The 126,143-nt window shown below is 44.2% G+C and overlaps 3 protein-coding genes across 3 annotated transcripts in view; all 3 read left to right on the plus strand.

Moving 5' to 3' along the window:
* The first annotated feature begins 26,017 nt into the window (after positions 1-26,017).
* On the plus strand, positions 26,018-101,784 carry Entpd1 (ectonucleoside triphosphate diphosphohydrolase 1). The gene is made up of 10 exons (XM_051146529.1): positions 26,018-26,155; positions 75,552-75,679; positions 84,106-84,223; positions 86,739-86,889; positions 87,531-87,690; positions 88,643-88,882; positions 89,922-90,182; positions 94,828-94,947; positions 99,446-99,583; positions 101,434-101,784. Exons 1-10 carry the CDS (start codon positions 26,140-26,142, stop codon positions 101,638-101,640), a joined length of 1,539 nt encoding a protein of 512 aa, XP_051002486.1. The 5' UTR covers positions 26,018-26,139; the 3' UTR covers positions 101,641-101,784.
* LOC127189560 (protein LLP homolog) lies at positions 42,106-42,691 on the plus strand. The gene has a single exon (XM_051146530.1). It carries the CDS (start codon positions 42,135-42,137, stop codon positions 42,507-42,509), a length of 375 nt encoding a protein of 124 aa, XP_051002487.1. The 5' UTR covers positions 42,106-42,134; the 3' UTR covers positions 42,510-42,691.
* Positions 101,785-119,315: 17,531 nt separating the features above from the next.
* Positions 119,316-126,143, plus strand: part of Cc2d2b (coiled-coil and C2 domain containing 2B) — a 72,575-nt gene continuing 65,747 nt past the window's right edge. The window contains exons 1-3 of the mRNA XM_051146955.1: positions 119,316-119,357; positions 124,165-124,222; positions 125,948-126,012. Coding sequence (XP_051002912.1) covers positions 119,316-119,357; positions 124,165-124,222; positions 125,948-126,012 — 165 coding nt within the window. The remainder of the gene's footprint in view (positions 119,358-124,164; positions 124,223-125,947; positions 126,013-126,143) is intronic.

The raw sequence follows: 126,143 nt of genomic DNA on the forward strand, positions 1-126,143 counted from the left end.
TGTAAGAAAATGAAATCATCACATTAAGCAAAACAGGCCGATTTCTGAGAGACAGATATGCTTTTTCTCATATGTGTTACCTAGATTTGGGAAAGAGGCTCGAGGAGGAGGAAAGATGAAAAAGAAAGGGTGCTGGATAGGGCAGGTATGATCAAAGTATGTATATGCATGTGTGTGAACATCACAGTGAAACCTGGTATTTTGTACATTAAAGCATGCTTAAAAATTAAGTGAAAACAAAACAAAAGGCAAGATGGAGTATTTCTAGGTCTGCTTTCTTATACCTTCTAAGAATATGACATTTTGGGCGCAGAGTATTTCTAGGTCTGCTTTCTTATACTGTCTAAGAATATGACATTTTGGGCGCTGTCTTTTGTTTTAGTAAGTCTTGGGCCCGAGTCGCCAAAGGAGGAATGGAAAGGGAAAAAAGAATCACTCATTTGAAATTAATTTTTTGTTTTACAAATAACAAAACTGATATAAGTTGTGTTAAGGAAAGAAGGCTTTACCTTGTGACCTTGTTTTAGCTTATAAAAAAGAATCAGGGGCTGGAGAGATGGCTCAGCGGCTAAGAGCACTGACTGCTCTTCCAGAGGTCATGAGTTCAATTCCTAGCAACCGCATGGTGGCTCACAACCATCTATAATGTGATCTGATATCCTCCTCTGGCCTGCAGGTGTACATGTAGGCAGAGCTCTGTATACATAATAATAAATTAAAAAAAAAAAAAAAAAGAATCAGAAGAACTTAACTAATCTTGAAACAAAGCAAAACAAAACATTTCCTTGACATATTTTGAGGCTGATTCCTGAAAGGAGGAATGGAGAAGGGCAACAGCAGTCACTCACTTCGCTGTGGTCGTCTCTTCAGGACCCCCAGCATCTACAGGCTGAGCTTTTATATTAGTGTCAGTGTTAAAAAATGATGTCAGTATAAAATTTGATTTATTAGATCATTTCAACCAAATGTTATACACAGACTGGAGAATTTTATCCATACTTAAGAGCACTTTTTCTTTCAGAGGTCTAGAATTTGATTTCCAGTACCCAAATGTTGGATCAAAACCATTATAACTCTAGTCCCAAGGGATCCAATACCGTCTTCTGACTCCCACAGACACCAGACAAGCATACGGAACACAGACATACATGTAGGCAGAACACTCATACACGTAATATAAAACACATAAATCTTAAAATTAAAAAAAGTATTTATTCAGTGATTCTTTTGTCGTTGTTGTTGTTTTTGGAGACAGGGTGTCTCTGTGTCTCTGTCTTGGAACTCTATAGACCAGGCTGGCCTTGAACTCAGATCTGCCTGCCTCTGCAGGCATTAAAAGTGTGTGCCACCACACCCGGCTTCAGGGTTTTTACGCCCTTCTGATTTCTTCCTAAATTTCATAGTAACTATTTTTTGTGCACATTATTTAAGCCAAAGCCCTTTTAGGTAAACAATTCATATCCTTTGCCTAATTTTCTTTTAAGATTTTGTTTGTTTTAGATTTTACTTTGTGTGTGTGTGTGTGTGTGTGTGTGTGTGTGTGTGTGTGTCTGTCTGTCTGTCTGTCTGTCTGTCTGTAGAGGCCAGAAGAGGGCATTGGATGCTCTGGAACTAGAGTTACAGGCAGTTGCAAGCCACCTGCTGTGAGTGCTGGGAACCAAACTTAGTGCCTCCACAAGAGCAGAACACACACTCATGCCATCTCTCCAGTACTTCTTTTTGGTTTTATAAATCTTTGGTTTTTTGTATATAGTACCTCTGTTAAGTATTGGATGTTTACAGTTGTTATCCTTTGGGAGGAAAGCTGCTGGTTTCCATGGCCAGCCCTGAGCTGGCAGAAATTAGTTTTTGCCAAGCTTATGTGTTGGAGGTGGGAGAGGAAATAAAAACATCCAGGAAAGCAGATCACAATTCCCATTGTCTTTACCCAAAGTTTTGGCAAATATTCAGAAACAAATGCTCTCCAACGTACCTTCTTTTATCTGATTTTCAGTGCCGGGGAAATGTATTTGATAGTAGGAATCTTTAGCTTCTGTCTTTGTGATTTTCTTTAAAGATGCCCCTTACATTCATTTAGGGCACGACAAAAGAAACGCGTTGTTTCTCTTCTTCATTCTTCAAGCCAGATTTAAAAAGCTCAAGAGGAAAAGTAAAAACCGTGCTCTCTCTTGTATTCTTTATGTTTATCCCGACACTTCGTCCCAAGCCCGGAAGTTTCCTTTCTGTTTAGCAAGATGCCGAAGCTGTGCTTTCAGATCAGTCACTGATGGCGGAGTCTGCCATTCCTCCAACGGGGACTGTGTCCCTCTCCTCTCATTCCTCTCAGGCCTCTGTGTTGGGAGTGCTTGTCTTTGAATAGCTGACCTCTGCTCTGAGATGAAAGTGCTGTAATATTACCCTTCATGGGGGCTGGAGAGATGGCTCAGTGGTTAAGAGCGCCGCCTGCTCTTCCAAAGGTCCTGAGTTCAATTCCCAGCAACCACATGGTGGTTCACAACCATCTATAATATAACCTGATGCCCTCTTTTGGCCTGCAGGTGTACATGCAGACAACACTGTTTACATAATAATAAATAAATCTTTATTAAAAAAATATTGCTCTTCATTGCAGGTAGGGTGCCTTTTCTCTACTCTCTCTTTGTTTTGGTTTAATTAATTAATTAATTTATTTATTTTATTTTAGTTTTTTGGAGACATGGTCTCTCTACATAGCCCTGGCTATTCTGGAACTCTGTAGATGAGACTGGCCTCGAACTCACAGAGATCTGCCTGCCTCTGCCTCCTGCGTGCTGGGATTTATAGGCGTGCGCCATCACGTGCAGCTTGTCTTTAATTTGTAAAAGCATGGCTCTTGCTGTATCTTGGTGTGGCTTTCTTGGGATTTAACTTCCTTAGAATTCATTCAGCTGTTAGGTCTCCGTTTTCACAATTATCAGTGTCGTCCGATGGAAGTGTCCTTTAGACGGAGATGGTTTTCGATAGATTCCTCACTTGTGGGCATCTAATTTATGGGGATCCCTAAGGTTCAAGCCTTGAGTAGCCTTCCCACTCCCAGGTTAAAGCGGCACTGCTTGTCCGTAGGCACAGCTCTGTCCAGGCACTGGACACTTGTAGTGCCAGTCTACACCTTAGGGTCTAGGTGTGTCCCAGAACCCGGAGGTTCCCCCTTCTTTTTCTTTTTCAGATTTTATTTTTACTTCATTTTGTGTATATGTGTATGTATCTGTGTGGGTTTGTCTAGAGGAATGTGTGCTGCCTGAGGAGGCAGGAGTGGGTGTTGGATCCCCCAGAGTTGGAGTTCAAGGCAGCTGTGAGCTGGGGTGCAGGGAGCCAAGCCCACGGTCTCTTCAGGAGTGTGTGCTCTCCCGAGCCCCAAGACTGTGAGGTTCACAGTATTTCTGCAGTAAATCATGCTGAAGCACAGTTCAAAGATTAGCAAAGGCCCTGCTTGTTCTATATGGTGATGCAGCTGAGCCGTCTAGTCAATTGGTGCGATTTATTTGCTAAGACACGGAACGCTTACATTTGGAATGAAACCATCTCACATTTGCTATTCACAGGGTTTCCTGGCCTTCAGAACTGAGCCATGGTTTGCCTACAGAGAGTCTTCCTGTTTATTTGACGAAAAGAAAAGGAGAGCCTCGCTTAATCAAGAGCAGGTCTTGTCTTAACAAACCTGGATGACCAGAACATGGGGCTTCCGTCATGTCTGTACTCAGGACAAGTTCCTTCCTGGGACTGAGAGGAGGGGGCCAAATTTAGCCTGGAAATGACCCCCAGGTCCTTACTTGTGCTTGGAAGCTGTGTAAGAGTTCTCTGCAGATAATTTATAGGCAGTCAAAAAATTTTAATATCATAAAGACTTATTTTAATCATTACTCATTTTATTCATGGAAAGACTCCTCACCCATCCATCCATTTTATGAGCTGCCAGTGTCAGAACTTAGTCGGGGAGAATGGTTGTTCTAACTCCTATCTCCTGTTTATTGGCAAAGTCGATGCTTATAATCTATGTTATTATAAATATTTATAATTCCTTCAAGTACATGAGTTTTCTTATTTTAGCCTACAAGTATTATTACTACTTGCTGAAGGCTTTTCTTCTATTCTTTTTTTTTTTCCTGGAGGAGAGAAAACACACACACACACACACACACACACACACACACACACACACACACGACATGGGGGAGGGCGGGGGTGACCTGAGGAAGGGATGGCAGCTCATTCCATTCTGCATTGTGTATCTTTGAGAAGATTTTTATAAATATTCTTGAGGTGGGTAGCAAAGTCATGGAAGTAAGGTGACTTTTGTTCCCCCTCCCAAATCATGGTGGATTGACTCTCCCTTTCAGCTGTTTCTCCCCTTGATCCTTCTGTCATATCCACAAAAGAGGCTCAAAGTCACGGTGCAAATAGTATTATGGGGAAGCTCTGCGCTTTGAGGACACAGACCTGCGTGAGGGTTCATGCGTGGCCATTGGGGCAGTTTGCCAGGGGCTTTGCTGATACAGGCGAAGAATCCACCTGCAGCTTTGAGGATGATTAGCCACAAGGGGCAAGCTAACTGTCAGGAGGTACAGCTGCGTTTTCCTTGGTTACCTCATGTCTAACTCCCTCCCTTATGCTCTCAGTATCTGTTGGCCTAGCTTCGCTTATGGATGATTATAACCAACGGTGGAGTAAAGGTGATCCTTTATCATTTAAAAAATGTTTGACGTTGTTGGGCATAGCCTTGAACTAAGAGAGATGCACCTATCTCAGCTAGGGTTAAAGGTGTACGCTGTGAGGTGAGACTTTATTAAAAAAAAAAAAAAAAAAAAGATTTCAAGGGTTCTCAGAGAAGATAATTTTGGTTGCCACCTTCCAGTTCTGGCAGCTCATAACCGCCTATAATTTCAGTTCCTGGGGATCTAGTGCCCTCTTTTGGACAACACGGGCATTTGCATGAACATGTGCACAGATGTGCAATATATACATAATTAAATATAAAATCTTTTTAAAATGTAAGATGTAAACAGACAAATAGATGATTTTTAAAATTTTGATAGAGGTTCTCTTAGCAACATCCTAAAAATGATGCTAAAATAATATCTTTTACCTATGTGGTTATTCCTAGCAGTGTGGTGGTGAGGTGAAACTATAGGCAGGCTGAAGCTTTCATGTTTAAAATCCTTATGTTAGCTAATCTTAGTTTTAGCTTTGTGATTTGGAGCAATCTAGATTGAGAATATAAAACTGATAGCCTTGTAAGCCTAAGTGCTGAATTTATTTCATATTACTCAGGTTCTCAATCTTTTTTTCCTTGTTAAAGCATATATTGTAATTGTAGGATTTAAAATAGGGTTCCTACTGGTTAGCTACAGAGAAGCATACTGTGGGCCCTGAAAATTATCTCTGGAAAATAACCTATCTTCCCCTCTCCCTCTCATTAGAGACATTTTATAGTTTTCCTATGTAGCCCAGGCTAATCTCAAGCTAACCTCAGACTCAGTTTCCCTGCCTTAGTCTCCCTAAACCGTGAAAATGTTTTTGTTGTTGTTTGGTTTGGTTTCAGGCAGGATCTCATGTAGTTTCGGATGGCCTGGCATTAACTAGGTAGCAGGTCCTGACCCTTCTGCGTTCACTTCTCACAAGCTAAGATTATCCACACTTGGTTTGCCTGGAAGGCTTTTGGGGTTTTGTTTTTGTTTTTTGTTTGTTTGTTTTCTTTTTTCTTTTTCAGTTTTTTGAGACAGGGTTTCTCTGTGTAGCCTTGGCTGTCCTGGACTCACTTTGTAGACCAGGCTGTCCTAGAACTCACAGCGATTGCCTGCCTTTGCCTCCCGAGTGCTGAGATTAAAGGCCTGCACCACCATGCCTGGCTTGTTTGTTTTTCGAGACAGGGTTTCTCTGTGTAGCCCTGGCTGTCCTGGTCTCACTTGTAGACCAGGCTGGTCTCAACTCACAGAGATCCGCCTGCCTCTGCTGGGATTAAAAGTATGTGCCACCATGCCCAGTTTGCCTGGAGGTTTTAAAAAGCGGTTTCCAGCAACAAAACTGCCAGACTGTGCTTTCCCTGGGCTGTCAAATTGGAGCTGCAGCATCTGGGAGCTTTTGAGCAGAGTTCAGGAGGGCAGTGTCTGCTTCCTCAAAATGGTGTGATAATGTGTTGCAGTCTGAAGCAGAGATAGCAGCTCCACAGCAAAGCCTAGTAGACTTGCTTTACTGAAAAGGGCAACCCCTTTCCTTCCCTACATTCTCCTTCTTCCTGCCCCCCACCCACTGCGGGAGACTTGAAACAATGGAGCCAGCAGTAAGAATGGCACCTTTGTATTCACTCTTAGGAAAATTTGTATTTTGGAATGACATTAACTTTCCACCTTCCTCCACTTTGTCTTGGACGAATAAGAATGGCAAATGCAACCGTTAGGCCAGCCAAGCCGCTGACTCCACACTGGGAGTGAGCTAAGGTTGATTCAGGCTTAGTGTACCCTAGTTCTCAATTTATAACAAGGCAGAACCATTGAAATCCATAGAGAAATAATGATAATTTTGTTAATTCACTGACTTTAGATCTTGAAGCACAGGTGACATTCTGTCAGTAATTTCTTACTGTCAACTAATGGCTGCCATCTTTGCTGTACATTTCTCCATTAAAAAGGAAGTGAAAGGGGAAAAGAGACAGGATCATGGTTGGAGGCGTGTCACTGGACTGTCCGTGTTTAAGCCTATGAGGAAGTGGTTGAAAAAAACAAAGCACCCTGTAAGAGATGGAAACAACTAGAAAAACAACTGGTGGCTTTATAAGAAACTGGCTTACGTTGTGATGGCTGAAGCAAATCACCACGTAAAGTAAAAGAAAAAAATAAAACTAGAGGAACAGTGGCTGACTCTGTTAGAAGGCTTATGCTGTTGTTTTTCTGTTGTGTGCAGTGGAGTGCAGGGCTTTGTGAGGGGCAGGTGGGCAGGCAGGCAGGGCTCAGTCTGGAGAGCTACTCCACGCTTGGCGTATAAGTAGACTATAGATTATTCTTTTACTGAAGAGGGACGATTAGTGGAAATAAAGTAATTATCAATAAATTCTCCCTTTGAGAAAGATCTGTGATGATGAATATTTATGTGAATATTTTCCTAAGTGAAAGAAACAGTGGAGCAAAATCGCCCTATTTATTCCTTGAGTTTATTTGAAATTGCATTTCCTCCTTCTAAAACAGTAAGAGAATACCACTATTGCATCCTTGATTTCCACAGCTGCTGCTCCCTACCCTACCCACTTCTTTTGTTTTACTATGTAGTACATGTTGGTAGAAACAGAAAACTGGGTGGGAGTGAAGGGAAGTCTGGGCTGAGAAGAAAGCACAGCATGCATGTGATTGGCAGGCTGCTTTGAGAAGAGGCTGGTTATGGAGCGCTCCCAGTCTGGCCCTTATTCCTGAAATTGCAAGGTGTCCTAAAGCAGTAAGGTTTGGAGGGGTGAGACAGAGGGTCAGGAAAGAACAGAAATTCTGAGGGAAGAGACAGAAGCTGGTGAGCCCCTGGCTGGTAGGAGTGAGCTCTAAGGCAACTTATGGAAGAAAAGCATGCTAACCTTGTGGGGTTTGTCCTTATTTCTTTAAGTTTGCATTTTTAAATTTTTTTTTAGTCTGTTTATAAAGCAATGGGCTCCACAGACCATTTTCATGCACACGTATTAGTCCACTTTGTCATTTTTTGCCTCATTTTCTTCCCATCTTCTATCCCAGTCCCCACTCTTTCTGGTCCCTGTCTGTTTTCATTAAAACTATGTGTTTACTTGTAAGACAGCCTCATGTAGTTCAGGCTAGCTCTGAACTTGCTCGGTGGCTAACGTTGGCCTTGAACTCGTGAGCCTTCTGCCTCCATCTCCCTCATGTTGGGATTACAGGCATGCATCACCCTCCCTGGATCTTCTTTTTACTTGGTGGTTCCCTTTTGCCTTACTTTTTCTCTTTACAAAATTTTGAATTTAGAAAAATCTTTAAAACAAAACAAAAAATCCACACATGTATACATATATATTATCCAACATAAGGGCTTTTTGGGTTTTCTAGACAGGGTTTCCCTGCGTCATCTTGGCTGTCCTGGACTCACTTTGCAGACCAGGCTGGCCTCAAACTTACAGAGATCCACCTGCCTCTGCCTCCCAAGTGCTGGGATTAACGGCATGTGCCTCCAGGCCTGGCTCCAACCTAATATTTGTATTGAGTTATTTGGGAGCTTCACATAATGTACCCCAATCATACTCACTTTCCAGTTCTCCCAGGTCTACCCCCTCACTCTGAGGAGGAGGAGGAGGAAGAAAGAAAGAAAGAAAGAAAGAAAGAAAGAAAGAAAGAAAGAAGAAAAGTCAACTCCATTTTTGTATTGTCCGTACACTCACTGGAGCATAGCCAAACCCCCAGTAGTCAGGCCCTTAAGAAAACAGAGTCCTTCCCTGTCCCCTACCAGAAGCCATCAACTGTGAAGGGCTACCCTTCAGCATCCTATCACAAATCTTAAGAGTTCTCTTCAAATGCTTCCTGTCTAGACTATTTCTTTTTTGGGGGGGAGGGGTGGAAGAGGTTGTCACAGAAGCCGTCTGTCTCCCATTCTCAACTATGAGTCAGCAGTCATTGACACTGTTGCTAAAGAAGCTCCCTTGGCCTTTACAATCAGTGGCAGCACAGACCATGACCTTTCACATGGTTTCTGGTGACAGCATGGACCATGGACCTCAGCATGGTCTCCAGTAGTAGTTCAGACCCTGGACCCTGTCTTCAATGGCAGCACAGGCCACAGACATCAACCTGACCTACAGCAGCAACATGGGCTGTGGACACCAACATGGCCCTCAATGGCAGCAAATACCAAGGACATCCACAAGACCTTCAGAAATGGTCTCGGGCCACAGCCTAGACCATGGACCTCACCATGACCTCTGGCAGCAGCACAGGCCAGAGATGCCAGCATGGTTCCCCAGTGCCAGCACTCACCACAAACATCAACATGACCTTCAGCAGTAGCACAGACCACGGATATCAACACAGCCTCCCGGGACAGCACAGACCATGGAGGTCTTTCCAGGAGGTCCAATCCAGAAAATCAGCCATTCTCCATCCCACACAATCCTGATATTGCTCAGAGCCAGGGCCATCGTGCAGCTGGACAGTGTGTTTGTGGGCAGAGCCTGCTCAAGTTACTCAGCAATGACATATTCCCCCCACTACCTCAGCCCTGACCCTGGTCTCAAGTTACTCTTTTCCTCCAAGTTTCTAGCTCTCTTCTCTACCCTGGTGTTTCTTCCTTCATCTTATTTTGACAGTATTGCCTAGGTGGCACCTATGAGCCACACTTCCTTTCTGGCCCAAGTCCGGTGTTAGAAAGTGGGTCTTTGGTGAAGTCATAAAGTGAGGGGACCCTTGTAATGGACATGTAAGTGTGAGAGGTACTCACGTTAGTAGGAGAAATGGGGACTTACAAACCTGTCTTCTTGTGGTACCTGAGGCTCCAGATCCCATCACCACCATCTCTCAAAACGGAAAACTTTTTGGAAGTGGTCAGCAGTAGCTGGGGCTTGTGGAGAAGGCAATAGAGGAAGACAGGGAAAATGAAGGCAACCAGAGGTCAGAAGTGGATCCTCATGCTCAGAGAAGTTCTCTGAACACGGTCAGCGCTCCTAACGTGTGCAGAATAAATGAATGCACGCATGACGCTCATCAGGGCAAGGCTACACACAGAAGAAAGCAGCCACTGTTTGCATCAATTTCTGCAGTATTTATATTAACACAATGGCCTAGTTAGACATTTTTTTCCTGCACCTGCCTGGGTCCCTCAATTGCTAAGGGTCCAGTTACGAATACAGCCGTTACAGCCTTACCTTTTCCCAGGAAGAGAGTCAGGTATTAACAAGCGTGGCAACAGGCAAACCCATGACCAAGAGACATGAAGAAAGCTGGTTCTGAGCTGAGTCCACTATGCTTGCCCAGTCCAGGAGCCACTTTCCAAAGGCTTTGAAACCACGGCTTCTCTTCACTAAAGCCAGATGCATCGGTCAGCTGGAATCTGAGGAGTTGTTGGAAGCCGGAGTCAAAACAGGCAAAATTGGATGGAGACATACATAACCCTGCTGATGAGAGGGAGAGAAAGCATTTCTTCTTATCTCAAACTAAGAGTTGTCACAGGTAGGCAGACCATAACCATCACGAGCTCCTGGCATTTTGAGTGGGTAGCTAGAAGAGTAAACTGTTTAATATTTAAATAAACATTTAACTATAAATACTGTTTGTAACCAATCAATAAAAATATTTTCCCTATTGCAAATTTCAAAGAGACCACAATAACTATTGAAAAATCAGATATTAAGTAAGGGGTTAGTGACCTAATGACCTTAGGTAGGCTGAGAACCTCTGGATGGGGGATTTGATTTAACTGTTAACACCTGCAGGCTGTTAGGAGCCCGGAAACTCCTGATAAAAAGACCAACATACCAACCTCCATTGGCACTTACAACATTGAGACTTCGGGGAACAGACCTTCAGATGGAGTCTTCCAACCCCAGAGTTCACTTCTCTGCTCTCCTGCTATAGGCTTAGATATTTTTAAAAACCTACTCTTTTGGGGGTTCTTAAATACTTCAGCCTCACTTCTAACCCTCCGACCAGAGGAAGGGAAGAAAGAATGTTAATAGGGAAAATGGGTTGGGGACCTGTTTAGACGTAGTTCCTTGGACCAATTCCACTCAGCGGTGTCAGGATACCAGCAGTATAGTCCAATAGCCAACACCAAGCAGCCACATGAATTCGTAGCAGTGAACAATCCAGAAGCAACAGCAAGTCTCCACAGAATCGGCAGGAGTCAGCAGAAGTGGCCAGAATCAGCTGGAGCACCATGAGAAGTTCTCTAGAACATTCCTCTCTGTGAAGTGAAAACCGACAAAGACCAGTGAAGACCAGCGAAGAGTTGCACAATGTAGAAATGCCAAAGGAGACGTCCCACTGTCTGTGGGGTTCAGGTTATGCTTTCCGAACATCACATGCCCTCTCACGTGTCTGCTCCCAGCAAAAAATCATACGCCCTCTCACAAGACATCCTCATGTGACACAACTAAGTCTTCAAAGAAACCAAAAACTTCCACTTCATCCTGCATCATGGCGTTCAGTCTACACTTCCACTGAGAAATTGCTGCCCTTCACTGCTCTGATTAAGAGAGGACTGTCTTTCATTTATTTCCTTGTCACCTCCAGAGGTACCAACCTAACATTGGGTATATATACAGAACACTAGACTACGGCCTATGAGATGCAGGAAATCTTAAATGAAGACAGAAGAAGAATTTACACTCAAGTCCCAGAACTTTAAAATACACTTTGAGTCCTGGGTTGTATGTACAAAAATATTACTTATGAGAAGCTAGGAGCACATGGTATTAAAGAAGGGACAAGCTGCTTAGAACTTTTGAGAAGCTAATTTTAATCTTAGGATTGGAAGAGAAGCAGGTGCTGGGAGACTTGAAAGATTTATGGATTGAATATTTTCCCTATTGAATGAGACCTTGAAGGATGAGCTGGAATACGCCCATGGCTAAGTGAAAAATCCACAAGTCTGTAAACAGAGTCTTAGAAGTCTGAGAATTGTATCATAGCTTCCTTTTCCCCACTTCCGCTAGCTCTGCTACCCTGATATAGAGGAAAACAGGGGGCTTTATTTTGGCATTGTCTCCATGGCTTGTAGCCCCTGGCTGATCTCTGCAAAGGTGGAGGCCTCGGCACTAACAAGGGAGCTTCCTGCCTGATGCTATTGTCTTTAGGAGCTGGGTGTGTAAACCCCACTTGTGAGGTCATCAGCAGGATTCTAGGGCACTTGTGTTCTTCTGAACTTAACACTGCCTCCTAGGACCAGGGGTTGTGAGAGGACAGAGACTTATGCCCTTTGGGGTCCTGACTGCTGGGCATGTCCAATCCTCTGGCCTTTAGGGCTGGTGAGTGTGGTAAAACTTGGGCAATGGCTTTCCTGCCTCTCAGAACGTTAAGTTTTCTGGCAATGATCCCATATAACTCAGCCTGTCTGGGGAAGCCCAAGCCTTTTCCTTCCTTTTTTTTTTTTTTCCCCTTCAAGGCTTAGATCTGTGATCTCCTTCCTGCTCTGCACCAGTGCGAGTTTCTGACATCTCCCGAGAGACGTTCATTTGGAAACTTTTTGAGCCAGTGAAGAATCAACTTAGACATCTTTCCTTCCCCTGACCAAAGGGAATATTATGTGTCATGGAATGGGAAGATGTGAGTGGTGCTATCACACTGAGGATAGCGGGCTGCTTGCCTGTTTTGGCTCATGGCCCAAGTTTGCTTTGCTTTGCTGGATGTGGATACAATGGGTTCTGTTTGAGCAAGAAATCATGTGCAACAGACGCTTTTGCAAAACCATAGTCACTTTGCAGTTACCCCAATAAAAATGTGCTTCAGCGAGGGCCTTCAGGATAAGAGCTGTGTTCGATGTCTTATACAATGTTGCATTTAATGTACTTGTAAATAAACTTTCAATTTTAAAATAACTTCCAATTTACAGAAAGGTCACAATACCACAGAAAGTTCTCATATACTGCACAGTGTGTTTCCCCCTATATCCACATCTTATATTAGTGTAGCATGTTTGTCTACTCATGAACAAATCTCTAAAAGCAAACAAACAAACACAAACAAACAAAACAAATCTCTTTGCTTGTTTCTCTGAACTCTTTGGTCACAGAGGTAAGAAAAATCCAAGACAAGATTTTGTTCATATTCCCCTAACTGTTTTTTGTCTAGATGACACGTTACTTTTAATCCCCAAGGATTTTTAGACTCCTCATAGCTGCTAAGATTTCTCAGACTTTATTTTTGATGAAGTTGACAGTTTGAATAATACTGGTCAGGTTATATTATGGCAAGTCCCTTGGTTAGGATAGCTGTGTTATGTCTTCCTCATGGGTAGCCTGGGGTTAAGTAGCCTGGTGTTAAGGAGGAAGCCCCAGAGATAAAGTTCCATTTGAGGAACATCATACTGATTGCGTGTACAGCCACCATCACTGTTGACACCCTTTCCTACTTCCTTTCTATGTTGTACTCTTTGGAAAGAAGTTACAAAGTGCATGCCACACTTTGGGATTTTATTTTGTTTTCTGGATAACAGAGTACCTCGGAATTATTTTGAAGTTTTCTGAATAGAAATTTGCTTGTTTTCTCCCATTTATTTATCTGTTCGTTTATTTATTTATTTATTTAATAATTCATTTATGTAATAAATAGTCTATATATCAGTACAGTCTCATGGATACTACATAATAACAAAGTCTGTTTTGTTGCTCAGGTCGTTACTGGCGTGTTGGGAGCTCTTGGGACCAGCCTCTGCTTTCACTTTGGCATATCTATCTTTGCAAGGTTTTTGTTTTTTTTGAGACAGGGCTTCTCTGTGTAGTCTTGGACTCGCTTTGTAGACCAGGCTGGCCTCGAACTCACAGCAATCTGTCTGCCTCTGCTTGGATTAAAGGCGTGTGCCACCACCACCCCCCTCCCGGCCTATCTTTGCAAGTTTTAAAGAATGTTTTTCAAAACTAACTTGGAGCTGGAGAGATAGCTCAGCTCGGGAACATTGGCTGCCCCCACGTTCAATTCCCAGCACAAACGTAGTAGCTGACGTCAGGCTGCAGCCTTTCTCTACCCTCTACATAGACACATGCAGGTACAACATTCATACACACAAAATACAAAGAAAGAAACTTTACAGGAAAGCCCACATGTGCATCACTCTAAGATACTTTAGACTCATCATATACGTCGTCTGTATCAGAAATAGAATCAGCCATTTCTCAGAGTATCTTGGGTCCTTGTGTTAGAGACTGCCTGTTAAGGTGAGGGTCTGTGGGTAGGGCTTGCTGCTATTAGGCACCTGGTCACTGATACTTCCAGTTGATGGTGCAAAGAATATCTCTGTATTCTCAGCCTAGTATTTATGTGCAAAGATAAACATTGCTGTATTTACCTACAGTATCTGTATTCAGCTGAACATGAACTCACACTGACTGATTCCAGTTTTACTGTCACATGTATCATTTGAGTAGATTCTCCTAGCTTAAAACACCCCAAAAGCCGCTACCCCAACAGTGAGAGACCTGCTTCCTGCTGCCCACCATCTGCTTCCGTGTTTGATTCCAGTAGTGTGAGCAGTGGTTGTGGGAAAATGCTTCTGTGCATTTCCTTGTACCCTTCGCTTTACAGCTGCCACTCAGCCCCAGGCAGATTTAGGGCCTGTTCCTTTCGACCATTCAGCGAGGTTGTTCCCACACTTTAAACACAATCAGACACTTTTTGCCACAATCTACATCTTATTCTGGGGTCTCTTGACCTCTTGACTTTTTTTTTTAAGTGTTAAAGTTTATTCTTTGTGTAAAAAGTTCTCTGGGTTTTGACAACTGTATGGTGTGCAGATACCAGCACAGTATCGTATGGAATAGTTTTGTGGTACTAAAGTCTTTTGTTCTGCCTCAGGCTCAATTCCCAGTCCTACCAAAACAAGAAGACTCGTACACACAAATCCTGAGTCACCTAGTTAAATGGTCCTCCATGTGTCTCAGGCCACCACTGATGTATTTGCTGTCTTGATAGTCATTTAGTGGCTTAAAGTTTGAAAACTTGAAATATTTTCAGAAGTTCTGGAGCCTGGTCTTGGTTGAACTGTAATGGCTGCTTTCTTTGGAACTGAACACAGATGACCCTAAAGACAGCACAGCTATTATGCCGTGTGCTCCACGCTGAGGCCACCTCTGGGTCACACAGTTCCCTTTTGGAGGAATTGGCTCTTCTGCAGCATCTAGTGGCTCCTAGCTCAGAGTTTTGGGTATTCCTCCCTGATTGCTGTGACATGAGCTTATCACAGGAACAGAAGGACTTGCGATACCAGGTCATCCAATTCCCCATTTTGCTCCCTCCTGGTGGCCCTGGCCCTGCAGCTGCTGACTGAATCTTTAAATTCAGATAAGGGGAGTGGAGAGGACTTGTGTCCTATACAAATGAAGAGACTTCTGTTCTCAGCCACCTCAGACGGGTTACTTCTGGAAAATACACAAAACATGTAAGTGGAGCAAGAGACATAAGAAAGAACGCACCATTTTGTTCACCACACATTTAGAGCACAGGTAAGGACCAAGGGACTCTGTCCCATGGGTGTAAACCATGTGCCAGCGTGTCTCTCAGGGTCTCACATTCTTTATTCATCCCGCCCATACTCCCGGGCTCTGTGAAGTGGGCTTTAGACAAACAACAAAACAATGAAGGGATCAAGCAATTTGTGATTCCATGTGCATCCTATTCCTCAAGCAGCGAAGCAGTGCAGATCCACCCTATAGTCTTACGTCCTCACCCGACAGGGCCAGCTGTATCTGGGCACCTGTGGTCAGCAGAGCAAGAGGTTGCTGATAGCGAAGAAGTACAGTTCATGAAAGTAGATGGGAATTACAGAGAGCATGAGGACCAGGACGGGCGGGAAGGTGGGCAGGAGAGTGGAGTGAGGGCTACTAGAAACATGTACCCCTCATAATTAAACTCAGTATATCCTATAGCTGACATACAATAACAAAAATGTCTAGAACACGAAAATATAATCAAATTAATTTAGTCAGTGTTTAGCTTTTGAGGAAGTGTGTGTGTGTTGCTATATTATCCAAGAACAGTGTCAAAGAGTAAAAGTTTGGGTATGTTAACAAAGCGTGTTGGGAAAGTTTGGTTAGTTGAGTAGTCATAGGCCATTATCCAATAGCACTGACTTAGACTGACTGACTTGTGTATGGGGTCGGGTATAAGAAATGGAGCAAGGTTGTATATGAGAAGAAAATAAATATGTGAGGCAGACACAGGCATGAAAGTGGAGGAAGTGCTATTGTGGAAGAGGAAGAAGATGGGAAGAGAAGGGACAATAGGCAAAGTTAATGTGGAAGAGAGTTCACAATGAAGCCACCATTTTTTTTTTTTTTTTTTTTTTTACAATTAGTATACACTAATTAGCTCTTTAGGAAAGGAGAGCTTGGGTTTGTTTTGTTGGAGAAAATTAAGAATTCTCAAGACTGGATATGCAATAAAAAATATCCAGTCTTTCCCCCCCAAAACTCTGAGAGTCCTTGGACTCACCATTTTGATAGCATTGCTGCCTGTGAGAAGAACCCATTCCCTCCATATCCTTTTGAGCTACACAGGGCATGGCGCTTCACTCCTACAAATGGTAGCATTTGGGAGGCTGAGGCTAGAGGATTGCTGCCAATTCAAGGCCAACTAGGTCTACCCAGTGAGAACATGTTTCATAAAACCAAAAACCCAAATAAACAAAATGAAACAAAACAAAAGAAATCCCAAGCCAAACAAAGATCCCTTCATTAGACCATGCTGTTCAAAGAATACCAAAGGAACATGACATCTTGAACACTGAAATATTGCAAAGAGTGTTTCAGTATATTAACCCAGAACAAAAGCTGAATGGATAAATACAGGCATTCTTGGAATTGGCAGTGCAAGCCATTTGTACAATAGTTACCCTGGGCATTTATTTTATGATACATAAAACCCGAGTACCTCTTTTCATGAGTTTTATCAAAGGACCACTGTTTTAAGGGAGGCTTACAAACAATATGGAGCCCAGAATACCCATTGCCCGCTCAGTTCAACCGGCTGCCTCCCACCCCCTGTCCACCACATCAGCACTCAGATGGACGATGAACGTGGCTCCTACCTGATCGCTATTGGGTATACGGAGAGTGCCTTCAGCTGTCAGGTCACAGTGTGCATGATGCACATCGGAAAGAGTACAGTCCTACCTGACTTCTCTGCCTATTGTTAAGTTCTACACTGAAATAAAAGAAGATGTGACATTGCTTCTCAGTTTTGCTCTGTAGACAAATCACACTGTGAGTCTGCTTCTCTTGCTTATAGTGTTCCTTAGCTTTGATTAGCTTATTGTCCAATCACTTTTAAATTTTGATTCTTTTCATTTGGGCATTTGTACAGTGACACATTTGGCCTGCTCTTTTGTTTTTGTTTTGTCGTTGTTGTTTTGGAGTGTGTGTGTGGGGGGGGGGGGAGGGAGGGAGGGAGGGAGAGAGAGAGGGAGAGAGAGAGAGAGAGAGAGAGAGAGAGAGGATCTTACTATGTAATCTTGACTATCCTAGATTCTCTATGTAGACCAGGCTGTCCTTGAACTCACAGAGATCTGCCTGCCTCTGTCTCTTGGGTGCTGAGATTAAAAGCCCATCTCACCATGACAGGCACAGCTCAGATCATCTTGCCAGACTACTTTTTTTTTTTTAATTGAACCTTGCCATAGTTGAACATTGCTACTTTTGACTCCAAGCTACTGTAGCACATGGACACATGGCAGTGCGAATTATCAAATCAGTCCCCACTCTTTGTCTGGAATCACGTTTTTAACCTTTTTATTGCAGAAAGTTTCAAATGTTTGAATTATAGAAAGAACAGTACTTCATTCCATTTTAATAGTTAACTCATCTGTTTGCATTCCATCGTGTATCTCCAAAAGATGGACTTAAAAGTGTAGCCAAACAATATCATGCTTTAAAATGGAAAAAAACCCAATATTACAAAATAGCCAATCAGTGTTCAAATATTCTATTCTCTTAAATATTTTTTAAAGAAATTTGTGCTGTGTATGCTAGGCTGGATTTGAACTTGAGGTTCTCCTGCTTTCCTGATTACGGTGGTGGGCCATCATATCTACCTCTCCAGAGTGTCCTGGTGCATTCTTTTCTGTGCCCTGCATTTCCTGTGAAATGGTAGTTAGGTCTAGAAACTCATCCTTCTTTTTTCCCCCTCCCTCCCTCCCTCACCTCCCCTTTCTTTTACAAAGCAGCTTCAGACAGGATGGTCTAAGCTCCCATCAGAAGGTTCACAGTGAATGCTTGTGCCTCCTTTTGTGATGTAAACAGCCACTGATGATTATTACTTAAACACATGGCTGTATTAGGTGTCAGAAAAAGCAGTGACACACAAATGCTTTCAGTGGTAGTTCTCTCTGTGATCCTTGAAAGAGGACGTTCCTCATGAGCCATTTGGTTGTCTGGTACAGCTTGTGCAACAAAGGCGGTGGACTGTTGCTATCCCCCATTATAAACACTGGCCATGTTACATAGCTGATGGATTTCAACCCACTGTGGTTATTATTTCAATTGTTGCTTCAACTTTTCCTACTTTGACTAATGATGTCTATTTGGGATTGGTCCCAAGTCATTCTGGTGTGGCCCTAGCAGTTTTGGACACCAGCCCTGCTTTCTGGTGCAACAAAAATGCTTCAGCCTCATAGTCTCATGTGCTTTCTGCCTTAGGCTCGGGCTCAGCTATTTTTCCAAGGAGTTTGGTTCATTTCAGTGGAGAATAAAAGTGTCGATCCCAGTTCTGGTGGGAGGACACATAAAGAGGAATTCCTTAAAAGGGCTGTGCCCACAAAGACCGATTGACTTAAACCTGTGCCATGTGGAGATGCTGCAATGTCACAGGTCCAGAGGCAAGCTACCTTATCCTGGGCTAGCTTTAGCTCCCTGAAGAGCCTTTCCTTACCCATTGTGTGTCAGGTCTAACTACCTGTGGCAAATAGATAAAAACATTTGAAATCTATTAACTTAGCACACACCAGCTTCCACCAACCCAAAAGCTAAGAATGCCGTCAGACAGCATCTCGGGCCTCTAGGAAAGCCTCTTCCACCTTGCTGTAACCATCTCTCTGATGTAACCACCAATGCGTTTTGAACTTGCCTTATGACTTTCTTTGTTCTGCAGAACTATAAAGCTTGATGCTATCACTTTTATGTTGGAGCATGGACTTGGGGGCAACCTAAATCTGTGTTCCTAAACCATGGTCACTAAAATGGCTCAAAAATAAACTATCTCATATTCCCTTTGGGATGAGAGCTGTGCCCTCACCCCTCCCCCCCCCCCCCCCCCCGCCTCCTCCCACGTTTCTTCTTCCATCAACAAATAGAAGGCAGTACTTCAGTAAGAACATTCAGAGCATACAGGGAGGAGCCCGTGGATGTTTGTGAAAACAGCATTCCAGACAGGAGGAAGAGCAGGGCACATCCCTGAGGCCGGACCAAGAAGAATACAGTAAGTAGGAACAGTAGTGATGGAACAAAGACCATGCAGGGCCTGGAGGAGTTTCCTCCTTCTCGTGGTGGGGTGGAGCCACTGCAGGGTTTTCAGCAAGGAGTGCTAGAATCCTTTGTCTTACCTGGGTCTTGTGGATGCTGTGTCAAGAGTTGGCTGGTGAGTGTTAAGAGCAGAAAGCAGGAGCCTGCTGAATCGGCTGTCACAATCCAGCTATACTAGATGAGTCCAGGAGCAGAGGAGGCCATGAGAGGAGATCAGGTTCTGGGTACGTTTTGAAGGAAGAAACCACAGAATTTGCTGAAGGAGCAGGCATGGAGTGTAAAGAAAGAGGATTGAGAAGTATGGCTCTCAAGTTTATGGGCTGGAATGTAAGTGAGATTGTAAAGCAGCACGATGCTGTGGCAGCATTTGGTGGGGTGAGCACGATGTTCGAGATTCTGCCCCTCGCGGAGCATGATGGGAGAGAGGCAGAGCAGGCCCTGAGCTAATCCACGAGGAGAGTTGGAATTTTACCAGAAGGAAATGGGGATTTTTTAAGCACAGGAATAACATTATCTAGATACACATTTCAAAAAGGCCATCTGTGCAGTGGTATGGAGAGTAAAGAGGATAAGATTGACAGCCCCAAACCTGGTACTGATGAAGGGTGTCCAGGGAACGAGTCTGAAGCGTGGAGCACTTACATACACGCACAGGTAGTGCAGTCCCATTACCAGCTCCACCACTTACGCGTTTTGTCAAGATACTTAAGCTTTCTGAGCTTGTTGCTCCTGGTCTGTAGAAACAGGAAACTAACCATTCTTAGATCACTGGGTTATTGGGATGATACATGAGTTAATATGCATTTAAAATTCACTCCACAAATTTTAGTTATTTAATCATCATTGTTATCGCATGGAGGGGGTTGACCATTGGAAGAATGGCAGCCTCACCTACTTGGAGCATGCTGTTTAACATGAACAGATTTTATAGGGCTAATCGACTATATTAGCCAGTACCTAAAGTGGAACAGAAGATGCAAGTCAAGTAGAGTGTATATGAACTAGGACTTTAAAAAATAAACATGTGAGAACCGCATGTCTTTAAGCTAGAATAGAGGGGGAGGTTAAAAGCAGCAGTGTAGATATAACCAGCTGTAGGCTCAGAGGAACAAGGAAAGGAGCGGTTAGCAAGTCCTAGAGGGAAAATGTAAAAGCTAGGGGCTTTGAGAGAGACAGAAATTGTGCTCAAGAAGGTACTCCAAGGAGTCAGAGGAGCTAGGGAACCAACTTTCTGATGTAGACACCAGGTGGAAGTGGGCCAGGGGCATCTGCAGGGGCAATCCCAAAGCCCCCAGCACACACACCATCAGGATTGCTTCTTTGGTTGAAGTCACCCTATAGCTGGGCTTTGGAGACTTGGGGGCAGCTTACACTCACCACAGGATCCTTCAATGATCCTGAGCACTGTAAATGGCAGATGTATGACACTCTCCTGATCCTGTTCCCAAAACAGAAACAGCTGCTGCAACCCTGGCTTTTGGTCACGTGGCCTGACCCATTTGGATGGGTTCTTGGACTCCTTATTTTAAGGCTGCTCAGAGAGACTAGATGCCCATGTGCAGCAGAGTGACTGGAGGTGACTTAGATTGTCTTACAGATTACAAGGCCTCTAACTTCACGGGCCATCGAGTTGCAGTTGTTGAGGCAAAAGATAGGGGAGTGAGCACTATGACAAAGGTCATACAAATGGAGGAGGCAGATTTGAGAAATGGCAAGGAATAAAACAATAATATTTGGTCACCAGTAAGATGTGCACAGCGGGGAGAGATGTCATATTTTTATGAAGCTTTATAGTTCTATAGAACAAAGAAAGTCGTAAGTCAAGGCAAGTTTAAAATGCATAGGTGGGCACATCAGAGAGATGGTTACAACAAATGGGGGAGGCTTTTCTATAGGCCTAAGGTACTGTCTGATGACATTCTTAGCTTTGGGGTTGGTGGAAACTAGTGGTGTGCTAAGTTAATAGATTTCAAAAGGAAAAGGTTTTTTTTGTTTTGTTTTGTTTTAAATCTGTTTGTCACAGGTTGTTAGTTTTGACACTCAGATGGGCAAGGAATGACTATTCTGGGAGCTAAAAGCTAGCCCAGGCATGTGCTCAACCATGTTCATAGCAGCCTTATTCGTAATAGCCAGAACATGGAAACAGCCTACGTGTCCCTCAGCAGAAGAATGGATAAAAAAAACTGTGGTACATTTTCACTATGGAATACTACTCAGCTATTAAAAACAAGGAATTCCCGAAATATGTGGACAAATGGATTGAAGTAGAAATGATCATAATGAGTAAGTTCACCCAGAAGCAGAAAGAGTCAGATGGTATATACTCACTTATATCTGCATACTAGCCCAAGGGGCATGTCTCATGAAAGTCTTCACTTACCAGGAAAGTGGGTCAGAGGGGAGGACATCCTAATGGGACTTTAGATGAGAGAAGCATGGGAGAATGGGGGAAATAGAAGGATCCAGAGGGTCCTAGAAACCTACAAGAAGAACATTATAACGGGTGGGGCTGGAGTCCTGCTCAAACTATGGCACCAGCCAAGGACAATACGTGCAGTAAACATCAAACCCCTACCCAGATCTAGCCAATAGACAGAACATTGTCCACAGTTGAGTGGAGAGTGGGAACTGACTTTCACATGAACTCTGGTGCCCCATATTTGACCACGTCCCCTTGATGGGGAGGCCTGGTGACACTCAGAGGAAGGATAGCAGGCTACCGAGAAGAGACTTGATACCCTATGAGCATATACAGGGGGAGGAAGTCCCCCTCAGTCACAGTCATAGGGGAGGGGAATAATGGGAAAATGGGAGGGAGGAAGGAATGTGATGATACAAGGGATGGGATAACAATTGAGATGTAATATGAATAAATTAATAAAATACTTTTTAAAAAAGCTAGTCCAGGATAAGATAATTAGCCTCTGGACCTGTAATATCCCAGCTAGCCATGTCACTGCAGTTTTAGTAGGCCACACAATTTTTACAGACACAGGCTCTTTCCAGGAACATTTGTTCATAGGACTATGTGAATAGGAGGGAGTAGGGTGACCCAGGGAAGGCAAAATTATGATCTGTGAATAAATGAAGAGGCTCAGCTGGTGGCATGGTTTGTTTGTTTGTTTCATTGTTTTTGTTTTTGTTTTTTATGACACAGGAATTCTCTGTGTAGCCTTGGCTGTCCTGGACTCACTTTGTGGACCAGGCTGGCCTCGAACTCACAGTGATCTGACTGCCTCTGCCTCCCCAAGTGCTGGGATTAAAGGCGTGCGCCACCAGGCCCGGCTCAGAGTTTATCTTTTAAAGTAGAAGTTTAACTACTTTAGATGCTAAGAGAAGAACTGACACAATGTAGGAGATTGAGGATGTAGGAAAAAAATGAAACTTTTTTTCTAAGAACTTATGTTAAAAATAGATTTTCATCAGTAAAAGAAGGACAGGTATATTTAGCTCTAGCAATTTTACTTGAGTGCCTTTCTTATTTTCTACTTTCTCTTGGAAAAAAAAACCCAATAAGATTATAATGATGAAAATTCTTTTGAGGCAGGGGCAGGAAATAAGATTGAATTTTAAAGCAATTTTCAGGCCTTTGCACAGGCACTCACATCCTTGCCATCTCTGGTGTAAATTACTCTCACGTGAATGGGAAACAACACATGCTTAATTGTAATGTTTTCCTGACACCAAGAGGTTGTGTATACTGAGCAGCACAGAGTATGGTAGCCTCCAACTCACTAGCTGTTGTCAGGAGATTGGTGTAGGGTGAGTTGGGCACGAAGGCTGTTTCTATTACTGTGTATTCCATTCAGGTGGCCTGCAGTTTTTTAAAAGCAAATGATCTGTAGGAGAGTGGGTGGGAGGGTAAGAGTGTTTGGTGGCAGGCAGCATGTGTTGAGGTCACAGGACAGTTTGTGGGAGTCTGTTTCCTCCTTCCACCAAGGATTCTGAAGATTGAACTCAGGCTGTCAGGCTCAGCAGCAAGCACTTTTATCTTCTGAGCTGCCTGACTAGTCCTGAACTTCCTATTTTTTATGGAACACACATGTCATCATAAAGCCGCAAAGATTACTGATTATGTCACTTAAAAACAGTGTTATAATAGGAAGTCCCAGCATCTGTCCCAATGCCCCATAAAATGAAGACTCTCAGAGGACATCCCTGTTGAGCTAGTGTCCAATTAGAAGTGAGTACATACCACGTGTGTCTTTCTGGGTGTGGGTTACCTCACTCAGGATGATCATTTCTAGTTCCATCCATTTGCCAGCAAATTTCAAGATTTCCTTGTTTTCAATAGCTTAGTAGTGTTTCATAGTGTAAATGTACCATGGTTTCTTTATCCATTCTTCGACTAAGGGACATCTAGGTCGTTTCCAGATTCAGGCTATTACGAATAAGGCTGCTATAAACATAGTTGAGCAAATGTCCTTGTTGTGTGGCAGAGCATCTTTCGGGTATATTCCAAAGAGTGGAATAGCTGAATCTTGAGGTTGCTCTATTCCCAATTTTCTGAGAAAGTGCCAGATTGATTTCCAAGGTGGTTGTATAAATTTGCACTCCCACCAGCAATGAAGAAGTGTTCCCCTTTCTCCATATCCTTGCCAGCATGTGCTGTCACTTGAATTTTTGATCTTAGCCATTTTGATGGATGTAAGATAGAATCTCAGAGTCATTTTGATTTGCATTTCTCTGATGACTAAGGATGTTGAGTATTTCTTTAAGTGTTTCTCAGCCATTCGGTTTTCCTCTGTTGAGAATTCTCCGTTTAGCTCTGAACTCAGGTGAGACAGGTATGGGAGAATGGAGATATAGAGGGACCTAGAGGGTCCAGGAACCCTACAAAATGAACATCACTGCTGGTGGATCTGGACCTAGGCGGGTCAGCTCAAACTACTGTACCAACCAAGGACAATGCATGCAGTGAACCTAGACTCCCTATTCAGATCTAGCCAATGGACAGCACATTCTCCACAACTGTGTGGAGAGCAGGGACTGCCTCTGACATGAACTCTGGTGCCCCCTATTTGACCACTTCCCCTTGGTGAGGAAGCCTAGTGGCACTCAGAGGAATGGTAAGCAGGTTATCTGGATGAGAGGATGGGCTGTGGTCATTGGTGGGGGAGGAGGTCGCCTTCTGTCACAGGCCTAGGGGAGGGGAATAGAATGAGGGAGGGGGGAATGAGAAGATATAAGTGATGGGATAACAATTGAGATGTAATCTGAATAAATTATTTAAACAAAAAGTGTTATTATCATAGGATGGATATCAAACCGATATTTATTATTAGAATATAATTTAAATTGGCTCTTGAAAAGGCATTTATTAGATTTTTTAGTTAGTGTTTTTTTTGTGTTTTGAGACAGGGTTTCTCTGTGTAGCTTTGGCTGTCCTGGATGCTTTGTAGAACAGGCTGGCCTCAAACTCACAAAGATCCATCTGCCTCTGCCTCCTAAATGTTAGGGTTAAAGGCATGTGCCACCACCGCCCAGCTATGTGGTGTAATTAATTGTTTTTCTAAATGCAAAATCCTATAGGTACAAACCATTTAGTAAGATTCATAAAGTCTTATTATACAAGTTCTGGATTTATTAAAGTATCCAGAATGCACTGAGCACATGCTGTGTGGCAGGCACTGTGCAGTGCAAAGCAACAGACATCTAAACTGGAAAGTCAGTCCTGCCCTTTTACAGATGCCACTGGATGTGTAGCAGAGAATTGCTTTCCAAAGCAACCTTCCGTGGACACAAAATAAATAATTATGTCTTGTGGTATAATTAGCTTCAGATACAAATTCTCTTCTATAAAGGAAATACAGTATATATATATAAAAGGTGAGCTAGGAATCAGAAGGCCATGGCCCTCAGTGTTGCTGTTCATTCATGAATTCAGCCACTCTCTTGGTGTTTACTGAGTACTTGCGCTGTGGGAGCAACACGGCATGTAGCAAACAAGAGAGGTCGGCTTCCTCCTCTGTGGCGTGTGAATAGGAGCAGGTGCTGTTATCTTGGGTTGATGGGATGTCTTCTTCAAACCTCAAAGCTAAGGTTGCAGCGACCTCATAAGCGGAAGTTGTGCAAGTGGCTTTGGGACTTGAGGGCCTACCTTCCTCCCTGGGGGCTAGCCCTTGTCTTCATTTCAAAACCAGCCCCTAGTTTAAAATGGGTTTGGCAGCCCCTCGCCTGCACGTGGGTCACCTTGTGAAGCCTGGGAGCGGCTAGCTGCGTTTGTAGGACTTTGGAGGCAAGAGGTCAAAGCTGGGGAAAGGTGAGTGACGTTTATCATTTCTCAGCTGGCAGAGGCACCCAGTGAGCAGATTTACTCTGTGGTCGCAGAAGGCTTTCCAGGCAATTCTGTGGCCTCGCCGCTGGCAGCCACCCGCCCCCTCCCCCTTGGCCAGAGTTTTTCTCCGGTGAGATGGAGAAAGGATTGCTCTTGAGGGGTGGAAGTGACCAGCTTTATGGGGCAGGAAGAGCTGCGCTTGCCTCCCACAGGTGTGAACTAGCAAGGCTACTGGCATCATAATTGCAGGACACAGAGCTTGCTTAACTCCCCCCTCCCGTCCCCATTCAGTAAAAAATGACTTTTTCAAGGGAGAAAAATGGAAATGGGTTTTCTGTAACAGAGAGATACATAAAGGAGGGGAAGAGGGAAGATGGGGGAAGGAGAGTGAGCTTTGAACACGGACACTGTTTCAAGCCTAGGAAGAGGATATTACAACCCCTGTGAGCTTTCGAGTAACTAAGGAACTGCCCGACTCCTCCACCAATCTGTATTTTTCTAGTCAATGAAAAAGACGTAGGGGTTGAGGTTCCTTCCGAAACCGGGCTGGTTAAGTTAGCCCCTCCCACAAAGCCCTAGGGTCTGTTATATCTCTGAACCGTGAGTACCTCTCTCACAGAAAGCCACCACTGCAAGCAGAGGCAGCAAAAAACAAAAACACACAAGACAAACGAGGAAAGAGGAAGAAAACAAAAAGCTGCCCCTTATGGAAGATATAAAGGGTAAGCCCAGAACTGATTTGATCCAAACCCTTCGGGAAACAAAAAAAAAAAGCCCAGAACCCAAAGCAAGTTCTTGAAAGAGCAAAAGCAAAGCGGTTGAATGAACTTTCCCACTCCTCCTGAGCGAGGCGGAGAAAGCTTTGGGAAGCAGAGCTCAGGGTTGCCCGTGCGTGCGTGGTGGCTCCTGAGTAGGCTGGAGTCGATGAATATTCATAATTAATTGGTATGCAGAGCTGTTGACTTTTTTGTTTTGTTTTGTTTTTTCCCCCCTCGGCAAGTGACTGTTTTTCAATCCGCTTGTACCTAAAGAGGCAGCTGCTCCATCTACAGTCTCGAGTCTTCTAGTCTCGCTTTGGGTCCCCCCCTTGGCTTGCAGATGCTGGGTTCTGCGCGTAGATTTGTTTTGTTTGAATTTCCTGCGCTCTTTCCTGCTGGGACATTAGCAAAGGCTCCTTCTCTTCGGGGAGTTGAACGGGCAAGTTAATGTGGCCCAGAGGCTGTCACAGCAGGACCCTCAGAGTACGTGTTGTGAAAAGGTTGCAAGCTTCGGGAGCTGGGGGGAGGGGGGAGTGCGCTGGTCCCCGAGAGGGGGAGAGGGGTGGAGGGAAGAAAGGGAGAGTTCCTCTTAAAAGAGCAGGTCATATCTGACTGACCACACTAGATTTTTTTTGCCTAGGAAACTACAAGGGCAGACTGGTTCACACAAATGGTGTGCAGGCTCTGCCTTTTACCTCTTTTGGGCATTTTCTGCCAGGACGGAGAGCCAGCTGCTTGCCAGTCCTTGAAAGCCAGGAACAAAGGGGGAAATGTAGGGTCGCAAACCGACTTTATCGGCAGCTTCTAACATGCTCACAGGTTTCTATCACATAGGATGCAGAGGGACTGCAGGATAGCAAACAGATTGCTTCCTAATTAGACGATAGCTGTTTGTGCTTACTAAGCCTTTGCTCTGTGCTGGGACCTGTGTTTCTTTTCCCATACGTGCTCCGCAGCATCGGTCCCGTCATCCATATAAGGTAAGTGCTGTCCTTATCATCTCCATTTCCTGGAGGGCTCAGTGTAGGGTCGAAGAGGATAACTCACCTTGGGATCCTGTATTTAAGAAGTGGCAACTGTGGCTGCAGGCAGGCATTCTGTACTTAGGAAGGGGTAAGCGAGGATGCAGGGGCCACGGCGCTTGCTTCTGCTCCCCAGTATTGCCCATCTGCTCAAAAGGCGCTCTGGTACACAGATTGTGGACCACTAGATTCTAGGCTTGTGAATCTCTGAAGCTCCTAGAGAAGAGGCGGTGATGAAATCTAGTCTGTAAAGGAATTTGTGTTTTGCGATCAAGTTTACACCACCAATCTCAGTTGGTGTTAATGGCCATCCTTATTGGGGCCAGGCAGACATTGTTATCCTGTGTGGCCTTTTACAAAAGGGAGGGTCTGAGGCTCTGAGGAGTTAGGTTGCATGAATCAAATGCCTAGCTGTCAAAACCTCTACATCTACCCAGAGCTCGTCCACTTCTGGTTTCTCTTCTGAGCATGTGTCTCCACCCCCAAGGCTAGTCCTCACCAAGCTACTTTCAGTTCCCCAGGGAACTGCTCTTTCCTCTTGCTCAGCTTGCTGCAAGGCATGGTCCTCCATCTTGAAGGCCTGTCTGACCTCTTCTTCTGTCCTGGAGCCAACTCACCTCTGTCTGACTTCCGGCTTCATCATTCTTACTGTGAGCCTCAGTTTTCTCGTCTGTGAAATGAGAAGGATAGTACCTGTCCCAGAGGGTTGTAAGGCCAGAGTAGCAATCTACACAAAGTTCTTAGTGGAGACTGTGTGCTCAACAGGCACAGGCTGATGCTCTTGCTCCTAGGATTTTTTTGAGTATTTGCTCTCCCAGTTAAGCCTTCTCCTATCCTTTGGCCTGGATCAGGACCTGCCTTGCATGTTTCTACAATACCTCACCTTTAACCTGTATATGTATGTATGTATATACATATATATATAAATATTTTTTTTTTTTTTTTAAATGTATGAGTGCTCTGCCTGCATATACACCTGCAGGCCAGAAGAGGGCATCAGATCACATTATAGGTGGTTGTGAGCCACTATGTGGTTGCTGGGAACTGAATTCAGGACCCCAGGAAGAGCAGTCAGTGCTCTTAACCTCTAAGCCATCTCTCCAGCCCCATACTCACTTCTTTTCTTTCTCTCTTTCTCTGTCACTTACCAGCCCTCAATTATAATTCCTGTATTTACCATTGGATGTATAATATCCAGTGCCACCTCCCCCCCCCCCCACTCCCAATCTTAAAAGTCATAGCCATTTTGCGGTCTATGCAGGCAGCGTGGCGGGCGAGAGGCCACGGTTATGACAGGGGGCAGAAGGCAGCTGGGGCGCTCCTACAGCAACCTCAAAAGGTGTGGCCCTGGAGGGCTTCCGGGAAGAAGACTACCGAGCCAGGCTACTGAACCAGCCCGTAGTTGGGCCAGCAGTTTCACCACACGAGGCACACAACAGGTCTCTGATGCCCTTATTACGAGTCAGCTCCTAAGCCACAAGGACAAGTCCTTGAAGTTCGTATCATCTCAGAAAGGATGCTGTGCTCTGCCTGGAGGCTGCTCCTTGGGTTTTTGTGCAAGTCTTGGGGGTTCTTGTCAGCCACAAACACCTTGAGCTCCTTAGTGGGTACTCAATCAGTATCTAATAATTATTATTATTATTATTATTGTAGTTCATGTTCATTCAAGAGTCAGAAGGGCTTACAAGGCACCTTTTGAGTTTGTAGTATGACTTCACACTGGTGCATCCATCAGCAGTCCACACACATACCTTTCTAGGTAGATACTCTGAAAAACAAAATGGCCCTCTCTAGGTTGATGGTGTTAATTGATGATGTGACTTCATGCCAAGGCACCCAGTTTGTCTGGTACAACTCTCAATGAACTTCAACCTCTATTCCTTTCCTCACTCAGCCAGGGACCAAACTTTAGATGCCTCCTAGCATACCTCTGCTGTCTCTGAACAAAACATCTGGTTTGATAAATAGTGTCTCTCCAGTCTTACTTTATAGAAACTTAGCTGTCTGACGCAGTGTATTCTGGCAACAAAAGAAAAGCAAACACTGCAGAGTCTGGCCCTGGGTAAAATCATGGTGTATATTGTTTGTTCCCAGCACCCTGCCCCCCTTCCTGGCATGCCTTCAAAGCACTTTAACAAATATCATTTGTCTGCCGTTTATAAGTACCTATGCCAGCTCCTTTGGATATAAACAGTTTGCCCACGATATAGTAGGGAAAGGAGACATATGAAACCAATTCCAATGGAAGCCAGACTCTGACAAGTGCTAATAATAGCTGACATCGATTATAATGTGACAGACACTGTAATATTTTATATATGCTGTCTCATACAATCTTTACAACAACCCTTCGGTATTATTTTTGCATGTCACAGTTAATAGAAGGAAGTCACTTAGCCAGGGTCACACAGCTGGTAAGCAGCCATGTGGTCGCTCTGCAAAGCCCAAGCTAACAGATGAGCCCTGCCTCCTGAGTGCCACTAGAACAGTCCAGCGAGAGTGCCACAAGCAGCACAGCTCCGAGGAATGGCTTCTCAGAAGTCTCAAAGGACTGACTGCTTTCAATTGGACTTTGAGAGATAAGTGCTGTGCCACAGAAAGCCCCTTCCTTCCCCAGGCAGCAAGGCCAAGGCTGCAGCCCGAAGTGCAGAGTAAAAAGCTCCTTCTCTTTTCCATGCTCTGAGCAGGGCCCATTTGTATTCCATCCATCCCGGAGGTTTGAAGGCAGAACTGCAGACCGTGAGTTTCGGATCACCAGTCCTGTAATTAAATAAACATTTACAGAGTGTGATCAGCTGCACATTAAATGATTTCCTTAATCACGATTTCCCCATATAGTAATAGAGGAAGTGGTGGGGCGCACCTGGCAGCATCAATTGCAGTTTGTATTGCGTTTACTTGGCTAAGGCACCTTTTCTGAGTCCCTCTCTGCCTTGCGCCATTACAGTTGCTTCTCCACTCCATAATCAGTAGCTGTGATCAAGAGAGGACTGTTTAATTCAGGTGTGCTGGGCTCAGGTTGTGCAAGGTGATGTCAAGGCCTGTGGAAAATTTTGGAGAGTTTATTCTTTCAAATATTTTGGAGAGAGGCCAAAAGCAAGGGTAGCCCTGTGGTGAAGAATCATCAGACATTTTGATGGTTTGACAGAAGGAAGAGGGGAAGCATAAACTTTGTCATGTGTGCATGTGTGTGTGTGTGTGTGTGTGTGAGTGTGTGTGTGTGTGTGTGTGTGTGTGTGTGTGTGTGTGAGTGTGTGTGTGTGTGTGTGTGTGTGTGTGAGTGTGTGTGTGTGTGTATGGGTGTGTATGTGTGTGTGTGTTCCTGGGACCATGTTTCTCAGACTTTAACATACACGTGCATCATTGACGATTTAAACCTCAGCCTCTCCTTCAGAGGCTGTAGGTGGGGCTGAGGCCCTGCAGTCCTTCCACGGGCCAGGTGGTGATTGACCCTCCATGGCCACCCTGACTGGCAGCGTTACTGGAGCCACTGATTCGCTATACCATTGCTGAATTCATTTGTACCTGTAGAAAAATACATGCCCTACAACAGGATGTCCAGGCCTCCAGCTATGACCTGGGAAGAAGTGTGCATCTTCAGCACCACAACCTACTGCAGAACAGAGAGGCCTTCTGTTAGAGTTCTTACGTATTTTCACCTTTAAAGAGCTTTGTCACTTCTCTTTCTCTGTGTCTGTGTGTCTGTGTGTCTGTCTGTCTGTCTGTCTGTCTGTCTGTCTGTCTGTCTCTCTCTCTCTCTCTCTCTCTCTCGTGTGTGTGTGTGTGTGTGCGTGCACGCACGCGCGCGCGCGCCTGTGAGTGCAGTTGCCCATAGAAACCAGAGGCATTGGGTCACTGGAGCCAATTGTGAGCCACTGACATAGGTGCTGGGAGCAGAACTCAGATCCTTTCTAAGCTGAGCCTTCTCTCCAGCCCCTATTTCCAACGTTTCCCAGTTTTCCCATAGTTCCCAGGCTCCCTAAGTGTTCCTTACTCTCCACTTTCCACTTGAGCAGGGCTGGAAGCTCAGGTGTGGCTGGCTGCCCGCAGAAGCCCGTGCTGGACCTAGGAGTGTCAGGGCAGCCTGCAATTGCAGTGGCTCGGGGCTCTGAGCTTGGGCACAGCACGCCAGGGTCATTGTCTGCACTGCACACACAGGGTGGGAACACCCCTAGTTGCAAAAGTAGGAAAGTGGGTTCAGAGAGGAATGCTGGGGCTGCTTTAGTTGTGGAGACTTGAAGCTGTGGGAGAAGTTGTCTGACTGACATATACAACATGTACTTCCTGTCCTGTATTATCAGAGTGGTTAGAGGCCAAATTATAGAACCTGTCCAACATAAAGAGGTGTTTCCTTTGTTTTTAATTTTTTTATGTAATAAATTTTTTTTGGCCTAGATAAAATGACACACACACACACACACACACACACACACACACACACACACACACTTTTTTGTCTCCCTGAGACAAGGTTTGTGATTCTTTTGCCCCAGCTTCTTAGCATTGGAATTATAGGCACGTGTCATCAATCCTGGCAACAAAAAAGCTTTATAAAAGGTGACAATAAGTAACAATGACATTTCAAAACAAAATGGGGGTTGAGGGGGAAGACTAATGCCCTTGAAGTGGAATATCAGAAAGTGGATGTGAAAGAATGTAAGGAATTATTTTTTTGTGGTCAAAATTCAAGGAATGATTTCAGAGATGTTTCTTTTGGCCTCATACAGAGTATGTGTATAGTCAGTCCCTCAGTATCCATGTGGTGCCAGTGGCATAGAGCATGCGTGAGAACTCCGTGTAACCCTGTCAGGGTAAGGAGAGGCTGGGCTGGGCTGCCCCTTTCATTTCACCTTTACTCGGTATGACCTTGAAAAGTCATAACACCAAGATCATCAGGCTGTTTACAGCTTTGAAGTCTGGTTTTTAGTGAGGGTGTGAGTCACAAGTATTTTCTATTTCATAGCACAGCCTGGGTAGCACATTTTTTATAATCACGTAGCTGATATTAATCAGTGTAATTTCTTTAATTATATCGTAATTCACCTCCAATAAACCTCAGGGCAGGGCCACCTTCCCTACGCAGAGGTGCGCTATGAGGATGGGATCCCAGAAATAGGATTATTGGTTTAAACCTGGGAAGGCTTTCTGAAGCTCTCCCAAGTTGCCCTCCCAAGGCCAAGTTGGTTCCCAAGGCCTGGACCCTTGGCCACTGCTGCTGCCTGTTTTCTAGCATCCCTGACAGCATTTTAACCAATCACAATGATTGGTTAAAAAAAAAAAACAAGTATCTACTTTAAAGGTCTTTGTAATTTTCTAGTTACTAGGAATCTCTATGTGACTTTTCACACAATATGCTTACTCTTTTGCATAATGTTCACATCCTTTGCCCATTCATTGATAATTTGCATTTTATGTTTTTAATTTCTGTGAGTGATCCATCACCTAAAGATATTTAATTTTCTGCCATATTTTAATACTTTTGCAGAATCTGTTTCTAATGTTTTCATAATATTTTATAGTGTTTTTATGAAGAGAATCCAATACATTTTTATACACAGCTTATAAGTAGTTTGATACTATGTTTTTATTGACTCTTAATGTGTAATGTTTTAAGTTCTAAATGATTTTTATATTTGTTTGGATTGCTATTACTAATAATTTTTCATTTGGTTCTTAATGGTCATAGACTATGGTTTTATAATATCTGAAATATCCTTGTAAATAAACATGGTGAAAAATTAAAAACCTATACGTACTTGTGAATATATATAATTTTAAAATGTAAAATTGATATTAATCAGTGTAATTTCTTTAATTATATCATAATTCACCTCCAATTATAATTTTTTCCCAAGTGAAATTACAGTATATTGGCATTCACTGTATGTGTGTACGTGTGTGTGTGTGTGTTTGTACATCAGGTAGAGGCCCACAATTCATTTGATGTCATCTTTGAAACTGTCAATCTTATATATTAAGGCAGAGTCTCTGGCTGAACCAGAAGCTGGCTGGCTGATCTGCTCCCAGTATCCACCTGTCTCTGCTGCTCAGGGCAGCCATGCTTAGCTTTTTACATGGGTGCCAGGGATTTGAACTTTGGTCCTCGTGCTTTCACAGGAAGCACTCTTACCTACTAAGCTATCTCCCTAACTCCAGAATTCAAGTACTTTGAGATAATAAATTGTTTGTGCTAATTTGTAACAGCAGCTTTATTAGGATACTAATATGGCACGTGTCCTGTTTAATAAATGGATACAAAGTTGCTTTAGTTACCATAAAGATGGGTTTGGGTCACACACTGTTCTAATAACTTTACAGATGTTAATTTGGTTTTGCAACACCACTAGAGATTGGTGCTATTTAATGTGGTAATTTTACTGATATTTGAGACACAAGAGCAGTAAGCTACTTAACTAATGTCTCTCAGTTGCAAAGTGTGGAGGTCAGACTCAAATTCTAGGCATTGGCTTCATTACGTGGGTGGTAGAATAGTCACACATTTTAGACAACTGTCACCATCAATTTCGGAACATTTTATCATTTCAAAGCCTCTGCACCCTTCCCCTCTTCCAAGTCAGTCTGCCTATCCCAGCTATCTCCTGTCTATTACATCCTATGCTGCATCGCAGTTAGTGTCTGTTCATCACGCCGTTGACTTGGGGGCTGCTTCACATTTTTCTTTTTTAATTGTTGTTGTTGTGAAGGATGCTGCTTTGAATGTGCCTGGACAAACTTTTGTGTTCAATGATACTTTTAATAATTCCTATAGGTATACACCTGGAGTGGAATTGTTCAGTCCTGTCTATGTCTACTCATCTGAGGCACAGCTAGACTATTTACCAAAGTGGGCATGTTATTTTGCACAACAGAGTGTGATATTCTAGTGTCTCTGCATCATTGTTGCCAGTCACTTATTAACGCCTTCGTGACAGGAGGGAGTGGTGCCTTGGTGCGATATGGTCCCTTTTGCCATACAAAAGTTTTACATCTTAGTGATATTCAGTTCATATTTTCTTCAATTTCTTATGTTTTTGATGTCATATCTAAGAACTCAGTGCCTAATTCAAACTCACGAAGCCATTCATGCCTGTGATCTTTTTGGATTTATTTTGTGTGTGTAGTTTGCCTACATGTATGTGTGCCACTTGCATGCAGTGCACACGGAGGCCAGAAGAGGTCATCGGATCCCCTGGAAGCAGAGCTGCAGATGGCTGTGAGTTGCCGTGTGGGCTGTGAATCAAACCTGGGGCCTCTGAAAGAGCAGCCAGCGAGTGCCTTAGGTGCTGAGACATGTCTCTAGGCTCCTTTGTTTTCTTCAGCACTTTAATGGTTTTTTTCCCCCTGGATGTCAGTCTCTGATTCTTTCTGGGTTTCTCTTCCTCTTCCCACCTCGCTTCTTGATTATCCAGTTGCCCCAGCATTTGCTGAGAAGGTTGCTGCTTCCCTCAGTGAATTGTCTTGGTGTAGCTGAGAAGGAACTTGCTGTGCGTGAGGGTCTGTTTTTGGAGTCTCAGTCCTCCTCCACTGACCTTTCATCCCCGTGTTCGCTCCAGACTGTCCTGGTCACTATAACTTTATAGGAAACTTCACAGTCAGAAGTTTGACTTCTCTATCTTTGTTTTTCCACTTCAAGATTGTTTTGCTGTTATGTGACCTTTGAACTTTTAAATGAGTGTTAGGCCCATCTTGTTAATTTCTCTGAAGAAACTGCTTGAGAGTTCGGTAAAGATTATGCTGAATGTAAATGTATTTGGGCGCCACTTATTGTTTTTTAAAAATTATCTATATTCTCTGTAGGTTCAGCTAGCAATCAATTAAGACATAGACACTTGTTATATTTTAAAATAGCCTTAATTAACCTGGGGCAGGGCAGATATCAATCCTCTAAATTACCTTCCATAGTAGGGCCTCAGGCATGGGATCCCTGCTCCAATCTCATGCCATCTGTTTCTAATTACTTCTATCAAGCTACCTCCCATCTATAATCCCAAATACTTGCTCATGTTCTTCATCTGGGCCGGATTCTCCATCCACGCCAGCCATGTGCTTCTCCTCCATCTAACCCATGGCAGTCTTCCTCTCTCCCCCTTCAGGTCTCTCTCCTTTCTCCTTTTTTCGTGGCAATCTTTCTTCTTCCCAGAATTCCTCTCTCTCTCTCCTAGCCCCACCTATCTCCTTTTCCCTGCCCAGGTGGGATGGCTTTTTATTAAGCAAAAGGTAAGTCACAGAGACAGCAAGCAGTAATTAGCATCAAAATACATCAGACCATCCCCCAACAGCCTTGTCACCAGGCGAGCTCTTCCTCTGTCCTGGAAATCTGACACTGCTGGAGGCTGAGGACAAAGCTGCTTTCACTGCACTATATCTCAGTGTTATAGCTGTTGTGGAAAGGTAGCTGAGGCTAGACCTCCTTATTTACATTGGCCTAGGATAACCCAGTTGTTTCCCAGTGCAGCTGCTGGTGGGGGAGTGAGGAAGCCCTCCCTTCATTGCCTTGGTCACTGTCCTCACCTTTGTCTTACTCTGCAAGGGCTCATAATTTGGATGTCTTTGAATTTCACATTCTTTCTTTTTTCCATTCATTTATTTTCCACCACATTCCAATAGTATTTTCCTCTACATCATTCAATTTTCCTTAACTAGTGTCAACATCAAGTTTGATTCAGCTGCAGTGATTTTGGCTTCCGTGAAATCATCTTGTTCTTTCTATAGCCAGTTAAAGTATCCTCTCCATGGCCAGTTAAAATCAAAGATTTCCCTTTCTGGCCCCCTTTATATCAGTTTACCAATGGACATAACATTCTCCTCCATCTTTTGACTTTATTGTAACATTTATTTATTATTTTGTGCATGGGTGCTTTGCCTGCGTACCATGTGCATGCAGTGCCCGTGGAGGCCAGAAGAGGGCGTTGGATATTCTGGAACTTGAGTTATAGGTGGCTGTAGGTGCTGGGAAGTGAGCCAGAGTCTTCCTCTGGAAGAGCAGCCAGTGCTCTTAACCTCTGGGCCATCTCTCCAGCCCCATTTAAAAAAAATATGTGTGTGTGTGTGTTTTGCTTTAATTGGAAGAAAAGAGACTCCTTAAAAACAGTACGTGTATATAACTATGTTTTCACTTATGATAAGAGTTAAACAGCTTTCCCTGGAGATTTACCTCCAGCAAACCTGAGAGGTGGTTGGAATGGACGGCTTAGGTCTTGTTTAGGATCTCAAAGGCTAGGTCCTCACCTAACTCTGGGAGGGAATCTAAGTCTTCTGGGCAGAACAGCTCACTCTGATCCAAGCAACAAGGCAAAGCCATATTTTCATGTTTCGGAGGACAGAGAGGCACGGCTGTCTCAGCTCTGTCAGTATTGTTGTCCAGGAAGGACCCCTCTCTGGGCCATGTTCTTGCTTTGCTTCTTCCTCAGAGACAGGGCCTGTGTGGAGCTGGGCAGCGAGCTCTGTCCCTTGCTTAGCAATTTCCCCACAGTGACGCTGTCGTGGGAGGTTAGGTCTCTTTCCACCTTAGACACATGGCTGTCAACTCAGGGGCCATGGGGGCGGAAATACAAACAAGACACCAGAGGTTTCCCCAAACACTCTTTTGTCCCTCCTGTCACACTGTACTGTATGTCTCCCCTAGCGGGTTCTCTTGCTTCCAAGTATAGTAGTGCTGGGAGAACAGCTGAGCCCCCACTTTGCTTCTTCCCTGGTCGTGTCACCTCACCTCAGATGAGGGCGTGACCAGCACTAATGCAGTTCCTTCATCCTACTAGAAGTTGTTTTATTTTCCAAAAGCATATTTCCTTTTGGACACACAGGCTGATTTTCATAAGACTGAAGAAAGTATGACAAGATATTTTAACTTGATATCTATGCTGCCAGCATGTTCAGTGGTCACAAGATTGTGAGATTACTCTAGGGATGGTCTAAGATTGAACCAACCAGTGCTAGCATTAGGGATCTGCATTAAATGTCTCAGTAAGCAAGGGGTGAGGAGTCACACCCAAGAGCACGGATAGAAGAATGGGCAGGAAGGGCTTAGTTTTGACAGTGTTTCTGGAGAGGAGTTGGAGAGGTAACAGGTCGGTGACTTTTTGGGAGAGAAGGGAAGGCATCTCAAAACTTATCCTAAGTTATAAGTTAGGCAGTTGCGTCAATTAGTATTTATAATCAAGGCTGAGAATGGGATAGTAGACTTGACAGAGTAGATAAAAACATCTTAGACACCCTTAACTTGAGATGTTTATAGGACATCAGTAAGGCACAGGCATTCTGTTGGCTGCTGAGAATTTGGCTGTAGATCTTAGAGACTACAAGACAAGAGGAGTTGTGGAGTGCAGGCGTTGATAGGGGAGCCTGTAGTTCAGAGACTAGAGACAAAAGCTAATGGAAAGTGATACCCAGAGGAACAGCACGTTAAGGAAGGGGCAAGAAGAGCAGGGGCTTCGGAAGACATAATTCTCATCAAAAATGCCTTAAAAGATAGAAAAAAGTCAGAGAGTGTTTAAACTTGGTAGTCGGGGGAGTCAGTGTTCAAGGTCACAGCTGCTAAAAAGGCAAGAAGGACAGTGAGACTCCAGGCAGCGTCTCTCTTTACCATACCCACCTGCACCCTCCATCCTAGCCACAGTGTGAGACTGCATTCAGCCTCTCTTTTTTTTTGTAGCACACTCACTCTGGTCCTTCCTCCTCCTACAGCCCAGGGCTTTGGAAACTGAGATGCACTTTATGCTTGCTGTTAAAAGCCTTCTATGAAAATGAGGACCAGCAGGCTGGCTCAATGGGTAAAGGCACTTGACTACCTGCGTTTGATTCTCAGGACTCACATGGTTAAGGGGGGGGGGGGACACTTTCCTGTAAGTTGTTCGTTGACCTCCACGTGTGTGCTGTGGAATGCACACCCCACCTCAACAGATAAGTCAAAATGTAAGAAGAAAACCCCTCTAGTGGTGTGTCTTACAATGAAGGAAATAAAGTTGTCAAATTAGGAACTTATAACTGTTGTTGGTATAGATAGAAGTCACAGAATACTTATGCATATTAAGAGATTAAAGTAGAAAAATCAAGAATACTGCCTGCAGCCAGGCCCCACTCCTTAAAAGTTCCCCTGGCTCCCAACATGGTGGCACCAACCAGAAACCAAGTGTTCAAACACATGAGCCTGTGGGGGCATTTTACAGTCAAACTTCAGCAGACATCTATTTTAGTATGGAGATTGAAGAGACAGCAAGTAGATACATGCAGAAATCTGGAGCTTTTGGGAGAACACTGAGCTACAGATAAGAATTCTGGTTATTAGGAAATATTTAAGTTAAAAAAGATTGGATTTAACTGCAACAAGACTAGTTGAGAAAAATGAAAGAAAAGCAAAGAGGTTTGGGGCATTGAGTCTTGGAATATTCAGGAAGGTCACCCCCACCCCCATCTGTGTATGCTGGAGGATTTGGGAGGGAGGATAAACCAAGGGAGTGTGCTGTGTCCTAGGGAGCCAAGCAGGATGCTTCAAGAATAGGAAGTGCTGGGCTGGGTCTACTGATGCTCATGGGTCAAAGTCAGGTGAAACTGGTGGTAGGTGTGGCATTTGGAACAGTGGAGGTCATTAGGTGACCTTTAGAAGACATTTGGTGGGGTGCTGTGAGCAAGTTCTCCATGAAGGTGTTCTCTAGGTCTCTCCCCCTCCCCTCTCGCCTTCCTTCCCCTCCCTCCCTCCTTCCCTCCCCCCCTCTTGTATTTTAAGACAGGGTTTCTCTGTGTAGCCTTGGCTGGACTGAACTCACTCACTTTGTACATCAGGCTGGTCTTGACCTCACAGAGATCCACTTGTCTCTGCATCCTGTGTGCTGGGGTGACAGGCGTGCACCACCACTGCCCAGCCTCCCACCCGCCTCCACTTCTACCTCTTCCCTTTGTCTAAGAACTAAGGAAGAATCTAGGATCTGAAGAACTTGGTTGAGAGGGAGGTAGACATGTTACGTCAAAGGAAATGTCAAGTGCTGGTGCCAGAAGAGGAGGAAATGAGCCCTCGGCGTTGAGTCACAGCAGATGTCCACTTTGGGTACAGACAGTCTGTTGCTGTCCGTTAGAACCTGTTTGTGTTCCTGCCATCAACTACACGTGAAGTCGTTTAGGATGGAAACTGGCATGGGAGGTTTGTAGTTCTGTGGCGCTCATGGGCACCAGATTATGGCATTTACTGTGAAATAAATTCCGCCATCAAGACAAGCCAGTTCAGTTTCCCTGTGAGCTTGGCATGCCCTGGGCAAACAGAGGTGCTCTTTTTCAGCAGAGAAAATGGTTCTCAGATAGTCTTGTGGTCATGAATGTTCTTCCCTTAGTCAAAAATCGCCACACACAGATCATATTTTGGATTTTCATGATTAAAAAAAAAAAGTGTGTGTGTGTGTGTGTGTGTATGTGTGTGTGTGTGTGTGTGTGTGTGTTAGAGGACAACTTGCTGGAGTTGATGCTCTCTTTCCACCTTGCAGAAGCAGGGTTCTTTTGTAGTTTCTGTGGTCTGTAAACTCCAGGCTAGCCCCTAGGCACTCTCCTGACTCTGTCTCCCATCTTCCATAGCAATGCTGGGGTTACAGATGCACATAAGACATCAAGGTTGTTAATGTTGGTTTTGGAACTCATCAGGTCTGCACAGCCAGCACTCTTGCCTATTGAAACATGACGCTGCCTGCTCTCTGACTCATTTTTAACCTTGCTGGGCTGTAGTGTGTTTCGTTGCTATCTTCATTGTATGTCAGAATCTCTGCATCCACCTCAGCCAGCAGAGCAACATCTGTGGGAGGCAAGAAGGTAGCTTGGTTCAACATGACTCAGAAGCTGGTGTTGGTTCAAACTTCAGGAATCTGACTCTGAGTAATTTATTTTAGGCACATTTAAGCACAACACAATGTGGTGAAAAATCTCCTTGTGATAAAATACCTCAGTCCTTGTGCACAATAACGCTTAAGACATGAATGACTACATTAGAACCCTTTGTAAAGTACATGTGACACCGTCTATAAAGACAGGTTCTGTAGATTGACAAGCTCATAATAAGGGCCTGGTGGATGGTCCAGCATCATCTTGGCCACACAAACAGCTCAAAGGTCACCAGGCTATTAACTACACCCACTCCCAGCCTTCTGGGTGGAAAACAGGTTGTACGTCCCTCTCTGTGAAGGGACAGTCCTGTGTGTTTAACATTCCTAGTTCTCCTGTTGTTTATCTGTGAGCACAAGGACCTCCACGCCTCCCTTAACTGTAGTGCTTTCTTACAGGAAGACTGTCGTCCCCTGAGTCTTACTGATTGAAAAAAATCTCTTCGTCCCTAGCTTACCCCAGGCCTGGTTTATCTCACTCACCCTTACTCATCCGGGTAGGTTTGCAAAACTGCACCAACTCATACACAGGAGAGAGGATTGGTGGCCCTTCTACAGCTCAGGAACTTGAGAGGGAAACGGCAGCTTGGCCAGTTCTTAAGTCACCTACAATACTTTTCTCTGTTTACAATACATTTACCTGTATTATACTTATGGGTTAGACCATTTTAAACCTATGACTTTGTATGTCAAATTTAAATGATTGGCATTTCTTCCCAGTCATCCTAGTAACATACAATTTTTCAGGGTATCAAGGAAAATACTGCAGCTTATCCCCAGGTATGGTCTGGAAGTACGTCCCAGGCCTCCCAGGCACTCAAACAGAGCTGTTGTGTACAGTTATTGTGTGGGTTACCTTCATGGTCTCTGATGTAAGCTGCACCCCTTGAGCTCCGCAGCATGCAACCTGCGCCAGGCCCTTTTCTTTTTTCCTGCAACTAAAATCAATTGTTAAATCAAAACCAGTTAATGCCTCAGATACCCTCCTGATTGCGGGGTATATGAGTAGGCCTTTTTTACTTAGTTGCTAGATTTTTGTATAGCATCGCTCCAGTTTAAGTTGTGTGTGTGTGTGTGTTTGTGTTATTGCCTCATCCAAACACCTATCCTTACATATTGTGAATAGTAAAGTATTTATAATGAATGACAAAACAAAGACAAGAAACAGCTGTGTCCAGCTAGATGGCTGGGTGATCTGGAGCTAAGCACAGTGTTTGTGTCTGCCACTATTGCCCAACTGATTGGAATGCAGAGTCTGTTTCCAATAGATGGGCAGATGGGATAGGACTCCTGCTAGAGCTCAGCTGCGGGTTCATGGCTGAGTAAGAGGAAGTCTTGGTGGCCAAAGACTATGGAAAGAATGTGAATTTCGCCCCCATCACTAGCAAACCAAGACAGTTGCAACAGTGAGCTGCGGTTTTCGCATGCCAAGGGGCAGCACCTTTGTTGTTGTTTTTTGTTTGTTTGTTTGTTTGAGACAGGGTTTCTCTGTGTAACCCTGGCTGGCCTGGACTCACTTTATAGACCAGGCTGGCCTCGAACTCACAAAGGTCCACGTGCCCCTGTCTCCCCGAGTGCTGGGATTACAGGTGTGCGCCACCACACCTGGCTTGTTGTTCTTTTTGCTCATTTGTTTTAGTGATCAGTACTACCGAAGATATAGGAATATTAACATTCTCAAGTTTGCCAAAGTATAGGTTAAACTTCTGAATGGTAGTTTGGTTATAATTATTTAAAGTACAAAGAATGTTATTTTCTGACCCATCAAAAAATTGTTCAAGTAAGCTATCCAGAGGGTGTGCATAAATGCTCCCCAGAGGACATGCAATAGTGAGTAGAGAGAAATAACCTAACATAAAGCTGTATTCAAAAGAGATTATGAGAAAGACTTGTGAGAGCAAGGGAAAATATTGTTATGAAGAAAACTAGGTTATCAAAGTGAATAGTCAAGACCCATTAGTTAGAAAATAGTTACCTTGACAACACAAAGAAGACTAAAAAGGAGTACAGGGCTTCCGGCTGGCGTCCTACGCGTGGAGTGTAGTCGTGTTTCTCAGATAAAGCATGGCTAAAAGCTTACTCAGTAAGTGGAAAAGGAAGATGCGTGCCGAAGAGAGGAAAAAGAACGCCCCAAGGGAGCTCAACAGACTTAAAAGTATTCTCAAAGTTGATGGTGATGTTTTAATGAAGGATGTCGGTGAAATAGCAACTGTGGTGGTACCCAAACAGTGCCAGGAGAAAAGGCAGTGTGGAGCCGATGATGAAAAGGATGACATGAAGATGGAGACTGAAATTAAAAGGAATAAAAAGACACTTCTAGACCAGCATGGCCAGTACCCAGTGTGGATGAACCAGAGACAGAGAAAGAGACTGAGGGCAAAGAGAGAAAAAAAGCGGGGGAAAAGCAAAGCCAAGGCAGCGAAGGGCCTGGCCTGGTAGACCCTTAAAAACTGGAGAGTATTACACGGGACAGAAGTTCAGTTCAGACTGTCTTCAGATTTCAGCTGTCATTAAATGGAAGCTATTTGTTTTCATATTTTAGTTTGGACTTAATTCTGTAGTTTAAAACAAAAAAATAACTCATTTCTGTTGGGTACTTAAATAAAATTACTAATGTGATGAAAAAAAAGAAGATTAAAAAGGTGAAATATTAAAATTGTTTACATAGAATTTATTTTCCTTTCTGTTATTTTCTGTACCTTCTGAATTTTAAAAAGCACATATTATTTTTTCTTCTGTAAGAAATACTAAATGCTACTTAGAAATATCTTTCATTTAAAGCTAATTGGAAAGTTACTGGTTTAATAGTAAAAATAAATCAGATTTAAAGGGATTGTATCAATCATGGTAACTCGACTATTAGCTTTATTTTCAACTATATGTGTAGTTTTTCCACCAGTCTACAAACGTACAAAGTCTGTCTTAGAGTCAGTATCATCACAGAATATCAAGAGCTTAGCTACTAATGATTCAGAAAATTATTCTCGAAATTAAAAGCAAATACATCTGGATTTGAATTTTTTAAAAAAGCAGTAAAGCAGCTCAACTGAGGGACTCACAATAGGTTGGCTCAAAAAGTCATGTATACTGATGTAATGTGAGTGTGAGAAGGGTGGGGCTGCCCGGAAGTGGGTTTCTCATTCTTTCACTGTAAAGGTTATGGTAGAATGAAGTGCATGAACAAAGGGAGGAAAAGTCAGGTATTTAAAACCACCACAACAAAGAAACTCAAGAGTCAGATTGGCAGCCGCAGCCTCTGTCTGCCCAGAATAACAGCTTCACCAGAGGACACAGGATTCTAGTAACTGTTTTAGGGCGGGGCAGACCTTGACAGTCACTTAGTTCATGGGCTCCAGGAGTTTTAAATTTGATAGTGGGTGGGGTACTTTTCCCCCCCCCAAAAAAAGAAAGAAAAGATTACTTAAACTCAAGTGTGCTAAGTGTTAACCAAGAACTGGAGTGACCTCCCACCACTGCTTGTGCCCAGCTTGTGCAGCGTGTCCGGGAGTGCTGCTTTTAACCTTTGTGCAGTGTCGTCTGGCCATGTAGGTTTGTTCAGCGTCAGTTGAGATAGCTGTTGATTTCCTATCATGGCAGCCAAACCTTTCACCTTCCAAACCTTCCCCCTGCAAGGATGGACAGATCTGGGGTAGGCTAGATTTCCTGCCTTACGCCAGCATCTATCTGAGTAAGTGCTCTTTCCCCTCAAGGTTTCCTGTGCATCCTTTATCCTACTGCTATTAATAGGGCCCGTTTCTCTGCTTGCTCAGTTTGCTGTTTTACTTGGTAACTGGTTTTTTTCCCTCTCTCCCTAAACTACATTAAACCCAGATTTGATTTAATTTCCATAGTCAGTAATCTAACAGGTGTTTATTCTTTCTTTGTGGTTTTTGTCTTGCTTTATGTTTTATTTATTTTCTCCTCCTCTTCTTTTCTTGTCTGTTCACTTTTAAGGTCAGAGTCTTTTGTCCTGTTTAGTTTCAGCCGCTGCCCTTTTGTCATCTGTCTCCACTGGCTTCTAGCCCATGTTGACTCTCATGCTAAACATCTCTTCTTCTTTCTAGGTTCCCAGCCCTCATGTGAGTGGCGCACACCCTACGGCAGGTAACTCCCTGAAAACAGGCACCCTGAAGGGAAAACGCCACGGAGGCTCTTGTATCTGTTAGGATTTCCAAGTTATAGTTCTTATTCCCAAGTTATTTTTATGTCATTTGGTGCTCCCACCCCACCCTGTATGTCCAGAAAGGATGTAAAGTTCTGGTTTTCTGTTTTGTTTTCTTCTAGTCTTTTATATGCTAAAAGTTTGTGGTGATGTGTTTTGGCACAAGTTAGTTTCTATCCACTATGATTCTCTTGTTTTGTGTATTGGGCGGGAGCATTTGTTCCTTCACAGTCAGATACTTTCATCTTTCAGTTCTAGACATCTTCTCACCTCTGATTTCTTTCCGTCACTTTCTGAGTTAGTTCTGAAAAGCCTTCTGCATTATAGCTGTGCTGTCTTCTGTTTTGTCACCAAACTCTCTGACATGTGCTCACACTTTCTAGAATATTTCCTTGGCTTTATGTTGAACATTTTTGCAAAGATTCTTATTTTGGCTATTTTTGTATAAATTTCTAAAAAGCTTGTTTTCATTTTCTGAGGACATACTTCAACAAAACTGTACTCTTTCTGCAGTCACAGGCTCAACATCTCCGGGTATAGTGACTGGCATTTTTTTTTTTTTTCCTGTTTGCTTTGTTTCTAAGTATGTTTTATTTTTGTAGATTTCTGTCTTTGATATTGAAGATTTCTTTCTCATTCTTATTTAATCTTTGCCCAATGTATCAAACAGACCTTCGCCCTTGCTTTATAGTTAATGGACTTTAGAGAATATATCAGTTTTTAATTTTTTTCTTACAATAGATGTCTCTATTTGTCTTCTCATCACTGTGGCCAAACATCCAACAGAAAAGCAACTCAGTGGAGGAGGAGTTTATTTTAGCTCACCAGTCAGAGGACTGACGTCATCGTGGTGGGAGCAGCTTGGTCTATGGTGCTGCTGGTAGCAAGCATATGAAGAACACTAGGGCTCAGGTTCCCCTTTTATTCAGTCTGAGCTCTGAGCCAGAAGCTGGATCCGTCTGTCCATGTTCAGAGTGGGTCTTCATCTTAGTTCATCTCTGGAACTGGGCCCACAGACTCATCAGATCTGTGTCTCCTAGTCAATTCTAAATCAAGTCAAGTTGACCGTGAGAATTAACCCTTACAATGCCTCAGTAATCCATCACAACCAGTCAAACCCAGTTTAGTTTCTTGATCTAGTGGGCTTTTCTACTGAATTCTGAAAAATCTCTCCTCACTCTGTCTGGTTGTCTCACTAAGCTAGACACTTCTGCCTTCTTCAAGTTACATGAAACTCTTTCCCTGTCCCTTCATCTTCCTTCCATTGTTAGAATTAGTTTTTCCCTCTGCACTATAGAGAGCCTCCACCATATGTAAATCCCTTCCCATAGGCGAAGCCCTCAGATATTTAAAATGATGCTATTTTGGTTCTTCCACTTCTGTCATTCTCCAACCTAAAGAAGCCTAAAACTAGCTTTTTTCCTGAGCTCTTTGCTGTGTTTTGAATATGAAATGTCCTCCTTTGCTTCAGATGATGGAGGTTGGCTTCCAGCTTATGGGCTTCAGGAAGTAACTGAGTCCTAATCAATGGGATAATCTCTTGTTGGACTCATAAACCGATGGCATTATTGGGATGTGGTCAAAGTGGGAGCCTGTAGGATTAGCTCACTATGCACCTGTCCTTGGGTGCTTAATCGTGACCTAGTCTCTCTCTTGTATTCCTTTCTCTCTACATCCTGCCCACCATGGTAGGACCCCACCACTGCTTATCTATTCCTGTTCCCAGGAAGCTCTGCCCCAGCTCTCAGAGCCAAGCAATCATGTGACTCCTTGAAACTCAGCCTGGAATAAATCTTCCTTCCTTAAGCTGTGTTTGACTTTGGCCACCATGATGGTACCTAACACAGAAGGTCTAACTGTATGGACGCCTTTGAAGAGCTTCTGTCTACATTTATTATTATTATTACTGATTAAGTTATTTATTCACTTTACATCCTGATCACATCTTCCCCTCCCTCATCTCCTCCCAGTCCCTCCCTCTCACCTTGTCCCTTCTCCAATCCACCCTTCCTCCCCTTCTCCTCAGAAAAGGGAGGCCTCCCATGGCTTTCAATCAGCCTTGGCATATCAAGATGAAGCAAGATTAGGAACATCTTCTTCTTTTAAGGCTAGATAGGACAGCCCAGTTAGGGGAAAGGGAACCAGAGGCAGGCAACATAGTCAGAGACAACCCCTGCTCCCACTGTAGGAGTCCCACACAAAGACCAGCTGCACAACTGTTACATATGTGCAGGGGGCCTAGGTTTGTCCCATCTATGCTCTCTGGTTGGCAGTTAAGTCTCTGTGAGCCCCTATGGGCCTAGGTTAGTTGATTCTGTAGGTTTATTTTGTGCTGTCCTTGGCTCCTCTGGCTCCTTCCATCCTTCCTCCTCCTCTTCTTCCACTGATTTCCCCAAGTTCCACTTAATGTTTGGCTGTGGGTTGCTACATCAGTTTCCATCAGTTGCTGGGTGAAGTCTCTCTGATGACATTTGTGCTAGGCTCCTGTTTGCAAGTGTAGCAAAATATCGTTAATAGTGTCAGGGTTGGTTTCCCTCTCATGGCATGAGTCTCGAGCTGGGTAGGCATTGGTTGGTCTCTCCCTCAAAATTTACATTATCTTTTACCCCTGCAACTGTAGGTCTAACTTTTTTTGTTTTGTTTTTATTTTTGTTTGTTTGTTTGTTTGTTTTTGGTGGCTGCATTGGTGCCCCAATCTCTCCATTGGAAGTGCTGCCTGGTTACAGGAGATGGACTGTTCAGGCTCCATATCCCCCATTGCTAGGAGTTTTAGCTAGGGTCACTCTCATAGGTTTCTAGCTTGTCTAAAAGATGCACCTTCCCCCAGTCTCCCCCAAGTCTCTCCCAGTACTCTCTCCCTCCATCTTCCCACTACTACATCTTTCCAGTTCCCATCCCGACTAGAAAAGATCATCCTGAATGAGGTAACCCAAACTCAGAAAGACAAATATGGTATGTACTCACCTGTAAGTGGATATTAGTCATAAAGTACAAGATAACCATGTGGCTAAGTAACAAGGAGGGCCCAAGGGAGGATGCTTGAATCTCACTGACATGGGGCGGGGGGCGTGGATGGAAGGAGGGAACTGGGTGTGTCTACGTCTTACTGCAGATTTGCTTTGAAGGAACTTTGAACAGGTTTTCTGTTTTATTGATGTGTCCTATAGCTTAACCTGGGAAATTTCCCATATGACTTCTTTCCTAGTGTTGGTATATTTCTCACACATTCTACTTGCTGGAACTCTTAATTCACATGCTTTCTAAATTAGGGTTATGTGTATGTATCTACCTTGTAGGCTACTGCTTTTATTTGTCTGTGTGTGTGTGTGTGTTTGAGTCTCTTTTCTAATTTTTTTCTCAAGTGACAGTGCTAAGTTGATTTGAAAAATGGAAAAATCTTGTTAATGTAAAATGCATAATTAAAACTATCAGATGTATATTTGAGACTAAAACCACAATATAAACAGGCTCTCCCTAGATATCATCTTAAGCACCCAGTTTGTGTCATTTTATTTGCCCTTTATAGTCACCTTTAGACATGAGTACTCTTGCTATTCCTATTTCATAGATGAGGAACTGAGGCCAGTGTCGCACAAGTAGGAGGGCAGAGGGCGGGTGTGACGCAGAACTAGAACCACGGCGCACTTTGTGCCGTAACCTGAAGAAGTGAAGCTCTCCCTTACATTTCATGCTAATTATAGCTGACATTTCCGATCCATCTAGTCTAATGAGACATCTTATGTAGTTGCCTTCTTTAGCACTTATTTTATAGGTCAACACTGACGTTTGCGAGTTAATTTTTATGGCCCTTTATTGTTAATAAATCTGTGGCTCTGTGTCTGGTTCTGAGTGCACTTAGGGAATCAGATAACTTCAGGTCAGTGCAAATGCACATATGACTGAGGACATGAGTGAACTGGGGAAATGCGTTGGACTTCAGTAGTTTTTAGAACTATTTATCCCTGTACTAAATCCTCCATAGGCTTTTTGTGTTTGCTCTTTGTAGTTTTTCCCTTCTTTGTTGTGTTCTCAATAGAATATTTATAGACATGAATTGTGCCCAAAGCTCTTTGCACATGGGAGAGAGTAAGAGGAAGTTGCCCTGGGTATTTCAGATGATAACGTCCAAGGGAACAGGAACAAAGCCGTACTTGACCCAGGCCATGACTGTGTGTTTTCAAAGACTTTGAGTCAAGGTGTGGGGTCCAGCTATGTGGGGGTCATCTGGGAAGTGTTGGTCTGTGTCCAAGTTACTGGGGCAGAGGAATTGCTCTCAGGGTTTCTGGAAATTTAATTCAGACTCTAGAGGAAAGTAGTGAGCAGAAACCAATGGAGGGAGTCGCTTACCAATCTGGTCAGTATTTAAAGTTAAACTCTGGGTCTGAGGGTGGGATTGAAATATGGATGAGGATCTGGGTAACCAGACAGAATGTTGCTTATACATCCCATTATATACTTGGGAATGGACTGAGCCAAGGAAGTTTTCTTGGATCCTCCCAAAGAAGAGATAAATCCCAAGACATTGACCACAGGCATGTGAGCAACTGTCTTTCAGATGTCTTCCAGCTAATGGAAGAAAGTCTACTATATGTTCCAGGAAATGAGATGGGACTGGTCCTCGGAAGACAAGCTAACTATGTCTTCTGTAGGACAGGGAAGAGCCAGCTAAGACAGAACGTAAGACAGATGGCTGATGGGAGTTCTGCTTCTCTTCTTGGGTCTTGGACCCTCCTGTTTGTTAGTCACTCTCAGAATACGCTGGTCTAACCTGATGATGGCCCTGCAGATCTAAAGAGCTGTGGAGGATGAATGGTAAATAGTGGCCTTTTCCAACCCACTAACCCCAAAGCAAGTTGCCCATATGGAAGATTTCCATCACACAAGAACATTCCTCATAGCCAGGGCGGTGTCTCTTGTCTAGAATCCTAGCACTTAAGAGGCTTAGGCAGGAGGCTAGTGAGGTCAAGACCAGCCTAACAGAGGGCAGAGTAGGGTGGCACCAAGCCTGAGTTTAATCCCTGGGATCCACATGGTGGAACGAGAGAATCGGCTTTCCAAAAGTTATCCTCCAGCCTCCGCCCTGGTGCCCACATACAACAAACACATGCACTAACGATAACTGACTGACTGACTAACTAGATACATGTAATTAAAACAAAAACAAACAAACAAACAAACAAAAAACAACCTAGCCTGGGCTACATAATGAGACCCTGCCACAAGCAAGCAAAAATGCCCTTGTGACTGAATATCTATTAGTTCATTTTGCATTACTATACTGAGTGACGAACTGAAACTTACTTTATTCCTGATGTGCCTCTTTTTAGTTTCTATTTATTGTGTAGAATATCTTTGTTTCACATTCAAAGTCAGATATTGACAAACTGCAGTCTTGCAGGGTATAGCAAGATCCAGAGATCAGGTCACATAAGGAAGAATGTGTCAAAAGGTAGTGAAGAGTGAATGTGACTGGTGTTAACATAGTAACTCTAAGCAAAAAGTGTAAACTTGCTCTTGGTCATTCAGAAATATTTAAGGAGTTGCTCACATGAACTTGGGGGAAAAGACCAATACAGTGCTAGAATAAAGGTCATTGGAGGAGCCAGGCATGGTGGTGCACGCCTGTAATCCTGGCACTCCAGAGGCAGAGGCAGGCGGATTGCTGTGAGTTTGAGGAGGCCAGTCTGGTCTACAGAGTGAGTCCAGGACAGCCAATGCTACACAGAGAAACCCTGTCTTGAAATAAGCAAACAACAACCAACCAACCAACCAACCAACCAAACAAAAGATCATTGCGAGGCCCCTGAAGGAAGCTCTTTATTGTTGACAGGAAGGTACCGACCAGTAGGTAAACATGAATAAGGAAGAGAAAAAAATGGCCGTGTTCCTTCAGCAACTCCATCCTTTCTGCACCAGTTCATCTCATCTCTGTTTTTTCCTTCTCCTTCATTTTCCCTCCAACAGCCTTTCCATTCTTTTACCAATTTCTGCATTGATTATCTAGAAATTCTAAGGCCACTTTTCGACTCCTGGTCCCCTGGGCCACAAATCTTCCCGGTTTTAGAATTCTTCAGTGATAGTAGCTATTTTGGGGTGAAGGCACTGGGCAGATATCTAGGATAAGCACACTGAGGGCATGCTCTGCTCCCCTGCTTTAGTCAGGGTTTGCACACCTATGAAGTGTGTGTGTGTGTGTGTGTGTGTGTGTGTGCGCACAGATACTGTGTTGATGGGAGTTTGTTTGAGAAATCCAAGAAGAGAGCAAATACTTGTACCTTTTTTTTGAAGTTGTTGAGACAATCAAAACATTCCATGAATGTCACTGCTTTTGTTTCCACATTGCCATTTGCTGGACCTGATTTTACCTTGAAAGTGCCCTAATTCGCAGTGATTTGTATGGTGGGGGTCATCACTCACTGTGTGGAATCTTGAAAGAAGACTTTGTTTATGATTTCCCAAAAGTAATCCATCCCAGTTTCTCATGAGACCCCAGTAGGGTCTCTGCCTGGCATATCAAAGGAGCATTTCAAAGTAAATAGGCAAAATTGTCCCTGGAGTTAAGAGCTAATATGCGTCTGTGTTACTCCCTTTCTGTAGGCTGATACCTCCCACTGGTTTGGTGTGAGTGACAAGCATGTTGCAGCTTGTTGCAATCCATTTTTCCCAGGCTCTCTTCTGCATGTTCCATATTAAATATAGAACGATCCAAATCTTCTGGTTTTTATATTATGTCTTCTATTTTAGGACTTGATATTATTCCTAGAAATTACAGCTGAGTATTGTTAGACTTCTTATTTCATAGGTATTCAGAAAAAAAAAAAAAACAATACCCACTTATATTTTTCCTGGCATTTTGGTGGTAGGGAAAAATATTTGAATTTATTTTAAGGACAAATAACATGGCAAAAAGAATAACAAATATTTGTGGTTGCCTCGGGAACTCGGCTTCTAGATAGTTCTGATTGTGGAAGGGAGGAACAGATGTGGAGATCTTTGCAAAAATACAGTTTCTAGTTAATTGTTTTCTTGCCTGTTTCTGATTCCCATATCCTGCCTTCCTGAGGAGGGGGAATGCAGCTGGATGCTTTAGATAACCAAATTTGTGTTTATTTTTCAAAAAGTAAAAAAAAAAGTGGTATTTGATCGTTTGGTGTTGTGGATGAAAGGAAAATGAAGACAGGAGATCTGGGTGTTTCTTTTTTGTTGTTTGTTTGTTTGTTTGATCTGGGTGTTTCTTGAAACTGCCTGCCATCTAGTGATGTGGCCCTACTTTTGACAAGCATGGCTTGCATAGGACGTAACGATTTTGTGGAGATACGGGAAAGTGCCCTGAAGACTGGTTGTCCTTGCCAACCTCAGAGGCCTGGAGACTCCGCTGAGCCCCGTTGTTTTGCATAGAGAATGAGACTCCGTGCAGCGTATGATGGCCTGGAAAGAGCATTCTGACTGTATTCCCCAGACCTCAAGGGACCCAGGAAGTGGTCGTTCTGGAGGGCAATAGCAGTGTGACCTTGTGCGTTACACCGAGAGGAAGTGGTCGTTCTGGAGGGCAATAGCAGTGTGACCTTGCGCGTTACACCGACCGTGCTTGTGTCTTTGCCCTGGAGCTGAGTTGGAAGACAATGAGGAAAGAGAGGAGCCAGTTACCTGCAGGAGAGGAAGTCAGGGTGGAGGCCATGGAGATAACAGCAGGATATGAGCTCCGCGGTTCTACCCTCCGTACTCTAGCAGACCAAGATGGAGGAGTGCGAGTGTGAGGAGAAGCGATGAGGATGGGCTCAGTCATCTGAGGCGATGGGGGTGGATGACAGACCCATGCAGAGTCAGGAAACACAGGGAAACTATAAAGCTGTACGTCAGGGTCTCAGGGAGTAGCTAGGGCAGCGCAGCAGCAGCCCAAAAGGCCACTGCGGACTTTCCCTTTCTTCACTCTGTGGGCCTCAGAACCCAGGTCTTCTCTGAGTCTGTTTGTCTCTCTCTATCTGCTGTGACCTGACAATTTCTCTACGTTCTAATGACTAGCATTTAACAAGGCTTTCGCTTCTGGGTTAGCTCCATTAGCTTCTGGGGGAAAAAAGGTGGGGGGGGGGAGGGAGGGAAGGAGGGAGGGAGGGAGAGAGAGAGAGAGAGAGAGAGAGAGAGAGAGAGAGAGAGAGAGAGAGAGATATCAAGCAGAGCTCCAGGCATTCAGATGAACCTACTTTCAGAATCCTGGTTTGTGAGCCAGGTAACTTAGCTTCATCTTCAAAATGACTTTGATATCTGTCTTTAGCTTAAAGCTTTAAATGATGTAATGGATACAGGCCAAGGCCATAGTTATCCTTGACTCTAACAACAGTTTCTAGAATAGCCTATTTTGGCCAAGATCATAAGGTCACAGGAAGTAAGATTGGACACCAAGCCAAACCCGCCACTTGTAAGCAGAAACCACCAGTTCAAGCTTTCTCAGAAGATGGCTGTGTAAACCGGTTACTCTCGACCAAAGTAAGCAGGTGTGAAAAGAAAGCCTTAGTTCTTAAATCACCAAATCCAGTGAGGAAAAGAGTCAGGCATTTGATGTTCGTTGTCTGTGTGTCTGTGTAGTGTATGCATGAGTGCATGTTTGTGTGAATGTGTTCTTTCTCTATTATTTATCTTATTTTTTGAGGTAGGGCCTCTTTCTGGCCCCAAAGCTCATTGATTGGCCAGGCTGGCTAGCCACTGAGTTCTGGGGTTCCTTCTCTCCCTCCCACATCCCCCAAAGTAGGGTTATAGATGAGTACCACCATGTTTAACAGTTTACATGGTCACTGGGGATCCAGATCTGGGTCCTTATCAGGCACTTTGCTGAGTGAGGTGCCTCTGCAGCCTCTGAAGTGTGTCCCTTATTCAAAGGCAGGTATATTTAAGGAGAGAGAGCAAGTGTCAAGGTGACATTTATCTGAAGGAAACCCCGGAAGCATGAAGTTGGCAGCCCTTCCCAGAGCTTTAGTGAGGACACCAAGGAGGAAGAAGTGAAAGGGCCAGTGTTCTGTGACGATCCACGCCAGACAAGAGGGTGCTGGAAGCATGGTGCTGCCTTATGAATTACAAAGGCGAGACAAGCAGCAGGCTGTCCCAGAGGGTGTCAGCTAAACTCAAGGAGCTTTTGCTCATTAAATACACTACTATTTCAAAGATTTTTTTTCATATTAGTATTATTTCTTAAATTCTATTTTATTATTTCCAAGTGGAATAAAAAGCTACTTATCTCAAAGAACATTTGAAAATATTAAATACAAATTTAAAGATGCCTCATAAACACACACACACACACACACACACACACACACACACACACACACGTGCGCGCAGCGCGCCTCACTTTTCTATTACCTTCCCAGACTGTTCTCAGTCACAAAAATTCTGAAACACAGTAACTTTATCTGGTTATTAGTTAGAAATCCAATTCCTAAAGTGGAACGTGGGGAAGTTTCTTAATTTTCCTTGAAGATCTCTTGTGTAATGTAAAGGGAGATGTTAGTGGCCTTCTTCTCCGACTTAATTTTAAATTCATAAGAAAGATATAGCCAAGGAGGAAGGACTAGGACATTTAGACATTAGAAAACATAAGGTACCCAAACACATGACCTCAATTATAGTGTCCGTGTGTGGCATGTGCATGTGTAGGCCAGATCTACACCAAGTGTCTTCCTCTGTCCTTCTTCTCCTTAGTTTTAAAGATTTAGTTTCAATTATATGTATGTGGGGGTTATGTGCATGTGAGTGCAGGTGTCTACAGAGGCCAGAAGAAAGCATAGAGCCTCTGGAGCTGGAGGTGCAGGTGGTGTGAGCCACCTCAGGTGTGGGTGCTGGGAACTAAACTCAAGTCATCTCCAAGAGCAGCAAGTGCTCTTAATTCATGAGCCCTCTCTCCAGATTTTACCTTAGTTTTTGTGACAAAGCCTTTCACTGAACCCAGAGCTCACTGTTCAGGCTAGAATGGCTGAGCAGCCAGCCCCTAGGATATGTCTATCTCTGGCGCTAGGATTATAGGTATATACCACTAGACCTGGGTGGACTGGTAGCTCAGATTTATCATTGACTACACAGTGAGTTCATGGCCAGTCTAGGCTCCCCGAGACTCTGTCCTAACCCCTGATGCATCTGCTCAATCTAATGAGGATCCTTTTACACGTGTCACATCATGGTGGACATCAATGACATGAATACATGTGGGAGCAGGCCACTGGGTCAGAGGCCAGCCTGATCTACAGAGTGAGTTCCAGGATAGCCTGGTCTACAGCGTGAGTTCCAGGACAGCCAGGGCTATACAGAAAAACCCTGTCTCAAAGACCAAAAAACCCCAAAACAAATCAAAACAGACAACTCAGAGCATTGTGTGGGCCAGGCTCAGGCCCTTTATAAAAACCCTATCATGAGAACTATGGAGGGTCATGTGAGAACTGCTTTCATCCCTTCTAAGAATAAGGTGCTTGCGACTAATGATCTCTTGGTAGGTCCCATCTTTTAAAGGTTGTAACAGCTCTCATGTTACCATGTTGGGGACCATACCCCCAACACATGAAACTTTGGAGGACCAACTGAAGCCAAACCATAGCAGTAATTGTGACCTTTATAAAATGGGGCTTGTGTGGTAGGGAAAGGAGATAGCACATAGTTGAGAAGACTGTTTATAAGCTAGGAAGATTCTTTCCAGCACCACTTGGGCTGCTGAAGATTAGGCAGGAAAATGCCGAAGATATTGAGTTGTTTTGGTTCCGTAGAAGCATGAGCAGGAGACCGGTGCGCAGTAAGGAGGAGGGATGCAGAGGAATTGCAGCCTCCGGATGGTCTCAATGTCATCTGGGAAAGTGCGTTCCTCTCAGTGCAGTGTGAGCATGCATCATTGTTCCAGAGCAAACCACACCAAGAGCAACGTGGGGAAGAAAGGGTTTGTTTCCACTTACCCTGCCAGGTCACAGTCCATCACTGAGGAAAGTTAGTCAAGACAGAAGCAATGGGGTAACCAGGGCTGCTTCCTGGTTTGCTCATGCTCAGCTGGCCTCCTTATGCAGCCTGGAACCGCCTGCTTAGGCATTGCACAGAGGGCTGGGCCCTCCTGCATCAACCAGCAACCACAGACCTACAGTCTGGTCTAGATTCAGTCGAGCGTCCCTCTTCTCATATGACTCTTTAATCAGCACGATAATTAAGTATGGGAGGAAGGGCACTTGTGGGGAATCCAGAGGCCACCTGGCAAGCAAGTGGAAGTGAAGGACACCTTTTCCCCAGGGCTTATTCTCGCCTTCCAGCATGGGTTGTGGTGATCTAAATGGCCATCCGTTGTGCAGAAGTGCTTTGACAGGCTGAAGCCTCTCACTAGCCCTGAGTCAGGGATGGTTCCAAAGCAGCTGAATGAACTTTATGGAGATTATGTATGGCCTTTGAATTCTCAGAATGTATAACTTATATCACAAAGATGGAAGAGAATAGATTCAGAAAACCTCCTTATGAGCTTGACATTTGGAAAAGAAACAGCTAATGCCTTAAAACAGGCCTGGGTTCACGAAACCAGCCTGTAACAAATTACTATAACACGAGGGACATGTAAGAAGGTGATTAAGAAATGTGGCAGTCTCTTAAATTCATGGAAATAGTATACTTTATTTCAAGAGATTTAAAAGGTGTTTAGTTGTAAGAATTTCAAACAAAGCCACGGGTGATATAATAGACTTGTGGGCTGTTGCTCATTTTCAGCGGTTGTCAATATTCTGAGGGTTTTGTTTCTTCTTTCCCCTCTTCCCCTGCGATGGTCTTACTGTTGGTGTTGGAAGATGCAAAACTAAAGAGTCTATAATTTTACTCGTCAGTTCCTCAGTCTGAGGAAGACATATGGCAGGATCCCTCACAAGTGACTTGGAGAAATATGGATTGGAGAAAGGGCCACAGGATTCCTGGCTAGTCCATGCTGACAGGTGGCTTCAAGTCCACAAGGTCGTGTGGACTCCTGGCTAGCCCACGCTGACAGGTGGCTTCAAGTCCACAAGGTCGTGTGGACTCCTGGCTAGCCCACGCTGACAGGTGGCTTCAAGTCCACAAGGTCGTGTGGACTCCTGGCTAGCCCATGCTGACAGTCTTCCGAGGAGCGAATGGGCCAATGATATGAAGCTTTCAGTGTGAGTGCAGTATATTACAGAAGAAATAAGTTGCCTGCAGGCTGAAAAGATGAACTGAAAAGAGAGGCTGACATTTAAATGGGTGAGAATCCAGGCTTGATGGTCTCTTGTGGCGGGGCGGGGGGGGGGGGGAGGGGAGGGATCTGAAGTTGCACAGGTTCAAATATCTGAAATGACTAGTTGTTGCTGACTTTTGGTTTACAGATAAGGTCTAATACCACAACCTCACGCCCATGACCTTCAATTACAGCATCTGGTTGGGACAGGGCGGTTACCAAAGTAGAAGGCATCCACCCGAGGCCAGTAGGGTGACATATAATCTGAAAAACATGATTCATGAACTGGAGTTTTGGGGTTTGGAAGGCAGGAAACTTGAGGTACATGTACTTGCCACCTTTGAAGACTTGAAAAAAAAATAAAGAAAAAAAAAAAAAACCACATTTTAAGTGGCTTGATGGTCTAGAGTTGGCCTGGTCGGTGGAAGTTAGAAGGAAACTCAACTTGGATCAAGATCAGCACTTCCTATCAGTTGCAGGTGTCTGCTGTTAGCCTGGATGACTGTGAAGTACTCTGTGCCCCATCAGAAGAAATTTACCACAGCAGTTAATACCTAGCTCTCAAGAATTCCACAGCAACGGATTCGTCCTGGGGCAGCAGTTGGACTAGGCCCCGTGTTTGCAACCCTGACCAATCAATCATTAGAATCACCTGCGGATGTCAGGCATGCCTATGGCCTGGTCTCTGTACTGAGAGGCCAGTGAGATTGCCCTGGAAAGGACTGGGAAAGGCCCTGGGTGGTGCTTCTGTGCCAGCAGTGCTGGGAATTAGTGGAGGGAGTGAACTCTGTGCATCCTTTCATCTTGAAAGATGCTAGCTGCCATTCATAGGATATTTTTAAAAGTCTGAACGGTGGAAAGCCTCACTATGGCAGTGAAGTCAGGCAGCACCTGAGCTCAGAGGAGAACAAAGGAGGCTAAAAGTGCCAGAGCTCAGCAGAGAAAACCCAGAGAAGGCGCCTGTGAGTTTGGCCAAGTACTAGAATGAAGCTGGGTTGGCTAGTGCAGCATGTGATTGAAAATGGCCATGCCTTCCTGGGAGTTTTGTTGCGATATAGGGCCTTGAAATAGTACACTCAAGACAGTGCTGGCAAACTGGGCCCTCCTCAAGAGTGCCCCATAGGCTCAGAAGAGGGCAGTGCCCAGAGAGTTTCACTGTCCTAGTGACTTCCCTCTCGGAGAGGACACGTGTAGTGTAGTTATCTGAGAGCGTCACTCTTGCATAATGTGGTGCTCCAAGGTCAAGGCACCGTGTTCTGTGTAGCTGTTTACACCAAACCAAGAGCCTTGACTACTGCTTGGGCCAGCTACCTTCTTGCCAGCTTGCTTTTTGTGGCTTTCACCTGCTTTCAGGGCTGCCTTGGGAGTCCTTTCCTCACTGCTCCCTCCCAACCACAGATGACGTCCCCAAGGTGATGTGAAGCTTCTTGCGCCTCCCCACCTGATGCGACAGCCTTTCTGCCACATCCATGAGCAATGCCTAACGTGGTTTCAGTAAGCTAACTGGCTTCGGGGAAGGGGAACAGGGCTGCCTTTTAAAAGCAAGCTAGCGATGACTAAGGAAATTGCCTAATAAGGAACCGACTAGAGGCAAGCTGGCCTTACATACCCTCACAATTTCTCCGTCTAAAAGGAGAAGTATGGGAGTGGGTTGGACTCTTTACAAAAATAGTGCCGAGAGAAAACCCCTCTGAAACCGCAGGGGAAAGGCCTGTAGCTGTGCTTCCAAACATACAGAGCCAATTCAGTAGTCTTTACCACTGCACTCTGAAGTGCCTCACAAGCGCTCTCCCCTCCCTCCATCTTTCCATGTCTGTCTCTGTCTGGATTTATGGGCTCTTTTTAGGTAGTGTCTCTCCATGTATGCGGGAACAATACGTGACATACAGGCGCTAACTGGGCGTGGCTATGACGTGCTATGACCTAGACGTTTTTCAAAGTATGGTCCCCAGGCCAGCGTCACCACCATCACTTGGGAACTTGTCAGAAATGCTGATTCTTTGGTGACACCCCAGACTTGCTTCATAAATCTGAAACCCTGAGGAGCCAGCAGCCACCGCTTCAGCAAGCGTCTAGGGTGCCTGGTGCAGGGTGGTGGCCTAGAACTGGGTTTCACGACTCGGTCTTAGAGGACTCTTGAGAGGAAGTGTTTGCCAGGGCTCTGACATACACCTGAATAAGGCAAACTACAAGCAGAAGGTCCTTCAGTCCTGACCACTGAGCCGGGTTAGAGGGTGGAGCTCACAGGTGCTTGATAAAAGAGTCCATGTGACAGGAGATGGGAACAAACTGAGAAAGAGTAAAATCAGAATGACAAGGTGGTGGCCAATCCCGTGAATTCACGTCCTTATAAAGTTAGGATGCCAATGCTGAGGCCTCTGAAATTGCCACTGCGGAGCGAGACAGAGAGAGATTTGACACGAGATGAGCTGGAGCTTTAAATATGCTGTATTCTGTTTCGCCTTAGTCTGTAGGTCAAAGTTCTGTGTTAACAGGAAAATAGAAATGGGGTGAGTTTTAAGAAAGTGATTTGGGGGGCTGGAGAGATGGTTCAGCAGTTAGGAATGCTTGTTTCTCTTCCAAGAGGCCCTGGGTTCAGTTCCCAGCACCAACATGACTGTTCACAAGTTTCTATAGCTATACTTCCAGGGGATCTGACGCCCCCAGCTAGCCTCTGTAGGCACAAGGCACACAGATACACATGCAGGCAAAGCACCTATACACATAAAAAATAAATCTTAACATGCTACTATCTTAATTACTTTGCATTTTATAGTAAGGTATCACAGAGGGTAAAAAAAAAAAAAATGTACAAGGAAAGCCATCAGGTGTGCTGATCCTAACAACAGCTGCACCAGCAGCGACAGTGACAGCAAACACAGTGGCTCTGAGCGGTGCTGCTGTGTGTTTGGCCCTGGGATACATTAGGGTAAGCAGTCACGATCTCTAAGCAGTGAAGCTCAGTCTCAGGGCCTCGCACATGCCAGGCAAGGGCTTCACATCTGACCTACATCCCCAGCCATCCCCTTGACCTTCTCTAGCCAGTGGGTCCCAGTTGTGGCTGCATGTTAGAGGACCCAGGGAGTCACTGAAAATGCCAAGGTCCGGGCTTTAGCCTCAATCGGATTCAATTTGTTTGAGTGGGACCCCAGAGTTGGTGCCTTTCAAAGTTCTTGCATGAATCCATTGCCCATCAGCACTGGAAAAGACTGCTTCCACGACGTGTTTGCCTAGGAAGGTAAACTGCTAGAAAACCCTATGCGCAGTAAAGAAGTGCAGAGTGCTGTGAGGGGTCTAGAGAGGGGACATTTGAAGAATGCTTGAGGAGGTGATTTTCAGCTGGCATCCGAGGGAAGAACAGAAAACAGTTAAGCAAAGAGGGTAGGAGATGATGTTCCAGGCTGAGAGCACGCTGGCAGGGACAACTTGGTGATTTGAAGCCTGAAAGGTGACAGTGTGGAGGGAAGGCGGTGGTGATAAGAAAGGCTAGAGACTGGGATGGGCCAAACAGACCTCTGGGCTATATTGTGTACCTTGTTCTGGTCTTCCAAGAGCGGTGGGGAGCTAGGAGGTGTTCTGAGAAACAGATGTATTATTTGTGGACAGAGGGACACTCTGAGAGGATTGCATCTCTCTGGAAAGCAGGCTGCTGGGAAGCAAGAGTGGATGTAAGGAGTCAGTTAGGAAGCCGGCCCTAAGAGGAGGTTGTGCTTGGAAAAGGGAGCAGTGGAGTGATGAAGGGGGGGTCCATGGCATCGGACTATTTGGGAACTAGAACCCCAGGATGTGGCAAAGGGCGATGGATGCAGCGTTTGCCGAGTGAACATGTTATGTGCCTGTGAAGAGAGCAGGTGGAGAGGAGAAAGGAGTCGAGAAGGCTGCTGTCTTCCTTGCTGTCTGTGATTGGATGATGGGTGGAGGTTCTTGTGAGAGCCGTCAGTGCTCAGGGAGGAACAAGCCTGGTAGGGAACTAAGCCTGAGTTCTCTTCAAGCAGGATATACTTGAGGTGCTTGTGAGGCATCCAAGCGGAAAGGACAAAGGGGCAACAAAAATGTCACAAGTGCCCATGCCTAGATTGTAGACAGAGTATCATGACAGACCACAGGGATACACAAGTTCACTAAAATCACCCTTTTCATAGAAAGCTTACCCTGTCCTCATATCAACCTATCAAAGTAAGTAATAGCTTTAATCTTTTTTTTTTTTTAGTATAAAAATGGAGATTTAGAAAGATTAAGTAACTTGCTGGTAAGAGACAGGATTGAGATTCTGTCATGTAGCCATACATAGGAGATGGTGCATTGCTACCCAATCATAGTCTTCAACCAGGATTGAAGCAGAATTAGCTATGTTTGTTAAGGATCGGCCAGCTACGGGGGCCGTTCCCTCAGTTATACACATGGCATTTGCGTCTGTTATTGTTGGTAATTCATTGAAAAACATATCCTGTGGAGTGGATGACTAAGTCTTGGGATCCAGGTTAGGGATTTGCTGCCTACAAAATACACAAACTAAAGTTAGGCTTGCATGGCAGGCAGCTCAGGAGAAATAGAACCTCAGAGTTGAGAGGTGAAAGCACACTTGGGACGGTCAAGGCAATCCCTCTCCGTTTTCTATGGAAAATATTGCACACTGAAAATCCAACTCAACCTTATTTCTTCATCTAGCCTACTAATAACGGAACATCGATGCTGGCCAACCCTTTGCCAGGTGCTAGGACGGGGCTCAGTCTCAGCCCCAAGGTTGCTGTAACACTGTGGGAGGAGTGCTCTGAGAGGCCAGCAAATAGAGGCTTCTGGGAAGGGTTCTAGGAACCGTTATGCACAAGTGCTTATCCCCAGTCTCAGTGTCCTCCCTTGAGATAGATTTTAAAAAGAAGGGGTGCTGAGGGCATGTTTCACACAGAAACAGGAATTTTTTTTTTAATGAAGTGCATACTTGTGTGTGTGTGTGTGTGTGTGTGTGTGTGTGTGTGTGTGTGTGTGTGTGTGTGTGTGTAGGAAAAAGCCAGCCGGGCGGTGGAGCGCACACCTTTAATCCCAGCACTTGGGAGGCAGAGGCAGGTGGATCACTGTGAGTTTGAGGCCAGCCTGGTCTACAAAGTGAGTCCAGGACAGCCAAGGCTACACAGAGAAACCCTGTCTTGAAAAAAAAACAAACAAACAAACAAAAAGTAAACAAACAAACAAAAAGTCTAAATTCAGAGCCTAACATGTTAAGTACACTTGGCTTTTATAGATAGAATTATTAATAAAGAGTCTGGATTTAGCTAGGTGTGATGACTCAAGCGCAATCCCAACACCCAGGAGGCAGAGGCAGGTGGATCTTGGTGAGCTCAAGTCCAATTGAGTCCTCATAGTGAGTTCCAGGCCAGCCAGGCCTCCACAGTTCGGGTTTTATGTAGAAGCTTTACAGTTTTAGCTTGCTATACTGACTTCAAAAAGGATAGTTTGAAAAGGGAATTGCATTGAAGTGGAAGAGCTGTAGGAATCCAGGGAAGTAAGAAAAAGGAAAACAAATGGATTTAAGAAATATTTAGTGGCCAGGTGCATTGGCACAAGCCTGTAATCCCAGCACACAAGGAGGCAAAGGTAGGAGGATCTCTGTGAGTTCGAGGCCAGCCTGACCTATAAAACGAGTCCAGGACAGCCAAGGCTGTCTTGAAAACGAAGAGAAAGAAGGAAGGAGAGGGGGTGGGGAAGGAGGGACGGGGGGGGGGGGGAGAGAGAGAGAGAGAGAGAGAGAGAGAGAGAGAGAGAGAGAGAGAGAGAGAGAGAGAGAGAGGAGAGATATTTAGTGACAAAAACTTTTTAAAAAACTGTATGAAGTTTTAAGGAAGAAGATAGAATCTAGAAAGATGTAAGAGTAATAGACTTTAATGTACAGATTTTATGGAAAGATTAAATTAGAAGGGAGGAGGTTATATTCAGACATGGTGAATTTGCCTATAGCACACTGAAGCAGGTGTGTGTGTGTGTGTGTGTGTGTGTGTGTGTGTGTGTGTGTGTGTGTGTGTGTTGGCTCAGGAGACTGGCCTGCGCCAGTGGAGCAGATCAGGAAGGGTGATGGCCGTTGAGACTAGGGAGTTGTAATCATTGAGATTAGGAAGTTACCCAATGGGGGTTGAGGAGCCATCACCACTCAGTCTGGGTCATGCCTATACAGTGGGGTGAACCAGGGTCCCAACATGGAATCCTAGAGGGCAGCCATTAATAAATATAGAGCAAAGAACCAGCAAGCAGGGGCCAGAGAAACAGGAGGCTTGCTCAAAGAGTCTGGTATCATGGGAGCAGAGAAGGAAGAGTTTAAGATATCAACGTTATCAAATTCTACAGGAAATGCAGGGGCTGAGATATGTACCCACTGGGTTTAGTAACACAAGAGAGTGGGTGATATTTGTGTGAGCAACTTCAGTGTGAAGAGTGGGGCAGAAGCTGATGAACTAGGTTTAGGAGCGAGTGGCCTGTAGGGATGTGGAGTTTAGGAATGCCACGCAGTATGAAGAGGAAACGCAGAAGCCCCAACAGTTAAAGGAAGTAGAGTTACAACCATTGCTGTTTCAGGGGTTGGCTCACTGCCAGTGCTGGTACAGCACCATATAAAGCTCTGAGAGGCAGTGGCCACACCCCACTCAATCCTGAGAGAATGGGAAAGGGTGGGTCCAATGTTGCCTTTGACATCCAAGTATTGTCTTTGATCACTGTCCCAACCTTAAGGATGGCCTTGCCAATTTGTCATCCTAAAGGTCAGTTCTAGGTAACAAATTTTCCCAGAAGGCGGAATAAAATTTTCCTCTTCAACTCATGTGTATTTCTCATAGTTGTTGGCCCTCTAGGAGTCTCTATAAAGAATAACAACCCTTGTCACTCATTTCCGAGTGTCAGAATCTGTGTTTCCCTCAGATGTGATATCTTGAGCCTTTGCTGAGGTGGAGATTCATTTCCTTTTACTGAGAACATTATTGTAGTTCCAAAGGAGATAAAAAAGGAGAAATTATTACTGTCCCTCTTGTCCCTCCCAAGTGGACTTCCCGGGCTGGTACCCCTTCTACCTCTGTGAGCCGGAGGAAATGAGAATGCAGGCAACCTGACTGGGAACAGGGAGCAGAGAGGTCGAGCTCTGTCATTCATGTCGCCCTGTGTTGTCTTTCCTTGGCCTTCATGTTTTAGAGGGACCAATAATTTACTGCACTTTGTGGAACAGAAAGACAGAGAATTCCATGAAACATACATTTGAAAGATGGAAATATAAGTTATAGTGCCCGTTTATTGTTAACGATGACCAACTTTATAGAAAAGTTGATCTGATGGCAGATGGCTCAGCAGTTAAGAGAACTGGTTGCTCTTCCGGAGGATTTAGGTTTGATTCCCGGCATCCATATGGCAGCTCCCTCAGACCATGCTGGAGATGCACTGACAGGCCCTTATCATTGTCTTTCTATTCCATGCAGTTGGCCCCATCCCATCATCTTCATCTATCCCCTCCTTCCCGAGGATACAGTAGTAGTAGGGTACCACTTTCCTAGTCATAGTCCAGATTTGATAACATTTCCAAGACATAAGACTAATTACACTTTCCTTCTGTGGTAGAAGACATTCTCATCTGTTGTTCTGGTCTGTTTAGTGTTGCTTCCAGAGGACACTTCCATGGGTTTGGAGTACTTGCCCAACATGCCCTGGGTTCAGATCTCAGAACTTCCTCAAATGGGTGGTGGTGTATGCCTGTCATCCTAGCAGGAGGGGACGTAGTAGAAGCAGGATTATCAGAAATCCAGTGTCATCTTTGACTATATAGGGCATGTAAGGCCAACCTGGCCTAGAGGTTCTGTCTCAAGAAACAAAACAACAAAATGACCACCAACAAGAGAGGACACGTTGTCTCTGAGGTTCCGGGACCCTCCTGTAACTCCTCTTGCCTCCTTGTCAACCAAATGGATATAGGAAATATACTTAGAAAAAAATCTAAGGGACCCTCATATTGCCCCTCTGAGTTATCAGTTGTATCTATCATGTTCTTGACAGGAAGTTAAGTCTAACCAGTTTTAAGCTCTTGCTCTCGCTCTCGCTCTCGCTCTCATGCTCTCACTCACCTCAAAGCTCAGGGACTCTGGGCTGAAAGGAGAAAAGTGGGTGCTTCCCATGGTGAAATTAGCAAGGCCAACTGGGAGCCTGAACTTGTCTTACTAAAGTATCATCCCCTTCCACTCTGACTCTCAAGCCCGGAGGTGCCCAAAGGGACAGTACAGTGTTAGCTCAAAGCTTTGAATCCATCCAAAATAGGTCTGACAACACTGTCTGGTGGCGTAGAAGGCATGACATTGTTCTGGAAAGTGTGGATGATTGGGAACCAGATGTAGCAGCTTGGATTAATTGGGCTGGCCAGTGGCTGGCAGAACACTAGAGTGGGCAGTCAGCAAAGTCCACACCAGACCACTAAAGCACAGCTTCCCAGTTACCCGTTGCTCACTTTCCGTGCTCATTGCCCCTTCACTCATATAAAGCCTTGCACAGGTAAGCCTTGCCTGGTATCTCCTTGAATTTCAGAAGGAGCCAATGGGGTGGCTTGCTATTCCTGGACTGAGTGTTTAGTGTGTTTGTTTTGGATACCTGCATTTCTTGTGGGAGCCTTGCACATTCTGGATGGAGGGCATTTGCATGACTGGCCCCAGTGAAAGCCCTGGGTACTGGGTTGCTGGTGAGTTCACCTGGTAGACATGTCATCTGTATTGTTACAGCGGTTTGCTAGGGGAACCATGTGCCTGGTTTCTGCCAGACTTAGCTCAACAGATCTTCGCCTGCAGATTTGACATCATATCTTTTTGCTGTAGCCAATTATAGCTGTGTGTATGAACATATGTTGAGTCCAATAAGCCCCTTAGGGGATGGTCAAACCTGGCATGTTTTTAAAACCCTAGCATGTTCCCACTTAAAGCTCCAGGCCCATTTCTCAAGAGCTACTCCTGACAGTTGCTAGCCTTGCATACCTGTCCAGATAGATCTTTGTTTTACCTAGTAGAAACAGTGCATTTATTGTCCCCATCTTATATTCCATATAATGCAGTACCCTGAAGACAGCCTGTTACATTGAGCACCCTACCCTGTTCCTTTTCATGTCCTCACCAGTATATTGAGAGATTAAATTTCTACACTAAACTTCTTTGACAGATAATACTAATTGCCACCATCAGAGTTGACAAATCTTTACTTCCACTAATGTATAAGGAGGAGTGTTCTTGTCAATACAATTTATTTTTTCTCTGATTTTGGTTTTTGAGACAAAGTCTCACTCTATAGTTGTGACTGGCCTGAAACTTCTTATGTAGAGCAGATTAACTTTAAATTTGCCTCTGCCATGGTATTGGGATAATGACCCTATTTCAGATTCCATAATTTTCCATATAATTTCTTTCCTGAACTTGTACTAACATTTATTCCTTTTAGATGTACAACTGTTTGAATTTTTATAAATATGTATATATTCATCTAGCCATCACCACAATCAGGATAAGAGTATTTCTGTCACCTCCAAAGGCCCTCTGTAGCTTGTCACTGTCAGTTTCTGGCCCCTATCCTGAGCCTTTGCTCAGTGCTCTAAGTTGTGCTCCTAATTTTGCCTTTTCAATAGTAGAGTAAAGTCATTCAGTTTGTGGCCTTTTGAGTTTGGCTTCTTTCACTTAGTGCAGTGCTTTTGAGATGTGTCTATGCTATTGCGTGTGTCACTAGTGTATTCCTTTCGTATTGCTGAGAATGATTCCATTGTACAACTGTGACACAGTTTGTACACAGTCACCAGCTGGTAGGCATTTGGATTTTTAATTTTTTATGGTTATAAATAAAGCTGTTAGAAATATTTTGATAATGGCTTTTGTATGGACATCATCTGCCCTTTGGGGGCTAAACATCTAAGGGTGTGATTGCCTCATCATAAAGTAAGTACTTAAAGTTGTACCTCACTATCTCTTGGTTCCAGAACACTCTGGGGGTGCCAAATAGATGTGAAATGGTATAGTGTGCACTGTCGTATACCCTTCACAACCTCCCTATATTAATTACAATACCTGATCTAAGATAAGTGCTAGATCCAAAGTTGTTTTACTGTGTTGCTTAGGGACTAATGACAAAGGGGGAAAAGCTGTACATGTTTAGTATAGATGCAGTTATTTTCTTAGATACATGTCCTCTACAGTTGATTGAGTTTTCAGATGCAGAACCAGAGACATGGAGGCCAACTATATTTAGCTTCCTAACTAACTGCCAAGCATTTTTTCCAAATAGGCTGTGCCGTATGTCATCTTGTGTCTCCGGAAGTAATGTGTGTGTTCCAGTTGCTCCTTATCTGACCAACTCTGAATAGTGTCGGCATTTTAAAATTGGAGGACACTCTAATAAGTAAATATTTATAAAAGTGTGAAAATTTGCTACTTGGGTATCTCATATCTCCTCTCTGTCTCCCCTCTTCCCTCTCACTCCCACTCCCCTCTCTCTCTCCTCTTCTCTCCTCTTTCCTTTCTCCTCTCTTACTTCTTGACATTTGTAACTGCTTCTGGGAAAGAGTAGAGTCCCTGGGGCACAATTGTTTGATTTCAGATGTGGAGAAGATTCGTTTAGTAGAAGCAGTGTGCAGAGACCTCAGATTGTTACGCCTTCTGGCCAGGACACAGGGAATTCCAGTGTGCAAACTGAGTGATATCACTTTGTTGGAAACAGCCCTGTTCCCTGCCAACCCTACCCAAAACATGGGGATTCCGTGCTAATCACAAAGGCCTCTTATGTTCAGTCCACTCTGTGGGAAAATGGATTCAAGGGAAGCCAGAAGGGGAGGGGGTGAAGAGAGTGAGTGGTGTGGTGGGAGGAAGTGAGGAAACCAGCGAGGAAGGGAACGCCTTTGCTGCCTTGCCTTCCCCCATAGAACTTTGATGGTGTCTGGTTTTTGCAGTCATTAGCAGTTTTGGAGTCAGGCGCAATGAAGTGCAGAGTCAGTGACAGGGGCTAATTGAAGAAGAGCGCACCACAGAAGAGTGGGCAGACAAAGTCTCTGAGTCTGCTTTGCAGTAAAAGCTTGTTCTGAACCCCACCTCCACCTCCACCCCTCTCCCCCACCTGTTTCCCCCACCCCCACTGCCTGATTGTCCCTAGATGGCTTCCTAGCCAGAGCTGATACTCAGAACATCTGTCAGACTTGGCTAAGATAAATACACTCCTTTTCTAACTAAGGGGCTATGAGCTGAGAAGAATCAAGTCAGCTAATTAGAACTCAAGCATAAACCAGTAATTATTTTCTGAGGGCTATAGTTGAAGAGAGCAGTGGGCTTCAGCCTTGGGGAAAAAATACTGCGCACAGATGACTCTCCCACCTGCGTCCTTCGTCTTTGTCTTTTTGTGTCTCCTAGCTCATTGTCATCTGGCTTTCTTTCCTGAGTTTTTACCTTCTGTCTTTAACCAACTAATCATAATTAACCTACTAAAGTTCATGTTCAGTTTCTGCGTTTTTCAGTGGAATCTGTACTTCCTTCATAAACTAAGATTTAGGAAGGAACCCCCCGCCATCCACCAAGTTAACTGCTTCATCCTTTGACTTGCGTGGCTTGGAGGAATGCGTGGGATTTAAAGTAAAATAGGATCGCCTTAACTAAGTGGAACTTGGGAACCAAGCATGGATGGTGCCGAGTAATTTCTATGCAGGAAGGCAGTTGACCGCAGTGGGGGTGAAGCCAGAAGAGTCAGATCAAACCCCTATTCTGCCTTTTGTAACATGCATCCCTGAGCAAGGTCCTAGATATTCTTGCTAACCACAGTCTCTGTCTGTAAAGTTCCTCACTGTCTGGGCCAAAGATGCCGCAGTAGTAAAGGGCAGAAACTGGTGCTGCTGTTGTGCGCAGCCCAGACAGTTCTCCCATCCTGTGGGTGCTGGGCACTGCCATTTCTGGATGATGGCATTTGCTACTACATATGCCATGATGTCCCATGCACTGCATAGGATTTTTGAGACAGGATCTCTCACTGAACCTGGAGCTCACCAATTCAGCAAACTCCAGAGAGTCCCGTCTCTACAAACCTCAGCCTCACAGTAGGGTTAAAGATGTGCACCACTGCACTGCACTCAGCTTTTACGTGGGCGTGGGCGCTGGGGATCTGAACTCAAGTCCTCATGCTTGCACAGCAAATGTGATGGGCCAAACCATCTCCCTGCCCATTAATTAAAGATACTGAGATGAAGTCATCCCAGGTTTAAAAATAGGTCAAGCTGGGGTGGTGATGCACACATTTTATCTCAGTACTCAGGAGGAGGAAGAGGCAGGCGGAGCTTGGAGGGCCAGCCTTGAACTCTACATAGTGTGTTCCAGGACAGCCAGAGCTACATAGACCCTGTCTCAAAAACAATAGGCCAGTGGCTGATGTTCTAACAAGAGAAGGGCTGGAAGTTTGATGGGCAGATACACAGGAGAAAAGATGAGAGACAGGCGGCAATTTGAGTGATGCACCTACAAGCCAAGGAAAGCCAAGAGTCACGAGGAGCTGGAGAAGACAAGGAAAGCATCTCTGGAGCCTTTGGTGGGGGGGGGGGGCGGGGGGGGATATGACCCTGCCAACACTCCAGTTTTGGACTCTGTGCTTAAACTTGTAAGAACTTTTTGTTGTTTTAAGCCACCAAGACTGTGGTCCTTTGTTGGGGCAGGCTTAGGAAACATACCAGATTTTTATCTACCAGACAATAGAAATGTATCTTCATATAGGATTTAGTGAATTAGTTTGTGGTAGATGTATTATTATTTAAAAGTTAAGACCTGAATCTGGAACTCAGGGTTCTTACATGTAGGTTATGTCATGAGCTCACTGTATCTTACTTAGCAGGTCATACCACTGCCCACATGGCACACGAGGAGCTAGAAGCTCAGAAGAGCTGCGCGGGCAAACACTAGCCTGAATGTCTCTGAAGTCTGTGGAGTTGATTTTTTTTTTTTTGCTGTGGATTCTGGTGACTTTAGCTCCAACTCCTGTAGATTCTCTCTTGGCAAGGTGCAGAAGGTGTTGAGAAGACTTTCTTAGCGTGGAGTTGCTCCTGGATGTACCAGCCTGGCTTTTTGGAACAAGCTGCATCTGATAGACCCTGGTCTGTCTACACAACACTGGCTGTGTAGCTGTCCTGTGACCTAGCCTATTGGGGCAGGCTTATTCTTATCAAAACAAGAAGCAGGGAAATGTTGCCCTACGTGACTATATCCTCATGATGGCTATGTATTCAAGCTCCAAGGGTGTCAATGGCCTTTGATGATTCCAAATTTATTTCTAAATTATTGGGTATAGATCATACAATTACTTTAAAATAACTCATATCTTTCAGAGTAGGACAATGGCCTTATGTGACCTCCAAGGTCTAGTGAACTGTCCCCCATGACCCCTCTGACTATCTTTTGTCATTCCTCTTTTCATTATCTGCTATCCACACTGTCTTGCCTGGGCACTGTCCCACCTCAGAGCTATTTAATGTGCAGCTCTAGTTGCCTAGAATGTTCTTACCTTAGAGCTGTGCATGTTTTCTTGTTACCCTCCTCACTCTCACAAGATCATCTCAAAGGCCTTGGTTACCTTGATTCTCTCTTTGTGCCTTTTTAGCACTTACAATTATGTAACACCTTCCAAATTTTACTGTTTTGTCTTATATTTTCTTCCAAACCAGGATATAAGCCCCAGGAATGTGGGGATGTTTATGTGTTTTGTACATTGCTGTAGTTCAGAGCCATGGGCTAGTCTAGCCACACAGTGCAATGTATTCAGTAATTATTGAATACCTACCCAATTGAAAGACAGAACAGAGACCACACTCTCCTATTCAACAACTGTGGAACTCTGAAACATAAATGGTTTAACTAGAAGTAGTACATGACAACAGAGGGCTGCTGAGGCCAGCAAGTTGGGTCAGCAGGGAAAGGCACCTGCAACCAAGCCTGAAGACCTGAGTTCAGCCCCCTAGGACCTACATGGGAGGAGAGAACTGACTTATGTAAGTTGTCTTCTGACCTCCACACATGTGCCATGGCACCTGTGCACCCATAAGTGCGTGCACACACACACCTACACAGACACAGACATGCGCACACACACACACACACACACACACACACACACACAGACATACACCTACACAGACACAGCCATGCGTGCACACATACACACACACAGAGACACACACCTACACAGATACTGACATGCATGCACACACACCTATACAGATACATGCACACACACAGACACACACCTATACACACACACACACACACACACACACACACACACACACCAAATGCAATTTTTTTTTAATTAAAGAAGGAAAAAGGGTATGGAGAAGAGTTTGACCTCCAACTGAACCTAAGCCTGATGTTGGAGCAGCAAGAAAAAAGCCTTGGTGAAGAATGAGGAGAATACAATTCCCAAGTGGAGGAAATGTCACATTGAAAATAAAAATCTGAGAATCCAAAATTCGGTCATTCCCTTACCATGGGGACACAGCTGTGAACAAGCTATGAAAATAGTCCCAGCCCCTGGGGAGCACAGTACAGATAATGACAAGGGTACCAGTCATTCCGGTCTTGAACACAGCAGGCAGCAGGAAGTAACCATAAATTCTCAACCAGGAGGAGCCTGGGTTATAGAAGATCTCTGCAACCACCCAAAAGATGGATTCTGACAGGGAAGGGACCCAGGAAGCGTGGGAGTCCCTAGAAAGGGCCTGTGGGTCGGATACCAGATAAGGGTGTCAGGAACAAGGGCGTGGCCATATCCAAGGAACCTGGTACAAAGCCTCCCAAATGTGATTGTGGTCTAGGTGTGTGTCCTTTGATGGAGACAGTGGGGAGACTCTGACTCAGGAAGGAGGGAGTGAGCCTGCAGCATACCCCTGAACATCCGTGCGCATGCCATCCCTGGCTGGGAACACAGGCCACCACAGTGCATCTCTGTCTCTCGTTAGTGCTTGCCCATGGGTGCTGTTTTCTCCCATTGACACTCCACGGTCACTCCAGATGTGGCACCCGGGAAATCAGAGCAGTCCCCTTCGGGGCCTGGGATCCACAGAGGGAATTTTGGTTGCCTTTGCCTGAGACTCACCACATGCGTCAACATCAAAGCTTTTTAATCAGTGGAAACATGTTTTGAAAGGTTACATTTTTGGTATCATGTAACAGAGATGCTAGGATTTCTCTTTACAGTGACATTTTGATAAACTGCTTGAGAATTTTCACTTTAATAAGATTCTAACTGGACATCTTAGCGACTGTTACTATAAGAATGAAGAAATAAAGTAGAGATTTTTTTTTTCTTTGTAGCTTATTGGCTTGAAATTCTTCTGTATTTTACTAAGATCTGGGCTTCTTTTAGCTCTTTCTGTCACGTAAAGGAGGAAGTTATTAGTTGGTACTTGGCTCTCTAATGTTAAACAGAAAAGCCTGTTTACCTGTCACTTGAAAGGGAAAAACTGTCAAGGAGGTGCAGCTCTGAATTCTCTACTGTAACCAACTAACTCAAAGAGAAAAGCAACTTTGTGCTTGGATAGTTTTGGTAAAATCATTTTTTGACTTTATAAAAGTAGCATGTCATGGGCTGGGGATGCAGCTCAGTTGATGGAGGCTTGCCTAACGTGCATAAGGCCGGGGGTCTGGTCCCTCGGACCATATCAAACCTGTAAGTGCCACATGCTTGTAAGCTTACTTCTCAGGCAGTGACAACAGAGTGACCAGAACCTCACAGGTATCTCCAACTACGCAGCAAAGTCAAATCCAGCATGGGCTACACGAGACCCTGTTTCAAAAAATAAAACAACAAACCAAAAGAATCCACACCACCTTATGAGAGTGATGGAAACCACCTCTCTCTTACCCATGAGTCAGGTGAGCTGTTGTAAGCAGAAGAGAGTCGGCGCAAACTTTCATAATAAACCTATTTCAATAAACCTGTTTTAGCAAAACCAGATCTGAAAGACCTGCAGGCCAAAAGCAAGAGTGACGAAGGTGGGTCCGTTCCCTTCTCACTCTTGGAAATGGAAGCCAGAGACTTCCCCAGGCTGGGCAGGGGCACCCCTGTAGCCCGTGCTTCCCCTTTCTGCCAGCCTGGACCTCTGCATCATCCAGCACCACTTCCTGCAGAGCGTCTGGTTTCCTGCCTGGGACCAGGGCTTTTGAGAAGTCTGTGAAAGGCAGTCTTGTTTACTCCTTTCTGGGTAATCACATGAAAAAACCAACAGCCATTTTTTTGGTAGTAAAGATTTTGAAAGTTATGTGCAGAAAATTTATATACTTACATTCTTTTGCTTATCTTTAACAAGAAGTAAAAATATGGTGAGGGACTTGAATAAGTTCTAGAAATGTGGATATCATTATAAAAGCTGGATAAATGTGGAAAGCAGTCCAAGTGTTCAGTGATGATGAGGCTTAGCCAATATTTGCATAGGAAAAGGAAAATAAATCCGAAGTCACGCTAAGCTAGCTACCACCTCGGCGCTTTTGCAGTCCCTACACTTTCTGGAATGTTCCCATTCCTTCTCATAGATGGTATTTTCCCATCACCCCATTCACAGAGAACTTTTCTTGACCTACGACCTAACACTATCTACCTCATGCCCCAGCTCTACAGCAGTTGATTTATCACACTCATTGGCTTTAGTTTCCTCTTTGCACTCATCATGACCTAAAATAATTTATTCACGAACCTCTTTTTTTGGTTTGAGTTTGTTTATTTGTTTGTTCCTCTTTCCTAATGAATGGCTGGTTACTTCTAAAGAGTAGAGGTCGTGCTGATCTCTTTCCTTTGTAATAGTTTAGATACTAAGAATAATGCCTAAGTAGATGCAGTAGGAAAATGAGTCAGCCAATTTGTCATTCGTGAAAAGGAAATAACTAGACGGGTAGTCCTTTTCACCAGCCTCAGGAATGGAAAAATAGCATTTAAAATCCTATTACAAATGGCTCTTAGCTCCCCACACTACAAGCCTTCATCCAGATGGTTGCACTGCTTCAGCGTCACAGCTTTAGAAATGAAGAAGGGCACCACACAAAGATGTCCCTCCTGAGCCTGGGCCTCTAGAGTTCTGCCATCACAGGGGCCAGTGCTTCTACCACAGCGGCTGTACCTGCATGGTGTAGCTTCAAGTAGTTAGCATCCTGGCACTGTGTCAAAGTGTAATCTTATGGGAAGATGAGCTCAGAGATGGTCGATGTAGCATCTCCACATGACCCTGGGGACTCAGGTTTCCTTCGTTTCTCAGCTCTGTCATCAGTATCTGTCATCTCATCCAGGCAGGATAGTGAGAAAGGAGAATGTCTGCATTTTTTCCACTAGTCTTACTCAAGCAGATGTCAGGTTATCAGGGAGCGTGATTAGGTATCCAACCATTGGAGAAACCTCCCCTAACAGGGACGTGAGATCACACAAACTGAGCAGCTCCATCCCTTAGCTTGGGCAGGCAGGTCTCTAAACAAGGTGTGTGTTCACTCAGGAAGATGGGTAGGAGTGCAGCGGATTCCATTTGCTGTTCTTTCTTTGGAAGTAAGAGGTCATGGTTTGCTGGCATTTTGTCCTGAGTTTTGTACCATTTAGCATGATGGATAGAGACTACCTGAAGACTCTGGGCTTGGCGCAGACTAGGCACCCATGTGGCAACAGCATTTTGGAAAGTCCAAGTTTCTGCTCAAGAGCATAAGGAAGAATTCCCATGTCAGTGCCCAGCAAGCTGCTGCTGAAAAAAGCAAAAGGGAAAAGGGGCCCTCCCATGGGCCCTCCTTTGGTCTCACTCTGTTCTCAAGGAAGGAGAGAGGGAGAGAGAGAGAGAGAGAGAGAGAGAGAGAGAGAGAGAGAGAGAGAGAGAGAGAGAGAGAGAAAAGAAGAAGAAGAAGACAAAGAAGAAGAAGAAGAGAGAACCCATCTTGTTTTCAAATGATTCAGTATTTTTAAAATAATTTTTTAAGATTTATTTATTTAATGTAATGAGTACTCTATCTGCATATACACCTGCAGGCTAGCAGAGGGCATCAGATCATATTATAGATGGTTGTAAGCCACCAAGTGGTGGCTAGGAACTGAACTCAGGACCTTTGGAAGAGCAGCCAGTGCTCTTAACCACTGAGCCATCTCCCCCGCCCCCAGAGGATTCTCTCTTATGTGTCCCCAAAGCCTAAGAAAAGGTCTGAAGATAATTTGAGAAGTTCACTGAAGAAGAGGTTGAGTCGCCAAAGTGGACGGACTGACACAACCTTCCATTTCCTACTCGTGCCCTCTATATGACCCATTTAAGTCCAGTTGAAGTAACTTGATGTAATTGTTTTAGTGGTGCTTTTAAGATGTCCTTTGTCAGGGCAAGGTTAAACCCAGAAGAGATTAGCTAATGGAGTGACAGGCTAAGGTGTCCAGAGCTCCCCAGTCTTAAGGCAATTGTCAGTTCACCATATAAATGTTTTGGGATCCAAAAGGTATTTCAAGGCAGAAAATGATATGCAGTGGTGGGATTTGATGTCTGATACATACATACACTGGATGTTTTTAATGAATTAAGTGTTTTGTGTATATTTAAAAAATGAAGAGGCCTATTCTGTCTTCTGTTGATAGGCACATCTGACCTATTCAATAAGACACCCAGGTGATACCCTCCCTCGTTCCACTTATGCAAAAGGCCTAGTTTTGCCCATTCTTTTTTCCATACCACTGACTTGGCCCTGACCTATCATGGTATAGACAAAACTTTTTATTCTTGAATTATTTCCAATAATTTACAATTATCCTGTAGATATGAACAAGCTTCTTATTAATGTCTCTGGTGTTTCTGGATGGTCATCATAAAACCAGACAAAGGGGGGCTGGCGAGATGGCTCAGAGGTTAAGAGCACTGACTGTTCTTCCAGAGGTCCTGAGTTCAATTCCCAGCAACCACATGGTGGCTCATAGCCATCTACAATGCGATCTGATGCCCTCTTCTGGCCTTCAGGGTTACAAGCAGGCAGAGCAAGGGATACATAATAAATAAATAAATAAGTAAATAAATAAATAAATCTTAAAAAAAAACAAAAAACAAAAATCCAGACAAAGTCAAGAAAAATCAATGTTTGCTGATCTTGGACTCATGTTTTGGTTTTTGTTTCAGATTCTACGGTAAAGAGATTTTGCTCCAAAAATATTCTGATCATCCTTGGTTTCACCTCTATCATCGCTGTAATAGCTTTGATTGCTGTGGGACTGACCCAGAACAAACCATTGCCAGAAAATGTTAAGGCAAGTGAAATCACAAATATTTGAAATGCGGTCAATATTTTGCTTTATCTTTTAGTTAAAAAAAGATAAAAAAGATATATAAATATATATATATTTATAAGTATACTATTTTACATTTAGGCTGAAAAGACACTAAATATATCTACTAGGGGTTCACCTCACATGAGTAGGCCATTGAACACACATGTGAACAGTGACATATGGAGAAGCTAACGTGTCCAGGGAGGTCATGGAACGCACATGTGAAGCACATGCTACTTGATGAGAAGAAGATGACCCATGAGCCTGGAAACTCAGATGCATGCCCTGCTTCTGAATCTTTTCCTGCCCACCCACGCCACTTGCTGTGTAGAAAAGGCATGGGCGTTTCACTGGCATCTGTTTGTCACACAAGTTCAACCCAGTTGCGCTGTGTACAGCAGCCGCTTTGTCAGGACAGACACCGTCTCATTGACGGTGGTCTCTGCCTTTTAATGTTTCGTGGCATCGGCTCTCCTGGCAAGGCTTCACTCGCAGTGGAAGCCTCATGACATCTTGGTTTTGCTATTTGTTTACCAGCTCCGAGAGTAAGTGGCTGCTCTCTTGAGCTGACCTTTTTGCGTGGTTAGTGTTGCATCACTGGGGAGAAGGGCTGCTAAGGAGGCACACTTGAGCTCTGTGTTCTCAGGGTTTGCTGTGCTCAGGGCTGGCTCCGTCACTCACAGTCGTCCTCAAGTCTGCTGTGCTTCTGTTTTGTTATGCTGTTTGGTGAAAGGGAGCCAGGCCATCAGCATTTATTAAAGAAAAGGTCTGCATATCGCAAGAGCAGCTATATTGCCACTAAAGAGAACATGACAACGTCGCCGGTTCATTCTGAACAAAGCTAATTTTCCATGCAAAAGTTAGCCATTTGCTGAAGTTACTTACTGATTCCAATAAGACTCCTATCACATATTGGGAATGGAATGTGGTGCAATACAGACAGATGTCCACCATCATAGAGGGTCCAGTGGGACATCATTGCTTCAGTGTGCTCTCAGGCGACATCTCTGGAATGGGTCAAACCTCAGTTGAATGAATATGGTGTATTACAAAAGCTAAAACGAGAACCAGAACCATTTTTATTGTGTGGACGAGTCATCACAGCCTACTAACCTATGCTAAGAAGTTTATTAATGAAAAGCACAGTTGGTCCTCAGAGTCTGTGGGACCGGTTCCAGGACACCCACCTTGAGTATCAAAATCTATGGCTAGTCAAGCCCTTTATGGTACCCAAAGAATACCATTTGCATATAACCTGTCTGAGGTTCTGAGATACAACTTTTTAAAATCATCTCTAGATTTCCCATAAAACCTAATATAATATAAAGTCTATGAAAATACTTGCCGTACTGTAATTTTTAGGGAACAATGGCAAGAAGAAACTGTAGAGGTTTAATATGAACAAATTTTAGAAAATATCTTTGCTCTTCCATTTCCATATTTTTGCTCTGCTGTCTGCCACATTTTGTTCCACCATTCTCCACGAGTGCAGAACCCACACACAGCAGAGTTGATTCTATTCACTTCTAAAGTGGCCTTACAGAAGACAGACTTTATTCAACTGTGTTTGTACATGGACTCTTTGTTTTGTGCAGATGACCTAGCCTTCTTTTATTTCTGCTTAACAGGGTTTGGGGTCAGTCTTGCTGAGGAAGTGGTGACCTCTTGCGTGGGGGCACATCTGACACAACACAGCCAGAGCACTCACTTTACTGTGCCTGTGTACTTACTTGGGCAAGTACCACTCAGTTCTAAACATCCTGAGGACAGGACTGGGTTTCATTCGTCTTCGCATACAGTTTATGTCCTCGTTTATTTAATAGTCATTGGACATTTATTCTGAGGCTCTGGAGATGGACCAGTGAGCAGCATTGGAAGAGTGTACACAGTTATGAGGAGGAGAAGGACATACTCATTTATGAAATAATCACAATGCAAGTGTTAGCTCACAGCCAGCCCAGCACCTGACTCGAGTGGTGATGCTGTAAACATCCTGTTTACCATTGTGTGGATGCTCGGAATGAAGGCTCGGGCATCTAGCCTTACAGATATCCTAAGGCATCCCCTTGCCATGGAAGTCAGTGACTCAGTGAGTGTGAATACTAGGCTTGCACTTTCAGATGACTGATCTGTGCTTCTAAAAACAAAGGTGCCAGTGAAGTGGACAGCCAATAGTGATTCTAAATTTGTCCTTGGAAGAGTGCTTTTGTCTCCCTGAGTCTAGGTTGGGAGAGGCTTTGAATTTTGCTCTGTCCACCACTCCTTAATTCCCATCTCCTAACTAGGCACTGGCTGCTGGGGTGCTTTTAGCATGAACACCCCACATTTTGACATGCAAACTGGCCTTATACCCAGCAGCAGGCATGGGTTCAAAATGTCTCCGCTGTGTGAAATGTAGGCTCAGGGGGCAGGATATTTTCATCTCAATCACAGTAACAGCATCAGCAAGTGAATTCCTTCCTCTAAACCTCAGTTTCCTTACAGGTCAAGTAGAAATAGTAATAACACCTACTTGGATGGTGGGTCCGGGTTAAATGGAGTAGAACCAAGCAGTGGCTTGTTAGCGCATATAGCACAGCAGAAGCCATGGGCTGTGGTCCACCCTCAATACCTCTCTACAGAAGATGTGGTCCATGGAAGCCCCTCCCTCCTAAGCGTGTTGTGGTTTCTGAGCCAGCACTCTGCAGGGTTTCTCACTGCTGCAGAAGGGTGGTGGCCTTCCCCAAATCTGCTTTTCCAAATAGGACTGAAATGGTATTCTGGAATTGTCATTTTTGGTTCTCTTTTTATGGAGAAGTTGAAAGAACTTGCTTTGGCTTGTACTCTTAAATGCTGGGAAGTATCTGTTGGCATTGTTACTTCACTGTATTGTAACATCATCCATTTTAGAGACCAGTATGTGGAGATGGATGGTGGTGATGGTGGCACAACAATGAGCATAGAATCCACAGCCACTAAAATGGTTCACATAGAGCCGGGCGCAGTGACGCACGCCTGTGATCCCAGCACTCGGGAGGCAGAGGCAAGCAGATCTCTATGAGTTCGAGGACAGCCTGGTCTACAAAGCGAGTCCAGGACAGCCAGGGCTACACAGAGAAACCCTGTCTTGAAAAAGTGGAAAAAATAAAAAACAAAACAAAACAAAAAAAACCCAAAACCAAAAAGGTCCACATAGTACATTCTGTATTATGTATATTTTACCACAGGTTTAAAAACAACAATAAAATAAGAGTTTTAATTCAAGATCTAATAACTCTAACTAAAGAAACAAAGACAAGAATAAAACATTTCTAGATGTTTATCAGCTCCACAGGCATCTCTGTGGCTAGCCTAGCTTGTTTATAGGGTATTAGAAACGCATTGTAAAAGATAAGCTTTGCTTATAAACCCAGGCTTCCTGAGCCAGAGCAACAGCACTGCTGAAGTCACTGTTAAAAGCTACAAGAAATTTAAGAGGCGAGTTAAGGATCCAGTATTTCTAAAAGGGCCCTGTGACATGGCCCCTGGTAGCTGGAGTCCCAATCCCCTTTTAATTGCTAGAACAGACTACCACAAAAGCATAATTTGTAAAGAGTGAACATTTACTTTCTCCAGAACTTTCTCTTCTGGAGACTGGAAAGTCCAAGGTCCATGTTGTAAGTGTACTTCAAGTTTAGGAAGGACCTAATCTCTGTTTCCAAAAGGACATCTTGAATGCTACATTCTAGCAGGAGAACTCCACTCCTCTTTGTATGGCAGTGGGTTAGAGGGTTAGAAAAAGACAGGCCGTTTCCCAGGGCCCACTTAATTGGGTCATTGATTTACTCATGAAAGTAGCACCGTGTCCTGAGCACTCATTGGCCCCACCTCCCCACATGCCCACATGGGGACTCGGTTCCCAGCACACTCATATTGGAGAGGAAGCCATTAAACTAAAGTGCCTGGCTGTGCCCTGTGGGGTGGAGTGTGCAGAACAGCCCCAATGTTACCGCTTTAGATTATGAGACTGTAGGTAGTTTAGAGCAAGGTGGTTTCCACAGAAAGACCACAACTCTACGAACATGACTGGAAGGAAGCAAAGATCTGGTGATCTAGATGTCTTTCCCTTTCATTTTCTAGGTGATATTTAATACGTTCTTGACACTCTTAAAATAGGAAATACTACTGAAATAATAGTAACAATAAATAATGGAATGCCAGATTTCGTCCTCACTTTTGAAATCTTATTTCTTCCTTTAATATGAAAGGCATACTTATAGAGGGTTTTAGAAATGCTTTACGTATGTGCTACAGGAAGACAGTGTTGCCTAAAGGGTTCATTAGCAATGGGATGGTGAATCCAGGAAGGAGGGAGACGGGACATTCCCTAACCATCTGGGAAAGTTGATTTGCTGAGATCCTGTGGCCCTGGGTGTTCTAGAACATGCTCTGGGAAACACTGTGGTGGTGGACAGAGCACAAGGTGGGGACCATCTGGGCTCTTGGGGGATATTGGAACCACCAGAGGCCGACTCCCAAATGTACAGATTGAGAACACAGACTGTCCACCTTTAGCTGCTCTCAAATATCAACTTAGCCAGGTGGTGGTGGTGCACACCTGTGATCTCAGCACCTGGCAGGCAGAGGCAGGTGGGTCTCTGGGTTCTAGGCCAGCCTAGTCTAAAGGCTACACAAAGAAACCCCATCTCAACACACACACACACACACACACACACACACACACACACAGAGCATATCAAACAAATAGTTGATATACATATAACATATATAGTCAACTATTTGTTTGATGAAACAGTTTAGCAGGCAACCCAAATCAGCCCTCAGTGGGCGTGGCTCACAGGTTAGCCTTCCAGTGCTGTGCACAGGGGGGGGAATATCCTCTGTTCTTGTGGAATGCCCAGTGCCACCACCTTAAATACTTGCAAAAAACGTAATAATGTTCTCATCTTTCCAGTGTCTCACTGTGTAGGGCCTTAGGGAAACAGGCTGACAAAAGTGAGGCTGGCTCCTTTGGCTGTTCTGGGGCAGGGGAGCGGGTGGCTTTCATGTTAACAAAAATAGAAAGAGTAGGATGTCCTGATTCCAGATAAAGGCCGCTTGCTGCTGTCTGGCTAGCTTTTATCATATGCCACTATGGCTGGAACATTTTCTGGTAGGAAGAATTCACAGGCCCTCCTGGGGAACAATGGAATTTTTCAGTGTATAACCCCAAAGCCTTTTCTCAAACCCTGGGAGGTTTTCTTGGGGTCTAAAGGCCCCAGACCCCAGTCAGCATCCCTCCCTTCCCTCTATGATCATCTGGGTCATTCTTAGATTCCCATGACTCAGAGGAGCCTGCCCTATTTACTTCTTGGTGGTGCTTAAAGCATGTATACAGATCCTTCCTCCTTGCCCCCCCACCCCCACCCCGGAGACAGGGTTTCTCTGTGTAGCCTTGGCTGTCCTGGACTCACTTTGTAGACCATGCTGGCCTGGAACTCACAGTGATCTGACTGCTTGTGCCTCTGCCTCTCTAAGTGCTGGGATTACAAGCATACACCACTGCGCCTGGCTAGATCCTTTTCCTTTTGAGCACATAAAACTAATTACTAAAGCGACCCTCCCCCCACCCCCACACACACTGTGCATAAGAAGGCAGAGAGCACTGAGGAGGTATTGGAGGGTCAGAGATCCTCAGGAGATCTGTACATTGCTGCCTCCCATTGAAATGGAATGACTCTAGGTACCTAAGAGGCTCTGCCTTTACCTATTCTTAGTGGCCCATGGAGGCCTCTTAAGAATTCTCATTCCTAGCCAGGCATGGTGGTGCACGCCTTTAATCACAGCACTTGGGACAAAGAGGCAGGCAGATTGCTGTGAGTTTGAGGCCAGCCTGGTCTACAAAGCAAGTCCAGGACAGCCAGGGCTACACAGAGAAACCCTATCTTGAAAAACAAAAAAAAAAAAAAAAAAAAAAAATCTCATTTCTATCTTTTCTGTCTGTAAGTTTTTAAGTATTAATAGATGAGAAAATATAGACTTATATAAGTTTACATTACAAATATGTAAATTAATTGTTTTTAAGTGAAAGACCACATTTTGAACTGCACAGCTTAAATGGCACCATTCCTCTGCTTTTATTTCTTTTGCTTTCACACTAGAGATGATTAAAAAATGAATGTTCAAGTGCTGGCGAGATGATTCTGATGAAGTACTTGCTGGGTGAGCATGAGGACCAGAGTTCTGATTCCCAGAGCTCCATAAATATCAGAGGGCGTGGCAGTCTGTCGAATCCCACCGTTCAGAAGGTAGAGATAGGGGATCCCCATAGTAACCTGGCAAGACAGACTAGCCGTATTGGTGACCCTGGCTCAGTGAGCATGGTGGAAAACAATTGAGAGAAACTCCTGGTGTCAGCCCCAGGCCTCTACATGCAATCACACACATGTGCCCACATGCATGTGAACGTACATACTCACAGGACACACCACTTACACATACTTACATAAAAAAAAATATGGGCCATCATGTTGTTCTTCTAGAGCCCTGGAAGACATCACTAATCAATATTGGATTTATCCCCAATTTGAGAATAAAATCAAAAGTGAATATTAGTTGATCCAAATGGACATTTGATAGTCTACTCCAGAGTAGAGATAGCTTTAAAAAAAGAAAGGAAGCTTTTATTCCATAAAAGTGAAGTCCACAAGAATGTTCAAGGCAGCTATACTCCTAATCGTCTCAATTATAATCCAAATGTCTGTCAACATTGGAATAAAATGTAATATATGCACATGGTGGAATACGCTACAGCAAGGGAAAAGCATGAACAACGGACACGGTTTGGATGAAGTTCATAAGGTAGAGTGAAAGAGATCACACCGAGTGGGTATGCTCTGTGATTTCCCTTTTTCACAGTTCAAAACAGACAAGAATCATCTTTGGTGACAATTGACCAAACAGTGAGTGATCCTTAAGGAAATGACTAAGAGGTAGATCAGGGCGTCTGCTGGGCTGGTAAATGTTCTGTATCTTCCTTTTGTTGGTGGCAGATGGGTGTGCACGGAGCATCTCCCCGTAACCTGGCACTTAGCCCCTGCCCCATGTTCCACAGATAAGGCCTCAATTCTAAGCCTAATTCAGACTAGCTTTATTAACTAGCCTTCTGGTAGTTTCTTATCTATATAAAAAGGATAAAAAAATAGCCCTCATTTCCCAGCATTGTTCTGAGTTCAAATAAGAGAGTTGATATCTAAAACACTTCACACAATCCCTGTGTGGTTGGTACATCATCAACACACCCATAAACCCAATGTGGTGGCTTCGCTCCTCCCCTCTTCTCTTCTAACCACCCAGCTCATCTTCACGTTGCCTTTCCCTCTTAGCTTCTGTGTGTCAAGTACACATGTATGTATGGACATACCTGCACATGTGTGCACATGCATGTGGAGGCCAGAGGGCAACCTCAGGTATCATTCCTCCAAAGGGACCATCCACCCTACTTTTTTGAAACAGCCCTCGCTGGGGCCTGGGCCTTGAGGATCTGGCCATGCTAGCTGATCGCTGAGCCTCGCCCACCCGATGCCTTCGCAGGTCGGGGTTGCAGGCATAGCACCATGCCTGGCTTTTCATGCGGGCGCTGGGGCTCGATGCCCTTTGCTGCCTGAGCTGCCTCCCTATGCTCCTTTTCTCCCAATTTCATTTATTCCTGAAACCTTCTCCTCCTCCTTTGAAAGAGCTGCAGACTCTTTATAATGAAGTTTATATGCCTTAGAATACACAGAATACAACTTCACAGTTATTTTTTTTTCCCTGAATACAAACAAAGCAAGGCCACTTGGTGTTTCGCCCTTGGAACTGCAATGCACACTTGCCGAACTCAAATCAAATGAACACATTTGTTGTGTCTAGGCAGCTGCCATGGGTTTGCTTGGTGGTCACCGGGCTTGTCTACAAATTAGAATCCCACAGGATCTTATCATGACGCTGACGACCAGACCACTTAAAACCAGTGTGTGAGGCGGGATGGGGCATCAGCCTCTGGAGCTCCCAGCTGATCTCAGGGTGTGGACAAGCTTGAGAAGCACTGGATTCGTTTTCCGTTCCTTCTACAGTGTCTCAGCTGCTTCTGCATGTGGGTCTGATCCTGGCTGCACAGTAGCGTCACCAAGCGTTTCCTAAATAGCCTCATGGCTCAGGCCTGCCCTGGGCAAGGCCTGGCTGTTTCTAAGGTGCAGCCAGCACCAAGAGTCCTTATGTAGAGGAGTGGTGTGCTGGCAGTCCTTGGCACGAGAGTCACTCTAGTCCCCAGCACCAAATGTTCTACTTGGCTAAGAGTAATTTCTCTTTATGGGTTGAACTCCTGTCCGTGTCTGCTTCCTTTGCAAGCTAATGCGGAGAAGTGTGGTGTCATGCTGATAAGTGGTTTAAATTTGTTTCGCCCTCAGTATGGCATTGTGCTGGATGCAGGGTCTTCACACACCAACTTGTACATCTATAAGTGGCCAGCTGAGAAGGAGAATGGCACAGGAGTGACGCACCAGTTAGAAGAATGTCAAGTGAAAGGTAAGGTGGAGGCCAGGGGAGTGGGAGAGCGGGACAGAGCGCGAGAGGTGCTAACCATACATAAGAGCAAAAGGAGGGACACAGCGGAGTTGTTGCTGGTTTGTCATTATCTGTAACATGACATTGGGCTGGGCCCTAGCAGCGCTGGCTGGTAAGCCAGGGGATCACGACATTCCGGGCTGCCTGGACCGCAGTGTGAGTTCGTGGCCAGCCTGGACAATTTAGGAAGACTCTGCCTTAAACAAGACATGGGTGTAGCTCAGCAGCCGACATATGCCTCACATGCATGAGGCCCATGATGAATCCCTATTACGGCCAATAATTATAGTGATATTGAAATCAATCCTTGAAAAAGAAGCAAATTGAAAAGCAGCTGAAGTGTTTTGTGTAGTCATGATGTCCTAGGTTAGATTCCCATCAACACACACACATATACACACGCAGATACACACACAACTGAGTAATAATAGCTCTCATCAATAAAGCACTTCTGTGTGTCCTGCACTAAGAACTCCACATGCATTTTCTCACTCTCAGGATCTGTTGGGTGAGTAGCAGCAAGAGTCCAGGCCCCTCGCTGCACTGCTACTGGCTCCCACAGAAGCTCTGCCTTATGTGCTGATAACTCACCCCCACCCCCAAGTCAATTTTCAAGTCACACCTGAGGATGACTGACTGCTCAGCACCCCTGACCTGCTCCATCCTGCTTTCCTCCATGCACCAGACATCACAGCGTACCACCATCCCTGTGACCTTTGTCTCTCTTGGCCTTTTGAGCCATGAACACACTGTTTCTTTTCCAACAGGTAAACTAGATCCAGGAGGAGAGCTGACTTTAATCTTAGGGCCTGTAGCTTCCTAAAGGCTGCACCCTTCACTTCACTGCTGTTCATTTCGTTCACTGACCTCCTTTTTTCTTTTTCTTTTTTCTTCTTTCTTTCTTTCTTTCTTTCTTTTTGTTTTGTTTTTTGAGACAGGGCTTCTCTGTGTAGCCTTGGCTGTCTTAGACTCACTTTGTAGACCAAGCTGGCCTCAAACTCACAGAGATCCTCCTGCTTCTGCTAATGTAGCATGGGGCTTCTCATTAGATTAAACATACAGACTGTTTAAAAGTCCATTTGCATAATCACCTTGAACACAAACTCTTGCTAGGAAGCACTCTGGAATCCAGAGTGGAGTGGGATGGAAACATGGCAGTGTTACACTTGGGAGTTCTGGTTCCAGCTCTCTCCATAGCAACCATCAGTTTGCTTTAAAGTTGGAATAACAGTCTTAGTACTGGAGTGGAAAAGACTCTCAAGATACACAGATTCTGTTTCTGTTTATTCTAACAAAGGAAGAAACCCCATAAATTTTAGGACACATGCTATGACAGAGCTAGGTAACGGCACATTCTGTCTTTTCAGGAAAAGCCAGTGTGCCGGGTGCTTTACTCTGAATCTTGCACTAAATGTTATCTTTACCTAGGTCCACTAGGAACCATCGTTGCTAATTACAACTCTGTGGAAAGATCATTCAAAAGTGGGTAACAGAGAAGCCACTGCAACATCTGCTTTACTGGCAGAACGTTACTCAATTGAATGTGAAATTGCACCACCTTGTGGCTACATTGCTATACACCAGGCTTTACTGGCAAGGTTTATAAGTACATCAAACTCATGTATTAGCCACTTTTTTTCCCCCACTGCTATGATTAAGCAGGAGAGAGAAACTTAAAGGAAGAAGTGCTTATATTGGCTCTTGGTTCTAAGGGAAACAGTCCGTGATTGTGGGGAAAGCATGGTGATGGGAATTTTTCCACCTCCCTCGTGTTGTCCTTTCCCCCTTTTGTTCAGTCCAGAACCCCAGCGCCAGGATAGTGCTACCCACATCTTTCCTCCCACAGCCTCACGGACAACGCTCAAAGAATACCACGTTCATACGCTAGGTGCTTCTTACTGTAATTAAGTTGACAGTAAAAATTAACCACTATTCCCTCTAAGAAACAGCCCAATGTATGTCATATCAAGAAGGCTTTTCTTGGGCTGCAGAGATGGCTCAGCAGTTAAGAGTACTGTCAGCTCTTCCAGAGGTCCTGAGTTCAGTTCTCCCAGCAACTGCGTGGTGTCTCACAAACATCTATATATACCTTCTAATGCCCTCTTCTGGCTTGCAGGCAGGTGTACATGCAGATAGAGCACTCATACGCATAAAATAAATAAAGAAGTCTTGTTTTGCTTTGGTTTTTCTTTCCTTTTCTTTTTCTTTCTTAATTTCTTTATTTAAAATTTTTTTTTTTATTTTTTGAGACAGGATTTCTCTTTGTAGACTGGGCTGTTCTGGAACTCACTCTGTAGGCCAGGCTGGCCTTGAACTCAGAGATCTGCCTCTGTCTCCCAAGTGCTGAGATCAAAGGCTTGTGCCAGAACTGCCTGGCTCCTTCCGTTCTCTTAGGAAACACTTTTCCTTAATATAGTCAAGATATGCTCCACACCTTTTCTTTTAAAGAGTTTTTGTCTTCTGTATCTTTCTGTAGGTCCTGGAATCTCAAAATATGCCCAGAAAACAGATGAACTAGGCACATACCTGGCTGAGTGCATGGAAATGTCCACTGAACTGATCCCGACGGCTAAGCAGCAGGAGACCCCCGTTTACCTGGGAGCCACGGCAGGCATGCGCTTACTTAGGTAGAGACTAGGGTACTAGGCTGTAGAGGCAGTGCCGAGGTGCCTGGGATTATGGGACTTACAGTTAGGGCAGCTGTTCCTCTGAGAGCCCCAGCTGATACATCCTCTCATCAGGGCATCTTAGGAACAATCACATCTTGTCTTCATAGGGCAGGCTCCATTTAGGTCTCAAAGTTCCAAACAGACCTGAGAACTGAATGAAAAAAAGACACCCCCCCCCCACAGGCTGACTTCAGGGGAACTTGGGCATCTGTTAACCATCTCTACAGCCCTAACTGACGTCACTCAGAGTCTAAACTGACGTCACTAAAGTACAAGGAAGCAGGGGCCACAGTGACAGCTAAAACCTCACATATCAGCCCTCAGTATGGCTAGAGAGCATCAAGCTAGCACCATAGTCACTTTAAAAACCGCTTTAGGAACTAGGGAGCAAAGCTAAATTGGTGCTTTAAAAAGACACATCTACTCAATGACTGGAGGATTTGGGCTTGGAGAGACAGAGCCAAAAAGATGGCTCCTGTGAGAGCCGTGCACAGGGTCCTTGTGTCTCCCAGTCTGGGGTATTAGGTTGTCTAGCTTAAATGGGTAAGTGTAACTACAAAGACAAAACAAATGATAACCTCACCTCCTCTTTTGTGTAGAATGGAAAGCGAAGAAGCGGCAGACAGGGTCCTGGCTGAAGTGTCAAGAATCCTCAGCAACTACCCCTTTGACTTCCAGGGTGCCAAGATCATCACTGGACAAGAGGAAGGGGCCTACGGATGGATTACTATCAACTATCTCTTGGGCAGATTCACTCGGGTAAATACCTCGTACCAGGGCAGTGGTTCCTAGAGGCTCAGTGCCAGTGCCATCCTAAGCAATATGTGGGTCTTTAGTAAATGAATGATGGGTGGGTAAGTGAAGAAAACGGACGTACTCCTACACTTGTAAACATCACTAGAGGTACGTTCGCCTTGCTGTTACTGCTGGAGAATTTTAAAGCCACGGCTCCATCTCAGGGAGACACAAAGGAAAAGAAAATCGAATTTAAAGATTTGATTTTTAAAAATCACGTACATGTGTGTGCCTCTGTGTGGGTATGTGCACATGAGAACAAGTGTCTTCAGAGGTCAGAAGAGGCTGTCAGATCTCCTGGAACTGGAGTTACAGGCAGCTGTGAGCCTCCCAATGTTAGGAATCAAATTCACATCCTCTGCCAATGCAGTGTGTGCTCTTAACTACTGAGCGCTCCCTTGCCCCAAAATATATTGCACGTAATATCATTTTAATCTTACTTAAAGTAAGACTAACTGGGAAGAGACTAAATGAAACCGAGGTGGGAGAACTGCAAGTTGGGAGTTCAGCCTGAGCAACATAGTAAGATGAGGTTTAAAGTAAAGCAAATGAGACTGTATCTCCTAAGTAAGGAGTGCGTAGGACTCCGCCCGTGGTGTGACGCCTTCCTCAGAACAGCCACAGGTGGTACATTATCATCCCTATTAGTAGAGCTCCCCATATGATGCTTAAATATAGAGTCTTTGTGGCCCAAGTCACTTAGCTGGTGACTGAGTGGGGATTTGTACTTGACTGTGAGTCATAGTCTTCCAGGCCCCACATTGCTCTTCTCTGAGCCAGGTCTTCAAAGCCCCCTTGCTGGCTGTTGGGCTGGTACTCATCTGGGAACCTGCATAGGCTTTGCCCCATTACCTCTCCTCTGGTCCTCTACCTCAGGAGGATGTCCTGAGACTTCCAGCAAAATTCTTTCTTTCAGAAACACACTTGGCTAAACCTCATCTCACCAGATAGCCAGAAACAAGAGACCTTTGGTGCTTTAGATCTTGGCGGAGCCTCTACACAGATCACCTTTGTGCCCCTAAACAGCACCATAGAGGCTCCAGAAAACTCTCTGCAGTTTCGTCTCTATGGTGAGGACTACACTGTGTACACCCACAGCTTCCTGTGCTATGGGAAGGACCAGGCACTCTGGCAGAAACTGGCCAAGGACATTCAGGCAAGTGCGACTCAATTCCGTTCTGCTCTCCCCACATCTGGTCCTCAGCCCCCACATCCTGTTGTTTCCCCTTTGTAATCAGTAACTAGTCTGAAGCTGGTCTCTTCTACATCTGGTGGACCCCTGTGAGCCGTTCCACCCAGCCATCCCCTCCCATGTTTGTTTACTGCACTATCTCCAAGGACACCGCTCAGATCTTTTCTTGGCAATTAATTTCTGGCCCCAGTGGTGATGATATTGCAAGTTGCATGCTAGTTAGAGTATTGTTTTGGGGGAGGAGTGACCATTTTATAAGTTTGTCTACAACATTTTTTAATCAGGGAGGAAAAAAAAAAAACACTGCAGGGAAAATACAGGATCTGTCAATCAATACTTTAAATATTGTCCCCAGATGCTCTCTGGATTTTGAATAAAAGAATAAATACTTGATGTAATGAGATTTCCAGACACACTCTGGCAAATAAACAGGGAGGGAAGTTGTCACACCCAGCTGTCTTGTCTCTAGGAAAGGACAGTCAGTTCTCCACTCTCCTCCGCACTTTCTTGCTTTTGAAACCATCATCATCCAGACTGCCATCTTGAATCAGGTGCAGCTGAGAGATGCCTGGACCCTAAAGTGCACAGGACTCTTATCCACCACAGCCTCTCTTTTTTCCTTGATCCCCCCTCCCCCCATTATTGGAATAAAAGACCTCAGGTGTCTTCCCACTTCAGGAGCTCCCAGTCAGTTTCCAGAGGAGGAGGAGGAGGAGGGACAGCGTGCAGACATAGCTATACACAAGCTGCAGTCTTCTGGAGACTCTTGCTTGTGAACCTACTGTGTGCTCAGCACTGAGAGCCCAGGGACATTCCTAGCTCATGGCATTTTTGGGTTCAGGCGTAAATAGCCCAATACATCATATGCGATGTCATGCCTAAGGTCCTAATCTATAAACCTCCTTTTAAGAACTTATCCTCAAGGGCAATGAAGGCAGGACAAGGGTGTGGCGATCCCATGTTGAGCATGATCAGTTGGCATGCAAGTGCTTCTTCCATTCAGGTTTCAAGTGGTGGGACACTCAGGGACCCATGCTTTTATCCGGGGTACAAGAAGCTCGTGAATGTGAGTGAACTCTTCGGCACCCCATGCACCAAGAGGTTTGAAAAGAAGCTACCGTTTGATCAGTTTCAAATCCAGGGCGCTGGAGACTATGAGCAGTGCCAACAGAGCATCCTCGAGCTCTTCAGCAACAGCTCCTGCCCCTACTCCCAGTGCGCCTTCAATGGTGTCTTCCTGCCTCCTCTCCAAGGGAGTTTTGGGGTAAGTTTGTGAAACGATGAGATGTACTGGCCCCAGTGGTTTAGGTTACAAGTTGTCCAAGTGTGCCTGTAAAGTATTTAAATAATATGAGCTTTTTTTCTTACACAGAAAAATATCTTGATACAATTCAGCTTTTGTTTGGGTTTCTTTTTTTTTTTTTTTTTGGTTTGTTTTTTGTTTTTCGAGACAGGGTTTCTCTGTGTAAGGGTTGACTGCCCTGGACTCACTTTGTAGACCAGGCTGGCCTCGAACTCACAGCAATCCTCCTGCCTCTGCCTCCCGAGTGCTAGGATTAAAGGCGTGTGCCACCGCCACCCAGCTTCAATTCAGTGTTTGTTACTTGGCCTAAGCATGTCGGTATTTAGGATGTCCTTCTCCATTACCTTTTCGACTTTTCTCATGGTGCTAAGAGTGTGGCTACTGCGCCAAGCATTGCATCTGCACCAGCAAAGTCAAGCTAGGAGTGAGAATGATGGCAAGAAGTTTCTCCTCATCTCTCGTGCACCACCATAGCCAACAGATACTCCTTCAGAGTCTGTAGGCCAACCTTGGTGAACTCTGCATCCTGAAGCTGTCGGATAAAGGGAATTAATAGTTCAGGTCAGATAAAGAGAATTAATAGCTCAGGTTAATTATTGTTTGATTCTTCTACCTGGGTAAAATGAGAGTTCCACAGGCGGGGAAGAAGGAGTCAGAGTCAGCTGCAAGCCATGGGCTGACTCCACCAAGGGATTTCTTCTCTAAGAAACATTTAGGAAGCAGAAAATTGGGAACCACAAAGAGGGAATTTAAATAAGCGTCCATTTCATTAAAGTTTGAAAGGGATTATTGGATCCTGACTCCCAATTCCTTCTCTTCCTAATCATTCCAGAATAAGATAAAGTGGTGCTGAAGAGGAAAGATGCCCTTGATCTATTAATTATTCAAACTGCTTGTTTGCTCCCTGAGACCAAGCACTGTTGTAATCACAGTTAAGAAGTACATTGTAGCAGTTGCGTACCATCCACCAAGTGCCAACTGCAAAGCAATGGTTGCAGCTACTTACGGTTGTCCACAGTACTGATCAAAGACTCGTGGTCTTTGTCTGCCTTTCTCCCTCTTGAGAAAACCGAACGGATGAGAGGGGGAGGGTTAGTTCCGACCCTGGACCCTAGGATGAGAGGTGTTTGTTTGTTTGCATAGTCTGCATACCCAATCTAATGTCACTTAGAGAGCTCCAGGGAGAGAGCACAGGGTCTTTTGTCATCAGCCCTGACTGAACTCCTGTGCTTTGAACTGCAGCTGCTCTCAGTTCACTTGGCCTCTGAGGAAACAGTGGGAAGAGCCACAGACCCAGGCATGCTTTGCCGTGAGACCACAGCTTTCTCCTTCCCAGGCTCCTGGGAGGAGTGCAGTGGCACAGCACCAGCGGTAGCTGCAGAATAGCTGGTCAGCTGTTGGCCTCAATCCTGAACCAGAACCTGGCTTCAGTGCCCTGTGGCTGAACTGGCACCGGCTTCCTGCCATGAGGCTTTTTGGGGACCCGGGCCCTTCCCTGACTTGAGTGAAGTGGAAAGAAGCGGGCACAAGAGGGAGGCATATGGCTAAGGTTGCTGGAGGTAGCTGAAGGCGTTTTCATTCTACTTGGAGCTGAGAAGGATAAACCTAAAGACGAATGACCAGGCTCTCTTCTGAAAGAATGCCTTCCTGTCATGTCCAGGGCCAGTCAATCCAGAGGTGTGATGCACAGAGCATCTGTGGAGAGGGAAGCCCCGCCACCATAGCAGTCAGTCCTGATGCTCTCCATGTCACTCTGTAAATGCAGTAGTAAAAGTAGTCTGTGTCCTCCAGTCTGGCCACACTATGGCCTTGGCATCTAGGCTGAGTGTCAAAGCAAATTAGAAACACCAACAGGAAAGAGGGAACATCTGTTGAAAATTATTATGAGGTAATTGAGAATTTGTTTTTTAAGAACACATTGTACAACTTGCATAAACAAGAAAGAGCAGAAATAGAGAAATATAATGAAAGCTCATTTAAAACGCTTTACATCCATGTGTGCCCTTGGTGGCCCGTGGAAAAGACGACTGCAAATCCATGTACAACTATTTAAAAGTTACTTAAGGATTTATTAATAAATGCTTTTTAAATTTTAAATCAGGGATGTTTTAAGTTGTCCGGGCCTTGAACTTGTAGGCCTCCTGCCTCCAACTCCCAAGTAGTTAGCTGGGAGGATAGTGAGGGGCCACCAGCTGTCCCTTTCTTCCTCCTCTTCTTCCTTTCCAATTGGTCCTCCTTTTTCTCCTCTGAAAGAGTCAGGTTTGGCAACATTTGTTACAAATTAAAAATGAAGTCTCAAAGAATCTCAACGTGACCAGACATGAAACAACCTAAAATCTTTAAAGATACAGTGAGAAAATCTAGGCTTACAAAAACACATATATTTTTTTTTTAATTAGCAAACAGAAGCATCCTTAGGAAAAGTGCCCAAAGCCCCAAGCTGCCTAGATAGTGTAAGTCTCGTTATCTGGCCAGGGGGTGAAATCCAACATCTGAGGTCCCAGCTTCAGTCTCCCTTTGCTTTTTACTGCCAAGGCTTCACACTCTGTGCTTGGATTACCAGCCGGTGCAGAAGGCTGGCTGGCAGTTACTCAGCTGTTACCCCTGCCCAGCATGCACGGGTTCTGTTACCCCTGCCCAGCTCGTAGGGTGCATGGGTTCTCAGCTGTTTTTCTCTCTGTTATCTGTGATCTTGAGTTTTCTGGGCACCTGCTGGTAGGTGGAGTAAGCTGATTCTAACCTGGGGACTTGTGGCCTCAGGCTCATCTGGATTTTTCTCCTTTTTATTGCTGCCCCCTCAGTTTGCTTCTGCCAAGGAGGCTCCTGCAGAATAGTGATCCGGAGCCACCGACCCTCATACAGATTCTCTTGCACTGGGCTACTTGGCTGTCCTGCACCAGGCCATCAGCGTGCTCACTTATTCTCACACAGGAGGGTGGGACGCTCCGCGAGAAGTCAAGCGGACACCCGTGTGCTGCAGGGCACACCAGGGCAACTGTGGGGCCTGTCCTCAGGAGTCATCTGATGTCTCCCTTGCTCATTTTCTGGGAACAACGTAGAGGAACAACCTGTTATGTGAAGGCATCTAACTGCTGTATCACTCTGTGCAGCAGAGCCTGTCACAGCTGCTGCCTGTGTGCCCTTTTCTCCTCTAGAAACATAAAGCTCCACAGTCTGTCGTCTGTCTGTCTGTCTGTCTGTCTGTCAGTTGGTCAGTCGGTCTGAACACTGTGACAAGTTGCTTGATGGGGTTTTTATCTTGGTGGCATCTGGTAGACAAGGCCGTTATCATTTGGTGTGACTTCTGCTGATGCAGTCGTATCCATTGCTTACTTGGAACCATTTTACTCTCACCAAGTCTTTCATAATGACCTTCTGGCCACTGCTTGCCACCATCAGATATGAGGTGACCTGGGCCAGAACCTGTATGCTGGTTTGGAGGGCAATGGTGGCTGTTGGCTCTTTGTCTCGTTGCTCACTGTGGCCGTGAAAACATTTAGACAGAAGGCTAGGAAGTCCATTTTCTGCTCTTGCTAATGATGAGACTTTGAGCTCTCTCAAAAAAATTCATGGTGAAAGCCAGGCATGGTGGCGCACGCCTTTAATCACAGCACTCTGGAGGCAGAGGCAGGCGGATCGTTGTGAGTTTGAGGCCAGCCTGGTCCACAAAGTGAGTCCAGGACAGCCAGGGCTGCACAGAGAGACCCTGTCTCAAAAAACAAACAAACAAACAAACAAAAAAACTTCATGGTGGGTCTGAGATCCCCAGTTTATGAACCTTTATCTGCACCAAAAAGTACATGGAAAATAGAGATTAAAGTCCAAACATGCGTCTAACTAAGCAGGCCAATGTGTAGCTGAGTCTACATAAGAGTTTGGAAGGCAGATTAAGACACAAATGCTGGGACAAGTGACCCCAGTCCTGACAATACCCTTTGCCTCCTGCCAGGGCACATGCAAACTAGAACCTAGGCTTTGGTGAGCAGTCAGACAAATTGGAACAAATGAACAAGACAGAATATGGAACGGAGTAGGAACAAGCCAAGCGGCCATTTTGGGGGCGGTTCCTGATCCCAAACGTGGAGCCTGTTTCTGTTCCCACGAGTGTACTTACAACAGCTTCATCTAAAGTCCCCTCAGTCCATTTTGGTCACATGTTTTTATTCGCTTGTGGACAAATTTGGTGTTGAGTTAACTTTCTCCATTTTTTTCTTAGAAAGCTGATAAAAGTAGCATGTCAGCTATATTACCAGACAACTGCTTAGACTGGACGTGCTGGAAACATCAAGGTTAAAAAAAGAAATCTTAATCCACAGAAATGGACTATGAGTCATACTGATGGACTAATGTACACAGTCACTTGTTAAGTTAGTTATGTGATATATTATTTATATATATATATATATATATATATATATATATATATATATATATATATATATGTGTATCTTTAAGGAAACTTCCACTGGGCTTATTTTAGGTGAACTTAATGCAGCATGGAGTTGCCATTGTTAGAGCCAGGACTGAGCTCGGAAGGACAGGAGCCAATGTCCCTCCCCCTGGGTTGGTTGGACGCAGTCTGAAACTCTGTGCTCTGCTCCCACAGGCATTTTCAGCTTTCTACTTTGTGATGGATTTCTTTAAGAAGATGGCAAAAGATGATATCTCCTCTCCAGAAAAGATGACTGAGATAATTAAAAATTTTTGCTCAAAGCCTTGGGAGGAGGTAAGCCCAGAAACCACAACTGTAAAATTGGTCCTGTCTCCTCAGTGCCGTGGAGGATCTACATCTGCACATGACCTCGTGCTGGCTTGGCAGAGATCCAGCAAATGTGTCAGACAAGGCCAGAGAGTGGGCCTAGAAATGCCTTTATCAAATCCTGGAAGGGTTATAACGGCTTAAGCAACATCCCACATTTCTCACTTAGCAGGCAGTTCTGCAACAAGCAAGCAGCTGCTCGCATGCACGAGGCTCCTAGCTTCTCTTTAAGTTGGCAGCCATTGCGTCTTTAGTTCTATTGTCATGGATACAGGGCAACTGCCATGGCCTTTACAGTTAAGGCTGAAAGAAACAAGCAGATATATCTATCCTTTTTGTAGAATAAAAAGGATCATCTCAGAAGTCCTTCCTCAGTCCTCCCTTTATTTTTAAAAGCTGATTTTCCATTGTTTTATTTTTTTGACTGATACATTTTTTATGGTATATAATATTTCAATTTTATATTTGCATCATGCCCATATCCCATAAGAATAATGGTCATAATATCACCTTAATAATGTGTCACTTATTAGTGGTGAGAGCATTCTACAACCTTTCTAGGTTTTTGAGTCCTTATTTTGTTATTACTATAATAAACCTGCCACATAAGGGAAGAGCAGAGCTTATTCCCATGTGGCAACGACCTTTCACCTCCTGACCGACCTCCCACCACTCCTTGCACCGTTGCTTTTCCTGTCCGCTGACGACCACTGCTCCTTGTCTCAACGCTATGGAATCTTTTTGATTTATCTCTTCATCGTGTAACAACGGGTTTCCTTATGAATGGTTAACTTTTAAATGTTCCATATGAGAAAGCTCACTCAGTATTTGTCTTTTTGTGTTTGGTTTATTTGCTGTAACAAAATAATCTTCAGATTCATCTGTATTGTACAAAATGGCAGCTCTCATTGTTTATGTGGTGTGTATGTGTGTGTGTGTGTGTGTGTGTGTGTGTGTGTGTGTGTGTGCGCGCGTGCGCGCGCACGTGCGCACACATATGCCAGGGCCAAGCAGCATTTTATTTTATATATAGACTAATTTTCTTTAGGTATCTACTTCCAGACATAGGTTAATTCTCTAGCTGTACTGTTGTGGATAGTGTAGCAGTAAGTGAGAGCACAGGTGCCTCTCTGGCATTAATTTTAATTCCTTCAAATACTCACACACTAGTGAATTGCTGGGTCATACAGTATCATTTGATATTTTTTGAGGAACCTTTGTACTGTTTTTCATAACAACAGCACTGACTTCTGCTCTGTCCACAGTGTGCCAGGGCTCCTTCGACAATAGTAATTATGCTGATCCATGTGGTAGGAGGGCTTTCTAGCCAGTGTCTTCTTCAGTAGTAGCTAAGGCTGACAGATGTCCTAGCAACTCAAGTGCAGCAACAAATCTCTCTGGCTGCAGTAGACCGGTAGCAACTCATCCAAGTGCATATATATCGGCATCCTCACACCAAGGTTGTTAAAGATCAACAGGTACAAAACATAAGGTGGCTGATGTACAATAAGGACAAAACATTAGGGCTCATGGTGAAATTAATACAATTAGTCAAATAGCATTTTTTTCCCATAGGAAATGTTACATATAGACCCATTTTTAGTAATTTTTTTATATCCCCTGCATTCCCTGGATATATAATAGTGAAGAGTGAAACAGCATAGGATGGAGTGCATAACAGATGGAAGGTGCAGGAGCCACGGTCTCGGTGTCCTCTTTGATGGAGTATCCAACACGGATGGAGAGGCTGGAGATGTTGATGGCTCAGGTGGGTGTGGAGGAAGTGGCAGAGGTGAAAGTCCAGTGGAGGATATCCTGGCATAATCAACTGGTCTGACATCCATAAAGGTGGTCAGCATCCTGTGGAAACGTACAAGCAAAGCTTCTCCTGAGATAAAACATCTGGTCCATTCTATTTGATTAGTAGCTCTTTTTATTTTTTGGAGGTTTAAGAGTAAATTTTATTTTAAAATGTTTTTACGTGTAAGGCAAGATTTAAAGTACGATGAGGAGATGAATATTATAATCTAAATTTTGTAATTTAGATATCTGTGCCCTTAAGGTCTGATGGGCTCATTCTAGAATAGCCCATCCCTGTGGATTACAGGAAACTCTAGTGGAGTAGGGAATATTAAAAATTAAACACCAATTCTTAAAGGCTTTTGCAGTATAAACAGGGCCACTGTCTGTTTTTCAAAGTCCTTATTGTTCCTAAAATTGTAAAGTAGTAAAACAAGCATTACACCACATCCTTGAAAGTCTCTCCAGGTTTAGCAAAGGCATAAACACAATGAGCAGCCACATATCCATGAATAATTTCCTTGGGAAGAGCGTGCATGGGAGCAGGACACTCTGAGCATGACCGCACAAGCAGCTTCTTCGTAGGGAAGGTGGAACTGAAAGCAGAGCATAGGAGCGGTTCAGAGCATGGCTCTGTTGAGTGCCTCCGTAGAGACAGCGACAGTTTCTGTCAAGGAATCAACTTTACCCTTGCCCTTACCTATAAGATCGAGAAGCATGGAATGATCCTGAACATAGCCCACAAAGAAAAGGCAATTGAAAAGATTGAAGTGAGACTTGTAACTCTAAAAGTAGGGCTGGACGTGGAACAGCTAGAAGGCAGTGGGAGTAATTCCAATACCGGGAAACAATGTAACTACAAACTGAGAATCAGTGTTCAAGTATACAAGTCAGTATAGAAAGGCTTGGCCTTAAGTTTCTTAAAGGCAACAAGGACTGTTTTAGCTCCACCCATAGTGTAGCGGTTTCTTGCATTGGGAAAATTCTTTATGACCATCAATAATCAAAGCAGCCTGCCTGAGGCAGACCTATAGATGAACATTAGTGCCACAGGCGCAGGTCAGATCTAGTTCTAAAAGGGTTAATTAAGCTTTAACTTTAGAGGTCAACGTTTTTTTTTTTTTGTTTTGTTTTGTTTTGTTTTTTTTTTTGACTTGGTCAGCACCCAGGCATAGAATGTCAAACAAAGGCTTTAATTCAGCTGTAATTATTTTTAGGAAAGCACACATCCACCTGGTATTTTAAAGAAGTTTTTGAAGATTATTTAGAGGGTTTTTTGTTTTGTTTTGGGGGGGGGGTTGGGTTTTTTTTGTTTTGTTTTGTTTTGCTTTGTTTTTGTTTTTGTTTTTCTGCTTTTTCGAGACAGAGTTTCTCTGTGTAGCGTTTGCTGTCCTGGAATCACTTTGCAGACCAGGCTGGCCTGGTCTATAGTTCAGCCTGGCCTCGAACTCACAGAGATCTACCTGCCTCTGCCTCCCAGGTGCTGGGATTAAAGGCGTGCACCACCACCGCCCAGTTGTGTACAAAATTTATTAAGAGTTTTTATTATGATGAAATATTGGATCTTATAGAATTTTCCCCTGCATTTATTGGATCAGAAAGGGTTTACAGATGGCATGTTTTGTTAGATGGGCAGGATCTTGGAAAGAACGGGACAAGGGAATATTACATACAGGATGTTCTGCACACTTCTGTGTACACGATACATGTTTAGCAGATGGTAGCTGTGTCTTAGCTCGTGGTAGCAGGGAGGAAAGGCCCATTTGAGACAGATTCATGTGCTGAGTGGGTGGTGCCCTGGCTACCTGCCCTTTCAGTAGGAAATGGGCTGAGCAGGCCATGAGCTTTGGGCTATATATTTCCAGTGACCAGAGTGGGTAAGGTTAAAGAGTGGCAGGCAGGCGTCTCTTGCTCTTTTCTCTAGAGCACAGGATAAATGAAAAGACTCAAGACAATTGCTTTATATAACATAGCTGTGAAAAGGAACTGAAGACAAAAGCTGGGGTGTCAGCGCTTTCAGCATTGTTTAGCAAGATGTTTCTGAAGGTGTCTTCCAAGGCTGTTTTTATCAAACATGTATGTGTGTGTGTGTGTGTATGTGTGTGACAGAGAGAGACAGAGACAGAGAGAGAGATGGAGAGACAGAGACACAGACACAGAGAAAATCATCAAGTGAAAATGCAGATTCTGAGTTGGTAGCCCTGGGGTGAAGAGTGCCTCCTTCCTAAGGGATGCTGATGCTGTCTTCCAAGGGCTAAGCTGAGTGATAAGGCTTTGCTGGACAGTATTGAATGGTGCGTAAGAGAGTGCTTAACCAGAGACCAGTGTGCTTCAGGCAGCGCTTCCACGGCTAACAGGGTTGAGGAGTTACTCCACGCGTTAAGAGATGGCATGAGATGCTGAGGCTGTTTCTGAAACTCCTAGGCGGAAGGAGCTACCTTTTCCCTAAAAAGCTGTTCTCACAGAGAGCCCCGAGGAAGAAAAGCTTCCCAGGAAGACGGTCCCTGAAGGGGTGAAGCGCTGTCTCCTAGCCTGTGGTAGAGCCTGGCCCCCAGACTCATGTGAGCTGGGGGCTTCCTTGTCTCTTCACTGGGTCTAGTAGTGAGAAGGAGCAACAGGGCAGGGCCCGATGCTCAGGTTTGCTCTTTCCTTCATTTACTTCTAGGTGAAAACCTCGTATCCCACTGTGAAGGAGAAGTACCTGAGTGAGTACTGCTTCTCAGGCACCTACATTCTCTCCCTCCTCCTGCAAGGCTATCGCTTCACAGGCACTTCCTGGGACCACATCCATTTTATGGGCAAGGTAACTTGGGAATCTTTTGGGGGTGTGGAAGTTGGGTAGAAGTTGGTGACAAAGCAGTTTCAGACTTAGGAAAGGTGGGAGTGCACCTGATTTAAGTTTTGACTTGATGCGTGTTCTACCATCCCACTAGCCGGCAAGCCCTTCTGGGAACAGCCAGCAGCTATATAGGTTGTCTCTAATGTGGCATCTTTCTGCGAAAAGGCAGTTTATTCATTTAATTGTATTTCATTAGCCATTATCCTGACTTCAGAATCCTCCCCCCCCCCCCCCAAAGGCCACCTTTTGTGATTCAGGAAATGGTGATCTTGGGCTCTTAGCAAGCTTTGTTGACGGGGCTGTTGCTTGGCAGCCTGGCGTAGTTTGAGACCTAGGAAATAACCGCCCTGCTGTGCTTTGCCACAGCGCCCCCTGCAGGCATCCAGGACTAAAGAAGCAAGCAACTATTATAACGCCTGCTTGCCTGCTAATGCCTAAAATACCTTACCATCTTTTAAAAATACAGTGACCTCAGACAAACCAAAGCATAGAATCAGGATGTAGCAGCTTCGTGGGCAATCACATGTAATACTGTCTTTCTTGCAGCTCTTTCTCATTCAAATACAACTTTTCCTCATTTTAACATCCCAGACTTCCTTTCATTCTGTCTATTTCTTTTGTTAGAAGGATCTGTCTTAAGTTTGGCCGATATGCAGGGCAGTCTTTATTTATATTCTTGGAATGCTACTGCATGATCTGATGACTCTAAGTCTGGGTGATGGCTCCCCTAAATCTGGAGACTTCAAGGTTTCCATCCCACATTGAGAGTAAAAATAGTATTTTTACATATTATTGTCAGTATGGGTCAGAGTTTGGAAGAAAGGGGTATTGTAAGCCAGCACACCTTTTAGGAGCTTTTTGCTTATTTTGTTTTTTTTTTTTTAACAATATGTGCTGAAAGCCTTAAAAATTTACACATCATTTTGTCCTATTGTTCCGTTCCTTAGATACTAAGCCATTGGTTAGAATAGGTAAAAAGCAGTCTACCCTGCAATGACTATCCAGAAATACATAATGGGGTAATGTTGACAAAGTATTCTAGGTGAACCATCCCAGATACAACTTAATATTCACTTCTTTTGTTAAAAACAACAGCAACACGTTCACAGGGCACTGGGAGGAAATGACACGAAGAACGGACATGAGCAAGTCCCAGGTGGTGCCATGTGCGAGGTTTGGGTTTGTCTGTGCCTGCTGCTTCTCTGTGCCATTACAAACAGCTCTTGTAATAAAACCGCTCCAAAGTTGTTTTTCAAGCACCACCTATGTTCCCATAAGTTCTTAGTGACCGTACGCTGTTCTTCCAGCGGTGAGAGGGTCAGAGGATGGTTTAATAATTGAATAAGGATAGTTTCTCAGGCAAGTACACAACCTTCAGCTTCATACAGTTGCTTCGCTGGGATCATGTCCTCATGTTTTCCCTCAGAAGCCCTGGTTCTGTGTGGCTTCTCTGCCTGGGAAAGATGTGAAAGGCTAGGGCCAGTCTTCTGCCGGTCATCTTTTTACCCGCTTCCTGTCACCTCTCACGTAGCTCATGGAACAGAAAGAATGCTGACTCCTTGTGCTCTGTTTGAATTGAGTGCTCCCAGGCAGGTGGACTGGACAGCCAATAATCAAACTTTCCTCAAACTCTATTTTAGTCATTTGGTTTGACCACCCCCACCCCCCATCATTCCCAGTGTAGCATATAAAGTTAATCTATTGTGGGAGCTATACAAGGTGGGGTGTAGTTCCTGCTGGTCGCGCAGTGTTATGCATGGACACGACAGATTCTTTTTGGACCGCAAACAACAAGCTTTCTCTGTTGCTTACAGATTGAAGACAGCAACGCAGGGTGGACTTTGGGGTACATGCTGAACTTGACCAACATGATCCCAGCTGAAGAGCCGCAAACCCCACCCCTCCCTCACTCTACCTACATCGGCCTGATGGTTGTCTTCTCCCTGATCCTGGTCGCTGTGGCAATCACAGGCCTGTTCATCTATAGCAAGCCCTCATATTTCTGGAAAGAGGCGGTATAGCAGGCGCAGCTGAAGTTTGCTGCCTGGAGTGAGAAAACAACTTGCCCAGGGAGTGTGTTCCTCCCTGCGGGGAGCCCAGAGTCACCCTTCCCTGCCTTCCAGGGACAGTCTAGACCAGCATGAAGCTTCTGAGGCTTCTCTTGTCTTTTCCAGCGACCCTCTTTCTCCTTTGTGCTCTGTGCTTGGGATCATACCTCTCATGAGCTGTGCTTCATAAAAGAACAATACCACCTTTGTCTCAAAGAACTAAGAGTCCCGAATGCCACACTGCCCAAGTTGAGCTGGCAGAAAGACGAAACTCAGAAACCATCTCAGTCATAGCTTTGGGATACCCCCAACCCCCCATCTCCTTAGAAAGCCATGCAGTGCCTTTGGAGAGAGGAGACACAAACCCATTCCAAGCCTTCCCTTTGGATAGGAGAATTTCCTAAAGTAGATACATACATGCTAAAGCCAAAGAGTTTTTGCCAAGGAGCCTATGTGCTCACCCAGCTAATGTGAGTCATCATCTATTGAAAACAAGAATGGAAAGGCACTGCACGTTCCTGCGCGATGCCAAAATGCGACCAAGTAGAGCACAAAAGCCAGAGAGTTTTGAAAAGCAAATGTGCACGTAGGCATTTAGGTGGAATACCCTGTGATGGTAGTGTACGTGCTAGGAAGAAAACTACAGCTATCACCCAGGACTGGGAAAAATATACCCTCTAATGAATCTTCTTGGGTTTTGTGGGGTTTCTTTATGTTAAAATACACACAGCATAAAATTTGCCACATTTACATTCAGCTCAGTACAACCGAATGGAATTCAGTACATTTAAAATGTTATACAATAATCACTATTTTGAAGATTTTAATTGTGTGTGTATGTGTGGGTCTGTGCACATAAGTACAATGCATATGTCGGCCAGAAGAGGGTGTCAATCCTTGGAGCTGGGACTATAAGCTACCAGTTGTGAGCTGTCCAGTCTAGGTACAGGAAATCAAACTGAGGATCTCTAAAGAGCTGTATATGCTCTTAACCCCCGAGCACCTTTCTAGGCTCTACACCACTATTTTATAACTTTCTATGACCAAGAAATTGGTGGGGGACAAGACTATACACTGGCTTTCTCAAACCAAAAACCTCTCCACTGGTGGTCAAGTAGAGTCTGCAGCACAGAGGTGGCTCATTGGGTTTGGGAGCCATACCACAACTTATTGCCCCAAGATTCAGTTTAGTGAGAGGCAGCAGGATTTAGCCCTGTCTTGGTAGTTACACATCAAGTGTTGCTGCTCCTCTAGTATGCAAACACATGCCTTCTCTCTTTCATGGGGTATTTTGTGGGTGATGACTAAACGGTTATGGGCTTTTCTTATAGACATGCAGAGTGATCTTGTACCTTTCCTGCTGCAAGAATTGATTGTTGAGCAGAACTGAGCCATGGTGTATTCCTGCCCTGTCCCAAGCTGTCTGTCCATCTCTGCTCTGGGGACTGACTGCTCAGAGAGGAAAGTCTCCTGCAAACTAGAAACCAGTGCCCTGTATAAGTCTCGTCTGCTATGCACAATGGAATGTGCTGGCTAAATTGTTGTAGCTGCCATTGACTGAGCATCTTGTGCTGAGGTGCATTATGTTCATCTTCTTCATCTATTCTCACCACAGTCTGAAGAAGGCCCTCACCACTCCCAATGCCCGAAGAAGGCCCTCACCACTCCCAATGCCCGAGGAGGAGCTGTGCTTAAACTCACATCTGCCTTGAGTCTGGCATTTTCTTTTCTTTTGTTTTTGATGTTATTGTTTTCGAGACAGGGTTTTACCTATGTAGCTCTTGCTGTCCTGTAACTCACTATGTAGACCAGGCTGGCCTCAAGCTTACAGAGATCCACCTGCCTCTGCCTCTGCCTCCCATGTTCTAGGCATGTGTCACTACTCCTGGCCACTTTTTCCCCTTCTAAATATACCACCACCACTGCCACCTCCAATATTTTGGAATTCAAAATTACAAGTTTGCTTTTGAGAACAAATTTTTTTTTTGTTTAACCACATTTTTTGTCTTGTTGCCTGGGTTAAAAGAAATACCGAATGGGGCCTGGAGAGATGGCTCAGTGGTTAAGAGCACTGACTGCTCTTCCAAAGGACCCGAGTTGAGTTCCCAGCACCCACATGGCAGCTCACAACTGTCTGTAACTCCAAGTTCTGACACCCTCACACAGACATACGTGAAGGCAAAACACCAATGAACATAAAATAAAAATAAATAAACTATTTAAAAAAAAAAAAGAAAAGAAAAGAAATATCGAATGAAGACAATTAGGTACCACCTAATCTCAATTCATTGAGACAGAAGGTTAATCCAGGGATGTTCTTTGGCCTCTCTGGGTGGAGCAGGTCAAATAGATTGAGTCACTATCAATATCTTGATATTAGATTGCCCATTGGTTCTAGTTAATTATTATTCCTCTCTAGACTTTCACTCAGAACTCAGAATTTGGTTCCTTCACAAGTTCTGTTAACCCTGTTCCTTTGCATGTTGCTGATTTTTTATTTTATTTTTTACAAATCCACAAGGGCCATCCATCAGCAGAAATGGTTTCATCTGCACATTAAAAAAAGCAAAACTATAGAAGTAGGCTGTGTGTGTGTGTGTGTGTGTGTGTGTGTGTGTGTGTGTGTGTGTATGAGAGAGAAAAGTTTCAATTCAACCAAATAAATGAATAAAAAAATATAATGTGAGATAAACAAAAGTTTCAAACGTATGTTCATTTTAGTGTTTTGTTAGCCAAGATGCCTATAGGAAACAGGTGGTATACTCCAAAGTGGAGAACAAGCCGAGTTTAAGGAAGAGACTAAATTCAAAATATCCTCGTTAAAAAAAAACAATCAATGTAAAAATTACTCCTACATGTTTTCAAAATCCGGAACTCCCAGAATCTGTTGTGTGTGTTACATTCCCACTGTAATGAAGATGAGGCACATTTTAAGCATCCAACGTGAGCTACACGTTGTCATATGGCACACTTGGAAAATTCTTCCAAAGTTTACAAGCTCTCATTGTCTTTTCCTTGGGGAGCGTTACACAAGTCGGGTAGATAGATGGCAACATCCCTGCTGATCTCTCACCACACGTAGAGAGAATATTATTCCTAAGCAAGCTGTTAGATCCCAGCCGAGCATTTTACTGTGGTCCTATGGCTTTGCTGCCTTTGTGTGACAACTGGGCCAAAACATGTGATGAGCTTGATAAAAATCCCACCTGGACTCAAAGATAATTCTTCATGTTTGCATTTCTCAAAATGTAAATTTGAATGTCAAAATAAAAATCAAAGATTGTCTTTAAAACTTTAAAAATTTTTTTATGTGTTGGGTAATTTGTCTGCATATTTTATCTGTGCACCACACACATCGATGCCCAAGGAAGCCAGAAAAGGCCATCAGATCCCCTGAAACTGGTGTGGCAGGTATTTTTGAGCCACCATGTTGGTGCTATGAAACTAACATGGGTCCTCTAGAACAGTAGCCAGAGCTGGTAACCATTGAGCCACCTATCTAGACTCAAACTTTTTTTTTTTTTTTTTTTTTTTTTTAGGTAGAAATGGCTGGGCCTGGTGGAGCATGCCTTTAATCCTAGCACTGAGGGAGCAGAGCCAGGTGGGTTTCTGTGAGTTTGAGGCTAGCCTGGTCTACCTAGTAAATTCCAGAACATCCAGAGCTATGTAGAGAGAGCCTGTCTCAAAACAAAACAAAAACAAAGTAGAAATTATGTAAATACAATACTCATGTATGACATTTTCAAAAAAAATTTAAAAGTTTAAATTTAAAAATAAAAAGTGCAAGCTTAATCACATTAGCTCTGGCTGACATCATAGGTGGCTTCCTGGTGCCTACAAGTAAGGTCCGGGATGTGCAGCAACATCCAAGTCTCCAATAGTCCCTGGCTCTTAGCTCTCTCCAGGCTCACATCCCAGGTCACCCTCCAGTGTTCCTAGTGTCCTGACCAGGGAGGCTGATTCTGATTCATCTGCCTTTGACCCTCTCTACCTTCAACACTCAGCCCAGATGTCCTTCCTGTTGCAAAACTGTCTCTGAGTGTCCAAGCCAGACCACTCCCTGTGCTACCACAGCTCTGGAGTTTCAGTAGGAAACTCAAACTGGTCTGTCCAGATCAAACTCCTTGGGATGAAGTATGCAACTTATTTCTTTCTGAAAAGCTGGGATCAGAGATATTTTAGTGGAGCCTAAGGAAACAGCTCTAGCCACTCTCCCTGTCACTGCCAGGCCAGCGGCAACCCTCTGCTCCTAGCGTTTTCTTTTAATATGATTACATTTCTTTACTGCTCAGCTGACTGGGCAATGGAACCTTCTTTGATTATTCTAGACACATGGAAAATCTCCTGCTTGGAATATGCATTTAGTTTCTGCGTAGTTCACCATGCAGCCCTTGACTGTAGAAATTAAAGACTCTGAGTGAACCGTAAAAGGCCATGCTTATCGGCATTTAATGCCTATGCAAATCACCCGGGATCACATTGAAAGAAACATCCTTTAATTTTTAAGGCTGAACAGGGGGGATGCATGCCTTTAGCCTCAGCAGTCACCAGGCAGAGGCAAATCATTCTCTGTGACTTTGAGGACAGCCTAGTCTACATAGTGAACCTCAGGGCAAACAGGGCAAACAGACCCTGACTCAAAATAAAAAATGAAAATTCAGTAAATCCAGGGTGAGACCCAAGTTTCTACATTTCAAGAGATGTCAGAACTGTTGTCCAGAGAGACCACACTGCATGTTTCAGAGATACTGACTGCTTTATCATCCCATGAAGGTGCTCTTCCTGGCTCTTGACAAGCACCATCTGCCAACTGACAGCTTTCCCAAAGTGGGATAGCTCACTGCCACCGCAAAAGCTTATTCCTCTTTCATAACAATCCAAATGTCTACTGGCTTTCTACAGGGGGTTCAGAGAGGCCTTGCCTCAAAGGAATAAGACAGAGCAAAAGAGGACACCCAATGTGATAGGCAAGTAAACCTCACCCAAATACTCCACATACACACCACATACACAAGCAAACACGCACACACACACAACCACATAGTCACACACATACACACACAACCACACACACACAACTACACAGTTACACACATACATACACACAACCACACAGTCACACACACACAAAAAGCGAGTGAACATTGGGGATAATGACTGCTATAGGAGAAAAAGGATGTGGGTTTTTAAAGATGAACCTGAATAGGTTTATATATGAAAGAAAAGAACCAATTTAAAAAAAAAAAAACAGAAAAGGAGGGTTGATGAGTTGGCTCAGCAGGTAAAAGTGCTTGCCTTGAAGCCACACACACACACACACACACACACACAAACACACACACACACACAATCAAAATGAAATTGTAATACTGGGGAGGGTTGAAATTGATACTCAGTTGTAGGCTTTTTTTTTTAACCTACTTTATATATATTTGGGGTTCTTTAATGCCTCTACCTCCCTTGCAACCCATCAACCATAGGAAGAAGAGAAAAAAGGTTAGCAAGGACACAGGATATAGACCTTTTTAGACTCAGTTCCTTGGGGGCAATTCCATTCTTCATCATCAGGATTCCAGCAGTCCAGCTAAACAGCAAACAGCAGCAGCCTCCTCAAAACATTCTCCAGAGTGTTTCTCTCTAGGAGCATCTCAAAGCAACCCTCCTGCCTCTCCTTTCTGGGCTCCTATTTATATCCTCTCAGAGTCCGCACAAGTATGCTTTCCGGCTGGCAAAGACCACACCCCTGGCACGAGGCACTTTCCAGAGGACAAAGATCACAAACCCTCTCACACGGCTGTTATCAGCTATGGATAAACTAAAGGCAGTTTCACATCCCACACTTGGGATCAAAGCAAAAAACATGTTTATATAACATAACCAAAACTTTCACTACACTCAGTGGTTAAGAACAGAGATGTCCCCTGAAAGTCTTCACTTAGCCAGAGATTGCGATAGATACTGGGACTTCCTATTGGGACTCCAAGTGAGAGAGGTAAGGGAGAAGGGAGAAATAGAAGGATCCAGAGAGTCCTAGAAACCGACAAGAAGATCATTAAGGCTGGCGGATCTGGACCCAGGGGGGTCTGCTCAAACTACTGTACCAACCAACAACAGTGCATGTAATAAACCTAGAACCCCTTTCCAGGTCTAGCCAATGGACAGCACATTCTCCACAGTTGTGTGGAGAGCAGGGACTTTCTCTGACATGAACTCTGGTGGCCCCTATTTGACCACTTCCCCTTGCTGGGAGACCTGGTAGCACTCAGAGTAAGAGTAGGCAGGCTACCAGGATGAGATCTGATAGGCTGTGATCATATGGTGGGGGAGAAGGTCCCCTTCTGTCACAGACCTAGGGAAGGGGAATAGGATGAAAGAGGGAGGGAGGGGAACAGGAAGATACGAGTGAGGAGATAACAATTGAGATGTAATCTGAATAAATTACTTTAAAAAAAAAAAAAAAGAACACTGTCTGTTCTTCCAGAGGACCTGGTTCAATTCTCAGCAACCACATGGAAGCTCACAACTCTCTGAATTTCAGTTCCAGAGAATCCAGTGCCCTCTTCTGGCCTGTGCAAGCACCAGGTACATATATAATAAACATAAATATGTACAGGCAAAACACTATAAGCATAAAATTTTTGTTTTTAATAATAGTAACAACAACGATGATGATGATGATGACGATGATGATGATAACAACAAGTACTGGAGAAAGAGCCCACAGTAACTAACACTGGTAGGAGAAGGAAAATAGAAATTTATTAGAGAAAACACAGAAGCAAACAGAGAAGGTAGAACAAGACTAAGGAGCAGTTTACAGAGCAAAGAACAAACAAGAAACAATGGCACTGACCATGAGAAAGCCCTTGGTGGTCGAGCTGACGAGATGGCTCAGCAGCTACGGGTGCTTGCTACTTAAGCTTTATGACCTGAGTTCAGTGCCTGGGACCTGCATATGGAAAGAGAGAACCAATTTCGATAAGTTGTCCTCTGACTTCCTCATGGCATGTGTGAAGCTATACAATAAATAAACACATAACAAGAAAGCCCTTGGTGGCATGATGGGTGATAGAGGCCAGACTCTGTGGGTGGGACAGTAACAGGTAAGGAAAAGAAATGGATTACTTTTGCTACAAGTTTGGATATAAAAGAGAAGAAAGAAATCTGAGAGTTATTTCCCTTTTGTTGGGAAGATGGAGACTGAACTGGTGCAGTGAGATGGGGAAGGTGTGAAGCGGTGATTAAGACTTCAGTGATGACACAAGGCCCCAGAAGGGACAGGATGGATGGGACCCAGGACAGCAGCTGTAGACAAGGCCAAAATACCCATTCTCTTTAGCAGAAGAGAGAGAGCTGTCTGTCCTGGAGAGCTGGCTTGGTGGTCAGCATCCATGCCTTAATTTCTATTGCTTCTGACAAGCAAAGGCAGCTGCTGAAAGTTTGAGGCTTATGTGATTGGGCTTTGGAAGGGATAGGTATGAAAGCACCAGTGGTGTTGGAGGTTAATCTGATGTATTTTGATGCTAATTAATAAAAGGCCTTTACATCTGGCCAGGGCAAATGGGATAGGTATGGCTAAGGTTCTCGGGCTTGGGAAGACAGACAGAATCTTGGGAAGAAGAGAGACTGGAGGAGAAGAGAGGAGAGGAAGGCTGCCATGGGTTAGATGGAAAAGAAGCACATGGCCGGCGTGGATGGAGATTTGGCCCAGGAAGAACATTAGCAAGTATTTGGGATTATGGATGGGAGGTAGCTTGATAGAAATTACTAGAAGCAGATGGCATGGGATTGGGGCAGGTATGGAATATCTGCCCTGCCCCAGGTTAACTAAGGCTATTTTAAAATAGAATAGGTGTCTGTGTCTTGACTAATTGCTAGTGGGTCAGAAAATACTGCTGTAATAATAAGTATAGGCCTGATAATAAACATTATTAGGCTATACTGGTAAATTAACAACAACAAAATGGTGGCAGGCTGCACCATGGACCATACCACGTACTCTCCACCTAACAGTCTGTGTGATTATTATTATTTTAAAAGATTTATTTATTATATATTACATATACAGTGTTCTGCCTGCATGTATGCCTGCACACCAGAAGAGGGAACCAGATCTCATTATAGATGGTTATGAGCCACTATGTGGTTGCTGGGAATTGAACTCAGGACCTCTAGAAGAGCAGCCAGTACTCTTAACCTCTGAGCCATCTCTCCAGCCCTATTATTATTTTTTTAACTTAGACAATCTTGTGACTTTTTCACGGACCTGGAGAGATGGCCCAGCAGTTACAGGCATCTGCTGCTCTGAAAGAAGGTGGGCTGTGGGTCCCAGTACCCACATCAGGTAGTTCACAATTGCCTCTAATACCAGCTCCAGGACAGCTGACACGTGCACATACATGCACATAAAAAAATATTTTGAACTAAGTTGCCTTTTCGGTGAGATGAAAAAGGAGTCAGCTGGGCTGAAGCCAAGTAAAGAGCACGCTGGACAAAAGTGGGAGGAGCAAAAGGCGAGGAGAGTTAGGATGGGCAAAGAGCCTCACTCTGGTTAAACAGGACCAAGTACTTTGGGAGATGGGAATGCAACTCAATCCAATGGATGCTGCTGGTGATAGTGGTCAGGGGCACCATGTGATGAAGTGAGAGATTAAAATAAAAACAAGGGAAAGAGGGGAAAGCAGTTAAGAGTGCTGCTGCTCTTGTGAGAGGTCCCAGGTTCGGTCTCCAGCACCCATAGGGCGCCTCACAACATCATGAATTTCTAGAATCCAACACCCTCTTCTGACCTCTGTGGGCACTGTGCGTACGTGATACACATATATTCACACAGACAGACACTCATACACATTTTAAAAGAGGACTTTTTGCAGAGGAGGTGAGGCCATGTGAAGGAGTGGCCTCTGGGTGGGTCCATAAAATTAAAGAAGTTTTTAAAAGGTAAAGAACAAAGGTGAGACTATCAGAGTTCTAATCACAGCAGTTAGGGAACTCAGGTTTCTAGACCGGTGCACACAATGACTAATATTTTAATCCTCCCCAACCCCAGAATCCTGCAGTTAAAAAAAAAAAAAAAAAAAAAAAAAAAAAAAAAAAAAAAAAAGACAGTTTGGTGCTAAAATCCTTAATGAATAGAGAGTGACCAGGTAGCTAGTAAATGACAGTTTGAGCAGAGGAGAGGCAAAAAGTATAAGAAACTTGGCATGGTGGTGTATACCTGTGAAACCTGTGTTCAGGAAGCTGAGGCAGGAGAGTCAAAATCTGAAAGCCAATCCAGGGCACACAGTGGCACATGTTTGAAAACAAAACAAAACAAACAAACAAAAAAGACACAGAGAAAGAGGTCTGTGTTTTAGAAGGTAAGATGTTAAAGGCCTTGGAATAGTTATGAGGAGACAGAGAATACAGATGCTACTTCCGGGTACAGCAGAGTATGGGGCATAGCTCTCCAGTGGGGGGTGGCTGGGAAAGGTGTCCTTAAGCAAAAGCTAGGCTCCAAAATCTGCAGAGTGTCCTGTGAGAGAAAGGTATAGAGGAGGTTTTGGTTGTTGTCGTCATCGTCATTGTCATCATCGTCGTCATCATCATCATCTTTGGTCCAGAGGAAGAGCAGCAAGTGAGATGATTAGTAGGTGGCAGAAGTGTGGAGATGAGGCCACATGAAGGAGTAAGTCATCTGAGTGGGCACAGAAGCTAGAGCCCAGATGGGATTCCACAGAGCTCCAGCAAAACAAGAGACCTCGAGACTTTATTGCTGGTAAGGTCTAACACCAGGAGTATGTCTGTCGCTGTACTGTTTAAAAAGGAAAACAATCATAAGAAACTCAGGTGTGACTCTCAGAATGAAAAAAATTAAGGATATTTTAATTCTTTTGACATAATGCGTATATTCAGACAATAAAATCAAAGCTGAAAAATTCAATAGGCTCATACAAGATGATGGAAAAGATGAAGGGCACTATAAGTTCTGAATATTCATATTTGAAAAAGAGCTCAGCTTTAATTCGCTCACACCTGCTATGGACCCATGCTAGCACTCAGCTTTGTTTCAGGAAGTGGGATCTTTGCTGTGCCACCACCTGGCAACCCTGCAATCGCCCTTGTTATTGCAAAACTCTGGCTTTGTAGCAGAGAAGCTTGAAGAAGTGGACAAATGGACAGGGGTGGGGCAGGGTGGGGTAGGGTGGGGCCAGGGCAGGCCTGCCTGGTCTTGAAGATTCTGGCTGTTCTGGACATGGACATAATGTAAAGGGGGAAATAAATCTTCCATGTGGTGATATTGTACCTGTTATGTGGTGTCAATACCAACTGCCAAGCTGACAGCATCTAGAATCCCCTAGGAGACAAGCTTGTTAGGAACCGTCTACACAAGGCTAACTTCTGGGGACAGTTTCCAAGTTTTCTCCATTGGGTTAACTGAAGTGTAGGAGGCCTGCCATCCCATGGCCCACTGTACTGGGCTAAACAAAAAGGAAAAAATAAGTGAACAGCGACGGCACTCATCTCTCTCTCTCTCTCTCTCTCTCTCTCTCTCTCTCTCTCTCTCCTCTCTCTCTCTCTCTCTCTCTCTCTCTCTCCTTCCTGACTGTGGTTGCAATGTAACTATTGCTCAAGCTCCTACTGCCATGACTTCCTGCCAAGGTGGACCGACTGCACCTTGAACTGTGAGCCAAAGTAAAGCCTTCCTCCCTTAAGTTGCTTTTGTCAGGGCATTTTACCACAGCAACAAGATAGGTAACAGATGCACACAGATACCCACGTGGAACAACTGGCACCTTCACCTGGACTGCCAGGAATCGCTCTATGACGGAAAGAATTAATTCAGCAGCAAGCCTAGAAGACTCTTCTGAGCTCATCAAACACCTGAGAGTGTGTTACAGTACATTGTATCGGTTCAGCCTAAGATGACTAATAACTGACACAGAGTCTGAAATGTACTTTAAAGCTGTTAGCACTATGTGCCAGGCAGATTCTAAACTGATATAAATCTACTGGTAAACTAAACAAACTACTGTAAACCTCATAACATACATATATTCCAAGCACTTGCCACTATGATCCTTGGGTCGTTTCTCTTCCTAGTCCACTGTCAACCATCTTTCCCTTGGTTCCGCCCCGTCTCCAGGAAGTCCCGCCTTCCACTTCCTGTCCTCCCTCGCTGATTGGCTAAACAGCGCTTTATTGACAGTTGTTACATCCACTCAAGACATTCCTCCACAAGAGCATCTCTGAGGATTATTCTACAGACTTTAGAAAGTCGTGGAAAATTGATTTCTATTTTTATAAAGTGAAGGGAGACCACTGCTCAACCCTCAGATGATTATGATAATTCATATCTGATAACTTCAACTTAAGCTCTTAAGCACAGGATTTAGGGAAGGTCCTTTCTCATGCTCCTTACGTCTGTATCTTCTTTTACACCAGCGTTTTCCAGATTCCCTAGCACAAGTTGGAATGCTCTGTAATCTAAAGGGACATTCATTCCTCACTTCCCCCTCTTGAGGTATCTCTGATTTGTGATGGTGTGGTTTTTTTCTTCTTCTTCTTCTTCCTCTTCTTCTCCTCCTCCTCCTCTTCTTCCTCCTCCTCCTCCTCTTTGGAGAAAAGTCCTTTGGAGGAAAAAAACCAAACCTTTATTCTGGGTGAGAAACTGTTGTCATAGGCCGAGTACCCATCTCTGGCTACAGCTTACAATGCTCTTCACATGCATGCCACTGGATGATAATCTTAGAAGTTAAAGTCCGTCATATTCTGTAATACTTGCACCATGCAGACATTTCCCATCTAGTCCATGACATCAGTATTCAAGGAAAGCATTTTTGATTTTGTGTTAAGACTTGGCTTTGTTGGACTGTAGAGACGGCTAGGCCCTTAAAGGCCGGGCTCACAACCAAAAGGACAAGAATCTACCGTCATTGCTCCTAAATTGTTATACCAGATGAGCACAAGACAGCAGAGATGGGAGGACCACCGACCTTCATTTGATGAGAGTTTGGGGTCTAGACACACTTAACAGTGAGTAGTTTGTTTGTTTTGTCTTTTCCAGATAATGAAGCAAGTGGACCTTCTGTGTTCCTTTCCTTGTGTCCCAGGGTCCCTCCTAATCTGGACCGCACCTTCTCTCTCAAGTGTGAGGCTGACTAAGTTTTAAAGACCTCCTAAGTGTCTTCAGAATCACAGGCCAAGCATTCAATGGGGTGGACGCAGAAAGCAGTTCATAAAAATGTCATGTTGGGATGAAAGGACACACACCACTTGTGCTGAGGCCCCACTAGCAAGCTCTCAACTTTATAAGGTTTATATAGGTCATTAATAACAAGGAGCAAAGAGGTACAGCGTGGGGGAGCATACTTCTATTTTATTTGTTTATTCATTTAATGCCTCTGAGTGATGCCCTCCTGTGTAAGTGCACTCTCAAATGCCACGGTTTGACTTTGGCTGTCTTCCTCCACCACAGTCCACTTTATTTGCTGAGATATCGTTCTCTTCTGGGGCCCAGAGCTTGCCCCGGGGATCCCTGCCTCTGCCTCCACAGTTGCCTGGCCTACCATGGGTTCTGGAAATCCAAACATCATCGATCTCACATTGTTTTATGTAGTGACCTACCTCCCCAATCCAAGACTTCTTAAAACTTTTTTCTTAGACTTATTTTATTTTTACTTATGTGTGTATGGGGGTGGGGAGCATGTGTATTTGTGGATTTAGGTGCTACTGAGGCCAGGAGAGGGCATCAAACACCCTGGAGCAAGAGTTGCAGGCAGTTGCGGGCCTCCCAACTGGGTGGGAACTCTGGGCCTTCGGAAGAGCAGTTAAATAAATGTTCTTAACCACTAATCTATCTCTCCGGCACCCAGCCTAAGACGTAAAAGTAAGTTTGTGATATGAATTGTACATTCTGAAAAATAAAACTCAATCACTCGCTTTGAGAGCTGCGGCATGGGGCCACATTCCGGTCACCTAATATGAAAGCATCCATACCAGAGCCAGCTCTCCGGTATCCAAGTGCAGCAATCAAGCCCGACCGCTACTGGGGCGGAGCACAAGAAGCTGAGGACCCTAGGGTGGGGAGGGCTGCCCAGATGCACGGGGAGACCTCGTGCAGAGAGGCGGGTCAAAACCCTGTGGCTGGAGAGCAGAAGGGCAAAAGCGCAGAACATTCCCTAAGACGGGGATCCACATTGCGCATGCTCCTGAGCCGCAGGCGTTGGAAGCTTCCTGCGGATCTGCCTTCCGGTCCCAAGCCTTCTGAAAGAGCAGTGTTCATCAGGTGAATGTCCTGCCACCCTTACGGTCCCCACCGCGGTCCCTTGAGCACACTGGGGGTGGAGCCTTGCTCGGTACGGAGCCCTGGGGCCGAGATAACAGGGCAACCGAGTGAAGCGCCTGAAGGACACGGAACCGGGTCACCTGCCAGCCGGTCCCATTAGGATAGAGCTGAAAACGTGTACATTTCACAGTGCGGGATTTGGGTTAAGTTTGGGTCAGAAAACTATTTCCTTAAGTGGAGGAGTGTGGGTGGCTGGAGTTGAACTCTTTGCTAGGATAAGCATTAAGATAGCACCTTAGAACCAGCAGAAATATGAGCGTCAAGGTAGAAAGTAAGGGCCAACGGAAGGTGTGTACAAGAGCCAGGAAAAAGTCCTCAGAAGACTGCAGAGTGTGAATTAGTCTAGAAACATGGCGTGCAGCCCGTTAAGAAAAGTTGCGATAAATAAATAAATAAATAAATAAATAAATAAGGGATGGCTGGGGAGAATAAAGATTAGACTTGCTGCATAGAGGGCTATGTGGCAAGTGTGGCCTGAGGGTCTTCTCCCTGAGAAAGGCCTCTGGGTTGACTTTCTCCTATTGAGACTAAGTACCGACCCAGAGATGGCTCTTCAGCCTACACTATAGACAGCACAAGATTCCTACCAGCTTCCTGGACCTGGTGGCCATGTTTGCTCTGTAGATTAATCCACTCTCATAATTCCCGTGATCAATTTCCAGGTACCATAATTATGCTGCCTTGGGCGCATTAGATATAAACTTTCAATCTATGTAACAGTTTGGACCACCCGTTTCTGTATTTATTTCAGTTTTTATTCATCACACTTTTGCCACACCCTGCAGCAGAGAGAGGGGACAAAAGGACAAAGTGAAGTCTTTGTCACACAGGAGCAGGCTGTGATTTACCATTTGGTCTTGAGAGCACAGGGGACTTGGTGGTGATGTTTTTCCAAAGACACCAGTTTGTAGTTCAGAAGGCTTCTTTTCAGGCCATGTGTTCCTTTGATCCTCCTGCCTTCTGCCTCTCCTATGCTAGGATTTTAGGCATGCATCCCCAGGACGAGCCTGAGCCATGGTTCCCTCTTCCTGATTTGGGAGAACAAATCACAGTTAGTGAGAAGATGAGATTTTTTTTTTAACGTGTCAGGAGGCAGGCTACGTGAGGGTCCTGATGCTTTTCACAGACTATGGCTGGTGGGATGCTTTTGTTAAATTGTGCTTTTTTGGTAACCTACTACTAAGGGGTAGCTGGTGCTGTATGCTTAGTGGGTTTTTAGTTGGACAGAATGCTACCACTGTTTTAATTTTCATTGGAGTCTTTTTGGCATAGCACTCTAACTAAAACCTTCAAGCTGTATGACACTTAATTCACTGAGATAAAGATGCAACCTCATTGGACTGAAGTCTGTTGTAGGCAGGAAAGAGGGGACATTATTACCTTCTAAAAGAAGTCCAGTAAGAACCCGTGGAGGAGCAGGGTGGTGGTGGCAGTGCATACCTTTAGTCCCCAGAACTCAGGATCCCTATGAGTTCGAGGCCAGCCTGGTCTGCAGAGTGAGTCCAGGACAGCCATGGCTACACAGAGAAACCCTGTCTTGAAAACAAAAAATGAACAAACATACTTCTGGAAGCACTCTTAGCCATTTTAGCCGTTGAGCCATCTCTCCCATCCCAGCATACAGAGCTTTCTAAAGGACAAGCAAGGAGTAAAACCTTTTACTAATAAAATTGCCATCTGCTTGCTGTGGGTCATAATCGGCTACAAGAATTACTGTGTTTTGACACTGGACTTGTAGGGCATCGGATACAGAAAGTGTTAATCCTCAGTTTCCCTACCCTTTAGAAGAAGCTTTAACTGAAAAAAAAAAAAAAAAAAAAACAAGAGAGAGAAAGAAAGAAAGAAGAAAAAAGAAAAGAAAAAAGAAGACGACATAATAAAAAGTTGGCCTTTACCCGAGGTCAGCTTTTAAACAGAAAACATCAAGCCCTGTAAGAGGGAGGTTTCAGTACAGCAAATGTGCTTTTCATCTAGCACTGTAATTTTATCCAGTGTTTATTTATCCTATATCCTTTGTGGAATATTAACGGGCTAAGAATATCTTCAGATCTGAAAAAAAAAAGTTCAACATTGTATCTGCTCCATTTTATTTAATAAATCATGAACGTTTTATTATATAGAGGATGTTTCCTGTGATTTATGGACAAACTTTGCAGAGGCACCTGAAAGCCAGCTATTTGTTTGAGGTTCATGTTAATGTGTGTTTTTGGTGTTTTGAGATAGGGCCTCCCTATACAGGCCACAAAGGACAATAATTAAGATTTCCTGCTTCAGCCTCCTTGAATGTTAGGACTATGGGTGTGAACCATCATGCTGGGCTTGGGGTTCATCTTAGAAGGTATTGAAGAATGGGAGGTACTGATAAATTAAAAACTGACTTTTCTTGTGGTCCTATTCCTGTTGTGTCTAATCTTGGCACATGAGCAGTTAGAACCTTAAGTGTCCTTAAGCCATTCAATGTGCCCTATCGACTAACAGGACTTCACTATGTCCTATCTACTAATTAAGAAAAAAAATCTAGCTAACTTGGACTTGACCCTTTCTATTCAGTATTTTTACATCCTGTCCAAACCTTTTCCCCAAGTCTCTCATATACATCTGCTTCCACTCTCCATCCCGACACCCATTTCTAAACTCAGTTCTCTAGTATTGCTTTTTTTTTTTAAATGACAGCTGCCATTTATCATACCTTTAAAGAATTAGTTGAATTTTGAAATACATAGGGGCTTTGCCTTATTTATATATGTCCACCACTAGCATGCAGATCCCCTGCCTGGAATTGGAGTTACAGAGGTTGTGAGCTGCTATGTGGGTACTGAGAATCGAACCCAGTCTCCTGCAAAAGTAGCCAGGACTTTTAACCTTTGAGCAATCTCTGCACCCCCTTATTAGGACTATTAAAAGTGTTCTACTTCTGTGAAATATATCTATATTTACTCAATTTTTCCACTTTTACTGTTGCCATGTAACTAAATTCTCAGGTATTTTGAAATTTTAAAAGGGGATATGCTATTTTTTCTATGATATTAGGGTATATTTATAACATATTTAGTCCCAGCACTCAGTAGGCAGAAGCAAGTGAGTCTCCACGAGTTTGAGGCCAGCCTACTCTACACAGTGAGCTCTTTGAAGCCAGCCAGGGCTACATAATGAGATCCTGTCTCAAAACAAAACTAAAACTAAAACCAACCAAACAAAAAATTTTACCATAGGTAACTTCTATATGTGTCTTGTGTATTCTGCTGTTGAAAAGCTTTCTATTTGTGTCAAAAATTCTTCTATTGTATTCCTTGGGTTTCAATGCATACATAGCTATCATTTATAAATAATGATAATTTTATCTTCCCCTTCCCAAGAATTGTAACTCTTGCATGTCTTATCAATTTAAGTAATGCTTTCTTTCCCACCAGGAGCTGTTTGTTACTGTTCAAAGCCATGGGTTTCCTTATGACATTTCACACACACATTATTGTATTTGCTCACACCTATCCCATTACTACCCATCACATGTTTGCCCTCTCAAGGAGTCTCCTTCCTCTTCCCTTCTACTTTTCAGATTTCTTTTCTTCGATTTTTTAGCCCAAGTCTCATTGTGTAGCCATGGCTGGCTGGAACTCGCTATATAGACTAGACCGGCCTTGAGTGTACCACCATGTCCTATCCTATGTACTTTCATGCCATCCCCGGTGTGTGTGTGTGTGTGTGTGTGTGTGTGTGTGTGTGTGTGTGTATGTGTTTTCCATGTGACAAAATATGTCATTTGTCTTTCTTTTTCCCTTCTTGAGTTCTTGTTAATTCTGCCTATTTCCATTCAATGCCTCTCTTCTCCCTTAGTCCACCCTTTCATGTCATTAATAGATAGATTGATTCTGCATATGAGGGATTAAAGGTGTATACCACCATGCCCTCCTTGTTTTGTATTTTCATACTAATATAGTGACAAGTCTTAGGTAGAGCAAAACAACAGTATTTTTCATCTTTTATTGTATCTTTTTGAGCTTTCAAATGCTATTCTTTTAGTTTTTTAATGTGTATGTGTATTTTGCCTGTTTTATGGCTTGTGAAACACGTGCATGTACAGCCTCGGGAGGCCAGAAGGGGGCACTGGATGCCTGGGGAGTGGAGTTCTGGGTAGTTGTGAGCTGCCATGTGGGTACTGGGAAATCAAACCTAGGTCCTCTGAAGAGCAGCCTGTGTTCTCAGCCACCACCGAGCCAGCCCTCCAGCCCCGCCCATGCTTGCTAATCCTAGCATGATGGTCTTATTTTAATAACATAGCTTCTTGGTCTCCTTTATTTAGGAAGTGAAAATAAGAGTCATCATGAAGAAGATCTCAAAGAGAAGACAAGAGATTTTTAGAAAGGTAAAGTATTAATGAAATGGCTTTTTAAAGAACACGTTTTTATAGCATTTTACCAAGACGTATGATTTCCTTAAAAAAAAAAAGTGTTCATTTGCATTCAGTTACTTTCATGATCTCCGCTGTACATTTTGACCCTTAAACAGTTTGTAATAAACTTGTATATAGTAGCATTGGAGAGAAATAGGCTTAGAGTCATTAAAAGCATCCCTGCTTCCTCCCAGGCAACAGGAACTCATCTTACATGTCCATCTACTGGAGGTCACTTCTTCTTCTTCTTTTTTTTTTTTTTTATTAATTTATTCTTGTTACATCTCAATGGTTATCCCATCCCTTGTATCTTCCCATTCTTCCCTCCCTCCCATTTTCCCCTTATTCCCCTCTGCTATGACTGTTCCTGAGGGGGATTACCTCCCCCTGTATATGCTCATAGGGTATCAAGTCTCTTCTTGGTAACCTGCTGTCCTTCCTCTGAGTGCCACCAGGTCTCCCCCTCCAGGGGACATGGTCAAATGTGAGGCACCAGAGTATGTGAGAAAGTCATATGCCACTCTCCACTCAACTGTGGAGAATATTCTGACCATTGGCTAGATCTGGGAAGGGGTTTAAAGTTTACCGCCTGTATTGTCCTTAGCTGGTGCCTTAGTTTGAGCGGGACCCCTGGGCCCAAATCTGCCTATCATAATGTTCTATTTGTAGGTTTCTAGGACCCTCTGGATCCTTCTACTTTATTCTTCTCCCAAGCTTCTCTCATCTAGAGTCCCAATAGATGTCCTCCCCTTTGTCCCAGTTTCCTGGTAAGTGAAGGCTTTCGTGGGACATTCCCCTTGGGCTAGTATGCAGATATAAGTGAGTATATACCATTTGAGTCTTTCTGCTTATGAGTTAACTCACTCATTATGATAATTTCTAGCTCAATCCATTTATCCACAAATTTCGGGAATTCCTTGTTTTTAATAGCTGAGTAGTATTCCATAGTGTATATGTACCACAGTTTCTTTATCCATTCTTCTACTGGTGGACACTTAGGCTGTTTCCATGTTCTGGCTATTATGAATAAGGCTGCTATGAACATGGTTGAGCAAATTTTCTTGTGTGCTGGAGCATCTTCTGGGTATATTCCAAGGAGTGGAATAGCTGGGTCTTGAGGAAGCCCTATTCCCATTTTTCTGAGATAGCACCAGATAGATTTCCAAAGTGGCTGTACTAGTTTGGAGGCCACTTCTTAACGTGAGAAGTAGAACAATAAACACAGATGTGCAACTGTCTTTGCCTTTTGTTTTGCTTTTTGAGATGGAGTCTTTCTTTGTCACCCTGGCTGTTCTGGAGCTCGTTATGTAGACTGGGATGGCCTTGAGTTCACGGAGACCTGCTTGCTCCTACCTCCAGAAGTGTTGGGATTATAGGCATGCTCCTCTGTGCCTGGCTACAAACGCCTTTGATATGTTGGCTTGTGTTGGGCCTATGGCCAGGAATAGTGTAGCTGGGCCATGTTATCATTGCATCTTCAGGTTTTTTTTTTTTAAAGAGTCTGTGTACTGATTTCCCTAGTGGCTGCCTCAGTTTACACTCCCACCTTCTTCACGTGTGCACAGCCTAAGTGTATTCTCCTCTTCATGAAGGCTGCTCTGACAAGAATGAGGTAGAATCTCACGCCACTTTTAACTTGCATTTCTCTGACGCTTGAGAGATTTGAGCATTTTTTCCAGATATTGATTGGCACTCACATTTCTTGTTTTGGGAGCTTTTTAGTGCAGCAAGCCTCTGTTGGCTGGGTGATGGGCACTGGTGTGTAACTTTGCAGTTCTTTACAGATGCTAAGTGTCCTTCCTCCGCCAGTTGCTTTCTTTGCAATATAGCAGCCTTTTCATTTCCCATAATCCCACTTGTCAATTCTTGGGATCTCATCTGTTGGAGAAGAGAACATTTTTCCTTTTCATATATCTTGAAATGTTTGCCCATGTTTTCTAGAAAAGCCTAACAGTTTGTCTGGACTTTCATCTACTTGGAGGTGATTTTTGCACAAAGGAAGAGATCTGAATTGTTCTGTACGTGAACATGCAGTGCCCTCTGCCCCAGCATCATTTGTTGAAGATGTTGCCTTTTTTTGCAATTTATGTTTTGACACCTTTTTCAAAAGTTGGCCATCTCCAGGTGTGTGGGTTTATCACTGGGTCCTGAGCCCACAATGGGAGACTGAGAAAACTTCGTTCTCATGTAAGTCAGGGTAGTAGCAGCTGTGACAGCAGCAAGGCAGATGCACTTAACAGCAAGGAGAGAAGCAAAAACTGACCTGGGATCTCCTTATATTATATCCAGGCCAGTGCTGGAAGATGCCACTGGCTTTTGAGAAGGGTCCCCCCAGTTAATCCTTCTGGGAAATAGCTACAAAGATCCACCAACAGGTGTGTCTCTCAGTTAATCTTGGCTCCATTCAAGTTGACAACCAAGATTAACCATTCGAAAGGTTTATCAGTCTTGGTTTTTTCCCCCCAAAGAATCAACTCCTTATGTGATTGATTCTGTGTGTTGTTCTTTTAGTCTCCGTTTTATTAATTTCTGCTGCCCTGATCTCTGTCTCTGCTAACTATCTTTATATTGACTGGTTCTTGTTTTCCTGTAAGACCTTGAAATAATAAATCAAATGTTATTTATTTTGGAATTCTCTGATTTGATAACTTTGTTTGTTTTTGTTTTTTGAGACGGGGTTTCTCTGTGTAGCCTTGGCTGTTCAGGACTCGCTTCATAGACTAGGCTGGCCTCGAACTCACAGAGATTGGCCTGCCTCTGCCTCCAGAGTGCTGGGATTGCAGGTGCCGGGCTTTAAAAACTTTTATATCTGTAAGTCCAGGCGCTTTTATACCAGTGCATCTGTCTTCCTTAGCCACATCCTCGGGGTTTGGATAATTGTGCTTTCATTTTCATCCAACTCAAGGAACGTTCACATTTCCTCCCTGAGTTCTTCAAGGATGCACTGTTTCTTCAAGAGAGTACAGTTCCATCTCCAAGTGTTTGTAATTTCCAGGGTTTCAGCTGCTCTCAATTGCAAGTTTCTTCTATGATCTGACACAAGAAACTATTTTGATCCGTTTGTATTTGCTAAGATTTTAACAAGCTAAAAACAATTAAACTGAAAATCAAAACCAGGAATTAAAAACCCAAATAGAAGACAAACAAACAAATAAACAAACAAGGGCTGGAAAGATAGATCAAGAAGTTAAGAGTATTGGCTGCCCTTCCAAAGGTCCTGAGTTCAATTCCCAGCAACCCCATGGTGGCTCACAACCATCTATAATTAGATGGGTTGTAGGTGGGAGAAGAGCAGCCTGTCTTCTCATTTCAAACAAGTTAGGTCAGAGTGCCCTCCCAGCTGAGGAATGTTTGACAAAATTGTTGGAAACTAGAGCTAGATTTCCTCTACTAGTCTCTTGCCAAAGCCGGTGCTCTACTGTCTCTTCAGGGGCCACTGTCCTCAGTGTCTTTAGTTGTCCTGAGAGTGGCTTGTGGTTAGTGAGAAGGGGGCATATCGGCTCACAGTGGCCTTCTTCAGGAGTGATACTGTGATGCGGGAGTCACTGGCAGATTTTCAAATTCTTCTATAAAGTCCATTATCTAGATTCTTTTTATATTAAATTTTTAAAAATCAGGATACCCTGTTTTGATTTTTTTTCAATAAAAGTCCATTCTTAAGTTTTTAAATATATTTATTTGTGTGTGTGTGTGTGTGTGTGTGTGTGTGTGTGTATTAACACATACATATGCATGCCATAGCACACCTGTGGAGGTCGGAGGATAATTGTGGGAGTTGGGTCTTTCATACTACAATATGGGTCCCGGGGATAGAGTTCTGGCACCTTCATCCACAGAGCCATCTCACTAACCCTCAAATCCAAGTCTTGAATATGCAAATGTGCGGCTAATATGTATCCTTTTACTTTTTCCATTCCAGCTTCAAGCTATTTGGTCAGCAGGTGCAATTGCTTTGTCAAGAGTTTTTGCTACTATATACCTCAAATTTAAAGCTGAAAACAAACTCATACTCCATGCCACTGGAGCGTGAGAATAGTTACTTTCTAGGGTTGAGCTTTGAGAAACTACAAATGTTCCTCTTAGCATCCTGAACTTTTAGTACTGGCGTTCAGTTCCTCCTGCCAGGAGGTAGCTAGAATGTTTTTTGATGTTTGGGAGGGAAACCAGAGCTAGAGACACATATTTGGGAGGCCGTGGAGAGCACACACTTACCAAGGCCTTGGGCACACTTGCCTTTTTGTGATGGGGAAACAGTACGGCTGCTGAAAATAAAGGGGAGAGGACAGTGAGGAATAGGAGGCAATGTTGAGATACTTTTCAGGAAGGAAGGTGTCCACATTGTCAGGTACTGCAGAGAACTCCCTCAAGAAATGACAATTGTGGATTAAAAAAAAAAAAAGATTTTATTTATTATTTATACACTACTTTGCTCTGATGTGTGCCTGCACGCCAGAAGAGGGCACCAGATCCCATCACAGATGATTGTGAGCTACCATGTGGTTGCCAGGAACCTAACTCAGGACCCCTGGGAGAACAGACAGTGCTCCCAACCTCCAAGCCATCTCTCCAGCCCCAACAATTGTGGATTTTTAAAGTACGTTTACATGTGTGTAAATTCGTCGGAATTCATGTAAATTAGTAAAAAATAAATTCAAGTTTGAGTAGAGAGACAAGAGAATATGAATTGATATTTTACAGGAGACAATGTGCAGATGCTGACATAAGAAACGCTGTTCATAACTGTTGGGTGTAACCTAACCTTCCCTGCTTTCCCCCACAGATGTCAGAAGCAGCATGCAGCAGTACCGCAGAAGTAATGGACAGGCTGCCGTCAAAAGGTTCTCCCTTAGCGTGGCCCAACTCTGATATCCTTGGGTTTTAGTTTTTAAAGTAGGCTTCCTATATGATAGAGGAAGGGCCCAAGAAAATACATAGAAATCAGCCTCCTGAAGTTCCGTTTTCTCCATCACTCATCTGCACATGGAGGAGTCACTGGTGCCTGAGACTGGGTTAGACCTTCAGTGCGTGTAGATGCAGAACCTGCTTCGGAAGACCTCTTGTGACTTAGCTCTAGTCCTACTCCTTATTCACGTTGGGGTGGCCCACAAATACTGTATTTTCTGACCATGAAAAAAAATGTGTTAATTGTTATTTGAAGCTGGCAGTGCCTGCTAGCAGGATATGTAAATGTCACTTCCTCACCTGCCCTTAAAAGTAAGGCAAGCTGCCTGGGGAAGGCGACCTTCTCCAGTCCACCAGTTGTGTAAGGAATGTGGCTTTTTATCTAATAAAGAACTGGCAGCGGGAGCTGAGGCAAGAAGTAGGGGCAGGACTTCCAGGCAGACAGAGATGCAGGGAGAGGCAGGCCAGTGTAGAGCGCTGCATAAAGATGCATGAGGTCGCCTAGGAGATGAAAGGGAGACAGAAGGGGGACAGGAAATCAGGCAGTGAGAAGCACGTGTGGAAAGGCAGTGGAGAAGTTAAGGTCGAAGCTAGCTGAGAGACTGCCCCAGCAAAAAGCCAACAGCCTCTCTACCTTAATTAAACCTCAAGCAAGATCCACAGAATATTCCTACCTGAACAATTTACAGGAACTCAGCAGGAGGGGAAGGAAAAAGGCAAACTCAAAGGAACATGACCAATTCATCTTCCTTTTTAAACATTGTATTCAGAACTGTACTGTTGGGGTTCAAACCCAGGACAAGTGGCTGAGATAGATACCTATTTAACATACCAAAGCAGACCTGGCCTCCAGGTTCTCCCAGCATCCCTCAGTCCCTACCTGAACTTTCCTGCCCAGGGGCTGGGCTTCCCCTCCCCCCAGAGGCTCCTCACTATATAATCCAAACAGTCTGCTTCTCTCTGCTCTCTTCTCTCTCTGCACATGTTCTTTCTTTTGGGACTGGTGAACCTGCCTGAGAGCTGCCCCATACCCCCCAATAAACCTGCCTTTGTATACTTGACTTTATCTTAAATTGACTCATTTCCTTGGCTTAGAATACCTATCATGTACAACCACTGTCTTTCTCAGTCTATCCTATGAGTGGCAGAAAGTAACAAACGGCTTGGAGTCCACACATTCACTGTCAGATTCCATTCTTCCAGTTTAATATAACAACAACAGCAACAACAACCACAGCAACAACAACACAATCAGGCTTTGATATTAGTTCATGCCCCCAGTGCAGTCTATCTGGAATATAAGTGCTCTCAAAGAATTTTCTCCTAACAAGAAGACAGCAACAAAGGTTGTTTGTCTGCGGTGCCTTATGTTTTGCTTGGCTACAGGAAAGACTCTGGCTGATACCCGAGGAAGTAGCAAGAGAAGTGACAAAGGAAAGAGAAGACGTTGCAAAAGAAACGCAATTTACCATAAATAAAACTGCTGGCAGTGAGAAGGGGGAAGAGATGCAGGGTTCTGAGTGCTCCTGAGCAGTGGCCTTTTCTCCCTGCTCATCATGATGGTTAGGCCTAGTCACAGCTGAGACACACAGCGAGCGCTGACTACTTATAGTAAGGTGATGTCAACTCTGAGTAATGTTGGTGTCTTGATTTAGGTGCAGAGGAAAATCGAAACATAACAGAGACACTGAGGGGCAAAGTAAGAGAGAAACTAAAAAATGCTAAGGTAATGCTTTTAATCGCTTTCACCTGTGTTCAGAATGACTGCTTTAATTGGAACATGGGTCCTAAAACCTTTTTTTTTTTTTTAAATGTCAAGAAAAAGCTGAAGTGGTCTTAATATACATCAATTCTAAA

Source organism: Acomys russatus, chromosome 5, assembly GCF_903995435.1.
Source record: "Acomys russatus chromosome 5, mAcoRus1.1, whole genome shotgun sequence".
Taxonomy (NCBI): Eukaryota; Metazoa; Chordata; class Mammalia; order Rodentia; family Muridae; genus Acomys; species Acomys russatus.

Bases quoted from the DNA above. Each gene is read 5' to 3' on its own strand.
- Entpd1 (XM_051146529.1), top strand. The intron at 88,883-89,921 runs GCAAGTGCGACT...TCTTCCATTCAG, and splicing joins AACTGGCCAAGGACATTCAG to GTTTCAAGTGGTGGGACACT. The intron at 94,948-99,445 runs GTAAGCCCAGAA...ATTTACTTCTAG, and splicing joins GCTCAAAGCCTTGGGAGGAG to GTGAAAACCTCGTATCCCAC.
- LOC127189560 (XM_051146530.1), top strand. From the start codon at position 42,135: ATGGCTAAAAGCTTACTCAGTAAGTGGAAAAGGAAGATGCGTGCCGAA.